This window comes from Ambystoma mexicanum, chromosome 14 (genome assembly GCF_040938575.1).
Source record: "Ambystoma mexicanum isolate Mex_15411 chromosome 14, UKY_AmexF1_1, whole genome shotgun sequence".
NCBI lineage: Eukaryota > Metazoa > Chordata > Amphibia > Caudata > Ambystomatidae > Ambystoma > Ambystoma mexicanum.
Window position 1 is genome coordinate 278,183,120 of NC_090940.1, and position 144,179 is coordinate 278,327,298.

Genomic DNA, 144,179 nt, shown 5'->3' on the forward strand with positions numbered 1-144,179 from the left:
AGGGGGGGTGAGGGAAGAGGAGGGAAGAAGTGAGGAGAGTAACAAAACAAGTGACAAACTATGGAAGGTCGATGAAGAATCAAGATAGTGCTGGGGAGGGGGAGAAGAAAAACAGAAGGGAAAGGGGGAAGAGACAACCTGTAAACAGTGGAAGAGGGACTGATGATAAAAGTAAGTGCCAAAATAAAACTAAAAAAATTGACGGTGTGGGGTGGATGGACGGAGGTAGAGCGGGAAGTGTTTGCAAAGAACAAGCGGCTATGTATCACCATGCCTGACGGCAATTGGGGTGGTACCAAAAAAAGACAGACAGAGGACAAGGAGGAGGGGAAAGGGTGATGGAGAGGGAGAGGAGGAGAGAAGGGAGAAGAGGGCCAAGGTGTGTAGGCAGGAAGGGGGGAGGGGAAAAGAAAGCACGCACAGGGGACAGAGGGAAAGAAGACAGTACAGAAGGGGAGGGGGTGTGATTGTGAAGGGGGGAGACAGAGGGAGACTGGTGGCGGCAGGTGGAGACTGGCAGGGGGCAAGGGAGACAGGGGGAGACTGGCAAGGGGGCAGGTAGAGACTGGCAGGGGGCAAGGGAGACAGGGGGAGACTGGTAGGTGACAGGTGGAGACTGGCGGGGGGCAAAGGAGACAGGGGAAGACTGGCAGGGGGCAGGTGGAGATTGGCGGGGGCAGGGGAGACGGGGGGACAATCAAGGGACCCAGAAGAGTGGTGGACAGGGGTAGACAGGGCCTCCATTGTGGGCAGGCTCCAGCTTCCTGGTTGGCCAGATTGTCACAAGGGCCAAGTGCAACCAATGGGACGGGGGAGCAGGTCCAGGCCACAAACATGACAGTCAAGTCAAAGGCAATGAGGCCATATTTCAAATGGCACAACAAACACCAGGCAGGGCTGCAAGATGGCCAAAGCAGGGGAAGCAAGGAATTGGGGGTCGTTGATACGCGTGGTGACAAGTATAACTCAGCGTGCAGCATTCATGTGGCATATCAAAATCACTGTAGGCAAGTGTCCCAATGCAACATTGTCAGAACACGGACCCCTCCCACCATCAGTGTGTGTTACACAGCCAAAGGGTGCATGGTACCACCTACAGCAGGAAGTGCATGAACATAGACAGTAAATTCATAAAAAAATCATAAGCAACATGATGAAATGCACAGTCAACAGAATACCCACCAAAATGAAGTGCAGACATGCATTGGAGAAGCCATCCGGAATACCTACTAGGGGTGTACACACAAGTAGGACTGCAGGCTGGCCACAGATATGACGGAAGCCCAATGCCCCTGTGTGAGATGCTGTCACACTGAACCATCCTTGCGAGCCCATGGAAAGGGGAAGCAGGAGTAGCATATGTGTCAAAACCCCAAGCAAAACGCATACACGAGACAAGTCTGAATGGGCCCTGCTGGAACACGCAGTGGATGCCTTCAAATGCCACAAAGCACCACACTGTCACATGAATGCACAATAGACAAAAAAAAAGAAAATTACTTGCAGGAAACAAAAAAAAGAAAAAAAGAAAAAATGGCCACATATGACCCAGGGGGTAGGGGGAGCACCCAGGAGGGGGGAGGTACAGGGTGCACCTCAACACCCACATGTGTAGATGTTGTGATTAAAAAAAAAACTCACTCGGCTCAGCGCCTGCACGGCCCGACCTATGTGGGAGATAGGTTGTCATCATTACCCTCTGGATGGAAATCGGAAGGTGGACGCGGCACAGTTGCCTCACCATGCCTATCCGCGCATTGCCCCTCAGCGGCGGCAAGCATGCAGGTCTGGTAAAGCAGGTCCTGCATGGCAATGACACGTAGGTCTGCATGCATCACCTCACATGTCACACGTACTTCCTCCTGCAAGGACTCACGTGTAAGACAGAGTTCTGCTCTCATGGCCTCACATGACATACGGAATACCATCCGGCTTGCATGGAGTTCTGCTGAGATAGTTGTTTCATACCGCTCCATCCTGTCTTCTGCCTGCCTACTGTCGTCCATCATGAGAGCACCCAGACTAGATTGGAGGGTTTGGTGTTCGACCCTCAGGGCCTCACGGTGTGCCTCTGCCAGAGCAGAAATTGCTTGACGCAGAGCCACCATTTCAGCCCGGCACGCCCTGTCAGAGGCCGCCATGCCCAGCCTGAGTGAGCGGCACGTGGACCGCGTAGGCTGCTGCTGGAGCTGCACTTGCCTTTCTCTGTCTCTGCCTTTCTCTGTCTATGCAAACTATCCAGGGTTCACCTATGACAGTTTCATATGCAGCATGTGTCCTGCACAACGTTGCAACACGGCGGGGCGTACCGGTGGACATGGTGGTGCCCCCACATCCCCAACCACATGCATGGCCACTGCGCATGGGAGGTGAAAGGGCTTGTGGTGAGGCAGAACGTACCCAGCTTGTGGCCACATTTTTCACCTAAACTCCAACCCCTGAGGAGTGCACACAGACCTGGCACATACCAGATGACAATCGATGATGAGAAAGGGACAGTTAACTGTTCCAACCTTACCACCCTGAGAATATGTCCACGAAACGGAAGTGCCACATTGTCTGCTTCCCTAGCTACTTAAACACAACCAATCACATATGACCAAAAGGAACGCATGCAAGGTGCATATCCCCCCCTGCAAAACAGGGCATGAAAGTACTGGTATGCCACCCAAGCCCTCCAAACCCCATTACCCCCTGTCTGCCACACCATACCATGGTATGCAATGGCAAAACATCAAACCATTTGCACAACACATGACACAATAGTCATGAAGTGCCACGTAATAAATGTAAATATGCACCAGACAATTACACCTGACATGGAATCTGAAGAAATGACTGACCAAAACCTCACACCCTGGAAACTGTGGCACAAATGCATGCCACCAATGGTGCAAGCAACAAAAGTCAGAATACCTGTTGCCATGCACATTGGACAATAGCAAATTGGCATTACAAACACTGTGTGCTGTGTGTGTGTCCCCTGCAACACACTGCACACCGGACAACACAGTGGGTGTGCATTGAATTGGGGAACCTATTGAGCGTCATGAAAAATAAGTACAATCAACAAAATAGTAGCCTGTGATGCATGTACACGATCAATGAATCAGAAGTGAACATGGATTGTAGGGACACAGTATGCCTGAGAAGGCAATCTGGGTGCACGTGGGTGCATGGTGTTGCCATAGTTGGTGTGGGAGGGCATTGCCGAAGTATGTGTGTCAGTAGGGACATGCATCGAATACATGCATGTGAAATGAAGTGAGATTCAGTGTCCTGTACACAGCACATGTGAACATTGCACCCAAGGACCTGCCCTGCGTGTTAAACCACACCAATCCCCTGACACCTCAAAATCAAACCCAACATAGGATCAGCCACTGACCAGCAGAACATATCATGTACAGAGCACCCCACATCGACAATGGCAGACAGTGAGCAATCACTGATTCATTGAAAATCCTTATAGGGCCTACACACAAAGTACATCAAAGTGCCTCAGGGAGGGAGATAACAAGGGAGAATAACAGTACCTTCCTACAAGTCCTTCAAACAGTACAGAATGTGAAAATGAACAATCAAATCAAAGTATATAGTACAAGTGCTTGTAAAAATAAGGGAGAGTCTAGGGAGGGAATGTGGGAAAACAAAACTAGCATCAACATTGCTATGCCTGACGGCAATAGTTGCAGTGCAGGAGTTACATACGGAGGGGGGGTGAAGGAAGAGGAGGGAAGAAGTGAGGAGAGTAACAAAACAAGTGACAAACTATGGAAGGTCGATGAAGAATCAAGATAGTGTTGGGGAGGGGGAGAAGAAAAACAGAAGGGAAAGGGGGAAGAGACGACCTGTAAACAGTGGAAGAGGGACTGATGATAAAAGTAAGTGCCAAAATAAAACTAAAAAAAATGACGGTGTGGGGTGGATGGCCGGAGGTAGAGCGGGAAGTGTTTGAAAAGAACAAGCGGCTATGTATCACCATGCCTGACGGCAATTGGGGTGGTGCCAAAAAAAGACAGACAGAGGACAAGGAGGAGGGGAAAGGGTGATGGAGAGGGAGAGGAGGAGAGAAGGGAGAAGAGGGCCAAGGTGTAAAGGCAGGAAGGGGGGGAGGGGAAAAGAAAGCACGCACAGGGGACAGAGGGAAAGAAGACAGTACAGAAGGGGAGGGGTGTGATTGTGAAGGGGGAGACAGAGGGAGACTGGTGGCGGCAGGTGGAGACTGGCAAGGGGCAAGGGAGACAGGGGGAGACTGGCAAGGGGGCAGGTAGAGACTGGCAGGGGGCAAGGGAGACAGGGGGAGACTGGCAGGTGACAGGTGGAGACTGGCGGGGGGCAAAGGAGACAGGGGAAGACTGGCAGGGGGCAGGTGGAGATTGGCGGGGGCAGGGGAGACAGGGGGACAATCAAGGGACCCAGAAGAGTGGTGGACAGGGGTAGACAGGGCCTCCATTGTGGGCAGGCTCCAGCCTCCTGGTTGGCCAGATTGTCACAAGGGCCAAGTGCAACCAATGGGACGGGGGAGCAGGTCCAGGCCACAAACATGACAGTCAAGTCAAAGGCAATGTGGCCATATTTCAAATGGCACAACAAACACCAGGCAGGGCTGCAAGATGGCCAAAGCAGGGGAAGCAAGGAATTGGGGGTCGTTGATAGGCGTGGTGACAAGTATAAGTCAGCGTGCAGCGTTCATGTGGCATATCAAAATCACTGTAGGCAAGTGTCCCAATGCAACATTGTCAGCACACGGACCCCTCCCACCATCAGTGTGTGTTACACAGCCAAAGGGTGCATGGTACCGCCTACAGCAGGAAGTGCATGAACATAGACAGTAAATTCATAAAAAAATCATAAGCAACATGATGAAATGCACAGTCAACAGAATACCCACCAAAATGAAGTGCAGACATGCATTGGAGAAGCCATCCGGAATACCTACTAGGGGTGTACACACAAGTAGGACTGCAGGCTGGCCACAGATATGACGGAAGCCCAATGCCCCTGTGTGAGATGCTGTCACACCGAACCATCCTTGCGAGCCCATGGAAAGGGGAAGCAGGAGTAGCATATGTGTCAAAACCCCAAGCAAAACACATACACGAGACAAGTCTGAATGGGCCCTGCTGGAACATGCAGTGGATGCCTTCAAATGCCACAAAGCACCACACTGTCACATGAATGCACAATAGACAAAAAAAAGAAAATTACTTGCAGGAAACAAAAAAAAGAAAAAAAATCAAAAATGGCCACATATGACCCAGGGAGTTGGGGGAGCACCCAGGAGGGGGGAGGTACAGGGTGCACCTCAACTACCACATGTGTAGATGTTGTGATTTAAAAAAAAACTCACTCGGCTCAGCGCCTGCACGGCCCGACCTATGTGGGAGATAGGTTGTCATCATTACCCTCTGGATGGAAATCAGAAGGTGGACGCGGCACAGTTGCCTCACCATGCCTATCCGCGCATTGCCCCTCAGCGGCGGCAAGCATGCAGGTCTGGTAAACCAGGTCCTGCATGGCAATGACACGTAGGTCTGCATGCATCACCTCACGTGTCACACGTACTTCCTCCTGCAAGGACTCACGTGTAAGACGGAGTTCTGCTCTCATGGCCTCACATGACATACGGAGTATCATCCGGCTTGCATGGAGTTCTGCTGAGATAGTTCTTTCATACCGCTCCATCCTGTCTTCTGCCTGCCTACTGTCGTCCATCATGAGAGCACCCAGACTAGATTGGAGGGTTTGGTGTTCGACCCTCAGGGCCTCACGGTGTGCCTCTGCCTGAGCAGAAATTGCTTGACGCAGAGCCACCATTTCAGCCCGGCACGCCCTGTCAGAGGCCGCCATGCCTAGCCTGAGTGAGCTGCACGTGGACCGCGTAGGCTGCTGCTGGAGCTGCACTTGCCTTTCTCTGTCTCTGCCTTTCTCTGTCTATGCAAACTATCCAGGGTTCACCTATGACAGTTTCATATGCAGCATGTGTCCTGCACAACGTTGCAACACGGTGGGGCGTACCGGTGGACATGGTGGTGCCCCCACATCCCCAACCACATGCATGGCCACTGCGCATGGGAGGTGAAAGGGCTTGTGGTGAGGCAGCCGGTACCCAGCTTGTGGCCATATTTTTCACCTAAACTCCAACCCCTGAGAAGTGCACACAGACCTGGCACATACCAGGTGACAATCGATGATGAGAAAGGGACAGTTAACTGTTCCAACCTTACCACCCTGAGAATGTGTCCACGAAACGGAAGTGCCACATTGTCTGCTTCCCTCGCTACTTAAACACAACCAATCCCATATGACCAAAAGGAACGCATGCAAGGTGCATATCCCCCCCTGCAAAACAGGGCATGAAAGTACTGGTATGCCACCAAAGCCCTCCAAACCCCATTACCCCCTGTCTGCCACACCATACCATGGTATGCAATGGCAAAACATCAAACCATATGCACAACACATGACACAATAGTCATGAAGTGCCACGTAATAAATGTAAATATGCACCAGACAATTACACCTGACATGGAATCTGAAGAAATGACTGACCAAAACCTCACACCCTGGAAACTGTGGCACAAATGCATGCCACCAATGGTGCAAGCAACAAAAGTCAGAATACCTGTTGCCATGCACATTGGACAATAGCAAATTGGCATTACAAACACTGTGTGCTGCGTGTGTGTCCCCTGCAACCCACTGCACACCGGACAACACAGTGAGTGTGCATTGCATTGGGGAAACCTATTGAGCGTCATGAAAAATAAGTACAATCAACAAAATAGTAGCCTGTGATGCATGTACACGATAAATGAATCAGAAGTGAACATGGATTGTAGGGACACAGTATGCCTGAGAAGGCAATCTGGGTGCACGTGTGTGCATGGTGTCACCATGGTTGGTGTGGGAGGGCGCTGCCTAAGTGTTTGTGTCAGTAGGGACATGCATCGAATACATGCATGTGAAATGAAGTGAGCTTCAGTGTCCTGTACACAGCACATGTGAACATTGCATTCAAGGAACCCCCTGTGTGTTAAACCACACCAATCCCCTGACACCTCAAAATCAAACCCAACATAGGATCAGCCACTGACCAGCAGAACATATCATGTACAGAGTACCCCACATCGACAATGGCAGACAGTGAGCAATCACTGATTCATTGAAAATCCTTATAGGGCCTACACACAATGTGCATCAAAATGCCTCAGGGAGGGAGGGAACAAGGGAGAATAACAGTACCTTCCTACAAGTCCTTCAAACAGTCCAGAATGTGAAAATGAACAATCAAATCAAAGTATATAGTACAAGTGCTTTTAACAACAAGGGAGAGTCTAGGGAGGGAATGTGGGAAAACAAAACTAGCATCAACTTTGCTATGCCTGACGGCAGTAGTTACAGTGCAGGAGTCACATATGGAGGGGGTGGTGAGGGAAGAGGAGGTAAGAGGTGAGGAGAGTAACAAAACAAGTGACAGACTATGGAAGGTCGATGAAGAATCATGATAGTGCTGGGGAGGGGGAGAAGAAACACCAAATGGAAAGGGGGAACAGACGACCTGTAAACAATGGAGGAGGGACTGATGATAAAAGTAAGTGCCAAAATAAAACTAAAAAAGTGAAGGTGTGGGGTGGATGGACGGAGGCAGAGGGGGAAGTGTTTGCATAGAACAAGGGGCTATGTATCACCATGCCTGACGGAAATTGGGGTAGTGCCGGAAAAAGACAGATAGAGGACAAGGAGGAGGGTAAAGGGTGGTGGAGAGGGAAAGGGAGGAGAGAAGGGAGAAGGGAGGAGGGGGCCAAGGTGTAAAGGCAGGAAGGGGGAGAGGGGAAAAGAAAGCATGCACAGTGGGCAGAGTGAAAGAAGACAGTGCAGAAGGGGAGGCGTGTGATGGTGAAGGGGGGAGACAGAGGGAGACTAACGGGGGCAAGGGAGACAGGGGGAGACTGGCAGGGGGCAGGTAGAGACTGGCAGAGGGAAAGGGAGACAGGGGGAGACTGGCAGGGGGCAGGTGGAGACTGGCGGGGGAGGGGAGACAGGGGGACAATCAAGGGACCCCGAAGGGTGGTGGACAGGGGTAGACAGGGCCTCTGTTGTGGGCCTTTGGTATTGGTGGCAGGCTCCAGCCTCCTGGTTGGCCGAATTGTCACAAGAGACAAGTGCAACCAATGGGAGGGGGGAAAAGGTCCAGGCCACAAACATGACAGTCAAGTCAAAAGTAATGTGGCCATAGTTCAAATGGCACAACAAAACACCAGGCAGGGCTGCAAGATGGCCAAAGCAGGGGAAGCAAGGAATTAGGGGTCGTTGAAACGCGTGGTGACAAGTATAACTCAGCGTGCAGCGTTCATGTGGCATATCAAAATCACTGTAGTCAAGTGTCCCAATGCAACATTGTCAGCACACGGACCCCTCCCACCATCAGTGTGCGTTACACAGCCAAAGGGTGCATGGTACCGCCTACAGCAGGAAGTGCTTGAACATAGACAGTAAATTCATAAAAAAATCATAAGCAGCATGATGAAATGCACAGTCAACAGAATACTCACCAAAATGAAGTGCAGACATGCATTGGAGAAGCCATCCGGTTTACCTACTAGGGGTGTACACACAAGTAGGACTGCAGGCTGGCCACAGATATGACAGAAGCCCAATGCACCTGTGTGAGATGCTGTCACACTGAGCCATCCTTGCGTGCCCATGGAAAGGGGAAGCAGGAGTAGCATATGTGTCAGAACCCCAAGCAAAACACATACACTAGACAAGTCTGAATGGGCCCTGCTGGAACACACAGTGGATGCCTTCAAATGCCACAAAGCACCACACTGTCACATGAATGCACAATAGACACAAAACAAAGAAAATGACTTGCAGGAAACAAAAAAAAAAGAAAAAAAATCAAAAATGGAGTACACCTCAACACCCACATGTGTAGATGTTGTGATTAAAAAAAACTCACTCGGCTCAGGGCCTGCACGGCCCGACCTATGTGGGAGATAGGTTGTCATCATCACCCTCTGGATGGAAATCAGAAGGTGGACGTGGCACAGTTGCCTCACCATGCCTATCCGCACCTTGCCCCTCAGCGGCAGCAAGCATGCAGGTCTGGTAAACCAGGTCCTGCATGGCAATGACACGTAGGTCTGCATGCATCACCTCACGTGTCACATGTACTTGTTCCTGCAAGGACTCACGTGTAAGATGGAGTTCTGCCCTCATGGCCTCACATGACATACGGAGTACCTCCCGGCATGCATGGAGTTCAGCTGAGATGGTTATTTCATAACGCTCCATCCTGTCTTCTGCCTGCCTACTGTCGTCCATCATTAGAGCACCCAAACTAGATTGAAGGGTTTGGTGTTCGACCTTCAGGGCCTCACAGTGTGCCTCTGCCTGAGCAGAAATTGCTTGACGCAGAGCCAGCATTTCAGCCGGGCACGCCCTGTCAGAGGCCGCCCTGCCCAGCCTCAGTGAGCGGCACATGGACCGCAGAGCCTGCTGCTGGATCTGCACATGCTTTTCATGGGGGAGGATTGAACGGTCCACACTTTCCATACCTTTATCCTTCATCTCAACTGCTCCCCCCTGTTGCTGTGCTATGGCAATAATGGCTTGCTCACACTCATCTGACCCCGGTAGCGCACAGCCACCGCATTGCCGTACACGACACCTGCTGGGCCCAAGGAGCCGTGGTCCTTGCTGGGTTGGTGCCGCCTGCGGCGGCAGGACTGCATCCCTCCTTCGACCTGATGCCCCAGGAGCAGGGCCAACTGGTGTGCAGTGTGACCCTGCACCCGTAACCACCACAGGCGGACATTTAAACCCGACCTGGCCCCCTACTGCAGGTGTCATGGACAGAAGATCATCCAACACAGGATCACTTACCGGCGTCGACACATCATGATGCAGATCCAGCTCAACATAGTGGTCAGAAGGTACATCAGAGCCTGACTCAGAGTCCGCTCTGGAGATGATGGCCTGGAGCACCAGTGGGTTCTCGTGTGCTGCCACCCCACGACCACCACTGGTTCCTGGATGGTCATGTGAACTGACCACCGTGTCTGGGATGACATCTTCATCCTCTGCCTCCAGTGCTTCACCACCTGCAAAATAAACAAAAGAAACAAGAACATACATGTCAGTAGCGCATACCACACACATACAGATCACAACATTGACAGCCAACACATGAAGCAGACATGTCACACGCAACTCAAAGGCCAACATGTATCCAGTGGCAATGCAATGCAAGGGTATCCCAAAAGCAGAAAAGGGTGTGTGCAAAATGCGAAGCCAACACATGTTTTGCATGTTGCCCATCACCTACATCACACACAACCTCTAGCAGGCACATATCCAAGGCAAAAATGAGAGATGGCAAAAAAGAGATGGCACGTAGCATAAGCATGTGGGAACACAGAAATAGCCACAGCTGGCAACCACACCAAACACACCATGACACATGTAATATGCATGTCCACGTGCAGCACTCAAAAACAATTGACTATGCAGATTACATGTGTCACAGGAGGCACCTACACTACTGTGTTTCGATACAGTGAAAGGAGGGACATGGGTACATACATGGCTGGTCACTATCACACAGCAGCATTGTATTGGCATGTTGAAGGGCTGAAATTGGCACAGTAGTGTGTGTGTGTGTGGTGCAGTGCATGTGCACCCCCTCAACTTCCAATATCAAGATGTATGTAGTGATGTCAATCTCAAAACTTGACAGCAGTGTAAGAGCAATGGCAGCCATCATGTGCAAATGGCATGCATCACCATGAAACACCCACCCTCTGGGCAATAGCAGGGAAGCACTGCATGGCAATGAAAGGTTTACCACAGAACTGTGCATTGGCAGACAGTGTTGGCATGCGTCTATTGCATGTCATCAGTCAAATGTCACTACAGCTGATGAGAAGTGAACATGATGCAGGACAGATGAGGAACCATCAGTAGTACAGCCATGCATGCAGAAGACACCAGCTAAAAAGAGGCAGTGGGCCTGTAAGAGGGGGAGCCATGTGCACGACACAGATGTGGACACCCTAAAGTCATGCGTGATGACACACAGACCCACAGTGAGCATAAAATGGCTGTCCAAATAACATGACATTTGGATCATCCTGGAGACATACTACAATGAGTAGGTGGTCAAGGACACCTAGGGGCATACATGGAATGCACATGGAACATAAATGTGCACACATGTGCATGGGGAGCCACTGCCATCAGCGCAGTCAGAGTGAGACACACTGCACCAAGGGCAAAGGATGTATATGACATGATATGACATCTCATCAAGATTGCCCTCGTACACAAGTGGCTCAGAGCGCAACCAAGCAAAGGGAGGGGAACAAGGGAAAAAAGGAAATGAACAATCATACTGGGCACAGTGACATTAAGAACATGGAAGTGTATGGAGAAGGGATAAAGGGCTGAAGACCCTGGAAGGGGGAGAAGTGGAACGTGCCAAACTGAGGAGACCAAAAAATGAAAATGAAATCCAATGATAGAATAGGCATTCAAAAGGTGGTAGTGCAGCCAGCAACTGGCAAGTGCAAGATTCTTTGGATAGAGCAAATCTGAGGAGTGCAGAAGAAGATTGGGGGACTGTATGGGTACAAGTACAGGACCCATTGCAATGGGATGTGTGGAGGCAGTGCAGCAGGGAGGCAGGGTGAGCAGGTACCTGGGCCCGAAGGACAGAGGGTGTCCAGGTTCAAAGTGCCAAGAGAGGAAACTGTTCAGCTGGGGAGAAGAGGGGCTAATGCAGGAGCAAATAGTAAGGTCTTGAGGTGCTTCCGGAAGCAGAGATGTTTCTCCTCAAGTTTCAATGTGGCAGGTAGGCTGTTCCAAAGGGAGGTCCCAGCCGTAGACACAGATCTGCTCCCAGCTTGTTTCTTCGATAAACTACTGACCCAGAGGGAGTGTGACGTAGAGGGGCAAAGGACTCGAGAGGGGCGGTATTGGCAGAGGGATAGTTGAAGGTATTCTGGACCCAGGCCCCAGAAATCCTTGTGCACAATGCAGAGGGTCTAAAGTTTTATCCTTGCATCCACTGGTAGCCAATGAAGGGATTTCAGAGCTGGAAAGATAGGATCCCAGGGCTTGAGGCCAAGGACAAGTCTCGCCGTCCTGTACTGGATTAGTGGTAGAGGGCGGAGTGTGGAGACAGGTAGAATATTGAAAGAGCCTGTCACAGTAGTCCAACCTTGAGACAACCAGAGCTTGAGAGACTGTGAGCATGTAGGTGAACGATAGGAAAGGCACAGTACCCCTGAGGAGGTTAAGCAAGAAGTAAATATATCTCAAGAAACATCAGAAATGTGTGTGGAAAAGGAATGTGTGGAGTCAAAGGTGACCCCGAGGTTGTTGGCCTTGCAGGTGGGGGTAGGAGGAGGGAAAAGGGGGGCTGGCCAGAGAGTGAGGGGAAAGGATGGCGAAGGTGTACCGATGAGTAGGATGTCAGTCTTGCTGGCATTTAGACAGAGATCGTTGGCAGTACACCAATTTCAAATGTCAATGAGGCAATCAAAAATGAGGGAGGGAGAAGAGGTGGCCAAGGGTAGCCTAGAAATGAGTTGCGCGTCATCAGCATAGCACTGGAAGTTGTAGCAGAAAATGAAAATGCAGTAGGTGAGAGCTGTCAGATGCTGTTTGGAAAGCCAGGCCGAGAGGTCAGACCCCTGGTGAACACCAGAGGTAGAGAGGGAGATTGATGAAATGAAGGACCCATGTTGTGGCTGGGAGGGTTACACATGCCAAACACACATGTCATTGAGTAACACGCATCAATACTCACCGGACGATGCATCATAATCCATCCTCTCTCCCAATCCATGGATTTGTTCTTCCGGGAGGAACTCTGCAGCAATCTCCTCGTGCTGAGTGAGTTGATCCATCTCTGGTACTGGCCCACCACCAGTCACCAGAGACATGGAATAATTGGAGGCACGTTTTTGTTTTGCACTGCGTCGGAGGTCATTCCAACGCTTGTAGCAGTCCTGCGCCGTGCGCACCAGGAATCCCATGGATGTTACACCATCCGAAACATGCTGCCAGTGGACCCAACGCTGTTGATGCGTTGTATGGCACTGTGGGCCCACAAGCATATCGCGTTGGTGTGCCGACACGTAGTCCACAAGGAAGTCTAGTTCCTACTTGCCGAAAGGCTTCTTCCTCGACGTGCCGGAGGCCACAGCCGTGTCTTGGGTCCAAGGCTCTTGCACAGGAGCACCCTTCCTCCTTTTGGGCGGTGGTACTGACCCTGAGTGGACAATGTGGCCCTGATCAGTGGGGGGAGTGGCACTGGTGGACTGGACCAAGGGAGTGGGTGTTTGAATGAGGACGGAAGGTCTGGCTTGGGTCTGGCTCACTGCTGGGGTGGTGTTGGCTCCAGCAAATGTCATAACTGCCCCAGATATGTGTGCCCCGGTCACAGCTACACTGGACACATGTGACCCACACCACCTGACAAGATGGAAATTCTTCAGGGAGTCCTCATCATGCAACGCAACATGCGCTGCCCGACCCCGAGCCCAGGTGGTGGTCCCCACAGCTGCACATGCAGCTATCACCAACGGTGGGCTCGTGACAGCAGATGGAAGTTGATGTTGGGTCATGTGGGCGCCAGGTTGTGATGCAACAGCTGCATCTCCAGGAGCCCCACAGGGGGTGGTGGCATGTCTGCACCAGCAAGTGGCTAAACTGAGATGGTAGGCTGTAGAGAAGTGACACCACAGTTTTTCCACATGGCTTGCATGTAGTGGGACATAAAGTTGGATCCTCTGCCGGATATCACTTCCTTAGGAAACGCTACCCTGGTAAAACTGCCAAGTAGGGCCTTAGCCACAGCCTGAGCCATAACAGTTCTCAAAGGTATGGCTTCTGGGTATCTTGAAGCATAGTCTACTACAACCAGGATGAACCTGTTCCCTGAAGATGTGGGAGGGTCAAGGGGACCAACAATGTCAATGCCCACCCTCTCAAAAGGAACTCCCACCACTGGACGAGGCACCATGGGTGCCACATTCTTGGCTCTACTCTTGCCAGAGGTTTGGCAAGTGTGACAGTTCCTACAGAATTATTCAACTTCTGCACCCATTTTAGGCCAGTAGAAGTGGAGAGAGCCTTTCCTTGGTCTTCTTGAAACTCAAGTGACCAGCCAAAGTTATCTCGTGGGCTAACTTTAGGAACTGGAGTCTGTTGGCAAGGGGCACTACAATTATTTTGCAGTCCCCAGGGATGGACTCAGTTGGTTCACTGTAGAAGAGGCCATCTTCCCAGCTTAATATGTGCTTTCCAACTTCTTGCCCATCAAGTTGGTTAGCAGCCTGTTGTCGAAGACCTTCAAGAGGAGGACACTCTCCTTGTCCTTTGCTGAATTCTGCTGTGTTGGGTCCACCTTCTGCCAGTAAAGACTGCAGCTCAGGATGTTCAACAGGGTCAAGATCTCCAACTAAGACAGGGTTTTCATCCAGATCTGATTCTTCAGATGCTGGCTCAACCACACAAGGTTGCACCTCACACTCTGTATTTTTATTTATTCATTTATATTGCGCAGCCTGCCTACGGGCATCAGGGCGCATGTTCGGAAAGGTTACAGAGGGTTACAGAAGGCAGTTACAAATTACATAATACATAATACATAATATATTTACATACATAGAGCAAGGACATATACAAATATTTACAGAGGTAGTTCGTCGGCTCAGTATATACAGCGGTAATCGAGGTTGCGAAGCATGCGATCGGATTGGAAGGAGGGGACGTTCCTGAGATCATTGGGTAGTGAGTTCCAAAGCTTTGCTGTCAGGACTGGGAAGCTCGAGCCTCTGGCAGTCTGTAGCTTGAAGCTAGGAATAATGAGTGTGTGTGCATGTGCAGATCTTAGAGGTCTGTGGGCTGTGTGTTGTTTAAAGCGCTCAGACAAGTAGGCAGGTGCTGCATTGTTCTGTGCTTTGTGGCTTAAAACAAGTGTTTTGAGGGCGATACGCCATGAGATAGTGAGCCATCGTAAGTTGCGTCTAGTGGATGAGATGTGGGCGCGCCTAGGTATGTTGAGAGCAGCCCTAATGGTGTTATTCTGGGTTACCTGAAGTTTGCCAATGTTTCTTTGACTCGTTCCAAGGTAAAGGGCATTGCAGTAGTCAATATTAGATAAGATGAGGGTTCTCGCAAGGATCAGGCAGTTGTCCATAGTTAAGAAGGGCCGGCAAGCAGTGATTAGTTTGTATGTGTATGCAGATGCTGAAACTACTGAATTGGTTTGTCTGGTGAGCGAGAGGGTCAAGTCTAGGTAGATTCCGAGTGTTTTAGTGACATTGGTGACCTTAATGATGTTACCATCAATGTTGAATGCATCATATTTGCTGTCAAGTTTTGAAAGTTTGGACTGAGAGCCTAGGATGAGTAGCTCAGTTTTCTCATCGTTTAGGCAGAGACCGTGGTGGGCCATCCACACCTGGATGACGATGTAAACTGCATTAAGAGCTATGGCGTCATTTACATAGTCACCGGTGATAGGGATGAGTATCTGAGTACCTGTGACTACTCCACCTGCCTCAGCAGGTGGAGTAGTCACAGGTGTGACTTTGGCCAATCTTGGGAATGTCCTTGTTGATAGCACAGGGGTGCTGTCTGACTTTTTCCTGGAGGTCTTGGGTTTCCCCTTTGACTCTGTTTTCTTAGAAATTGCAGTGATCAACTCCTGTGGAGTGGGAGTGATAGTTTCCTCTATCAGCTCCTCTGGAGAGACTCTCAAGGTTCTCTCCCTTGCAGACCTAGTGAGCTCCTGTTTCCTTTTACTGGGAGGCCTGAGGGTGCTTGACACAACTCCAAGAGTTTTAAGGTCATTACCCAACAGGAATCTCCTGTGCACCTCACTCTGCACACTAACAGGTATTTTTGGCAGTCATATCATTACACTGGATGAGAGCTGGTAACTGGGGAAGCATTTGCACAGGACCTCCAGCTAACTTGGTGAGGCGTTTGGGCGCCTTAGCAACATCCTCCACCTTGAAAAAGGATTCATCCACCACAGTTATGCTGGCTCCAGTGTCTCTGATGGCAGGGGTTTCCTGACCATTCACAAGAACACTATCTTTATAATACTCTTTAGTATTATCTGGGATGGAATTATAGAGATCTACATTTCCACTTGCCATTGGTACTTCTTCCTCTGGGGAGAAGGCTAAGGAGGCAGTGCGGACCCCTGAAGGTTTACCCTTACATCTGGGATCCCCTTTCACATGGTCAGTTGACCCACAGACATAACATTTCCCAAATGTCTTGATGAATGGGGGTTTGTTCTGACCTGCATCTGGTTTGGGTCCAGATGGTGCACTAGCCTGATTCGGTTTTCCCTGTGGTTTACCCTTATGTTGTTGTTTGTGGTCCTCTTTTGGATTGGAGGTATTATTATTCTCCTTGTTGTCTTTCTTTGGCTGTTTCCCCTCATCCTTTTTCTGAGTGGACCCAGAATCCTTGTGAGTAGCGCTGTTGGCAACCCACAAGTCAGCAGCCTCAGCTAGTCTCTTTGGATCTATAGCTCAGGAGAGCAGACATCAAAAATAGACTCCAACATAACAAGATTTCTCATTCCTTCATAAGTGTTCACTCTGTAACCCTTAATCCAACCATCTAAGTTCTTCAAACACTCACATACCCAGGTTGCCCAGGGGGTACCATCATGCTTTTTGAGGGTCCTAAACCTCTTAAGGTACTGGGAAGGGGTCTTCCCAAATCTAGCAATTAGAGCTAGCTTCACACACTCATAATCCATCCTATCCACCTCCCCCAACTCAATTACAACATCATATGCAACAGGGGGTAGCCTAGAGAAGAGCCAGGGAAGAAATTGATTCCCTGTACGACCTTGAATCACATGGTTATATTCAAACAGTGCCAAACAATCCAAAATATCAAGCTTAACCTCATACATACCCACAATTTCTTTAGACATACAGGGTCTCTTAGGACTGGAAGACCTAGAAGCCTCTGGAGAGAAGCGTTTTCAAGAGACAATCTTTTCATTTCTAGTTCATGATTCAACTCCATTTCTCTGAGCTTAAGTTCTTGGTATTTTTGTTCAGGTTGAGCATTTAAACGTTTGAATTCCAGTTCAAGCCTCATTTTCTCTAGAGCAATGAATTCAGGACTGAGTGTAGGACCTGTGGGGTAACCAGTGGACAAGGGTTGAGGTTGCTGAGCAGACAAGGGAGCAGAGATGCCTACATTAAGAGACACATCTACTTCTTCCAAATCATAATTAACAGACATATTATCATCCTCAATACTTTCCACATTTGCTAGGGGGTCAGGCATTTCAGACCCACTCCCTAGACTTGGATTCTTTAACAACTTTTCAAACAATTCAGTCGTTTTGCCTTTGGCACAGAGTTACCTTTCTTTACACAGATTTCTCAGATAATCAGCAGTGTAACTCCAGGAGGGTCTCCTGACTGTGGCTTTCCATATCAGACATGATTGATATTGCTTTTGGTGATGTTAGCCTTGTGGTTAGTTGATCCTAGGTAATAGCAGCACTCTAAGTGTAATTACTATACTTTGATCCTCACTGCTGTACACCAGTGTTAGGCAGAATTATATGCAGTACCCTTTGGGAACACCACACACAATTAAGACTACAAGGGACAGTACAAATTCACCTTTGGTACGAGCATGTACTACACAGTTAAGGTGGTAGTGATGGCTGAGCAGCCAGACTTATCTCAAGAGTAAGTGAGCAGTTACAAATAGTTACAAAAAGGACAGCAATTACTATGATTCAGGCAAACACTGACTCAAGGTTTTCAAGTAAAAGAATATACATTTATTTCACTCTTCTGTAGTATAACATTACACCATTATAAGCAGTTTAAAAATCACACTCTTAATACACCACACCACTTCCCTTAAATCCCAGACAAGTTAAGCTCACAAAATGAAGTGGGAGCAAAATGGCACTCCAGCAATTCAAAAGGGAGGGAAAGACAAAGTTAAACAGAAATTGAACCACAGCAACAGGTAAGTACTCAGGGCAATAGAGCAAGAGGAACTACAGTGATAGGATCATATCGAAAAGGCTTAGGGCCAAAGTCAAGAGGCCAAAAGTATTTTGCTCAAGATCACACAGTTCAGTGTAGTTCGTGGTAAAGTTTGTGCCACGGATTTTGGATGAGGTTGGGTGGTAGAAAAGTTAGTTCAAAGAGAAGAGAAGGACATGCCCTCGGATTGGAGAAAGATTTCACACACTTTCCCCGCGGCTGAACGAAACGAGCTACCGGGTTTGCACAGTACCTTAAAATGGAGAGGAAGCTGTAGCTGAGGCAGACGTTCCTGGTAGTTACAGCAGGCTCACAGTTCCTGAAGCGACTGTCGGACTGACACTAAGTAAGAAGACTGGAGGGGTCTGCACTACCCAGGGAAGAAACCAGAAGCAGAGGAAAGCAACAAATACAATTTGTGCTCCTTAAAACCCAAGCAGGGTCCAACCTTCCTGGCTATCTGGCCCACTGTAGCTCTGTACAGCGAATTCGACCAGAGGAGGGGTCCTGGCTTGCAGTTTCGGAAAACTGGTTGGTCCCACCAGCTCAAGGGAAGAAGTTTCCTGGAGGATCTTCTCTGTAGGCAGATTCTGATGATTCAGACCTGCAGCAGGGCTTCACCGGGCAGTTCAGTCCTTGAAGGGTTCCTCTTCCATCAGCTCCTCATTGGTTCTTTCGTTCCAGTGGCGACTCTGCATTTCCAGTCCCAGAGACTTTATTTTTATGCAGTTTTCCCCATTCATTCAGCCTGGCTGTCAATCACACAGCAGGGTTGCTGTCCTGGCAAGGACAGTCACCCAGCCAATCAAACAGGAGTGTGACTTGGTTACAAAGGGAACCCATGGCAGGGGTCCTAAGATCCCTCCCTCACATCCTGCCTACCCAGACTTTCAGGCGCCTTAAGGAGGGCTTCTGTGCAGAAGCCTGCGAAAAGACGGCGAACAAAGGAATCAACCCTGGTTTGGCGCGCAGAGAAGATCACGAGAAACACTTTAACGAAACGAAATTGCGGATAAACCCAGCCGGAGCCAAAATAAAATGTATTTGGTCAAGTGGGTTTATGTTTGAGGCTAATATGATAGCCTAAAACAATAGCATGGTTATAGAAGATAACCACGGTAGAAAAATTAGGGTAGTTACCACTGCCACCAGCCAAGTCTTGATGTAAAGGGAGCGAAACAAAGCTCCAAGAGACACAGACAAAAAGGGATAGGAATCAACCCTTTCCAATACTCCATGTAGGATGGGGTGTACTGGGTCTGTAGTTTAAAGAGACTACATAAAGTTAATGGCAACTTTACATGTTTCTGGGAGACAGTAATCAGTCCCAGAAAAAATGGAGTCAGAGGAAAGTCTAAAAGACAACCCTGTGTTAATGCACTGAAGGTGCTGTGTAACACACACAAAAATGGTGCTCTTGGAGTAGGTGCGGCTCCAGAGCCCAAGATCACACAAATGGTAAAAACACACACAGCAAAACACATGTAAGAGTGGGGAAAAAGGCTCCCACTCTTACCAGGGATAATAAATATGTTCATAAATATAAGATCAAGTCTGGTTCACTATCCTGCCAGATTTGACTGTAGATCTTCTTATTTAACAAAAGTCGTATTTCCCAAAAACACAGTTTCCTGGTATGGTGGAGTCTCTTCCCTTGTTCTTTCTCCATTTCACAAATGTAACATCAAGTCTGGTGAAACAAAAATCCTAGAAATCCAGCAAAGCTGCTGAGGGGCTCAATAGGTAAGGGAAATTAGCCATTTATAAGAATTCTCCCTAACAATTTCAATCACGATTTTGCTGGCGCGAGTGTAGTACGCATATTCTGAGAGTTTTACAAGCGATTGGGTTGTTATGGTCATTGGACTGTAAGCTGGTCCACTGGCCTTTGCGCCATGTAGGGGATTTGTGCAATGTTTTTGGTGCATGGGGCGGGGTTGGGGGGCGTAACTGGCGCTGCTGCAGGGTCGCTGCGCCACGCTGCGCCACCGCTGGTTAAGGATGTAAGTATCCATGAATACGCTGTGCGTGAAAATGGGTTTTGGCACACGCATGCGCACGCTCCCTCTCTGCCCTGCCCGCGTGCGCTGCTTCTGCGCTAAATTCTATGAATTACCCCCTATGAGTGCAAAAAATGCATTATAAACGTAAACTATCAAGTTAATCGACATGTATGAGTATTCAATTAAACATGGCCCGTTTCAGGAAAATATATGAACACGTGCTAACCGTACTGCTTATCACATGTTCGTAAGGTCAAGCTAATACATTATGCAATGTTACATTTTGTCACAGCTAAGAATTCTCTACCCAAGGTACATAAATAGAAAGGTGCCACCACTGGGTGCATAGCTCTCTGACATGGGGTCAGCCTGCACTTCCCAAGTTCGAAAGCCCGGCACGGTCGATTGAGTACTTCATCCTTTTAATGTCAATGCATTCAGTACCATTATTTTGGGTTATAATAACAGGTTGCTGCGATAGAAATGTAACCATCCCTTAAATAGTGCTTATTTTAGGGGCTAGATTTAGTGGAGGCATCCCACTTCCCTTTTGCAGAATAGCTGGTGGAAGGGACACTTGCCACCCCTGTCTTCTCTGGATGTAGGGTCACGCAGGAGCTCTGCAGCTCAGACGAGCGGAATGAATTGGAATCATTGAAGAAAAAACAAATTCACACAGAGCTCCATATAGCGCCACTATATGTACGTTTTTTGAAGACCAAGTTAAATTCAGGAAAAACTGGAGTTTCATGTAAAAACATGCACTACACACGGGTTCATTTTGAAAATTAAAATGGCAAAAAAGGTCCCAGCCCATCTAGAAGAGAAAATGGCAGCCTTGTGGGACAAGTCATCTTAGAATCTTACATGAAAAGATCAAACAAATAAAGTGCATCATTGAATGATTTGTGAGATTTTAATCTCTATGGAAAACATTATACTTAAGAAGGCTTTGATGAGCTTCAAACATGATTGCATGTCTTTCTCATTTAAATATTAGAACGGTGGCATCGCACGCAGGGGAAAACAAAACCTGCTCCCCAGGTTGTTAATAGTTAGCACAAAACAAATAAAGACACCCACGCCCAAATAATTGGATTTTATTTCTAGTAGAAACAGTAATGAGGCGATATCAGCAACCTCCTCTTTGGCCCAGATTATATGCAGAAAGGAATAGGGCAATACTGTTCAATGTGACAAGGGAAGCCCAACACAAGCAGGCCATTGCAGAGCCTGGGCATGCATGAATTGGCAACAAGGCTCACCAATTATCATGGCGATTTGAGGGAAGAACCTAAACCTCAACCTGCACAATTATTCAAAATCAATCTATGTTGAAGGATGCATGCCAGACGTAAAACAGCGCAGTGCTCCAAACAAGTCTAAGCGTTTTTGCTACAAACCCTCCTTCCTTTCAAACCGGGATAGAATGATCACATTTACTTAGGAAGATGCACCTGAAACAATTATTTGGTGAGATGAATATTTTGACGTTCCCTAACTGTGGGTATATCCATATGAGTGTGCCCCACTCAGACATGGGACAGAGACACAGAATACGTCTTGTTACCTCAACTTTATTTTCTAACTGAGCACTTCCTGTCCTCTCACGCCACTCCCCTGAACCCTGCCTCTAATATAAGGAGACTGACTGTCAACATGGCATCTCCGGCTTTCTTAAATACCAAGTTGCTGCTATCCCATCTCTTCAATCAGTCTTATTGGTTTTATTTTTTTTCTGATGGGCCGCCGTCCCTCAGCTGTTCCATGTTTCTTCGCAGCATGTCTTGTGCAGGCACTTCCCGCTCTTTATCTGATACTTCACTGCCGCCTTCATATGAGTCTTCAGAGTCCCACTCACTCCTGCCTTTTCTGCGAGACTTCCGTGTCTCATTTTCTTTCACTTGGCACCCTTTGAAATAAGAAACAGTTCTCATAATTGTTCTTCCGTCTCTGTCTCCCACAGTGACCATTGTACCCTTTCTTTATATGACCGTCAAGGCCTCAGGTACAAAGATGGAGTCCTCTTTCCTTTACCTTGATTGTTTCACGACCATCTGGTCTCCTACTTCGATGGACCCTTCACGGCCCCTCTTTTGTGTTCTGCAGCCATTTTCATCTTGATGTGTCCCTGGCATCCCTGTCCTGGATCCGACAGTCAAGCTCACACTTCTCTGCTGGATCCTGACCTTGAGGTAGTCTGGTTCTTATACTTTGCCCCAAACATTAGATCTGACGGACACATCCCTGTAGTGCTGTCCGGTGTATAGTAGCAACACCTGCTCAAACGGTTTGTCTGTGACATGTACCACCGGCAGTGCCCTCTTGACATTGCCCATAAATCGCTGAACAATGCCATTGGCCTGGGGCCGGAGGGGTGTAATGTTCTGGTTTCAGAACCCCATATAATGAGCAAAATGTGCAAAGTCCTGGCTCGTAAATGGTGTGCCGTTGTCCAATTTGATAACCTTTAGGATGCCATAAGTCGTCAGTATGCGGTCCAACATGGGTATGATGCATATTTCCACTGTGGAGTTTACCAGTTGGACTTTTCGGGAATCTCGAGTATTCATCTATGAACAACCAATACAAAAGATTCACCTTGCACTGGGCCAAAAAAGTCAATTGCCAGCTCTCCCCATACCCCTCAGGCAGCTGTGACATTTGCAACTGGAAGGGCTTGGTGGTCAATTTGAAAAAGTGCAATCCACTAGATCGCATATGCTCACCGTCTCATTACACCTCATTTTAGACACACAGGGGCCGGTGGTGCCAGCTTCCCGATCATTGAGCTAAACTAGGAAATTACATACTAGCCTCACATCGTACTGGACCTTTAGAAAATACCTCAAAACTTGGCTCTTTACCTAAGGGTCTTCACCTCCTATCATTCACTTATCTCGTCCGTGCAACTAGCGCATGGATGCCTGTGGGTTTAGAACCCTGCTACATATGTAAAAATAAATATGTTCATAAATAGAACATCAAGTCTGGTTCACTATCCTGCCAGATTTGACTGTAGATCTTCTTATTTAACAAAAGTCGTATTTCCCAAAAACACAGTTTCCAAGTATTATGGGGGAGTCTCTTCCCGTTCTTTCTCCATTTCACAAATGTAATATCAAATCTGGTTCACTATCCTGCCAAACTTGACTATAGCTCTTAGTATTCCAGAACATGTCCCTTCTTTTGGCAATGGGTCATTGACCCTTTATATTCACTTCTCATACCTCTCTCTCTTGTTTGGATCCCAGACCCCTCTGGGTTGTCTTAGGATATCCCCAACTTGTTGTGTAGCTTCTCTCTCTTCTGGGTGGGTCCCAGACCCCTCTATGTTGCCTCAGGACATTGCAGGGCTTCCCCGACTTCATGTGGGTCCCAGATCCTGCTGCACTGCTCTTGCAGTGCTTCCTTGGCTTCATATGGGTTCCAGACCCCTTTTCAGGTTTATCGCATGTCGTACCAAAGCCTGGTTCACTAGCCTTCCAGACATTTCTTCTCATATGTCTGCCTCTTATATTTCCCCAAGTACTGGACCGAGGGAGATGGGGTTCTTCAGCCTTCCCCAACTGCCTACTTTATTCTCTGTTATCTCTAACACCTGCTATGGTAACCCAGGTAGCTTTTGTTGCAGTATCGGCTTGCTCAGGCAGCTTTGTGGAACTGTTTTTTCCAGTTGCAGGCTTCTGCACGCCTTTCAGCAGTCTCTGTGTGTTCCCACAGTGTTCCCAGGTCCAGTCTCTCTTGGCTTGCGCTCCTCGGTCCGCCTGCTTGGTCCAATGCCCGGTTTCTCCCAGACTTCGATTCTCCAACCTGGACAATGGGGTACACAGCATGTGTTTGGCTAGGCTCAGTCAGCCTTTTCTGTTCTCCACAGCGAGCCTCCAGCCAGTTCTCGGTTCCTCCAAGGAGGATCTGACCAACTACACAGTCCTTCTTCCCTTTTTATGTTTAGGTCTGACTGTACCGTGTATGTTGGTTCAACAGTGGTCTTTTTCCTCCTTGATCTTCTTCATCTCAGTAGGTAGAGGCACTCCATCTGGGTAGCCCTCACTCTTCCTCATCCCAGTATGGTCTGAGTGGATGGGATCTTCTACCCTACAGAAATACATAGGCATGTTGGGAACCACAGAGGCCTGAGTGGGGTGAGAGGAGAGAGGGGGCAGAGATGGAGGGGGTGCATCCTGTGTTCTCCTAAAATAGTTGTCACTGGTCCCATAGAGATTCACCCGCTAAGTACCTCCCCCAGGGGGACTATCGGGTAGCGACCTCACCTCCCTGGCCTCATGGGAAGGGGCTCCCCCCATGGGAGCAGTGACAATACCCTGGGATTCATCCCAAGTGTCACTCCTTTATCCTGCGTAGTGTTATGAAAAACGTGACTTTCATAATCCACATTGGTGTGGGGAGCAAAATATGTTGACAATGCCTCTTGGCGCTCTTGAAAAGTAGCTTTCGCCTCATCCACCAGCTCATATAATATGTCACTTACCACTTTGTCTACTGCCAACATCAAATCTTTTTTCGTTCATCATCAGGAGGCCCATGGCTCCTATGTATACTTTGAAGTCCTTGATCCAGCAAATCCATTGTGGTCCCAGATTGCTGGTGTCAGTAATGTCGAATGCTATGGGCAGCTTCCATGGTAGCACATCCCCTTGTGCCATTTGGAACATCCCCGACAGGCATGCTTAAACCATCACCACTATGTCCTCAACCAACATTTTGTCCAAGCCTTCACCTCTGTTACAGCTCTCTTGTTAGGTCCTTCTCCTGATTGTCCCTCTAGCCCTGTCAGGTGATGGGCGGGCATCTTGTTAGTCGTATAGGCTCTTGCAAACCACTTGCCGCTGGGCCTTGCTTCCACCACCTGTGGGCCCGAGCGGCGCCCACATTTATTTTTGTTGATGCTCCCACAGGACGGACCTCACTGTTAGGATGATGCTCTCTCTTGTGCCTGTGCGCACCTCTTATTACAAGGCCTTTTTCGCACTGCTCCTGCTCAGCGTGCCCTCTATCATCGGCTGCTTCTGACTTCGCTGCAGTAGTGGTGGTACCTGCTTCGCCGCTCTGCATATAAACCGCAAGGGGTTTCACTGTGGTGAGCGTTTTGTGCTCTGTGGTCGGCATGCACACACAATGGCTTGGGCCGGCCAACGCCCTGGACTGCGCTGGCTATTTTGGCTGCTCATGGATCACCACACAGAAGGTGTACACTGCAGTCTCTGCTCCAAGCCATGGTGAGTCATGATACTCACTGTACTGTCTCAGTATCGTCCGCTACTCGTCGCCAGTGTGACGTTCCCTAACGGTGGGAATATCAATATGACTGGTCTTCACTCAGACATGAGACATAGACACAGAATACACCTTGTTACCTCAACTTTATTTTCTAACTGAGGACTTCCCGTCCTCACTCATTACTTAATTTTCCCACCGCCCAACCTGGACCCTGCCTCTATCAAAGCGAGGCTGACTGTCAACATGACAGATATCACCAGCCAAAATCATACCACAGATTTACATTGCACTCCAATCTTTCACCCCTGCAAAGTTACATGAAATCAGAATCTGTGGCTATTGAAAGGCTGCCTGGAGTTGTGTGGAGTTGTTGGATGTTCCCCAGCATATATTACACTTGTGCATGCAGAGGGCTAAGTAAGACACAGTCCTTGTTGTGGGTGAGCAGCATGTCCACATACTCAAAGACCACAGGAGGTTGCCCTAGGAGTTTAAACTGCCAAGTAGAAGAAATATTTTACCCACTGCCAATATGTTACAAACTGCAGCTATGGCAATGTCATCTATCTGCAATGTGGGAATGACAGGAAAGCGCATAAGGGGGGTAATAGATCCTGCATTGAGAATCAAAAAGTGACTCTCTCCCAGTAGAGCACTATCTACAAACGAGCCTTGGGGGTATGAAATATAGTGGACCGTGATAGAGCAAGACAGGGTGTTACTATGGAACACATCTTTCTGCTGAAGAGATGCACTTGACCTGTTGTTTTAAGCCGGCAACTGCCGATCTGAATGAGTTGGGGGAATGGGACACCCTGGCCGTTGGCTGAACCAGCAATACATTACACCTAGTTATGCCACTAGAGTACATTTCAGACAGATTTTAAATCACCTGATAATTTCTCACGACCAATGCCCTTGTGGCTGTCTCCTGCTGCCAACCATGAGCACCAACATGCTCGGTAAAAAACTGGGCTACCCAAACCAGACATGCAGTGAATTAAATATGTGACGATCATGTGTCTACGAGGCCCAGGGGGGAACACAAGGAGGCTGTGGGCAGGCCTGTTTAATAAAAAGAAGGTTATGTGACAGTATTCATCTGAGACCTTTGTGGATAATATAGAATGCGGAGCTAGGGCTTCGTCTAGACACATACATGTATCATCCTTGCGATCATGTTCCTTACTACAGTTTCCTTTATAGCCCCCATATTACCACGTGGCAAGATGGTTGTGATTTAAGTAATTGCAACGATGTTATGTACGAATGAGTAGACTTTCGGAAGCTCCAAGTAAGTACTGTTTCCCTTACCCTTTGTGCAAGATGAAGTAGCTACAGTGAAAACATAGATGTAAGTGGCTGCAAGCTTGTCTTAGCTCATTGTTGCTCTATTGTCCTCTGGAATACTGAGGTAAGTGACTGCAAGCTTGTCTTAGCTCATTTTTGCTCTATTGTCCTCTGGAATACTGAGGTAAGTGACTGCAAGCTTGTCTTAGCTCATTGTTGCTCTATTGTCCTCTGGACTACTGAGGTAAGCAACTGCAAGTTTGTCTTAGCTCATTGTTGCTCTATAGTCCTCTGGAGTACAGAAGTAAGCGACTGCAAACTTGTCTTAGCTCATTGTTGCTCTATTGTCCTCTGGAATACTGAGGTAAGCGACGGCAAGCTTGTCTTAAGCTCATTGTTGCTCTATTGTCCTCTGGAATACTGAGATAAGCGACTGCAAGCTTGTTTTAGCTCATTGTTGCTCTATGGTCCTCTGGAATACAGAGGTAAGCGACTGCAAGTTTGTCTTAGCTCATTGTTGCTTTATATTCCTCTGGAGTACAGAGGTAAGCGACTGCAAGCTTGTCTTAGCTCATTGTTGCTCTATTGTCCTCTGGAATACTGAGATAAGCAACAGCAAGCTTGTCTTACCTCATTGTTGCTCTATTGTCCTCTGGAATACTGAGATAAGCGACTGCAAGCTTGTCTTAGCTCATTGTTGCTCTATTGTCCCCTGGAATACTGGGGTAAGTGACTGCAAGCTTGTTTTAGCTCATTGTCGCTCTATTGTCCTCTGGATTACTGAGGTAAGCGACTGCAAGCTTGTCTTAGCTCATTGTTGCTCTATTGTCCTCTGGAACACTGTAATTTGCGAGGTGGCAGAAACCGGCAGATAATCATTCAGGACATTAGCATCATCATGGGTTTTGAGGCAACCTCACATTGAATAAGAATTTTAATGCAATATTTCAACACCAATAATTACGGTGGGATTTTATGAAAACATGTTCATATCATTCAGGAATAAGATTTTTAATAATATTTAAAAATTAACATTATTTGCTTAAGAAGTGGCTATATGTTGCTAAAGTGTGACCTCTAAGTACAGAGATCGAACTCCGGGATGCATAATGGGAGCAATGTGGGTGGACACTAACTGAGACTCTTACTTACCTTTTTTTAGAAGCACACTGGGCTTTCATTGGTTAATGGTGAATAGCAAGTCATCCACCTCTTGATCTCCATGGCCAGCTCTTCACTCTCTCAATTTTACGAATGATACATGTAAATTTCCTACACTAGCTAGGCCCATTTAGTTGGTGTATTAGGTTTTATTCTACTTAATGTTATTGCATGTCGTATTAGGCCTGTGAAAAGGCATATACATTTGAATGGAAGTGTTTGGCTTTATTAAAAAAACAAGAGGGATCTGATGCCCTTGGAAGTGATTATTAACTTGTACCAAGATATTTACCAAGTGGATATGTGTAACTTTTGTTTCGGTATTCTTTGTCCTGCTATTCAAATGCTGTTGACAGTTAGGCCAACTCCCACCTACAATGTAAACAAACATCTCTTGATAGCCCGTCCCTGTCTTTGTGGTGGCCAAAGATGTGGAACATTCTAGCCATATAAAAAAGCATATTTGGTCCTTGATAAACTGGGGAAAAAATTGAAACTGTTGTCTTCATTTGTTTATTACATTCACCTCAAGTGCACCCAGGACTCCCAAACCTCAAGAGCTGACTACCCTTACATTTTAAGTAAATATGTTAATGTGTGCTTCCACAAAGGTTTCTAATGGCACCTTGCTAATATTTGAATGGCGTAAGATTTCTGAAAAGTTGCCAAAGCTGGATCATCATTTTCATGAATTATAAGGCCTCCGTTTCGTTTATGTTGGGCGGAACTCAGGACAGTGCTTGAGTTATGAAGGTGATGGAACATAGTAGAAGGCAAGAGAGATATGAAAACGACCACAGCTGAACAACTAAGTGGCGTCCCATGTGCAGATGTACATATATTCAGCTCATAAAGCATGAGGAGCCCATTGCGATGATCTGTCATTTGAACATGCTTGTATCAGTGTATGTTTTGGTGGACATTGGTTTATCTTAGAAGGCCTGCTGATTTAAGATGGTCTTAACAGCTTTGTTTGAACTTGGTGTACTCCTGTTGAATAGCATAGAAACCAATACAAGGATATTGGAAGAAAAACTATCCAAACTACGCTAGTAGATTATGGGCAGTATTGAAGAAGTGTTGCACAAGTGCAGGTGCAATTAATACCAGTGATACATTATTCTAGTGCCGAAACATTATTTCAGTGAATGTGTACACCAAGGCAAGGAGCTGGGACTCTGGTAAACATAACCCCTAAAAAACACTGAAATAAAATGTTTTTTGCACTAGGGCACAATTGAAGGGAATGATATATTCAAAGTTCAATCTTAGATTGTATTTGGTAGATAGTAGTATAAATATGTTTAGTGTTTGAAAATTTCAACAAAGCCATAGCTATTTTAAAATTTCAACAAAGCTACAGCCAACACGTGTTTCGACCTATACACAGGTCTTTATCAAGGCTGTAATGAATAACAGTAAATGCCAAAGGTATCAAATCATATAGACACGCCATATATTGACCAATAAGCCAAAATGTAAATTGGTATACCAATCAAAACACGATTAAGTATACAATTCAGTGTTTAGAATTCAACAATATGAACAGAAGAAGAGAGTAGAAAAAAAAGATATATATTAGTATGAAGATATCACAAAATTAGGTATTTTCCATGTTGGGAACAAAAGAAGGCGATATATGTCCTCGTATCAAAAACGAGATGAGATGCAGATAATTTGTTCAGTTCCAAACTGAGCAGAAGTTTAAAAGAACAAAAAGTGATCAATGTTTAACATTAAATTACAATACTCCCAGAACAAATGTCTGAAATTGATTACAAATTACCTGATAATTAATGTCTGAAAATGCTCGAATTATGAGGCGAAGCAAAACTTTCAGTGCCTCAAATGTACAAAAGCTAACAACTGTCCTATTAGAGAGAATACAGCAATTGATAAATTGAGGTGGGTTTTCTATCCTACCTATACTAAGGATACTACATGGTTCATTATTCAAATCAAGTAATTCTAAAATATTGTTGTCAAAGTACCTCATGTACTGTTGCTGACATCACAAGTATAATGTGTACTGTCATTTCCGTCTTTGTTAGTAAACAAGGAGACTGGTCTATACCGAACAAAAAAAGGTAGTATTTAGAGTGTTGAAAACCTTTTCTGAATTAAAAAGTACCAATGTATTTAATTCCACTCATTATTTGGGAATCTCAAACACCAGGAGAATTATGGGGATAATATTCAAAATTGTCCAATATCCTATTGGGTATAGTCCAGTCTCCTTGTTTACCGTCAGAGACGGAAATGACATCAGACGTTATATGTGTGACATCAACAACAGTGTTTTGTATTGAATTTACCCCAAGTGGTAATACCTCATGATAAATCTGCTGAGTTTTAGGGGTACATTGGAGTGTCTACCTGCAGCAAAATGCTGTGGATACATCCTCCACTTTACCTCCAAACCCATAATATGGCAGTGCGGGAATGCAGTAGTAAAGTATCGGCAGCAGAATTACTAACACTTTACCGCCATTTGTACTACACAACCGTTCTCAGAATGAGGCCCATAAACTCAATCGCCCACTCTGGGTCCAAATCAGAAGGCCAATAAATATAGAGAGACGCCTTTTGGGTTGTCAGGCCAGTAAACATTTTTTGACTTGAATAAAATCAATCAATGGAACCAAACTCCAACAAATGTGTTGAATTTATTCAAGAATGAGCATGTGAGCATTTCCATGGACACAAGATACCATAGCTTTTACCAGACAATGTTCTCCGGGGTGCGCCATTGATCATTTTCCACCAGTGGTTTATCGAGACTTGTTGCCAACAGAATTTGACTCCTCAGTTTGACCTATGGCGATCGAAGTTGAAAATCATCTCCTTATATAATGCGCACAGTGGCAATAGCACATGGTCCAAGAGTAAAGTATTCATGCCACCCTCTCAAGCAAGGATATGAAAACTTCTTCAAAGGTTTTTATCTCAGGACAGACCCACCAGATATGCAAAATCAGCAAAAGAGAGCCACAATTATGCCAACACAGATAAGAAGCTGTGGGGTAAATTCTTTGAAGTCGAGTGGCAGTCATGTGCGAGCATAAAAATACTTTATAATGTATTTCTTTAAGTTGAATACAACAGGATGACTTGGCAGTTCATTTTAAGATTTGGGCCCATATGGGTTCGGGAATTTCAACCACCATCGCCTCTTCCCACCTTAGCAAAGAGTGTAGCCTATTGCTTCTGTTATCTGAATTGAGAGCATTGCAAATCAATGAGATAGGATGGGAGGACTATGCTTACCCAAACGAGTACAACTGGCTTGAACCACCCATTCTAAGATCACCCTGTGTGATCCAGTGACGTAACTGCGTACAAATAAACTTCTCAGCATCAATGATGCTGAAGGTCCACTGACATGCTGAGGAATCCAATGATGTTCACGATCCACTTAAACCAACGTTTTCAAGTCCCCCTCTGATAGCGCTCAAAGTCTTGTCCCGAACTCCTCCTAGGACAACACAGACTGTTCAGAAACACATGGGTCAACCGTGACATGCAAGCAGTAATCTTCGAGTGAGAAATAGCTCTCTAATAGTAATGGAGAGAAATGTATGTGAGGGTAGATTTCCAAAAACGTCTGTCGAGAACATACTCCTCATCTGACAGTATGCCATGTGTGTGGTTAGGCAATCCTGAGCACAACATTATGCTACTAATTCTATCTTTGATAATGAGCTCTGCTAAACAAGCGTCGCGTTCCCAATGCCCCATGCTGAAAATGAATATTGCATGTCTTTTCTCTTGACTGTTTCCTGTCTACAGACATACCTGCAGCTGCCATATAGTTTAGCAACATGGCAGCAACAGGTTAACATGTACGTTCCTGGTATTCATTTCCTAGGTAAGTCACAGTACCCTGGACTATCTGATACTTTGCATCTTTGATATTCAAGCTAGTATTCTGTGTGGCCTCTAGTGCTGTTTCAGATGAGATAGGTGCTCCTCCCAGATGTTGCTGAATACTGCAAGGTTACCTGGGCAACACAAAATCCTTCCAAACAAAATAGGACCTTGTTCACCATTATCTGAAAGGTGGCAGGGGCATTTCTAAACCCAAAATTTGTTTAACAATAAACTGATAGTTCCCTGCTGGAATGGAAAATGCTGACCTCTCTTTTGCTTTATCAGGCCAACCTGTCAGTACCCGGCGATGCAGTCAAATGTACTCATGTACTTACCAGCACCCAACTTTGCAATCATTTAATTTGCTCTAGGCGTGGACTGCACATCTGCCTTTGTCACACAATTGAGGTCTCTGTAGTAAACACAAAAGTGGGCTTGACTTTTTCTATATCTGTACTACTTAACTCCCACCACCACAGGGATAGGTTGGCTATGGGATTGATCAATTGCCCATTGGTCCAACATATTTGGAGATCGTCTCCTTCATAGTATCCTTCACCTTGTCAGACATCTGGTTAATAATGCATTTCACTAGGATTACTTTCTCCTCTGTCAAGATTATAGACATACCAGGCCACTCAGTGCAACTGTGAGTGAGTGGGAACAACCCTGAAAACATGCCCAGCAGCCACTAGCAGTCTAGCAGTTACTGTTCTGGCAGGTCAGAGAATATATGAACCCCCTCTATAGACCCGTTGGTGGCTTCTATGTGTAGAAAGTCAAGGGGGTTCTCCTCCTCAGACTAACCACTAGTCACAGTAGCCAGCACCAAGTAGCCTGCTCTATTGTGGTTTCAGTCGGTTAACATGGGTCACAAACGGCCATAAAAACTCATAGAGGCCCACTAAAAGTTTAAGGTTTTCTTTTTCAAAACAAAACAGTGTGTGGTGTATTGACTGTTATTGTCATCAACATCAGATTATTCAGTGATAATATAGGTAGATGTTTCAATTTTTAGACCGGTGGATCTGTACAATAAAATGCACCAGGCTGGAAAGCGGGTTTGGAGGGGGCTTACTAAGGACTGTCTTTCCCTCTCTCTCCTTTAGAATGTTCCAGCCCCTGCCTAACCCAAGTGTCCCTCTTCCCCAGGTTAGTATATGCTGATGGTTTCTTCTACTACCTAAGTTTTGTTTTTCCTATTAGTGAGTGCAAATGCCTTATCTGCGTGAGCTCCACCAGGGACTTCTTAAACTGGTCCTACAGTATCAATGATGTTCGTTTTCAAGGTTTTTTAGGATTGTACATTACGGACGCTCAAGCCCCCAATCAATCCTCTTCCTTCCATGCTCTGAACATTCTCTCCCTGGGTCTCTGTTTCACTCTGCTTTATTTCCTCCTACTAGCCTCCCTCCTACTCCACCCGCCCTCTCTTCTCTCACTCACTGATACTTCCCTATCAATCCCTCTGATGTTTCTCCCTCTCCCCCTTACTTCTCTCCAGGACCCTATTCCTTTCATGCCTTTCATGCCACTCCAACACCTCGCTGTACTACTCTTACTCTGCCCCAACACCTACTCCCTCTCACACTATCTACTACCTACTCTCTCCTACTCCTATCTCCCACTCCTCCTGTCTCAGTACTACCCACATATTCACAAACACTATCTTACTCACTGGTTCAATCTCACAAAGTGGTATCACTCTCCCTAACAAATACCCCGCCTTGCACAAAGCTTAGGTAACACACCTCCTCACCCCTCTGTGCTGTCCTCCCTCCACCTTGCCACTTGGTCTTCTTCTGCCTCCTCTGACCAAACCCGAGCAATCCACACTCTGCTTTTACTTCTTTCTCCTGGTAACTTTGGTCCTGCTGGTTCTGCCTTCCTGAGCCCCTTCCATTGGCACCAGTACTCACCTGACTCTACAAACCAATTTGTTTCTGTCTTTTCCCCAGGAGCTGTAATACACAGGTGAGAGGCTTTAAAAAAATGGTAAGCCCCTTCCACTTTTCCACTGTGGTTTTGCAAACAGTTTCTGGTATGGGAGCAGCCAGGGGCTCATGCTGCTAGTTCTCCCTGTAGCTTTCCTCAGGTGTTGATGACTTTTGTTGGCGATTCGGTTTGGAGCCGTTATCTGTGTCTCTCATCCCCTCTTGCAGTCTCTCCTCACTCCCAGTTTATTTTATGATGTCCCCCCATTCACCTTTGATCAATCTGGGGTTGTAAGGTCTGGTTTTGGATGTCTCATCTCTGGGAGGGAAGGTCGAAGCCTATTTCCTGGCTGTGATTGATCCTTCTCATGGCTCAGGTACTTGTTTTCTCAGTTGCTCACAGGTGCACTGTGTGAGTTGGAGTTCTGAAATGGAAAAGAGAGAACACTGGCAAAGTGCTGGGAGGCATTTTGCAACAGTGGGTGGCACCACTCTTCACATGCATGTCACATGGCCCGGTCTCAGAGACTGGGGTCCCCCCATTTCCACTTCCCCACTTAACAGAATTATGCCCCTGTCACAGATGAAATTACCTATGCATCTGACTAGTAGTCTTTTTATTTATGAGCAGCTGGTTACTGTCACTGATTATTTGCAGTCCACGTAGTTTACTCCACTTATTTTGAAGTGCACTGGGTTTGACAGGTTCCACAACCCAGACCAACTGTCCTGTGGGGCATTCCTTGAAAGTGACCTTCTGGTTGTGCCAGTGTTTCATCAATTCCTGACTGACCTTTAAATTATGTACTGGGCTATTCTAGAACACAATCAGTGGTTACTCTGCCATCATTCTTGCACCAGACTTGGAGAACCCCTAACCGGGTGTCCAAACAGACGCTCAAAGTGACTGAAACCAACTCTGTTCTGTGGGACCTCCCTGGAGGTTATTGGAATGTCGGGAGAACATCTGTCACGCAATCACCTAGTCCTGCCACCAGGACACTCACTGCGCCTCTGCGGTCGGCATATCCTGGTCCCAAAAGGGCCTGCTGGCGATGGTGGCAGCGCTAGCATTGGCATCTACCTTGGTGCCTGCGGGCGTGTTGCAGGCTGGCTCCCACTGTAGCTGCCGCACGGAGAGTGCGGTCACATGCTCGGGGATCGAGCCGTCCCCTCCAGACACATCAAGACTAAACCCCCCCGCACACGAGGCTCACCTCTGTCTTCTCCCACATGACAATTGCACGATCACGTGATCCCAGGCAGGGGATCACGTGATTCGAAACAGGAAGCATAAAAGAACTCAATGGACGCCGGAATACGCTTCTCAGCTGTTGTTCTACACAGCGTGTTGCGTTTGTTCCTGTTTCTGGTGCTCTTTGTGGATTTTTGACCTGGCTTCGTTTTTCCTGGATTGTTTACTGGTTTTCCCTTGGATTTGGTGCCTCATTGTTTTTGTCTTGATATTTTGAACTGCCTTGACTCCTGTTTAACGGACCTTGGACTGCCTTCTCTTGACTTCTGGATTTGTTGCTCTGGTTTTTTACCCTTCAACCTGCCTCGCCTCTGGATTGACTTGACCCTTCTTATTCCCCATCAAGATACCAACCCTTCCTCTCCTGTTCTACGGTGGCACACCATTGCTGTCTTGATTTTACAACAACCATGCTGTCCCATTTCATCATCATGACACATCATTGAAACACAAAGGGGGAACCTACTTACCTTCTATCTCCTGTTTCCCTACTGGTAGGTGCCTCTTTATATTCTATCTGTAATTTAGAACCTAGTGTTCTGTTTCTGTTTATCCTTGACTTGCTTGTTTTCCTTTAGAGTCCTCTGGGATCCGGAGTTTGCTGTTCCTGCTACCTGTGGCCTCAATAATCGGTCAGGGAGTATGTTAATACTCTCTCTGATTGGTACTTGGGGACGTAGGTGCTACAATCTACGTGGACCTCAGATCTTGACAACATCCCACTGTCTGCTCAGATGCTCATCCAAACCACCTATCATGCTTTTCAGTATCATGTTGAATCCCTTCACAAACCCATTGGTATGTGATTGGAAATCTTTAGAGAACATGTAAATCCCTTACCACTCCCCCCACATTGCATTCCTGTATGGAGATATGAAGTTGGGGTCCCTGTTGTATAAATGACTTCTGTTGGGAAACCAACAGGGGAGAATATACCGATCAGGACCTTTTCCACCTCAGAAGATTTTAGACAACTCACCAGTAGACAAGCACATAGTGGTTTCACCCTCTCCAACAAAACCCTGCAATTGCCATTGGGCTTTTGCTGAAGTTATCAAATGCCCTGATATAATGGTGTGGGCCTGGCACATACATCCATTGTCGCCTGTTGGCGGTGACACTACCAGCTGTGCCACACAGTGCAGCAGACTTGTTCACATTTATGAAGACACGCTCCAAAAATATCTGAGTATTCACAGGAACTGCAGTCTCTTCAAGGGTCCTGATTCCATGGATGTCTGTGGTTTCACCAAATCCACTTCACCTAAAGGCAAAATCTTTGTATTTTCTTTCTTCACTTTTTTTATGATGCGGGGGAAGACCCCAACCCTCCTCACTTGCCCCTACCTTATCCTACCCCCTTTACCAAACCTTAGCTATGTTTTAAAATGAATCTATTTACCTAACCAATTAAAAGAAAAAGAAAATTTGAAGATTTCTGAAGTAAGTGAAATTGGATTCAGTGAAATCTACGGTACCGTGGTTCAATTACCACTCGAGATATTTAGAAAACCATCCATACTTTGGGAGGAATAGTGGGAATAGACATCAATGTTTCTGTTCCCATCCACTGCCATACATGCACTGGAATGGCTGCCTGGCTTCTGGGCTCATGGTCACTGCCCAGCTCTTGGTTTTCTTCAACCACCCTTGCTTCCTCAAAAGTGTGGCTTTCCAGCATTTGGGTCTTACTAACCTTACTGCTATGAGGGTGTCTCCTTTTCTGACACAGATTGTGAATGGGGATAGCTTTCATGCACTTCACAAAATCTTACCTGGCAGTGTTTCTAACGCTGCCTGCATAGTTCTTTCAATTTGGCTGACTTAGCTGTAGGTGCAGTCCCAGATGGATCCAACCGCTAGCCACCAGTCTGACGAAATAACTATTGTTCTGTAGTAGGAGAGGGATGACTAATAGTTTGTAACATCCTACTCAGCCTACTATTCAGTGAAATAAGGCACAATATGATTGGCACACCGCCTTCATCTCTTTAAGGTAGGAAGGACAGAGGGCAGGTTCTACTCTGCAAGATAGGTGTGAACCATCAAGGGGGCATCCAAAGCAACAATACTACTGTGGAACCACGATAAAAATATAATGTCCAATCCATGTTCTATAAAAATAGGAGTCTTTAACAAAACAAAAAATGCAAACACACTATAAAAATAGTAACACCAGATCCCTTCAAAAGAATACACTACACTGCATGTGCAGACATTTATTTGAAAGAGGGACTCCGGGTATGTAGGAGTGTTCAAGTTCAAAGACCACCCATGTCCTCATTACGAGTTTGGCAGTCTTCTGGTCGTAATTCTGACAATTTTGAGGTTTTGTTCAGCGGAAAGTTGGAGGATTTACTCCAGCATTATGCTGGAGCTAAATCCTCCACTCCATGGCCAAACTTCAAGTTTGGTGGAGTAGGAAAAGTGGCAGTAATTCTGTTACCACCACTCTTTTACCACTCCACCATACTCGTAATGAAGCCCATCCATGTCCCATGTCTTTAAGAAGTAAAGGGTGGGTTATTAAATGCCTCTAGAGCCTTGAAACGCAACCAGTGGGACAAAAACAGATACTTTTCAACCTGGTTCTTGGTGCTCTGAGATACATCCTTTTCAGGTAAAAGTTCAAGTGGTCCATTGCAACCACTCAGGTTCTGGTGAGTACATTCAGTCATTCTGAGAATGACCAATAATTTCCATTGTGGGATAAAGCAACCTTGCCATTCAAATGGATGATATGACAACCAAACAAATGTCAAAGTAAGTCACATGGACCTCTGCCAGCAAAATAGATTTTCGAAACCTATAAAATGGTTTGTTCTGTGCTTCAGTTCTAAACATTTCAGACTACTGGCAGGAAGTGCCTTGCAAGTGTTGGGCTGTTGGGCATACTCGTTTTGGGACCTTGCATTCCCGAAGACGCTGTAAGGAGAAGAAGAAGGCACCTTGGTGTTTGCGGAGGCGAAACGCCGCAAATGGACTTTGCTGGAATGTGCTTTGGACTAACTTTGGATTAATTGGACTTCAAATACCAAAAACCCTTGTGGGCTAGGGCTCCGCCCCCCCACTCTCCCAGCCTCCCAGAAAGCCTACAAACACTCGGGCACACACACATTGGGCGTGTGCATTGGAAGTGCCTTGCAAGTGTTGGGCTGTTGGGCTGTTAGGCTGGAAGGATGTGGGGTGTGGTCGAACCTAATTATATTTGGGGTGACCTTTTTTGGAAGCTTTGATAATGCTGTGAGAGGCTCCCAGGTATTTCCATCTTATATTTCTTTTACTATTTTGTCCATGGAAGGTCACATGTGTTAGCGGTTTTGCAGGGACGCAATAGCTGTCCGCACCTTTCTTTTGATGTGTCCTATCCTGCTTTAAAGAGTGTCGCTCTGTGCATTGTTGTGTGAATCTAAAAAACTGGTGTAGCTCCATATTCAGTAAAAGTAGAAGGTGATAACTTTGATCATGTTCAACGGTCTAAGAAGTGGGAGAAAGCTCACCATTAGCAAGGTGAATGCAGTAGAGACGGCAAACATGTCAGCCATAAACTCCGATTTTGGGGTGGGCGGATTGACAAACACCTTAGAGAATGGAGGCGCGGATGGCGTACTCCTAACAGAAAGTGTCACACAGCCTGAATCTGTGATTTCTACAAGCTATGAGCTAATGAGCAATGTAGATCCACCAGAGCTGCTAAATCCGTTGTATAAATCAGAAACACATATTGATGCTATGGTGGTTTTGAATACATCCGATCCCTTCCCTGAAGCCACTGATCATATGCCCGAAGTCAGAGGGCTAGATATCAACGAGGCAGGGAATTTGGGAAATGATCTTCCTGAAGATGAAATGGGACAGCCACAATGTGACAGTCATCTTGAGGTGTGTTCAAGTGTGCCAGAACCCGATAGAGAACAGGCCAGTACTTTGCATTACCCAACAATGAATGCAACCGTGAAACCACCTGCAACGATCATGCTCAAAGAAGCTAATGAGACGGTACAAGGAGGGTGGGCAAGTGACTTTGATAAACCTGGCGAGAATCTCGACAGAGAGGAAATTAAAAGAATGATGGGTCTGGAATGTTTCCATAACCATCTATCTGATTTCTCGATGCTTGCCCCTGCAATTGAAGATGAATTGGGGAAGCGCATTAGGCTCTCACATGGACCCTCTACCCCGGTCACTCAAAGGAAATACGGGGTTGAGAATGTATTCTTGTTTAATAATCTGCCAAACTATTCCTATAAGGCCCCCTGTGGGTATGGTGTGACTGTGGAGAGAGGAGGTCCTTCGTGAATGTTACTTAAGGGGCAAAAGGGAATTGCACGCCCACTCATGCAGAAATCCAGCAAATCTGAGTAAACATTATGGTGAGCGAGCCAGCCTACTGGATCATGTGGAAGAACTTCCACCTTACAATAATGGCTCGGATAATGCTGCCTTAGGGTCGCCGGCTGCCCCCGGTCTTGTTGATTCTCTAAACAGTGCTGAAGCCTTTCCAATTATTACACGAATACTGAACTTGCTGGATAAGGGACACAAACAAACCCACGGGGAAGTTAGAGTGTTGCAATCTCATCTGATGGAGGTCATTGGTAAACTAAATAAAACAAGATCTTCTCTTTACCTGTGAGGCTATTTCTGTCCTCTCTCAGAAACAGTCCATGTTGGGTGGGACAAAGACGATTGCTACCCAAACTAAATCATTTGCTGAGGTGGCGACACACAAACCCCAACTGAACCCTCCCTCAGGTGTAGGGGTTAACCTGTTGCTACCGCAAATAGGTGTCACAAATGCGGCTAGAATTGAAGAATTAACAAACAAAATTAAAGAGCTGGCCTCGATCCAAACTCCCTCTACACCTATACAACTCACTGGAGAGAGGGAGCATTGTCCATGCTCTCAAAACGATAGGGAACTGCTTGACAGTGCCTCAGCGCTTACTGACCTCATTGATTTATCTGAGGGGGTCGTGGGACCGCACAAATGCAAGGTGGCCCCCATTATGGAGGGGTATAGTAAGTAGGCACATTTGGTGGTGCTGACTCGAAAACAGAAACAATCACTCCTTAGAGCAGAAAAACGCAAAGAGTTTGATAAAAGAATGCATGCAAAAGCTGAAACAAAACTAAAAACTCAAGCAGCGCCCAAAATTGATAAACACAACACGCATATGAATGATATTTGTAGTATTTCGGGCAGCGATGCTATTATAGATTTAAATCAACTCAATGAGGAGTCAAAAGCGCTGCTTGACCTCAAGGAGTCAAAAACAACACAACCCTAGCCATGATACCAGCGGGAGTGATTTAAACACTGGTAAACATAAAAATAAAAAAATACAGATGCCGCAGTCTGGTGTGATAACAAGTTCCCCATCTGGAGAATGTGTGGTCGCTGGTGCCTCAGCTTCCGAGATAAAGTCCCACACAAACAGTCAGTACTCTCAAACTTTTATCCCATTACGGACACAAAAAGAACCGCTAAGGTCATCATTGGTGCTTCGTTGGGGCAGGTTTTTGATATCCCTAGCATACACTCAAGAGTTAAAGGCAGTGGATATGAGTTAGATCTCAAGCCTCAAATGTCTGTCAGTGCTCCTTTGATAGAGGAAGGTGGGAATGGGGTGGCACTCAACCATAGGGTGATGAAGGTTCCTCCTGAGACTGGTCTATCTTTCTTGAGGAGCAGTGATAGAGGGGGTAAGTCATTGATGACTGATCAGAGTGAAATGTTACTGATGACCAGCGTTTCAACCATTATGGGATGGCTTAGTGACTCGGGCCGTCATGGAAATGCCTGTTTGAATAGAGCTTTCCTGTTGAACACTCTACAAGCAATTCCATCTCTTCGCACAATAAGATCTGACGATATAGATTGGATTAGATTAGCCTCATTTAACAACAATAGAATGATTTGTAACTTTAAATTGCAGTTTGTGTTGAAACTCATTTGGGAGCAAAGGGATGACTTTATATTTATTGGCCGGACGCCTTATTTATTCAAGACCCTTGATGATGCAACTGAGTTTGTAGAAACACCCTTGCCACCCGCAGAGGCTACAGTAGGTCCCTCTATGAAAGCAGCTCTTCCGCAGCTTAATGAGAACATGCTGAATCAGTTATTTACCTTTGCCTCAGCACTCAAGGGGCTATCATGCTTAGAGCCACTTACAAATACACCAGGCTCTCAGAAGAACTTGACAGCAGACATGTAGCAATGTTAACTTAACAATTGTGTCCTGGAACTCCTGTGGTCTAAGGAACTTCCAGTGTTGGTGTAAAGATCATGATAAACAGACAAAACCAGATGTCATACTCCTTCAGGAGACAGTGCAATTGTCGCATTGTGTTATTGAGGGTTACCAATCCTATACGAAGGTGGCAAGTCGTGGTTCTATGGGTCGTCCATCTGGAGACTTTGCAATTTTGTTCAATGCAGCCTGTAAATGCTCCTCAATTTGGATGTTTAACTCCAAAGCACTGTTGGCTGTGCAATTGGCTGTTGATGATGAGCCTATGGTACGTATTCTATTGGAATAAGCAGTCCCTTGCACTTAGCAATATATATGACCAATTGAATTTAGTGCTTGAAGAAGTGTTATTTTTGAATCCCTATGTAAAAATTGTGACTGGTGGAGATTTTAATTCAATATGTTATGATTTATCCATGACAGAGGGTGAATAGTGGGAAAATACACGAACATGTTAAGGCGCAATGGGCAAAAATTGATTTACTTTTTTCTTGAATGGGACATTCAAATGTTACATATGGTGGTGAATCCATTCAACTACACTTCAGGGGAAATAGTAGCTCACTGATAGATTACTTCTTTGTATTGACAGAGCTCTACCAGTTTTCTGAACCTGTGGCCATTAGTAATCCGGAAGTTGGGGATCATATGGTTATTAAACTGGTGCTCCGTATCCCCTTTGCCCGTTACACCGATTATCCCGTTTTAACCCACATAGAACCGGATCGCCATCTCTTGACAGTAAGATGGAACCCTATAGTCTGTCGAAAGCTTGTTCGATGCATTAAATTGGACACTGAAATTACTACCTGTCTAACCCATAAGGGTCAAATATTGACAGAAGTGGAGGCCAGGAATGAGCGACGTATCCTGCTTCATGTGAAAATGCTTGCTAAAGAACTAAATTAGCGTGGCCAATCATTTGTTATCCATTCCTATAGGTTCAACCCTACGCTGGCCCAATAAAAAAAAGAAAAGAATGCACTCATAAGGTGTTTAAAGAAATACAACCCTCCCTCGGCTGAACTGAGGGGAGAAATACGAGTCAATAAACAGGCTTATAAAAATAACCTCAAATTCTTAAAAAGGAAATTGAGCATTGCAGATAACCAAAGGATGATACACCATCTCCTAAAACACGACACCCGGCAAGCGTGGTCCACCTTGCGCACGATAACTGATGCCTCTGCATACCTGATAGAATCTGTCATATCAGCAGAAGCCTGAGCTTCATACGTAAAGGATACATTTCACCTCCCGAGTAGATTTGTCTCACTCAAGGGTAACGAAGCAAAGATAGAGAGAGTTAGAGCCTCCCTGTGTTCTGTGGTGGATATCATAGACGCTATTGCAAAAATAAAGTGTTCCAAGGCCGCTGGCCCCTATGGCCTACCGCCATGTTTATATAAAGCTTTCCCTGTTCAATGGGCCCACATCCTCAAATTGAAAATTAACTTGATTTTTCAATCCGGTGAAGTGCCAGCATCTTGGTGTTCGGCTAACATCATACCAATATATAAAAAGGGTCCACCTAATTGTCCTAGCAATTTTAGACCCATAGCACTAACCGATGCATCATCTAAAATCTTCTCGCTACTGCTCTTGGGGCAGCTGCATAAACATATTGAACAAAACGATCTATTGCCGCACTGTCAGGTGGGTTTCCGTACGTATATGGGTTGTCCCTTAAACGCAACGATTCTATCACATTTGCAGGCTCAAACTAAACATGCAAAATCAGGGCCGTTGTATATGGTTTCTTTAGATTTGACGGCGGCATTTGATAATGTGATAAGAGAAATATTCTATGGGCTAAAATAAGGCGTGTGATTCCTTTGCGCTTGGTAGAAATGATTGCGATGCTGCACTCTAATACCAACTACCGAATTCAATTGAATCGTCAAGGTGCCTTAACCGACCCTATTCCAACTGCAATTGGGGTCAAACAGGGCTGCAACATGGCGGCAGTGCTTTTTAATTTATACCTATCAGACTTTGATGAGTTGTGGCACAACGAAATTGTTTATCCTGTGAAAATTTGTTCCATGAGACTCAATTGGATTGGATTTGCTGATGACATACTGTTTTTCGATAGAACACCTTTCAGATTGCAACACAAATTACATTTATTTGCTGGTTTTGCTACGAGTCCCAAATTGCTGACGAATCCAACAAAATCTTACATCGTAACCTTTGCTGATGGTAAACGGAAAACGGTGCATTTTGTTTGGACACTTGATGGTGCCTCTATTGAGTATGCCCCTGCAATACGCTATCTAGGGTAACCTTGCCTGACAGATACTCACTCTGCATGTGGATAGATTTATTGAACAACAAAGTTAAACCTCTGACTTCGCAAATGAAAATCATATTGCGAAAATACTGAATGTTCACCCTTATATTTATATCTCTCATCCAATTCTTCCTATTAAAAGTGGAACCCATTGTACTTTACACATTAGATATATGTCTAATAGAGATTGATACATTTCTCAATGTTCTGCAGGGTAGATTATGGAAAAATGTCTTGGGGTTATCACTCTCAATTCCAAATGTGATCATATGCCATGAGATCGGTCTATTGCCCCTTTTAGTTAAAGGATAGTTCCGGGACTTTTTTTTTATTGTCCCTACGGTTCGGCCATGTGTTTTTAAGCATAAATCGGTAGATCGTAGAAAACTTTCCTATGGACCTTATCCGACTTTTCGTCCATTAACGCACTCGAAATCAGCCTCCATTTTGTGATAATCCTATCATTTCCCCCCATCGACCTGGCTCACCTGCGTTTGCGGCACTAAATCAAATCCCCCGCCCCTGAGCCTGACATCAGCAGACGCGTACCTCCCATTTCCCAACGCCAAAGCACGTTTCCTGTCAACAATCGCTGCGCCTCCGCTAATGAAGTGTCGCCATGGAAATGGCAGGACGCCTCTTTCCTCAATAAGTATAAACACACCGTTTCACAACACACAGCAGCAGATTTTCGATTCCATTACTCTCTCTGTGTTACTTTGAGTATTCTGTGACTCGTTTCTGTGCTCTGGTCAGCTACCTTCGCCGCTTCTAGGCCTTGTGAACACCTGTACCATCTCTGTAAATTATTTTACTTTCTTTACCACACAATGGCTACAATAATGCCGTATATGTACGAGCCCGAATACACCGAGGAGGAACTACTGGAAAGGCAAGGACGCGAAAACAATGGGGATTCGGACGGCAGTTGGGAGGACCAGTCAACGGATGAAGAGCCTGGACCATGTCGCATGGACGGGGTCTCCACCTGGTGCACGTGCAATCGGTGCGAGCTAATGCCAACTGAGGCGGAGAACTGCTGCTGCCGTGAAAATTCCGGGTGCTTGGCCTACATTTCGGAAGGCGAGCCAAGTCCGCAATGTATCACCGAGCTGCCAGAGTTCAGGGAAGCCTGCCTCTCACGGACCGTGTTGAGGATGATGATGGTGCTTATGCACGAACTTCGCGGCACTGTTCGTCCGCGTAATCCGAGTAACGAGTAAGTATACTCTGGTTGTGATGTCAGTGATGCCACTACTATTTCATGGTCGTCTCCCACATATAAAATTACAACTACATATCATTCGAACGCATGTAAATTGGTTCCATATTGTGCATTTTCTAGATAGAATTTTTTTCAAAGCAGAATGACATTTTTTACCTGAATCGACATTGATAAGAAAGTTTTGTTATTTTAATACAGTTTGCATCTTTCTTTTTCACAGGTGGTACAGGCTGGTGGCCTATCGTTGCTTCACTTGGTGGCTTCACGGGAGGCTCGGACACCGCGTTCGGAGAGTAATACCTGCCTGTGCGGTACTTGCCATTAGACAACATTTCCCCAGCGACAGTGGACAATACCGCGGATTTTCCCTGGATGTGCTGCAACCGGAACTTTACAATGTGTAATGTTTATTATTTATGTTCAATTGAAATTAAGATCTAAAATAAAACCCAACATATATTTTAACAATGGTTGTTTTGATTTTTTAAATGAATCTAGCGTGTCTCCATTGAATAGTCTTCCTGTGCCTTGTCTTGTCACACCACATGTCTCCGGCCAGCATCCTCCCTCACGCTGGCCGCCCACCTTCAATCCACATAACCGTTGAACCCATATGCAGCAGACATACATATGTTATTTTGCGGGTTGGCATCAAGCCTCCCGGCCTTGCCTCCTCCCCCAAAAATACTTACCACACCACTTTGTTCAAGCGTTGGCAATAAAAGGCCGTTGGATTTTATTGATACAAAACATGGTTATAGGTAAATAGTCAATATGGTTGATCATAATAAATCATCCTTTTGGGCACCGGGTACAGAGATGACCCCCTCTGGCCCGTGCCGCCTTGCCACCACAGGCCAGCCTGCTGCTGACTAACTGCCTAGGCATCCAGGGTCTCCAGGGTGAACTGCACCCATATATTCTCCTGGGAGGGTGAGGTATTTATAAACTCACCCCCCTGCCTTCCATGTACTAGATCCTGCAGCCTGCCTCTTACATGCAGTTAGATGGCCTCTCCTTGGTGAGGCCCTGCGGCAAACGAGTCTTGTCTGCACGACCACCGCCCCAATCCACCCCCCGCCCTATCAAAGGCAGTTCGCACCGGGGTACTTGCGCTGGCAAGTGGAGCTGTCAGGGAGCGATAAAGGCCAAGAGGTGCCAAAGACCATGTACACTTCAAAGTGGTCTATAGAGCATGGGTTGTTGTTCCCATGTCTACCTCCAGACCCCGTGTCTCCTGCCAAGCATCCCCCCTCACGCTGGACGCCCCCCTGCAATCCACATAAGTGTGTCTCCATTCACGAGTCTTCCTGTGTCTTGTCTGCACGACCACCACCCCAATCCACTCCCTGCCCTATCAAAGGCAGTTCGCACCGGGGTACTTGCGCTGGCAAGTGGAGCTGTCAGGGAGCGATAAAGGCCAAGAGGTGCCAAAGACCATGTACACTTCAAAGTGGTCTATAGAGCATGGGTTGTTGTTCCCATGTCTACCTCCAGACCCCGGGTCTCCTGCCAAGCATCCCCCCTCACGCTGGACGCCCCCCTGCAAACCGCATAATGCCACGACATATTCACGTCATTCATTCACAAACACACCCCTGTTTCGAATTCTTTATAACCCACTTCATATTTCTAATGAGAACTTCTTTGCGCTTTGCTAGTCAACCCGTGAAGGTGCTGGTTATCTGCTCTTCGTCTCTGTGAACTTCCGTGACCACTTCGAGCAAACTCGTCAGTTTGCAACCTGTGAACTGCTCCCTGTTCTACGACAAGAAACTACTCTGATCCCTGCATCTAACTGTTTGTTCGTCAAGGTAAGGCCATGTACCATAATCATTTTGCGTCCAATTTTTTAATTTATATCTATTTGCTAGTAGTCATCAAATTGCATCCATGTTTTCTTTTCGTTCAAGACAGTACATGCAAGGAACTAGTCACATGTTCTGAGTTTAGTCAAATTATTTTTCTATTTTTTTAAAGTTATTCAAATACTTATCCGCATGTGAATAACGTGTATAGTTCCAAGAACCAAAACGAACCTTGCATTGAACCTTTTATGTGTCATTTAATTTTTTAACACATTGGTATTCATAGAGAATTGTTGATCTTTACTTTTCAGAACTTTCCACAATGCCTGCCTGTTCCATTGGCGGTTGCCCTTCGAAGACCCATAAAAAATCTGAAGGTACTATAATGCATGTTTTCCCTAAGACAATAGATCAGATAAGAGAATGGGTCCGATATTGCGGATATCCACCGTCTGAGCTTGAAAGTAGAGTCCTAGAAGTCTTTGCGGACAAGAGGGGTGATGGATGCCGCATCTGCAGCAGGCACTTTAGCTCAGACATGTACTCCACATCATTGCTAATAAAGAAGAACACACCGCGAGCGAAGCGAAAATTGCTCTCAACCGCTATTCCCACTCTATTCGTCCACATCCCTCCACTGGTGAGTCAAGTTTACGGATTTAGCTCTCGGCCTTGCGGTAGTGTGTAGCATTAGCTAACAATAATTTCCCCATTTATGTATCCACTCAATATGAAGGCGGAAGATTCTCCATCCGTGTCGTTATTGCAGTCATCAGCCACTTCAAGCGCCTATCGGGTAATCTTACTTAGCTATTCTGCCACTGACTTGTTTTAGGCATGTAAATCAATAGTTTTAATTTATCGTGTAATTATTTTACCTAATGGTACACCCTAGTACTCGTCCTCTAGTCTTTGTTTTCAGTTATAATTATTGTTATCCAAAATAATGCAAGTACTGTCTTTCAGGGAGATGCTGAGGAGTCCAACGCATTGACGACAACCGTTGGTGTCACTCAGATGCTCGAGGTACGTTTCCGGACAGTTCCATCGATGGAGATCATCAGATCTTGCATTCTTGTAGCGTGATTGTTACACACAATGTTTCTTTCGTTTTTAGCCATTGATATGTCCTTCTGTCGTCGCCCTCCTATGTGTCTTCTTTTTTCAATATTGTGTTCATTACTAATGAAAGTCCTATGTTTTAGGGAGTCGATGGAGCATTAGTCCAAGAAGAAGGGGGAGCATGCAGTTACGGGTCGGCGCAACAGCTTGCAGAAGTGTGCACCGCAGTTACAGCGTCCCTTGATGTTCTTATGCATTTCGAGGTATGGATACTGACAGTTCGATCAAGCGAGATCATATGACGTGATTACATCCGCTATACATCCTTCTTTATTAACGCAAGTACTATGTTTCAGGGAGATGACGGAGCTTCTTCTACAAGAACATCACCCCTAGTAGTTGATGCAGATCTCTGGGTGGTGACACTTCCAACGATCGAGCAAATCGAATCATATTTAGATATCCATTACTTATTTTAGACAACTGATCATTTGTGCAGGTCTATTTAGATGAGCCGTTGACGCCTGCACAAAGTTTATGTTCTTTTTAACAAAATAGAAAACCATACTAATGCAATTACTGTGTTTCAGGGAGTTGCTGAAGCGTCATCTTCAATAATATCATCAATGGAAGTCTATGCGGAGCCCGAGGTATGGATCTTGACAGTTCCATCTAACTAGATCAACAATGCGTGAATAATTGTCGTTTGAATGTTCTACACAATGCGTTCATTCGTGTTTTGCTATTGAGATGTACGTGGGTATTGGTCCCCAAGTACATTTTGTGTTTTCAATATTATTATACATACTAATGAAAGTTCTATGTTTCAGGGAGTCGATGGAGCGTCAGTGCGTGATGGATGTGCTTATCATGAAAATATAGTCGTTGCAGCGCAAGAGGAAGTGGAGACATGCACACACGAGTCGGAGCAACAGCGTCCTGATGTTGAAGTTCGAGGCAAGAAAGTTTCAAAGAAAAGAAAGCAAAATAAGGTTAGTGTCCTGGTCACTATATTATGTTGTTTTTCACTGTTAATAGTTCAATACTGTAAGTTGTGTTTAAACTGAACATCCCTTTTCCAATCTGTCCTCTAGTTGCGAGTGGGTGTACGAACTAGATCTACACAGACAGTGAAGCGAACGAGAGATGTTGCTTGTCAAACCTTTTGGCAGGGACTTGAGACTGGAGATGCATCGTGCCAATGGGAAGAATATGAAGTGATTGACAACGGAGCTATACCACCACCAGCCATTGATAGTGAATGTCCTCCTGGTAGTTCGGATGCAGTCGGAGATCAATTCACAGAATCCACACCCGCAAAAACTAAGACCGCGAGAAAGTTGAAGAAATTGTTTTATTCACCCATCGCCGGAGAAGGAACAGATGTTGCAATGGAAGAGAATGAAGTGGACGACAATGAAACACCATCAATATCACTGAACATAGCGGAAGACGATATCAGAGATTCTACCTTTCATGTGAGTGACATGTCCTCAACGTTACAGGCCGAACCAGCTGGGATGCAGAGTGACAGTATAAGGAAAGAGGCCAAATTCATTGTATTCGATAGTTGTTTGATTGATATTATTATTAGGATGAAATGTGGGCATTCGGTTGGTGGGGAAGTATGTGGGGAGCCATTGATTAATGTGACTCGTGCAATTCGAGGCACTAACCTTAAAATACATGCCACCTGTACAAAATATCATCCTTTCTCATGGTCTGCACAACCCATGCTGGGGCAACTGCCAGCAGGCAATCTACTTTGTGCAGCGGCCGCACTTTTTAGTGGTTCAAGTTTTAAAAAGTTAGAGTATTTCTTTCAGTTTGTGGGAATCCATTTCATTGCGAAAACTCAGTTCTACAAATACCAAATCGATTATCTATTTCCAGCCATTAGCGAAGCTTGGAGAATGGAAAAAAATGTCTATTGATAGTACATTCGCGGGCAAACGGTTCAGGCTAGCCGGTGATGGACAGTGCGACAGCCCAGGATTTTCAGCCAAGTACTGCACCTACCACTTTCAGGACATGGAAAGTAAGAAAATTGTGAGTTCGGTGGTCGTGCAGGTGTCACAAAGTACATCCTCAGTGGCCATGGAGAAAGTTGGCTTTGTAGCATCATTGCAAGAGCTACAATCGCGGGGAATGGTGATCGACCTGATAGCCACGGACAGACACGTTTCAATTGCCAAGACAATGAGAGAAGAGTACAAAAATATAAATCACCAATTTGACGTATGGCATCTTGCAAAAACAATCAATAGAAAAATGTCGGCTGCAGGTAAAAAAAAAGATATGCAAGGTATTTCACAGTGGTCCAAGTCAATCAGCAACCATCTTTGGTGGAGCTCAAAAACATGTGGAGGGTCGTTGGAAATTCTACTGGAAAAATGGCGGTCAGTAATGCTACACTGTAGCAACGTTCACCGCTGGACCACAAACCAACATTTCCACAATTGTGAACATGGCCATTTGTCCACAGAGGAGGCACGGAAGAAGAAGTGGTTGATTCCTTCATCACCCACTCACAAAGCCATTGAAAAGATTGTATTTGATAAAACTATAACAAGAGATTTGAGGCGACTCACGGAATTCTGCCACACAGGAGATTTGGAGGTGTTCCACAATATGTGCCTAAAGTACAGGCCAAAACGATTGCATTTTGGCATGGAGGGCATGATAAATCGGACTCTTCTAGCGGTCTTGGCACATAACCATAATGTTGGCCGTCAACAAAGTAGGACGACCGGAACTTTAGGGACGCTTCGCTACAATAAGGCCTTCACTAAAAGAAGTAAACAATGGGTGATCAAACCAGTGTTTGAGGATATGCAATATGAGTTTATTGAGAGACTTATTGTTGATGTCCTAGATAGGCACATACATGGAGTTGTGAACGAACCTGTGCAGGGGACAACTGCATTGCCACCCAACATTGCCTCTGTTCCATGTCCACCTAAAGCAGAGCTCATTGAGAAATACACATCACGGTTTAAATGATTGTAATTTGATTGTCTGTTCTCTCGAGTCTCCTCATGTTGCAGGCCCATTGAATATGTGTATCTATGTAATGTGTAAATAAAAGTGATTGCTCAGTGTACATGCAATGTGTCTCTCCACCGTTGCCCCTCCCTTCACCGTGCAGTTGTGCGAACCACCCGGCTGTCACCTGTGACTTTGCTCTGGAGTCTCCTTATGTCGCAGGCCCATTGAATATGTGTAGCTATGTATTGTGTAAATAAAAGTGATTGCTCAGTGTACATGCAATGTGTCTATCCAACCTTGTTCATTTGCGCATTAAATTAAACCAAACAGTAATATAAATCATTTTTCAAAAAATATAGAATGTCTCCGTATTTATGGTTCTCTGGGGCTGCAAATGCACGCAGACAAAATGCAAAGATGGAGTGTAAATTTCAAGTCCTGTGAGATGGCCTTACACTGAATGTAGCTAACTAGGAATGTGTGCTCGTTCAAAGTGAAGGTCAGCTGCTTTGATTTTTTGCTCGGGTGCCGGAATGGCCCACGACTCAGTATAAGGTTCTATTGTTATTTGACCTTGACAGGCCGGGACCATCCCGAAAGACTTCTTTTTGGGGGTGTGGTGCAATAACGTAAACGATAATGAATATAATTTCAGAAACGAAAGCCATTTAATGTTCGTTCATTAGAAGAAATAACGTCGGCATAGAAGGAGTGGTATTTTGGGGCTGCCCTACGCACAGACACAATGGAAAATGCAAATATAATGTAAGTAACTCTTTAGATGAGTTTATACCGCAATTTAATTACTATACAGTAGCTTTAAAGACGGGTTAAGTTGTACTTGTTCGTTCTATGTGGCATATTGTTTTGTACCGCGCACTATCTTGAGGAGAACCATCTCCTTTTACGGAAGCACCTCAAAACCTTCCTCTTTGCTTCTGCTTTCTCTCTCCCTCTCCCCTGCTACAACTGGTCCACTGTCTGCGACCTCGGTCCTGGGCCCTTCCACTCTCCACCTGCACTGCCTCCCTGTCAACCCCTGCACTGGGGGACTGTCTCAGTATCCTACAGCCCCCCCTTCCCAGCACTTGTTCTGCACTTACCTTGCACTCGCCACCAGCTGGCCCTATGTATTTATTATTTTATGCTACTTACCTTGTACTCCATTTCCCCCCTCCCCTTCCCCTTGCACTTTTACCTTCCCCCTACCCCTGCACTTGCGCGATCTGAATGACACCTGGCCTAGTAGGATCGTTGTCTGTCTTCTCCTTGTTCCCCCCCCTCCCTGCCTCGCCACGCCTTGAAACACTTGTGTATAGGCGTGTTGCAAATGCCATATTATATCATATCAGTGACGAAGTGGTCCACTGGCGCTCAGGCGGCTCTGAAAAAGGCGGAGGAGAGGGGGTGGGTTACTGGAAATGACGTATAATACCCAGTTGCACTGTCCTAGCTATGAAATAATTTCCCGACCTAATATATAAAATGAATAATTTTAATAAAGATCTGATGGTGAGACTAATTTCATTTTTTATGTTTTTAAAACAGGTACATCCTTCATTATTGTATGTGTCACGAGTACCAGACACCGGCGGATGGCTTTTACAACCGCCAGATGCTTCTCCGCGTGAACAACGTTACCACCCTGACCATTTTATGGGACGATCGCCAAGTACAAGTATGCCCTTACGCGGTACTAATGGCTAGATGCAACATACATACCGTTGTGGTGGCCTAGTGCCTCGTTGTTGGAACAGCCATGCGATTATCAGTGCGACCGAAGAGCTTATTTTATCGTAAACCAACACCCTGTGTACTGCACACGAACATCACTTGCCTCAAGACGAACTATTTTGGATCGAGAGCAAAGAAAAATGCAAATCGCTGAATATTCTCTAAACATTTGATGTCAAATAAATGTACTTTACCAAATTTACAATCTTGCGGTTTGATTTAAAAGTACAGTTTCATATTCCGAATTGTGGCGCGCTGTGTTGTGAGCTGATCTGTGTTGGTTTCCGGGTTCTGTGTGGAGTCGCGTAGAAGACGCCTGGGCGCGTTTGCCTACGCAGCACAGTCACGTCACGGATAGAGGCAGGGAATATGAATGTTTTGATAAAGTCTGTTTCAGGGGCGGGGGATATGATTTAGTGCCGCAAACGCAGGTGAGCCAGGTCGATGGGGGGAAATGATAGGATTATCACAAAATGGCGGCTGATTTCGAGTGCGTTAATGGACGAAAAGTCGGGTAAGGTCCATAGGAAAGTTTTTTACGATCTACCGATTTATGCTTAAAAACACATGGCGAACCGTAGGGACAATAAAAAAAAAGTCCCGGAACTATCCTTTAAAAGAAACTGGTGACTATTGAATAACTACATCAAAATCTTAGATCCTCCAAAACCTTCATTGAATTTGGAGCTTCAACAAATAGTTAGGAGTGCATGGTTTCGTCTATGGTCAAACTCAAAGCGAAACTAAATTATATTCTGGAATATTCATCTTTCTCTGAATAAAGTAACTATCGAGGGAAGTGGGGTGATAGAGTGCAATATCTAATTCAATTCCCCTCTCCAAAAGCAAGAAATATGTACTTACGCATTAAGCTAAATCAATTACCTACTTATGAGAGAACTAGATACTGGGATATGCCTTCAGGGGAGGTGGGAACTGGATTATGTCGATTCTGCAGTATGGAGGCTGTGAGTGAAACTTTGAAGCATCTGGTGGCATACTGTGTATACTTTGAAGAAGTAAGGTATATGATATTGGATCCCTACCTCCTGAATTCAACAGTGGTTGTCAGAGAATCATTATGGAACCGATGTATGGGGGGGTAATAGCCAGAGGCTTTCCCTGAGACTGGTGTAATTCTTAGGTATTATAGAGGAGAAACTACTAGAGAATATGTCTGATGCATAGCTGTTGTGTATGGTTGTTCTCTATTTTAGTTACAAATTCAAGATTTCACTATCTTTGTATAAGAAAAATATCAGGTTGTGCTTGTATTCTTGGTAAAAGTTAAGCTAAAAGTGCTTATTCCTGAGGATGAAAGTGAACAGAAATTCTTTTGCCCTATTTCGTTATAAATTGTTTTTATTTTATATGTTGTTAGTAATATAGATGTTTTAAATGTGCTTGTGGAAGCTTTTAACCATCTGTAAATAGGAGTCGCCTCTGTAAGACAACGTTTTTCGTAGTTTTTTCCTTTTTTTATAATGTTTTGTAAAGGTTTTTTTCATGTGCAATAAACCAAACCCAAAAAAAAAAAATTGACAAAAAATAGGCACATGCCTGTGAATTTGGAATTTGAGCAGTAGTAGCGTTGCTAAACTCAGAATGTGCTAAACAACTGTTCCATACATTAGCAGGTGACTGACAAAAAGAGAAAGACACTGGACCAAAATTGGGAAAGAGGCATTTGCTGTGATGTTGGTAGGACTCAGAATGAAACCCTACATTTTTGGGTCTTCGTTTACTGTTCAAGCTGCCCACAGACCTCTCAAGTGACAAAAGGCTCTGCACGGGGAGGGAGGGTCCACAGTTTGTGCATAGGGCAATTGCCTTACAATGATCGAATATATACTGCCCAAGGCAGGATCTAAACACTCCAATAAGGCCTCAGTGGGTATTTTCACTTTGATGATTAGCCAGACACGTAGATGGAGTTTCCCATCCATTTCTGGCTGGGGAGCATGTGGCAGAATGCCATGTGCATCAGTAGGCAATCATGATGATACTGGTAACTCTATTTCAGAAAGTTATCTCTGCCAATCAGGCCTCACTTTCTGAATGTTTCATGCTCATGTGATATCTTGACTGGGCCGTGTCTACTGACACAACATCAACTGCCATGTAGTTTGACAAAATGGCAGCAACAGAGTAGCATATACATTCCGGACAAAACAGTTTGCTAGTATCTAAATTAATTTGTGTCATAGGCTGCTTTTCAGAGTGGGCTCCCATAACCAAATTATATTTATAAATGTAACTTCCAAGGGTCTGAAGGCATATAGATTGCTAATAGATTGCTAAAATATATAGCTAACACTATTTCTGGGGTGATATAGTTGCCTCAGTGGCGATACAGTCATAATTGCAAACAAAACCTGTGTCACGCTCACCTGATTCCCACGGAGGCGCAGGTCTGGCTTCGAGTGCTGATGCTTCTTCAATAGTGAAGCGCAGGAAGGGCCCCTCTACTCTGACTTTTCTGGCTCGCAGGAATATTCCCCTGTGCGTGAAAAGGGAGTATTACCTACTGACGGAATAATGCTCAAGCCTCCCACTCCCTTCCAACCCTCCACGATACCCTTCCACGATTCACCGTGAAGTCTCACCTTAGGGTCTGGAAGGATGAGTTCTCCATCCTGCTTCTGATGCAGGGGCGCGTTGAAACCCAGTTACTTCACTGGATTGAGGTTTGATGGGAGTTCAAAATAAGCTTGACTATTAAGGTGAGGCGCTGTAAGAGTTCTGTTGTAAGTTCAAAAGTTCAAGCTTAATAATAATGTTCATTGTCTTATTGCAGCAAGCGCTAATGCTTATGTCTTTTTCCCCTTAGGGGCCGGGGTTCGGAATGCCGGAGTTATGGCGCCGACCCGAAGTGAAACGTGCAGTTCCAGTAAATGACAGGTAAGTTCTGGATGAGCGTTCAGGTAATGTCTTTGCATTCGCTCATTCAATGTCTTTGTCTTTTTTCCCCATAGGGGCCGGGGTCCGGAATGCCAGGAAGCGGCAGGACCCGAAATGAAATGGGAATGACCCAACAGGTAAGTCTTAGAAGGAAACTGAGCTTTTCCTATTTCCCTTCCTTCTCTCACCTTGTTTTCTTGTCTTTTCTCTCTAGGCTCTGGGGAGTGGGTGCGGATCAGGATGATCGCTGCTGAAGATGGAGGCGCCCAGGAAAGGTGAGTGAAATGCAGCGCTGCAGCGATCGAAGCGAAATGCTTTTAAAATGATGTCTTCCCTTTCAGGATCGTCGGTGTGATGTCTCCGTGATGCAGCTTTAGCAGGTAAGGTCTTCTTTCTCTCCAATTCTTTCTTATCTCCCTTTGCAGGCGACCCAGGATGCTGACAGGCGGGGCTGAAGTCCAGATGCAGGAGCTGACACGGTGAGCGTCCAGCTGCGAGGAGCAGAACAACGCGAAGCGTGAGTTGCTGATCGGGCGTGGTTTAAATAGCTTTGGAAGAAGTTCCAGGTATGTATCCTTCCACCGATCAGGTATGTATCCTTCCCCGACCACACCCAGGTGGAAAGTAGTCCCACAGGTAAAGTAGTTCCATTCAGGCCTCAAGAGGGCCTGGATGTAGCAGCGTGGTCTGCATCAGGTAAGTGCACATTAAAACACTTAAACACATGTCTAGCTTTATGAGCCTGGCGCCTAAGGCGCCAGGACAGGGGTCCAACATGAGCCTGGCGCCTAAGGAGCCAGGACTGTGTCCAAAGGGCCCCAGCTTGGGCCTGCTGGCACTTCCCTGGGGGGAATGATGCCTGCCTCTGGGGTTGCTGGGTCGGACCTGGCTCCTTGGAGGTAGGCATCATGACAGTACCCCCCCTCAAGGCCCCTCCCAAGGTTGTTCCCTCAGGGGGTTTTGGCTTGTTCGGAAATCTCCGGTGGAACCTTTGTATTAATCAAGGTGCGTGAACATGGTTACTAGGCTCCCACGATCTCTCCAGAGGTCCATATCCCTTCCAGTCAACAAGATAGAAGAGTTTTGACTTTAACACCTTGGAGTCTAAAATGTCTTTAACTTCGAATTCTAATTCCCCTTCAATTTGAACTGGGTCTGGAGGCTTGGACAGTCGGGTCCCTGGTTGTACTGGCTTCAAAAGTGATGCATGAAAAACTGGATGAATACGCATGTTAGACAGTAAATCCAGTTTAAAGGCCACGGGATTGATTATAGCCTTGATGGGATAAGGTCCTATGAATCTGGGATTGAAGGTTCGCAGGCCCTTGAGGGGTAAATGTTTCGTTGCTAGCCATACCTGATCTCCTACTTGTTAAGGAGGAGTTTTACTTCGGTGCAAATCAGCGTTTTCTTTATACTTTTTCTTGGCTTGCTGTAAATGAGTTGCAGCTTCTTTGAAGGCTCGGGTTATTGTGGAATGCAGATGATTTACTGCAGGCATTTCCAGGGTCAGAGGTGGATCTAGGTCAGAGGTCCGAGGATGATGACCATACAAAGTATAAAAAGGAGTTTGTCCGGTTCCAGAATGCACTGAATTGTTGTATGCATATTCTGCGATCCAAAGGATGGCTTTCCAATTTAACTCGGATTGGTGTAACATGCACCGAAGATATTGCTCGAGAGTCTGATTGGTTCTCTCGGTTTGTCCGTCGGTCTGGGGGTGGTGGCTGGTGGATAACCGCACATCTATTTGTGCTAGTTGGCAACACTTCTTCCAAAAATGTGAGATAAATTGACTTCCACGATCCGAGACTAATATATAAGGAAAACCATGTATGCGAACTATATTCTCCAGAAATTCCTTGGCCAAGGTGGAAGCTGAAGGCAAACCTTTTAAAGGGATAAAGTGGGCCATTTTGGAGAATAGATCCACAATTACAAGGATAGTGTTGTAACCAGCACAAGGAGGCAGGTCAGTTATAAAGTCCATTGACAAGGTGTGCCATGGTGCCGGTGGAATATCCAAGGGTTGAAGTAGGCCGGCTGGCCTTTTCTTTTGACCCTTGTTTTGGGCGCAAATTCCGCAAGACAATACAAAAGACTTTATGTCTTTTCTCCAAGAAGGCCACCAGAAGTGGTGTTTGATTTTTTCCTCCGTTTTAGCGATACCAGGGTGTCCTTCCATTAATGATTCATGATGATGGGCAATAACAAGTTCTTGCAATTCTTTACTTGGCAGAAACAACCACTCCTGGAAGTAGGGTAAATCATCCTTAACGGTGTAATGAGGACCCTTTTGACTCCATTCCAGTAAGGCTGAAGAGTCTAGAAGTTGTTTTACTTGCGTTTGGATGTCCTCAATAGTTTGCAATGAAGTTAGGCCTAAGATTCTTTGTTCAGGTATTATTGGCACAGGTTCTAAACTCGAATTGAGTTCTTCCATGCCAATCCGGGATAAGGCGTCCGCTTTACCATTCTTGCAGCCAGGGCGATAGGTAATTACGAAATCAAATTCCGCAAACAATAGAGCCCATCGGAGTTGTCGTGAAGATTGAGCTTTGGCCGTCTTTAAATATTGTAAATTTCTGTGGTCCGTAATTACGGTGATGGTGTGTTTTGCCCCGAGAAGGTAGTGACGCCAAGCCTTGAAAGCAGATTTAATAGCCAGTAACTCCTTGTCGGTAATTGCGTAGTTGATTTCAGGAGGAGAACATTTCCTGGACCAAAAGGCCACAGGGTGTAGTTGGTTAGTTTCTGGGTCTCTTTGCGACAGGACAGCTCCCATGGCCGAACTGGATGCGTCGGTTTCCACAATGTAAGGGAGATCTGGGTGCGGGTGCTTCAATACAGGTGCAGAGGTGAATTTGGTTTTCAGGTCCTGAAAGGCTTGTTCGGCCTCAAGAGTCCATTCAAAGCATTTGTTTTTCTTTAGGAGAGCTGTGATGGGTTGGACTGTTCGGGAAAATTCCGGAATGAATCTTCCATAGAAATTGGCGAAGCCGAGCATGCTTTGAACTCCCTTCACCGAGCTAGGAGATGGCCATTGGAGGATGGCGTCCACCTTTCGCGAGTCCATTCGGACTCCTTGAGGTGTCAGGATGAATCCGAGAAACTCAACTTCTGTGGTATGAAAAACGCATTTTTCGAGCTTTGCAAATAGTCTGTGCTGGCGCAATTTCTCAAGAACTGCCCTAACATGTTTTCTGTGATCGGATTCTGAAGAAGAGTACACCCGGATGTCGTCAATATAAACAATGACACAGACATTGATAAGTTCCCGAAGAACATCATTCATAAAGTACTGAAAGGCGGCAGGTGCATTGCACAAACCGAAGGGCATCACCTGATATTCGAAGAGCCCAAATTTGGTGCGGAATGCAGTCTTCCATTCGTCGCCTTCTTTTATACGCACCAGGTGATAAGCTCCTCGGAGATCTAACTTGGTGTACACACAAGCGTCTTTCACCTGGTCGATAAACTCAGGGATCAGGGGCAGAGGATAACGATTCTTAATCGTTATTTGATTTAGGGCGCGATAGTCTATACATGTTCTAAGGTCGCCCTCTTTTTTCGGCACGAAGAACAGAGCTGAGGAGACAGGAGACTTGGACAGGCAAATAAAACCATTGGCTAGGTACTGATCTAAATACTGACGCAAATGCAGGTTCTCAGGTTCCGTAAGAGCATAAATCCTACTATAAGGTAGTTGAGCATTGGGTACCAGATCGATTTGGCAATCATAAGACCGATGGGGAGGTAACGTGTTAGCCTGTTCCTTCTGAAAAACGTCTTGGAATTCTTGGTATTCTGACGGTAGCTGTACAGGGGTGGAAGTTGCTGAGGCTAGACCCATAACTGGATAACAAGTTGGTTCACAATCAGGAAAACTTATCTTCTTTGCTCACCAGTCGATTCTGGGATTATGTGTTTCTAACCAAGGAATTCCAAGAATTACTTGAAATTGTGGGGCCTTGATCACATCAAACACGATTGCTTCCCGATGTCCATCCTGACCCACCAGTGTCATTTCAACAGTGGAATGTGTTACAGGCCCTGAGGCTATTTCGGTTCCATCTACTGTAGTAATGACATCTTGGGTTATTTTCGGGCAGAGAGGGAGCTTAATCCTGGAAGCCAATTCACGGTCTATGTAATTCCCAATAGCTCCACTGTCGATGTATGCTTTTACAGCATGCAACTGCTGAGGCTGTTTTGGGTCCACCAGCACCATTGGCATGACAAAATGCGAGGTCAAAGAGTTTGTTTTCAAGCTCGGCAAGCGGACCCCTACGCTTGTCGGGCTAGGTCGTTTCCCGAATCAGGTGTCAATAAATCGTTATCAGTGGCTCCAACCACCTTCTTAGGTGGTTTAACCGGACAATTTCGAAGAAAGTGACCGGAAGTCCCACAATACAGACAAAGTTGCATTTGCCGCCTTCTCTCTCGTTCCTTCTGCGTTAATGGTCCTTTAACACCGCCGATTTGCATAGGTTCGGATATGTCGGTACTCTTGGAGTTTGCGTGGGTTTTGAATGGTACTCGGGTTTCGTACTTGAACCGATCTGCTTTTCTATTTTGAAGTCTGTGATCAAGTTGAACCACCAAGTCTATGTAGTCTGCGCAGACCTGGGGTGGATCTACTATCTGAGCTAGAACATCCTTAAACTCTCTGCGCAGGCCTCGATGAAACAATGTGATCCTTTTGTTTTCTGGCCATCCAGTTTCCACAACCAGTCTATTAAAGGTGGAAACGTAGGACAGGAGATCCTGATTACCTTGTCGTAAGGATAGCAGTTCGTTATCAAGGGCCTGTCCTTGAGAGTGTTGAGCAAACAATCTTTCCATGCTAGCCTGGAAGCCCTGAAAATCCTGGAGAATGGGATCATCCTGATTTACCAATGGAATAGACCAATCGGCAGCACTGCCACCGAGGTAAGATAGTATAAAGGCTACCTTGGTCTGGTCATTAGGGAAGGCCCCGGGTCTGCATAGAAAGTGTAAACGACATTGGTTCATAAAGACGGCATATTTCTTGGGATCCCCGCAAAACGTTCAGGCGGGGCCAAAGGCATGTGTCCAGGTAGATTGATTTGTACCGGGTTATTCAAACCCATTGATGTGGAAGTACCTCCGGAATTAGGTAAAGGAGTGTGCCCTGCCTGGGCCTGCAATAACCTTTTGGCCAGGTCATCAGTTCTTTCCTTGGATAGGATCAGTTCTTTTTTGAGAGCGTTAGCTCCTGGCGGGCTGCGTGCACTTCTGCCCGTAATTCCCCCAAAAGCTGGGCCAGCTGATCTGTCTCGGAAGTGTCCATAGCGCCCGGGTGGGAAATTGTGGGGAGGCTTCGCGTTCTGTCACGCTCACCTGATTCACACGGAGGCGCAGGTCTGGCTTCGAGTGCTGATGCTTCTTCAATGGTGAAGCGCAGGAAGGGCCCCTCTACTCTGGCTTTTCTGGCTCGCAGGAATATTCCCCTGTGCGTGAAAAGGGAGTATTACCTACTGACGGAATAATGCTCAAGCCTCCCACTCCCTTCCAACCCTCCACGATACCCTTCCACGATTCACCGTGAAGTCTCACCTTAGGGTCTGGAAGGATGAGTTCTCCATCCTGCTTCTGATGCAGGGGCGCGTTGAAACCCAGTTACTTCACTGGATTGAGGTTTGATGGGAGTTCAAAATAAGCTTGACTATTCAGGTGAGGCGCTGTAAGAGTTCTGTTGCAAGTTCAAAAGTTCAAGCTTAATAATAATGTTCATTGTCTTATTGCAGCAAGCGCTAACGCTTATGTCTTTTTCCCCTTAGGGGCCGGGGTTCGGAATGCCGGAGTTATGGCGCCGACCCGAAGTGAAACGTGCAGTTCCAGTAAATGACAGGTAAGTTCTGGATGAGCGTTCAGGTAATGTCTTTGCATTCGCTCATTCAATGTCTTTGTCTTTTTTCCCCATAGGGGCCGGGGTCAGGAATGCCAGGAAGCGGCAGGACCCGAAATGAAATGGGAATGACCCAACAGGTAAGTCTTAGAAGGAAACTGAGCTTTTCCTATTTCCCTTCCTTCTCTCACCTTGTTTTCTTGTCTTTTCTCTCTAGGCTCTGGGAAGTGGGTGCGGATCCGGATGATCGCTGCTGAAGATGGAGGCGCCCAGGAAAGGTGAGTGAAATGCAGCGCTGCAGCGATCGAAGCGAAATGCTTTTAAAATGATGTCTTCCCTTTCAGGATCATCGGTGTGATGTCTCCGTGATGCAGCTTTAGCAGGTAAGGTCTTCTCTCTCTCCAATTCTCTCTTATCTCCCTTTGCAGGCGACCCAGGATGTTGACAGGCGTGGCTGAAGTCCAGATGCAGGAGCTGACACGGTGAGCGTCCAGCTGCGAGGAGCAGAACAAGCAAAGCGTGAGTTGCTGATCGGGCGTGGTTTAAATAGCTTTGGAAGAAGTTCCAGGTATGTATCCTTCCACCGATCAGGTATGTATCCTTCCCCGACCACACCCAGGTGGAAAGTAGTCCCACAGGTAAAGTAGTTCCATTCAGGCCTCAAGAGGGCCTGGATGTAGCAGCATGGTCTGCATCAGGTAAGTGCACATTAAACACTTAAACACATGTCTAGCTTTATGAGCCTGGCGCCTAAGGCGCCATGACAGGGGTCCAACATGAGCCTGGCGCCTAAGGCGCCAGGACTGTGTCCAAAGGGCCCCAGCTTGGGCCCGCTGGCACTTCCCTGGGGGGAATGATGCCTGCCTCTGGGGTTGCTTGGTCGGACCTGGCTCCTTGGAGGTAGGCATCATGACAACCTGATGTCAATGTATTGGCAACGTGGACTGTAATGACTTATACAACTGTCAATGTTTTTGTGTATCATTGTCTGGGGCTGAGCCTGGGTCCTTCCCTCTCTCCCAACGGTCTCTCTCTCTCTCTCTCTCTCTCTCTCTCTCTCTCTCTCTCTCTCTCTCTCTCTGTTTCTCTCTCTTGTGTGCCTCTGCCACTGAACACTAGATCTGTCTCTCATTCGCTTTGTATCTTTACAGATCCCCCTCCCATCTCTGTGCACTGTTTCACTCTCTCTCAACTCTGTATTTTCCTCCCTGCTATAGTATGGAGATTTGTAGAGTGTACTACTACTATACATAACAAGAAACTGGCAACACAATTTAACCAACAAATAGATTGTATAGAAAATGAGCAAGTCTTCAGTCACCTACAAAAGGACAAATGGCCCGCCTGGTCTCTGTGAGCAGGACATTCGTCTGGACAGAGAAACATCCTCCTGAAGCATTTGGGGCATGGGCAGAAATTGATCAAAGGCTGTGCGAAGGGCTCTAAGGTGGAACCTTTCTGCCAATAGAAGAAGGGACATGATCACAATAGGAAAGAGGCACCATTAAAGGCACCTTGCTCACATATAGGCAACCATTATAGTGAACCAAATGCAGAGTGGTATGTTATCAGGGACCAACAATAAGAACCAGATAAGCAACCACATTGGGAAATGTCTCTGTGCCTTGCATCCTTCTTTCCGCTCATTCACCTCCATATTTTTACCTACTGCTCGCCCCTGCTTCAGTCCCTAACAAGGCGCTGGAATTCTAAAGGTGGTCACCTTGTCACAGCCCCACATCACTATTCTTTCTCAATTTCAGCACCAAATCTTCCTTTTACTAATAGGGTGGAAATATTGGAGTCCTCTAAGTCTCTTTTTGTTGTTCTTATGAGCCACACTTCCATCTTCAAACCCAAATGAAATGATTATTTGTGATGGACGAATAGGAGCAGTTCATTCAGCTGACTGCTCCTTCCCAACCCCAGGTCATGATCTGTCCTTTTTAGCTGTGGAAGAGATGAAGAAAAGGAGTAGGGATGGGAGGGAGTTACCAAGCTGATCCTAGCATTCTTCTCACATCAACAGGCCCAGCCAGTGACAGCAAATTGCCTGCAAATCACAGCCAATATGTGATGCGTGTGAGAAATACTAAACCAAGGATGGAATGGGTAGCTAATTTTACTTGCTAACCTGATCTAGTACCCTCTACTTCCCCAAACACGGGACACATGTGCACCATCTTGTCCTTCGTGATTATACCTATGTTTTTAAAGATTTCCTAACAATCTTGCATTGCTGCATATCACATCAAGTTTAATTACCGTTTCCTTGTGTTTTTATTTTTATTCAGTTCTATTATGACTTTCTACTGAATTTCTGTAGGTTTTTTCAGCTGTTTAATTTGGAGATTTCCTGGTTCTTTTATGTTATGTTATGTTAGGGTTATTTATAGAGCGCACGTTCACCCAAGGGCATCTTGATGCTGAGAGGTAGAGGACCACCAGCAGGAGGGCACGGAAAAGCCTGTAGAAGCGACAGGATTAGAAAAGATAAGTCTTAAAAGCCTTCCGAAAAGCTAGATGATTAGACAGTGACTTCAGAGTCAGTGGGAGACTGTTCCACAGTTGTGCCGCTGTGATAGAGAAGGTATGTCCTCCCAGTCGCGAACAGCGAAAAAGGGGGCACAGATAGCAAACCTGCTGAAGCTGAGTGCAATGGGCGGTTATGGATATAACGCTCAAATTTAACACAGAGGTACTCTGCTCCATGGCCATACAGGGCCCGGTGAACAATGCAAAGCACCTTGAATTGAACTCGCTGTGCCACCGGAAGCCAGTGGAGCGAATGGAGTACTGAGGATATGTGGCAGCTATAAGGGGTGCCAATTTCCAGCCTGGCTGCCAGATTCTGGAGGTGCTGTAATCTGCCAATCAGCCCCTTAGGCTGTGCCAGGTATAGGGAATTAGAATAATCTAACTTGATCAGAATCAACACTGCTACTACAGGTGGATGCAGCAGGGGTGGAATCAGGTGGAGCACTTTCCTAAGGATTTTCAACTGGAAGTGCCCTGCTAGCATACCAAGGAGACTTGGGGGCCTAGAGACAAATTGGATGACATATTAAAGGATAGTTCCGGGACTTTTTTTTTATTGTCCCTACGGTTCGGCCATGTGTTTTTAAGCATAAATCGGTAGATCGTAGAAAACTTTCCTATGGACCATACCCGACTTTTCGTCCATTAACTCACTCGAAATCAGCCGCCATTTTCTGATAATCCTCTCACTTGCCGCATCGCCCTGGCTCACCTGCTTTTGTGGCACTAAATCAAATCCCCCGCCCCTGAGCCTGACATCAGCAGACGCGTACCGCCCATTTCCCAACGCCAAAGCACGTTTCGTGTCAACAATCGCTGCGCCTCAGCTAATGACGTGTCGCCATGGAAATGGCAGGACGCCTCTTTCCTTAATAAGTATAAACACACCGTTTCACAACACACAGCAGCAGATTTTCGATTCCATTATTCTCTCTGTGTTACTTATAGTATTCTGTGACTCGTTTCTGTGCTCTGGTCAGCTACCTTCGCCACTTCTAGGCCTTGTGAACACCTGTAACATCTCTGTAAATTATTTTACTTTCTTTACCACACAATGGCTACAATAATGCCGTATATGTACGAGCCCGAGTACACCGAGGAAGAACTACTGGAAAGGCAAGCACGCGAAAACGATGGGGATTCGGACGGCAGTTGGGAGGACCAGTCAACGGATGAAGAGCCTGGACCATGTCGCATGGACGGCGTCTCCACCTGGTGCACGTGCAATCGGTGCGAGCTAATGCCAACTGAGGAGGAGAACTGCTGCTGCCGTGAAAATTCCATGTGCTTGGCCTACATTTCGGAAGGCGAGCCAAGTCCGCAATGCATCACCGAGCTGCCAGAGTTCAGGGAAGCCTGCCTCTCACGGACCGTGTTGAGGATGATGATGGTGCTTATGCACGAACTTTGCGGCACTGTTCGTCCGCGTAATCCGAGTAACGAGTAAGTATACTCTGGTTTTGATGTCAGTGATGCCACTACTATGTCATGGTCGTCTCCCACATATAAAATTACATCTACATATCATTCGAATGCATGTAAATTGGGTCCATATTGTGCATTTTCTAGATAGAATTTTTTTCAAAGCAGAATGATAAGAAAGTTTTGTCATTTTAATACAGTTTGCATCTTTCATTTTCACAGGTGGTACAGGCTGGTGGCCTATCGTTGCTTCACTTGGTGGCTTCACGGGAGGCTCGGACACCGCGTTCGGAGAGTAATACCTGCCTGTGCGGTACTTGCCATTAGACAACATTTCCCAAGCGACAGTGGACAATACCGCGGATTTTCCCTGGATGTGCTGCAACCGGAACTTTACAATGTGTAATGTTTATTATTTATGTTCAATTGAAATTAAGATCTAAAATAAAACCCAACATATATTTTAACAATGGTTGTTTTCATTTTTTAAATGAATCTAGTGTGTCTCCATTGAATAGTCTTCCTGTGCCTTGTCTTGTCACACCACATGTCTCCGGCCAGCATCCTCCCTCACGCTGGCCGCCCACCTTCAATCCACATAACCTTTGCACCCATATATTCTCCTGGGAGGGTGAGGTATTTATAAAGTCACCCCCCTGCCTTCCATGTACTAGATCCTGCAGCCTGCCTCTTACATGCAGTTAGATGGCCTCTCCTTGGTGAGGCCCTGCGGCAAACGAGTCTTGTCTGCACGACCACCGTCCCAATCCACCCCCCCGCCCTATCAAAGGCAGTTCGCACCGGGGTACTTGTGCTGCCAAGTGGAGCTGTCAGGGAGCGATAAAGGCCAAGAGGTGCCAAAGACCATGTACACTTCAAAGTGGTCTATAGAGCATGGGTTGTTGTCCCCATGTCTACCTCCAGACCCCGTGTCTCCTGCCAAGCATCCCCCCTCACGCTGGACGGCCCCCTGCAATCCACATAAGTGTGTCTCCATTCACGAGTCTTCCTGTGTCTTGTCTGCACGACCAGCGCCCCAATCCACCCCCCGCCCTATCAAAGGCAGTTCGCACCGGGGTACTTGTGCTGGCAAGTGGAGCTGTCAGGGAGCGATAAAGGCCAAGAGGTGCCAAAGACCATGTACACTTCAAAGTGGTCTATAGAGCATGGGTTGTTGTTCCCATGTCTACCTCCAGACCCCGTGTCTCCTGCCAAGCATCCCCCTTCATGCTGGACGGCCCCCTGCAATCCGCATAATGCCACGACATATAGACGTCATTCATTCACAAACACACCCCTGTTTCGAATTCTTTATAACCCACTTCATATTTCTAATGAGCACTTCTTTGCGCTTTGCTAGTCAACCCGTGAAGGTGCTGGTTATCTGCTCTTCGTCTCTGTGAACTTCCGTGACCACTCCGAGGAAACTCCTCAGTTTGCAACCGGTGAAGTGCTCCCTGTTGTACGACAAGAAAATACTCTGAACCCTGCATCTAACTGTTTGTTCGTCAAGGTAAGGCCATGTACCATAATCATTTTGCGTCCAATTTCTTTTTGTTCAAGACAGTACATGCAAGGAACTAGTCACATGTTCTGAGTTTACATTGGTATTCATAGAGAATTGTTGATCTTTACTTTTCAGAACTTTCCACAATGCCTGCCTGTTCCATTGGCGGTTGCCCTTCGAAGACCCATAATAAATCTGAAGGTACTATAATGCATGTTTTCCCTAAGACAATAGATCAGATAAGAGAATGGGTTCGATATTGCGGATATCCACCGTCTGAGCTTGAAAGTAGAGTCCTAGAAGTCTTTGCGGACAAGAGGGGTGATCGATACCGCATCTGCAGCAGGCACTTTAGCTCAGACATGTACTCCACATCATTGCTAATAAAGAAGAACACACCGCGAGCGAGGCGAAAATTGCTCTCAAACGCTATTCCCACTCTATTCGTCCACATCCCTCCACTGGTGAGTCAAGTTTACGTATTTATCTCTCGGCCTTGCGGTAGTGTGTAGCATTAGCTAACAATAATTTCCCCATTTATGTATCCACTCAATATGAAGGCGGAAGATTCTCCATCCGTGTCGTTATTGCAGTCATCAGCCACTTCAAGCGCCTATCGGGTAATCTTACTTGGCTATTCTGCCACTGACTTTTTTTAGGCATGTAAATCAATAGTTTTAATTTATCGTGTAATTATTTTACCTAATGGTACACCCTTGTACTCGTCCTCTAGTCTTTGTTTTCAGTTATAATTATTGTTATCCAAAATAATGCAAGTACTGTCTTTCAGGGAGATGCTGAGGAGTCCAACGTATTGACGACAACCGTTGATGTCACTCAGATGCTCGAGGTACGTTTCCGGACAGTTCCATCGATGGAGATCATCAGATCTTGCATTCTTGTAGCGTGATTGTTACACACAATGTTTCTTTCGTTTTTAGCCATTGATATGTCCTTCTGTCGTCGCCCTCCTATGTGTCTTCTTTTTTCAATATTGTGTTCATTACTAATGAAAGTCCTACGTTTCAGGGAGTCGATGGAGCATTAGTCCAAGAAGAAGGGGGAGCATGCAGTTACGGGTCGGCGCAACAGCTTGCAGAAGTGTGCACCGCAGTTACATCGTCCCTTGATGTTCTTATGCATTTCGAGGTATGGATACTGACAGTTCGATCAAGCGAAATCATATGACGTGATTACATCCGCTATACTTCCTTCTTTATTAACGCAAGTACTATGTTTCAGGGAGATGACGGAGCTTCTTCTACAAGAACATCACCCCTAGTAGTTGATGCAGATGTCTGGGTGGTGACACTTCCAACGATCGAGCAAATCGAATCATATTTAGATATCCATTACTTATTTTAGACAACTGATCATTTGTGCAGGTCTATTTAGATGAGCCGTTGACGCCTGCACAAAGTTTATGTTCTTTTTAACAAAATAGAAAACCATACTAATGCAATTACTGTGTTTCAGGGAGTTGCTGAAGCGTCATCTTCAATAATATCATCAATGGAAGTCTATGCGGAGCCCGAGGTATGGATCTTGACAGTTCCATCTAACTAGATCAACAATGCGTGAATAATTGTCGTTTGAATGTTCTACACAAAGCGTTCATTCGTGTTTTGCTATTGAGATGTACGTGGGTATTGGTCCCCAAGTACATTTTGTGTTTTCGATATTATTATACATACTAATGAAAGTTCTATGTTTCAGGGAGTCGATGGAGCGTCAGTGCGTGATGGATGTGCTTATCATGAAAATATAGTCGTTGCAGCGCAAGAGGAAGTGGAGACATGCACACACGAGTCGGAGCAACAGCGTCCTGATGTTGAAGTTCGAGGCAAGAAAGTTTCAAAGAAAAGAAAGCAAAAGAAGGTTAGTGTCCTGGTCACTATATTATGTTGTTTTTCACTGTTAATAGTTCAATACTGTAGTAGTGTTTAAACTGAACATCCCTTTTCCAATCTGTCCTCTAGTTGCGAGTGGGTGTACGAACTAGATCTACACAGACAGTGAAGCGAAAGAGAGATGTTGCTTGTCAAACCTTTTGGCAGGGAATTGAGACTGGAGATGCATCGTGCCAATGGGAAGAATATGAAGTGATTGACAACGGAGCTATACCACCACCAGCCATTGATAGTGAATGTCCTCCTGGTAGTTCGGATGCAGTCGGAGATCAATTCACAGAATCCACACCCGCAAAAACTAAGACCGCGAGAAAGTTGAAGAAATTGTTTTATTCACCCATCGCCGGAGAAGGAACAGATGTTGCAATGGAAGAGAATGAAGTGGACGACAATGAAACACCATCAATATCACTGAACATAGCGGAAGACGATATCAGAGATTCTACCTTTCATGTGAGTGACATGTCCTCAACGTTACAGGCAGAACCAGCTGGGATGCAGAGTGACAGTATAAGGAAAGAGGCCAAATTCATTGTATTCGATAGTTGTTTGATTGATATTATTATTCGGATGAAATGTGGGCATTCGGTTGGTGGGGAAGTATGTGGGGAGCCATTGATTAATGTGACTCGTGCAATTCGAGGCACTAACCTTAAAATACATGCCACCTGTACAAAATATCATCCTTTCTCATGGTCTGCACAACCCATGCTGGGGCAACTGCCAGCAGGCAATCTACTTTGTGCAGCGGCTGCACTTTTTAGTGGTTCAAGTTTTAAAAAGTTAGAGTCTTTCTTTCAGTTTGTGGGAATCCATTTCATTGCGAAAACTCAGTTCTACAAATACCAAACCGATTATCTATTTCCAGCCATTAGCGAAGCTTGGAGAATGGAAAAAATGTCTATTGATAGTACATTCGCGGGCAAACGGTTCAGACTAGCCGGTGATGGACAGTGCGACAGCCCAGGATTTTCAGCCAAGTACTGCACCTACCACTTTCAGGACATGGAAAGTAAGAAAATTGTGAGTTCGGTGGTCGTGCAGGTGTCACAAAGTACATCCTCAGTGGCCATGGAGAAAGTTGGCTTTGTAGCATCATTGCAAGAACTACAATCGCGGGGAATGGTGATCGACCTGATAGCCACGGACAGACACGTTTCAATTGGCAAGACAATGAGAGAAGAGTACAAAAATATAAATCACCAATTTGACGTTTGGCATCTTGCAAAAACAATCAATAAAAAAATTTCTGCTGCAGGTAAAAAAAAAGAAACGCAAGGTATTTCACAGTGGTCCAAGTCAATCAGCAACCATCTTTGGTGGAGCTCAAAAACATGTGGAGGGTCGTTGGAAATTCTACTGGAAAAATGGCGGTCAGTAATGCTACACTGCACAAACGTTCACCGTTGGAACACAAACCAACATTTCCACAATTGTGAACATGGCCATTTGTCCACAGAGGAGGCACGGAAGAAGAAGTGGTTGATTCCTTCATCACCCACTCACAAAGCCATTGAAAAGATTGTATTTGATAAAACTATAACAAGAGATTTGAGGGGACTCACGGAATTCTGCCACACAGGAGATTTGGAGGTGTTCCACAATATGTGCCTAAAGTACAGGCCAAAACGATTGCATTTTGGAATGGAGGGCATGATAAATCGGACTCTTCTAGCGGTCTTGGCACATAACCATAATGTTGGACGTCAACAAAGTAGGACGACCGGAACTTTAGGGACGCTTCGCTACAATAAGGCCTTCACTAAAAGAAGTAAACAATGGGTGATCAAACCAGTGTTTGAGGATATGCAATATGAGTTTATTGAGAGACTTATTGTTGACGTCCTAGATAGGCACATAAATGGAGTTGTGAACGAACCTGTGCAGGGGACAACTGCATTGCCACCCAACATTGCCTCTGTTCCATGTCCACCTAAAGAAGAGCTCATTGAGAAATACACATCACGGTTTAAATGATTGTAATTTGATTGTCTGTTCTCTCGAGTCTCCTCATGTCGCAGGCCCATTGAATATGTGTATCTATGTAATGTGTAAATTAAAGTGATTGCTCAGTGTACATGCAATGTGTCTATCCAACCTTGTTCATCTGCGCATTAAATTAAACCAAACAGTATTATAAATCATTTTTCAAAAAATATAGAATGTCTCCGTATTTATGGTTCTCTGGGGCTGCAAAGCACGCAGACAAAATGCAAAAATGGAGTGTAAATTTCAAGTCCTGTGAGATGGCCTTACACTGAATGTAGCTAAATAGGAATGTGCGCTCGTTCAAAGTGAAGGTCAGCTGCTTTGATTTTTTGCTCGGGTGCCGGAATGGCCCACGACTCAGTATAAGGTTGTATTGTTATTTGACCTTGACAGGCCGGGACCATCCCGAAAGACTTCTTTTTGGGGGTGTGGGGCAATAACGTAAGAAACGATAATGAAGCCATTTCATGTTCGTTCATTAGAAGAAATAACGTCGGCATAGAAGGAGTGGTATTTCGGGGCTGCCCTACGCACAGACACAATGGAAAATGCAAATATAATGTAAGTAACTCTTTAGATTAGTTTATACCGCAATTTAATTACTATACAGTAGCTTTAAAGACGGGTTAAGTTGTACTTGTTCGTTCTATGTGGCATATTGTTTTGTACCGCCACTATCTTGAGGAGAACCATCTCCTTTTACGGAAGCACCTCAAAACCTTCCTCTTTGCTTCTGCTTTCTCTCTCCCTCTCCCCTGCTACAACTGGTCCACTGTCTGCGACCTCGGTCCTGGGCCCTTCCACTCTCCACCTGCACTGCCTCCCTGTCAACCCCTGCACTGGGGGACTGTCTCAGTATCCTACAGCCACCCCTTGATGTATAATACCCAGTTGCACTGTCCTAGCTATGAAATAATTTCCCGACCTAATATATAAAATGAATAATTTTAATAAAGATCTGATGGTGAGACTAATTTCATTTTTTATGTTTTTCAAACAGGTACATCATGCATTACTGCATGTGTCACGAGTACCAGACACCGGCGGATGGTTTTTTTAACCGCCAGTTGCTTCTCCGCGTGAACAACGTTACCACCCTGACCATTTTATGGGACGATCGCCAAGTACAAGTATGCCCTTACGCGGTACTAACGGCTAGATGCAACATACAGACCGTTGTGGTGGCCTAGTGCCTCGTTGTTGGAACAGCCATGCGATTATCAGTGCGACCGAAGAGCTTATTTTATCGTAAACCAACACCCTGTGTACTGCACACGAACATCGCTTGCCTCAAGACGAACTATTTTGGATCGAGAGCAAAGAAAAATGCAAATCCCAGAATATTCTCTAAACATTTGATGTCGAATAAATGTACTTTGCCAAATGTACAATCTTGCCGTTTGCTTTTAAACCACAGTTTCATATTCCGAATTGTGGCGCTGTATTGTGAGATGATCTAAGACCCTGTGTACAGCAAAGGAACATCGCGTGCCTCAAAACGAACTTTTTGGAACGTGAGCAAATAAAAATGAAAATCGCTGAATATTCTCAAAACATTTGATGTCAAATAAATGTACTTTACCAAATTTACAATCTTGAAGTTTAATTTAAAAGTACAGTTTCATATTCCCGATTGTGGCGCGCTGTGTTGTGTGAGCTCATCTGTGTTGATTTCCGGGTTCTGTGTGGAGTCGCGTAGAAGACGCCTGGGCGCGTTTGCCTACGCAGCTCAGTCACGTCACGGATAGAGGCGGGGAATATGAATGTTTTGATAAAGTCTGTTTCAGGGGCGGGGGATTTGATTTAGTGCCGCAAAAGCAGGTGAGCCAGGGCGATGCGGCAAGTGAGAGGATTATCAGAAAATGGCGGCTGATTTCGAGTGCGTTAATGGACGAAAAGTCGGGTATGGTCCATAGGAAAGTTTTCTACGATCTACCGATTTATGCTTAAAAACACATGGCCGAACCGTAGGGACAATAAAAAAAAAGTCCCGGAACTATCCTTTAATGCCATGATTTTTTACCTTTGTAGAAGGAGCCAGGAGTAGGCTCCAAGAGTAAGACCAAAAGGAGGAGATCCACAGTGAAGGGTTGGGAGGGAACCCACCACCAACACCTCAGTTTTGTCCCCCATTCAATTTCAGCCAGTTTTGCCCCATTCATTGTCCCACGGCAGTCAGGCACTTCTGCAGGCACGCGGACACCTCAGCCTGATCCACATCTAGGGGGATCAGAAACTGCTTTCACAGCTTTTGCAGCTGTATAATTTATGCACGCACTTCACTGGACCACAACAGCGAAACAAACCGCACATAGCCTCGCCCAACAGCACATGGCAGCTACTAACCAAAAAACACCCCTATGCTCAATGAACAGTGAAGCTGCCAACAGCACATCACAGCTTTCTTGCTCTTTCTCCCTTTCAGTCCAACAAACTTACCCCCCTTGTCCCTTCCTTTACAGATCCGCCAGAGCACCAAGAAACCACGCAGGTGGCAACAGTGCGCGGTATAAGAACCTTTCACATAACATTGCATAACTTTAAACATCTGTGGACACTCCAACAGATCCGACCAGCTCTGAGTGACAGCTGCCCAGACTGAAGGCGACCCTCTGAATGCACATTCTCCTCTGCAATGGCACTTGAGACCACCGGGAGCCTCAACTGCAAGGACCCTTACCAATGAACCATCCTTAGACTACAACTCATGCCACACTTTCTTCCATCAGCTGCATATTGATGCTCCACACTCACTTGCAGCACAGCCACATGGACTTCAGCTATAGTTATGTGATGCTGCGTATGCTTATAACGCACACAAACCCCAAACACAACTTGCCGCTAAAGATACCAACTAAAACTAATAGGTTTTTAACAGGCATCAAAACTGAAGATGATTATTTGTGGTCCTAAAAGCAAATGGTAGAGAATTACATAGCCTAGCCGCAGAAACAGAGAAGAAGTGTGCCTTGACTGCACAGTGACCCATGGGAGTTTCTCCTAAGAATTGCCCTATGAGGTTTATCCTGACAGTTGCTATGTTTCAACTTCAAGAAATAATTTTTAACCTGCACTGATATAGGCACACTGTAAAGAACTACTCCAAAGTGGTCTACTATACTGTAGAGAGATACTCCTAAGGGGTCTATCCACAGGTGTTCTGCACTGTTATTCTGTTCCTGCCCCTAGGTGTTCTTTCATTGATTGGACTAATAAACTCTTAAACTGACCAGATCAAAGCATCTGAATGGAATACCTTTTTGAGGCTGGTAAATGGTGAAAGGTGTCACAATTTGCAGTGACAAGCTATCTATATTTTTTCACAGCCTCTGGCCCATTTTGAATTGACTCCACAACATGGTAGATGCCAGTAATACTCTTCCTGCATTTCACCGCTCCTTGCAGAACACGAACACCAACAGTGCCGCCACCAGCATCACCTTTTGATGCTGCAGAGAGCCCGGGACCGCTATGTATTCAACCTGTATTTAATGCTGCGAAAAAAGGCAGAAGGAATTCATAGGGATCCCTTGGCACTAATGGTGGCTATGTTTGCAAATGGCAGCCGCAATGTCTGATCACAATTGGTTGCTATTTGCAGTGATCCTCTGCCATTTTTCACCATGAGCAGAAAATTACATTAGATCGCAGGGTCGACCCAAATCCCTGGGCCATTTTGCACCCAAGTGTACAAATGATCCAAATTCGCCAGACCGACTGCGGTCGCAGCAGAGGTCTTTGATCCAAAACGGGCTTGGTTCTTATTTAATTTTTTCCCAACATTTATATCCTAACATGAAAGTGTTTATAACTGTGAAGCCTATATACTCCTTTGGACATCCTCAAGATTGGGTTGCGAGAGTAGAATGGCTCTGGCAGTTCTCACTCCTTTTGAATCCAAGAGCAGTGCTCATTTGTATTTAAATATACAGGATAACAGTAGTAAGGGAATGGTTAAAGAAGGCAGGCCTAATAGTTTCCATCTCCCATCAATGGCAATGTACTGTTGTGCTCCTTACCTCTGTACTGGCACATTTCACAGAGTAATCACACTTTTACAAACATGTACTGTGTAATCAATTGTTTTCCTATGAACATTATAACGTATTGTTAAAACCATGGTTGCCCAAATCTGCAATAATGTGACCAGGAGTTCTGGGTTGCATAGATTATTTTGTTCAGAAAATATGCTTATTTCATGTACTTATACAAATAAAAGAAACTAGACGGATGTGTTGGTACAGTGTTAGTGCACAGAGGTGCATTGCCTCCCATCAGCAAGGAATAGATGAAAGAATACACTTGTCAGCCCTTGAATCACGAATGTGTATATATCAAGTCTGTTGACATGGCTGCCTTAATCAAGCGAATCACTCCCTACCTCAACACACATACACACTCTTCATTACTCAAACATACATTTTAGCAATGTTCCTTTTAAACATTCGTAAACTGAGGATTGCTGGGATAACGCTGCCATTGTCTCAAACTCTTGAAGCACGGAGATGCCAGGTGGTTGTCCCACAGTGATTGTATTTTAATCTGGTAACAAGCTAATTAGATCTTAATCTTTGTTGCGATTCCAAGAAAGTTAAATTGCATTCCCAGTCACGCATCTGGAGAACTGTGATTAACTTTCAGAAAATATCCAAACTCACATCTTTACTATTCCTTTTTTTTTTTTAATAGGAACATTCCTTTAGGCTTTTACTGTTTTTGTAGTCAGACTGCATGGTTTGGACATAAAATCTTGCAGATCTCGGCAAACATTTTCACAAGATGGGACGTAATCCCTAAATTTTGGATCACAGTGTTATTCCATTTTCTGTTGTGTTCATTTCTTTCCATGTCCTGCTTTAATCTTAGCAGCAGCGAGTTCGGGAGTCTGCATACAACTCAAAACCCTTCTCAATTGCTTTATTTGTGATGAAGTTCATTTAACTATTTCTCTATTAGTTAAATTGAGTGCTAAAATAAGATGTTCTGTATACACCAGACAATTTTCTTTGCTAAATGTTTTTCTGTGGTATGTTGTTGTCAATTGGGGGATTTACCCAGAGTGACTGGCGTTTAGTTTTGACGAAAAATGTCTGTCGGTCTGAGGAAGCCACACTGTCTTAATATGCAACCAGACAGGTGGCTCCCAAAGACAGGGGTCCAACAAAGCGGATAACCCCCAAAGGAAATAGAAAACCTGAAGCAGGAAGGGCAAAGTATTCATGCGATAAGGCACACTGGCTTCTCCCAATGAGAAGTAGCTGCCGAGCTGTGCATGAGCTGCAGAGGCCCTAAACCAGAAAAACATTTCCGACAACTATGGGTACCATCTTGGAATGGGCCACCTCCAGCAACCACGGGTACCATCTTTGGAGGGGCTCTCACCAATGTCAACGATGTGATCCATAGTGCTAGCAGTTATACAAGCTCTGCTGGGACATGACAGTTGTTGGGTCCATATAGCACATCTACTTCCTTTTGGTCCGGTAAGAGAGGGTGTGAGGTAGTATTTGGGGTAGTGAGAAGGGAGTAAAGTTGCTGTTACTGCTGCAAAGAGGGTCAGACAAACAAATGTCCTTCGTGTGGGTGTCCATATCAAAACAAAAGAGGTGCTGGCTGGAAGGTTTAGAATTAATCTTAACCTCTGGCATTGCTCTGGGCAACCCTCCAGACCATCCTTTTTTCCTGCAAAGCCATTACAAAAGGGGAAAGACCATATGCATATCAGGCTTGGTCCCACCCAAAAAAGGCATTTAAGCCTGGACACCCTACTACGCCCACTCTAAATGACCCCACTCCACCTCTCTCTTCTCTACCTCACCCCACTCACCCATGCTACCTCTCTCCGTTCTTCCTCATTCCAGACAATCCCTCAATACTCTATCGCCCCACTCACCCAGACTGTAACTCACACCATGCTACCTTACCCATTCTACCTCAACTCACAAAATCTACCTCACCCCACTATTCCTCTCCCCACTCTACCTTACTGCACTCACCCACTCTACCTCACTTCACTTGACCTCTCCCTACTCTCCCACACCCACTCTACATTTGCTCCTTATACCTTACCCCATCCTAGATCTCAACACTCTAACTAACCCACTCTATCTCACCATACTTTACCTCTCACTCTAACTCACCCCGCTTAACAATTCTACCTTACTGCACTTGTCTGCTCAGTGTAACTGAAGGACTGAAGGAGTAGAAGGCGAAGGACCACGTAGAGATGGCAGGGTTGGAGGGTTGACATCTGCCACTAATGTCAGGGGCCAAGGGTAGCAGCATTGGATGGAGGGCAGGGAGAAAACGTGGTGGGTGGGGAGGAAATTTGATGGCTGCTGAGAGGGCACAGGTAAGGCACAGGGCCACCTTTATATCTGCAATATTCTTTTTTACTTTATTCTTACAAAGCTGGGTGTGGTCAGCCTAGAGCCTTGTGTGCACAATTAGGAAGATGGCCGTCCTCAGAAGAATAGGAAGGGTTGCCTTGTTGTGCAATTCATCAATGTTAACTCTCTTGTGCCATGCTCATTCTGTTAAAAAAGACAAAATGTTTGAATATTATTCATAATAATAAAGTATTTCTTATATAGTGCTACACACCCATAGGTCTCAGAGTGCTGAAATAACTGAAGACATTATTATCCCATAGAGTGGCAATCAGTTTACCCAGCTTTGAAGGATGAATGGCTGAGTTGACCATGATGGGATTCAAATCTGTCACAGGAGGCTGCGCACAGATATCAACGTTGAGGGTTTAGGTCATTGTGCTATCTGACCATCATACTGCCCTGGCAGTGCCTAGAGGTATTAATATTTACATGCTCTTCAGCTGCTGAAATGGTTTTCAGTGTGATATCATGAAACAGGAGACCAACACTCTTCTGCCTCAGAGCCAAGGAGTGGGGGCTGGAGGGCACTTGGGTCATAGAATGGTTAAGGAGGTAAATGTTAGTGGTTCCTAAGGAGCTGGAGGGACCGGGGTGGGTATTGATGAGGATGAGAGACGTGGATTGCAGGTGTAGGGGTTTGTGAGGAGAAGGTAGGAGTGTAAAAGTTAGGTGGGTGAGGATACAGTGTAAGGTGCATGGCTGGTGGTAAGGTAGGTGAAGGTGAGGTGTATGAGGGTGGTAGTGGGTGAGTAGAAGGTGTATTTATTTGTAGTTATTTAAAGGAGATGATGATACAGTGGTGGTAGGAGGTGGGATTACAAGGGAAGTGGCAGGTGAGGCAAAGTTGGCAGTGCATGGGTAGTGCAGGATGAAGAGAAAGATGGGTGTAAGGGAGGGGTTGAGTAAGGCGAAAAAGGGGATGAAAGAGAAGAGCAGAGTGAGGAGATGGGAGGAAGGTTCACAGGAGGAGAGTGAGGAGAAGTTTGAAGGTACAAGAGTGAGGGTATATGAGGAGGCTCCAATGTCAACCTTCCAACCCTCCTCTACAATTTTGATTTAAAAAGTGGAACCAGCGTTGCTTTTCAAATATCATGTCACCATTTTTACTGATTGTATGCACTCTAAAGATGAGATGCCTCAAACTCCTCCTGTGATCAAGCAGCTCAGAGAACTTCCACTGCATACTGGGTTTTGTGTGTTGGGAGCATGGGCATCAAAGTTGCAGCTTTAGTCCACTTATCAATTTGTCTTCCTCCAACCTCCAACATCTCATCCATAGATATTCACTCCTTTGAAACCTTGCTTCCCCCAAACACCAGCAAATCCTCTACAACTTCCTTCTCCCCCTCTAGGATGTTATCAGTTTTCAGCTGCACTTTGCACTTCTAGGCTCCTCCTCCTTGCTCCACACTCCATCCTACAACTGTCTCCAAATTATTTATTTTGCCATGTGTATAGTGCGACCAACCCGGAAGCATCTTGATGCTGTTCTTACAAATAAATAACACAATGGTTACATGGTTGCATATATACAAGGACATACAATGTACAAGAAGCTAGGCAATGATGTCATCTTACATTAGAATGATCCTAATTGAGGAGATCATGCTGATTGATGATCGTGGCTTAGTGTAGTAGTTTCTGTGTGAAGAGCAAGGTTTTCAGGTGTTTACGGAAGGTTCAGAAGGAATCTTCTGAACTTAGTGTAGCTGGTAGTGTGTTCCAGTGTCTGGTAGCTACCACTGGGAAGCTGCTGCCTCCGGCTTTCTGTAATTTAAATCAAGGGGTGGAGAGAAGGTGCCAATGTACTGATCGTGTAGGTCTGTTGGATTGCGTGGTAGTGAATTTATCTGCCAGGTATTTGGGAGCTGACTTATGTAGTCATTCATGTGCCAAGGTGAGGGTTTTGAAGAGTATGCGCTCCTGGACAGGTAGACAAGGGCAATTCCTTCTCGTCATGGAGATGTGAGGGTTTTAGGGATGTTTAGCGCTGCTCAGAGGGTGTTATTTTGGATCACTTGTAGTTTGTTAATAGTGTGGCTCTTTGTGCCAGCGTAAAGGGCATTGCAATAGTCCAGTCTGGACAAGATGAGTGCTCTAGCTAGAGTGATGCAACTGTCGGGTGACAGGAGGGGTCTTCAAGCATTGATGAGCTTAGACGTGTAAACTGCTGCTCATGTTGTGGCATTGACTTGCTTGGTTAAGGTTACGGCTGAGTCAATATAAAGGCAGGGGGTTTTTACTTCCTTTGACACCTTAATAGTGATGCCATCTATGTTGAAGGCTTTAAAGGAGTCGTCAAGTTTGTTGAGGCGGTATTGTGATCCTAGGTGGAGAAGGTCCATTTTTTCATTATTCATGCATAATCCGTGATGGGCCATCCAGGTCTGGATAGTTTGATAGATTGCATTAAGTGATGCAAAGTCATTGTCATGAGAGCCTGAGATAGGGATGAGGATTTGAGTGTAATCTGCATAGTTAGTGTAGGTGAAACCCAAGTCAACAAGGTGGTCAAATAGAGGTTTCATAAAAGTATTATAGAGACACAGGAGCCTTGTGGTACATTGCAGTTGACCGGGGTTGGCTATGCTGCTGTGCTAGGTGAGAATACTCTCATGGCTCTGTCCATAAGGAAAGATTGTATCCACTGAATGGCTTTCAGTGAGAAGTGGGCAGCTGATGCTAGATGATCACAGAGTATTTTGTGATTGACTAGATGAAACGCTGCAGAGAGGTCAAGTAGGAGGAGGAGGGCTAGTTTGCCTTTGTCTTTAAGCTCGTCCATTTGAATTTTCAAGTCCAGTAAGGCTGTTTGCCTCCCAAGTCTAGGGCAGAAGCCTGATTGGTGTAGGCCAAGAAGGTTGTTTGTTTCCAAGTAGTTTTGGATCTCGAGGTATGCAACACTATCCAGTATTTTGAGAAGGAAGGGCACTGTGGTGATGGGTCGATAGTTTGTCAGTATGTTAGGGTCTACTGTAAGTTTTTTTAGTAAGGGGATGACCCACTCATTTTTTAGATTATTTGGGACAGTGCTATTTTCAAAAGGAAGCATTGATTAGTCTTGTGATGAAGGGAGTCAGATCAGGTGCACAGTCTTTGATGATCGCCACTGGGCATTGGTTGCCTTGGCATTTCAAAGGTTTGAGACTGGTTATAATTTTCAGGACTTCCAAGTTGGAGACAGGTATGCATTCAAATAATGCAGCTGTCTTATGATTGGTGTGACTTGCAGTCAATTGTGGATGTTGGGAAGTTTGATTTTGGATTGTAGGTCGGCTATTTTACCGGTACAGGCTTTTTGAATGCCGGTACACCAGCTTGCATCTTTGTTGCAGACTTTGAGTGGTGGCACTGGTGACTCAAGTTCTCTCAGGATGGCGAAGAGTTCCATAGTTCCTGACTTAGCATTAGTTAGTCTCTCACTGTATATGGAGCTTTCCGTTTGGAGGACTGCTTGTTTGTAATTTTTGGATGCTGCAGCAAACTTTACTTTTTTAGGTTCATTTGTTGATTTAATCCAATTAGCCTCAGCAGTTCACCTGGAGCTGCGCAAGGTTTTTAGGTTCGGACTGTACCAGGAGTTGAGGTGGGCTGCTGATTTAGCTTTGCACATAGATATGGGAGCTACTTTGTCAATGGCTGCAAGGACGGTTTGGTTGTATAAATCAACCATAATGGAAGGGTTGTTAGGCCCTATGTGTTGGTGTGCCATGATAGTGTGTAGCAAAGGTAGGATATTGTAAGTTGTGATATTTCATTTATTTCTGAATAGGGTCACTGGTGCCACAGGTGGGTGGATGTTGGTCCCCGAGTTCTTGGAGATAATGCAGGTGATGATGTGATGGTCTGACCATGGGCAGTGGGAGTTAGAGGTTATATTGTGTTGCAGTTAAAGTCGACAAGCCAATCGAGAATGCGACATTTGATGTGCATGGGGTTCTTGATGTGGTGAGTGTAACCTAATGATGAGATGGTGTTGGCAATAGATAGGGCTTGTTACCCTTGGGATGGTTAAATGGCGCTAGGTTTGGTGTTTGTCGAGAGGAGTTGTGCTACATCTTCCTCAAATGGCGATATCGGGCAAGGAGGTCTGTAGATTAGATGTATGTTCAACATAGCCATAGGCGATAAGGCAATTTTGATGGAGAGCAGTTCACCAAAATGGAAAGTGAGATTGGGAATCTCTCGAATGTTGAAGGTGTTCTTAGCAATGATGGCTACACTCTCCTCCCCCTTTACCAATAGGTCTATCAGTCCTGTAAATTGTGTTGTTTTCTGAGCCACCGAGCGATAGGGCAGGGCCTGTCGCTGTGTGGAGCCAAGATTCGGTGATAGCAATGAAATCAAGTTTGTTAGAGGTGAAAATGTCAGCAATGTCTAAGGCATGTGCAGGGAGAGACCTAGCATTTCTGAGGGCTCCCTGGATCCTAGTTTCTTTAGGAGTAATGTTATAAGATTGGGTGCATGTTGCACCTGTCTTAAGTGTATGTATTGCTGTTGGGGTGTCAAAAGTACTATGTTTAGAAGTTGGGCACTACCTAGTGGAGGTTGATGTGAACCTAGCGTTAGAACTGGTAATGTGAGGTTTAGATGTCTTAGAAGAGTGGCCGGAGGTTCGGTAGTTAAGATGTGTGTTCCTCCAGCTATTCGATGGGATAGCAGTAGAGATTGGGTCTCTACTGAACCCAGTTCGAATAGCAAGTCTGCTGTTTCTGGAGAAAAGCGGGCAGGGTAGGCCAAGGTTAGATTAAGGTTGGCACTGAGTGGTTTCTGCCTCATTCTTAGATGGCTATGTTGGTATGCTCTCCCACCAGGGTAGGCTGGGGTAGTGAAACTTGGCTAATGGAAGCAAGCGAGTGCCGGATCTGGGGAGTTTGGGCAACATTGAGAGTGTAATGATGTGCAAGTTGTGAAGGGGGTTTGGGTTATATTGAATTTAGAGTGGGGCTTGAGTGAGTGGGAGTGCATGCCAGTGGGATGGGGCATAGTAGGGCAACTGTAGTATGGGAGGAGACGAAGGGTGTGCACCTTAGGTGTAGGTTGGGGCAGGCGAATTTACTGCTGCCACATACGGATTAGCTGGGTGAATCGAGATTAGAGCTTGTTGGCTAGTGCTATATCGCAGACTCATACTCTAAGGAGTGCTGTGATTGTATTCGGCTCACTGGTACAGTCGGATTGTGCAGCAAGGTACTGTGCAGTTAGTGCAGTTTGCAGAGGAAGGTTTAGTGCCATCAAAATAGTTAGGTGCTTTCACTTATGTTAAAAAATGCAGTTTAAACAGTGCACTCAATACCCACTAGTTGCGGGCGGTTAGCCGGTTGTGCAGAGTGATGCAATTACAGGCAGTAATGATAGCTCAGTGCTGTTTAGGACATTTAGAGCAAATTCAAATTGCAAATCACGCATTGTAGAGGAACAAATGTCTGTTTGTCAAGATCTGTGAGATTAATAGTTATCACATGTACATGTTTGGTCTGAATCACTTTGTCAGTTTCATAATGAGATACAGTTACCATAGAACAGTGAGATATAAGAGAGGCACAATTGGAGGTTTAGGTAGCAGTCAATTAAGCTATTGAACAGAAGGCATTTTGATGACAGAGTTAATGTGTAGATCGCATAGTGCGAGGTGGCTATGGTCAAAGGGTGTTACCCACGCGGTAATGGGGTAGCACTCCAACTAAGTTGGTAATGAGCTCCTCCACGCTCTGACAGTCTCGAACATGAGCCTTTGTTGTTGGGCCTAGGTAGGAGGGCCGGCTTCCGCCTGCCGTCATTCTTAGATTGAATGATAAAGGTGTGGGCAACCAATGGGAACTCCACAGCTGCAACTGGTGGGTAGCTTGGGTGAGGAAATCAGGAGGCGGCCATTTCTAGGTGTGGTAGTTAGGCACGTTGCTTGCCAAATGCCATTGTTCCACTTCTACAACAACTCACAAAGAGAGTGGAGTTGGAGCTCTTTTTATAGTTTGATGACCCTCCCATGGGCTGGCTTCCCAAGTGATAGGTTGCATTTGTGACTTGAGGGGAAGGCTCTGCTGCAACTCTTTGAAGGTGCCGCCTTACTGGGTAACCCCCTAATGAGACAGTGACTTTAAGAGATAGCGCATACATTTTGAATTTTACTAGGCTGCCTATTCCCTTCCAGTCTGCCTGTTGTTTATTGCTCTTAGCTCTCTATTGAGGTGATCTCTGCTTGAAAGACCCTCCCAGGGATTTTGAGGAGCTATGGGCATATATGTTTAATCTGGTTTAATGCTTCGGAATCTGTGTGGTCTGTGACCCAATCATGAATCTGCGTATCCCATGAAATTCAAACCATAGTGTTCTCCTGTTCCAGCCATCCATTGATCCACAATTACCATGAATCTCATTATTGGATGCAGTGACTATTCATCCGTGGTTTCTCTGGCCATGCAGCCTTCATGGCCACGTGACAAGCTGCAATAAAGGGACCTGAGCTGAGTTTTAAATGGGACAGAGTCAGAATGAATGGTCCCTGGGTTGCTCTCAGCAAGTCTGTAATAGTAATATGGCTTACAAGGTTTGTATCTGGGGAAATGAAGGTTCCACTGGTTAGTCTAGAAATCAGAGGGATATTTGGGAGCTGTAGTATTCTCGTGACTGACCTCTGCTTTCCAGTGGGTATACAGCACAGTTCTGAGCTTCGCCTTTATACCTCTGAATAAGGACAACATTTTGAAGCATTGTAGGGTCCCTGACCCCTAGGACTTCTGGTCCTTCAGCACACAGTGTCAACCAGGGGACTTACCACAAACCCACAACCTTCACAACCCATTCATTTTAGTTACTCTTTATTGTGGGCATCACATTTAAGTGCTTCAAATACTCATATTCGGACACTGACCTCTCACATTGCAACCATTAATTCTTGTTTGAGGACTACTCACAGTTCTACCTCTAAAACCCCACTATTCTTTGAGTTCTCCTCGAAACAATAGGGGGCAGCAAATGTATTTATTGACCCAATGGACATACAACACGGTAAAAGTGAACTCCTTTAAGATGCAATCCTATTTCCTTATCTTTAATGAGACTCTATTACCTGAGAGTCTTCTGGTTGCAGTATTTCCTTCAATGATGTGTGATCTGTACTCACTTTAGAATTTGCCCACAAATAAAATGATCTACATTTTTCAATGGCTCAAATATCCTTCAGTATCTATTTCTCTATACATCATTTCATATCTCAGCTCTCAGGAGCATGCATGATGCAAATTCTTTGCCCTGATTTCATCAGTGGAATAACCGCACCAAGACCCATTTTGTTCTTGACAGTTGATTGCATGGATTGCCTGCCATACCTGTAGTTCTTAAGAGATGGGCCTGCTCCAAGGCATCCCTTATTCTCTCAAACTCACTAATTGTCAAATGCCTTCCCATTTTTCAGCAGAAGACACACACTGGTTGTGTACACCACAAAGTTTAGAATTAACCTTGAATAATACTCGCCATTAAAACAAATTGAAGGAGTTTCTCTAGGTCTTTGGTTTGTTTCTGATGCCACTCTGATAGTACCTACCAGGACCTGCCTGGCCCCTATTCATCTATCTGATATTACATGGGTCAGATACTTCATTTGTACCTTTCTCCCTTTACATTTTTCCTTGGCCGTGCCATCCTTGTGTTACAGATAGTTTGTAGAACCCTCTGTACTTGTCATGTATTTCCCAGTCTCCAGCATAGAGTAAGACAGCATCTGAGAAGAAAAGGATGCTTTCTTCTCTCTGGAACACATGAGACATTACTAGTTAAAAACAAAATGGTTGGCACAAGTCTTGATGGCATGCAAAGATATTGAAATTATGAATTATGAAGGCTGTTAGAATGTTCAAACTGGGATGGCCGTGCACACACCCCTGACAAAGGGGTGATTGCTATTTGTACCCTAGTATCCCACCCGATGTGCAAATAGTTTTATTTTGTATTTTCTTCATGGGAGGCGTGCTCTGCGCATATTGCGCAAGCACAATCTCCATGAAAAATGTTAAAAAAGAAGATTGCCTCTGCCATAGTAAATAGGAAAGGGACTTTGTTGGATTTCTATTTCAATGGCGAGTGCCGAGGATGGGAGAGAGAGCTGGGAACAGAGCAAAAAGCTCTGGTCCAATGGGTAAATGGGGAACGAGGGAGGGGATGGAGAAAGAGTGTGCTATTTCTTGGAGGTTTGAGGGGAGAGTGGGGGCGTGCTCCCTGTTTGCTTCTCTACAATCAAGATGGCGGCACTCAGGGAAGAGCCCCGTGTGGCTGGAAAATACGAGCAGTATGCTATGTTTTCTCACCCTCGTTTCCATCCACCTGATTGGCTGATCGCACTTCACTGGGTGCAAATAATTGGTGTCAGAAATTGTGTTCTATAATTGTTAAACGCTGTGAAGGGTGATGATGGGCAGCAATCATACACCTATTGCATAATCTTAAATCAAGTCAAAGGTTCAACTTTCTGGTGGTTTTTCAGACAGCCACTAATAGTGATGCCTCCTTCATTGCCTTCACCGGTTTCATTTTGAACCAGTCTTTCATGAGTTTGATTTTGACTTCTTCAATCATGTTGATGGAAATATTGTGTACTTTGTGTTCATGCATTGACCTTTCATGGAGCCTTATTTCATGGCAGGATCCAGTGAAGCATCCTATACAATCTTCGATGCAGCTCTTATTCCAGAGGTCGGATGCCTGAAGAATTATATTGGACACTTAAATAACCTATACAACAGCCTTAAATTATAAATCAGACTGTTTATTTAAGTAAGCTTGTATATTAAAAACAAAAACACATTATAAACACAACCTGTCATCTGTGAATTGAAATACATGGAATTGGTTGGTAAACAGATGATGAATAGGCGCCAACTTTATTGTCCTCTCTCTATGTATGTTTCTTTTCATTTACCACTGTTTAAACTGACAGGTAAACCTCAGTCACAGAGCTTCCATCAATAGCTTGATTGCACTTGCAAAATCTGAATATGGCATCAAAGAGCCAATGGCAGCTGCTGCCCATGTCCTGTTGTGATTGAGGCCACCAATCCCTGTATGGCATGAGCGTGGAGAGGGCAGCGATAAATATGTATACATCTAAAAATGACATCCTCTCCTCATAATACTCACGACTTAAATTTTTGGCTACAGACGATATTGCAAAATGACAGGTGATCAAAACACAAATGTTTCTGTCAGACACTCAGAGATCACGCGTGCAGCTACTCATTTAAAAAAATAAGCAACACTAAAAAAACATAGAAATGTATTAGAAAGAAACCAGGGCAACAAAACTCCTCTTAGGACTTGGATTCCTTCATAAGCACTCCCCAGATAAAGAGCATGCACACACACACATCGCACCTAGTTCTTCAAAGTCACACAATCGGTTCATGCCACTGAAAACCCACCAAAATGTCATGTCCGATATACATAGAAAGCCAGATCCTAAACATACACTCACGGATCATAGCGTCATACACATTACAAAATAATACATACAGAATCTCCTCATGTTTTGTGTCAGATACAAGCATTTAGATCCCTCGAGATTGCCCATATCTGGATATCCACATAAACAAAACACATGAACACAGATCTTGCAGTTCCACCCCAGTCCACGCATAGATATTATTGTTTTCATGGAGGACTGTGAGAACCACCCACAACGAGCTTGGGGGTAACAGATTCAGTAGAAAGCCACAGGTCGTAAAACTTCTAGACAATGCAACTTCCAAGAGAACCAAGAACTAATTGGAAGGGGAATCGCCTAGAGTAATCTATACTTCAGAACTTAGTAAACGTGATTTCTGACGATAAAGTAGATCCAAACATGTACTCACGTAAAGCAAGCCAAGCAGCGTGAAGGACCAGGAAAACCAGGAGAGCTGATTCGATGTTGATTCGATGTTGGACGGTTAAAGGCTTTCTTAATAGAAGTCCGTCTGATGATGCCAGTTCCAGGGTAAGGACAATCCAACCTAAACCTATACCCGACGGCACGAGGACGCCTAATAACAATCCCAATTCCTTATAGCAAGTTCCAAAGAAACAGTTCTCCGAGTAGAAAGTCCAAAGCAAAGTTCAAAGTGCAGAAAAAATCCAATGCGCCAAATCCAGAAATGTCAGACAAGAAACCAGGTCGTTCGTTCCGAGTTCAAGGGAATATTCAATCACTATCCGAGGGACAAAACAGGGTACAAGATAGGTAATGCGAGGACAAGGTGGTGAGCTCCAAAAATCGTAAATTCAGAAGCAGCGTTCCGACTACCGGGGGGAGATTTAAAGAAATCACGTGACTCTGCGTGAAACGTAGTTACGCCACAATCGTGCGCGAGCATGCTCAGGCAACCAACGTCTCCACGGCAATCCCCAACGTTGTTTGATCCGCTGGAAGTGTTTCGACTCCGAAGGTTTTGGGATTGTGGAACGTGTAGTTCTGCCATAACGCTTGAGGGGACGTGAAGCAGACGCTGATTTCTTGACAGTATCCTCCCCCAAAGATGTCTTCACCCCCTGAGAGGCCAGGAAACGAGCCAAGAGTATCGGAGCATGTACATTGGACTCAGGCTCCCAGGTACGATCCTTTGGACCATAACCCTTCCAGTCAATAAGGAAATACCGAACACCTCGGGAAACCTTAGAATCTAGAATCGCCTTCACCTCATACTCCTCTTCCCCCTGTACCTTGACCGGAGGTGGACGAACGGGGAGCCTGGTTCCCTCCGAACAGGGTTTCAGAAGAGAAACGTGAAAAACTGGATGGATCTTCCAATTATACGGCAGTTCGAGTCTTACAGCAGACTGATTGATTATATTCTTGATAGGATACGGACCAACGTATTTAGGCTTTAAACAACTCCTCATGGGAATACGGAGATGTTTGGTGGAAAGCCAGACCAACATACCAGGACGGTAATCGGGCGCTGGAGACCTATGCCGATCGGCGTATTCCTTAATACGGTCTTGAGCTTCCTTTAATCGGGAATGCACCTGTTGGTGTAGAGAAGCAATATCTCTGAGACTGTTTTGTACCGCAGGATTGTCTGAGAAGACTGGAGGATCCAATGGCAAAGAACGAGGATGATAACCATACAAGGCAAAGAAAGGAGAAACACCAGTAGAAGTGTGGACTGAATTGTTATACGCAAATTCAGCAGTAGCCAATGCCGACAACCATGATTCTTGAAGCTGCATGGTAATGCAACGTAAATACTGCTCCAATGTAGCATTCAAGCGTTCCGTCTGACCGTCCGTTTCCGGATGATAAGCAGAAGAATACCTTGCGTCAACACCCAGAGAAGTAGTAAGATGTTTCCAGAACCGTGAGGTAAACTGTGAGCCTCTGTCAGATATAACAATATCCGGAAGACCAAAACGACGGAAAACATGGCGAAGAAATAGGTCCGCCAAAACCGGAGCCGTGGGCAAACCTTGACAAGGAACAAACACAGCCAGCTTGGAAAAGTAATCTATGACCACCCATATGGTGTCAAACCCCTGAACGGGCGGGAGTTCTGTGATGAAATCCATAGACACCATGGACCAAGGTTTGCTTGGAACCGGAAGAGGACACAATAGACCCACTGGTTTTGTGGTTGAGGACTTACACTGGGCACAAACAGCGCAGGTAGAGATATAATTCGAAACATCCTTCTGCATTGACGGCCACCAGCACCATCTCTTGAGTTGTTCCACAGTCTTGCGTACACCAGAATGAGCTGAAACCAATGAATCATGACTCCAATGTAAGGCAGTTTGTCTGGAATCAATATCTGGAAGATAAAGACGATCTTTGACGTAAGGCAAAGAGTTGATTATTGTCATATTCAATTTCTTAATCTCTGAAGGATTCTCCGAAACCCATTCTCTAATGGATTCCTGTAGTGATGGATTCAAGGTACAAGAACATATTACCTGATTAGGCAATAATAGACCACCAAATTCCCTGGAGGATGAGTCATTCCCGTCCCTCCTTGAGAGAGCGTCTGCCTTAGAATGTAGGGCCCCAGGACGGAATGTGATCTGGAAATTGAATTGCGAAAAGAATTCGTGCCACCTGGCATGCCTGGCTGTGGTACATTTCACTGACTGCAAGGCCAGCAGATTACGATGATCAGTGTAGACCTGTACTGGAACAGCAGTACCCAGAAGATGATGTCGCCATACCTTAAAAGCGTCACGTATGGACAATAATTCACGCTCGGTGATAGTATAGTTAGCTTCATATTTGGTAAGCTTCCTGGAGTGGAACGCCACAGGATGAAGGAAACCTGTATCTTTGCAAAACTGAGACAAAACTGCCCCAACCGCTTGATCAGAAGCGTCAGCCTCCACATAGAATGGCAATGAAGGGTTAGGATGTTGGAGGACTGGTGCGGTGGTGAACGCTGTCTTGAGGCTCTCAAAGGATACTTGTGCTTCAACCGTCCACTTGAAACCATTCTTAGGACTAGTAAGGGCAGTCAAAGGAGCCACTATAGCAGAAAATGAGCGTATAAAACGTCTGTAAAAGTTCGCAAACCCTAAAAAGGACTGCAAGGATTTAACAGATGTAGGAGCCGGCCAGTCCAATACAGCCCTTACTTTGGTATCACTCATGCCGACTCCCTGATTCGTGATGTCGTATCCTAGAAATTCCACACGCTGGGCATGGAAAATGCACTTTTCTAGTTTAGCATAGAGATGATGGTCTCTGAGCCTTTGTAATACCGTAGAAACATGTTGTACATGAGTCTCATAGTCCGGAGAGTAGATCAGGATATCATCGAGATATACGACGACATATTGGTCGAGTAAATCACTGAAGACATCATTAATAAAAAACTGGAATGTAGCTGGTGCATTGCACAACCCAAAGGGCATAACTAAGTACTCATACAGGCCATATTTGGTTTTAAACGCCGTCTTCCACTCATCCCCCTTCCGTATTCTGACCAAATTATAAGCGCCCCGCAAATCCAGTTTGGTGAAGATGGTAGAAGAGCCCAACTGGTCCAGAAGAACCGAGATGAGCGGTATTGGATATTGATTACGGATGGTGACAGCGTTTAATGCACGGTAATCAATACATGGGCGCAAATCGCCTTCTTTCTTTGGAACAAAAAATAAAGGCGATGCCGCTGGAGAACGTGATGGTCTGATGAAGCCTGAAGCCAGTGACTTGTCCAGATACTCCTTGAGCACTACATCCTCCTTGTGGGTCAATGAATAGATGCGGCCAGATGGTATATCGGCATTTGGAACCAGATCAATAGGACAGTCATACTGACGATGTGGTGGGAGGGTCTCTGCACCTCGCTTGTCAAATACATCTTTGAAGTCTCGGTACTCCCCAGGTAACACTGTATTCATGACTGCCCCAATAACCAGAGCGGAATCCAAGAGATGAGTACTGGGTCCCGAAGACAGGGATCCTGCTGTCCCACAAGAATTAGCACAGTATTGAGACCAAAAAGAAACCGTCCCTTTAGCCCAATCCACTAACGGATTATGCCTTCTTAGCCAGGGTAGTCCAAGGATTAACTTGAACTGAGGTGCTGAAATAACGTCGAAGGCTATGGCCTCAGTATGCCCAGAAGAAGTAGTCATGATGAGATCTACCGTTTGTTCTGTGACCAGACCAGATAACAAGGTTGTGCCATCAACAGCATTGACCAGTTCCGGCGAAGACTTGGGAATAAGAGGAATACCAAGACTCTTAACAAACTGGCTGTCAGCATAATTCCCAGTAGCCCCTGAATCCAATATAGCATCCGCCATACAAGAAACCATGGAAGAGGCACAGACTTCAACAGCTATGGGAAACAAAACCATGGTATTAGAGCCCGTATTTGCGGGACTCGACAACGGGGCTCTCTCTATTGCCGAGCTTTGGAGTTTCCCTGTTTTCGTGGTTTTTTAGAACACTGTCTCAGGAAATGTTCCGAGGAGCCGCAGTAATAACACAAATTGTTCTTTCTACGATGCTCTCTTTCTTCAGACGAGAGTGGAGCTCTAAGAGTACCTATCTGCATAGGCTCGGGCGAAGTATGACTCTGCTCCGTGGCTACTGGTGTAGGATAGGGAACCAGACTCTTTTCCCCTTTGCGTTCTGCCCTCCGTGCGTCTATTTGCAGGACTAGATCGACCAATTCTGAGAAAGCAGTAGGAATCACTGGGACAGAGGACAAAACATCCTTGAGAGAGTCTGAAAGCCCTTTGTAAAACAGAGCCCCTTTCTTTGCCTCAGGCCAATCCGTCTCTGCGACCAATTGGTTGAACTTGGCTAGATAGGACAGCAAGGGTAAATCCTTTTGTTGTAAGGAGAGCAGTTCCAAATCTGAAGCTTGGGATTTATACCGGGTGTCAAAGACACGAGACATCGCTGATATGAGAGCATCACAATCATACAAAAGATGACTCACTTGTTCCAGTAACGGGTTAGCCCAGACCGCAGCGGTACCCCCAAGGTAGGACAAGACAAAAGCCGCCTTGGTAGTGGCATCAGGGAAAGATGTAGGACGGCACAAGAAATGCAGTCTACATTGATTGATGAAGGTGCGGAACGTTTTGGGATCCCCCATAAAACGTTCCGGAGGGGCCAATGGAAACTGGGCCGTCATGTACACGGGCGCATTGCCCTGTCGAGGAACGCCCGCTCCAAAGGCAGAACCAGAAGGAATAGCACCAGCACCATCACCCGCCTGCAATCCGGCCTGAAGGGCGTCGATCCGGCGCTGGGTGGCATCATGAGCCGCAGTCATGTCTGCGCGTAGACCAGCAACCAACTGAACCATAGCTGCCAACGGATCGTCGGCGGTTTCCATATTATGGATATAAGGCTTCTGAATATGTGAGAACCACCCACAACGAGCTTGGGGGTAACAGATTCAGTAGAAAGCCACAGGTCGTAAAACTTCTAGACAATGCAACTTCCAAGAGAACCAAGAACTAATTGGAAGGGGAATCGCCTAGAGTAATCTATACTTCAGAACTTAGTAAACGTGATTTCTGACGATAAAGTAGATCCAAACATGTACTCACGTAAAGCAAGCCAAGCAGCGTGAAGGACCAGGAAAACCAGGAGAGCTGATTCGATGTTGATTCGATGTTGGACGGTTAAAGGCTTTCTTAATAGAAGTCCGTCTGATGATGCCAGTTCTAGGGTAAGGACAATCCAACCTAAACCTATACCCGACGGCACGAGGACGCCTAATAACAATCCCAATTCCTTATAGCAAGTTCCAAAGAAACAGTTCTCCGAGTAGAAAGTCCAAAGCAAAGTTCAAAGTGCAGAAAAAATCCAATGCGCCAAATCCAGAAATGTCAGACAAGAAACCAGGTCGTTCGTTCTGAGTTCAAGGGAATATTCAATCACTATCCGAGGGACAAAACAGGGTACAAGATAGGTAATGCGAGGACAAGGTGGTGAGCTCCAAAAATCGTAAATTCAGAAGCAGCGTTCCGACTACCGGGGGGAGATTTAAAGAAATCACGTGACTCTGCGTGAAACGTAGTTACGCCACAATCGTGCGCGAGCGTGCTCAGGCAACCAACGTCTCCACGGCAATCCCCAACGTTGTTTGATCCGCTGGAAGTGTTTCGACTCCGAAGGTTTTGGGATTGTGGAACGTGTAGTTCTGCCATAACGCTTGAGGGGACGTGAAGCAGACGCTGATTTCTTGACAAGGACACACATTCTGAAACATGGTGACAACAGAATAGGTTCTAAACGATCACTCATGACCATGTACAGATATGTGGGAATGAAGGAAAGCAACTGTCTTATTTTGGGTCATTTTAATGAATGCAATAAAAAATATAAAATGAAGAAGAAGAATATCACAGATAAGGTCAAATTTGGTGGGTAGTGATTTAAATACCTATTCCTAATAGTCCACTTCATTGCATTTGTCATGATAGATAATAGAGTCCTGCAGAATCACTTATAACCTGTGAAGAAGATTGGTGGGCATTGTTTCAAATCATGCAAATGTTTCCTGGTAGAACAGAATTCAGTGAGTGTGTCATGCTTCACCGTCCCTGGCGATTGTGGAATAGATGGCGCTTTGGGCGCCATTATTGATACATCACGTTCCTCCCTGAACGTAATCAGCGGTCTAGCTGTTTTTCAATATGGCCGCCGTCTGTCCAGTTTTTATTCAGAGTGCACCTGCGTCCGGCGAGTTTCAACACCTATCGCCCTCTGTGCTTTGGTATGACGCTGCCAATTTTTCTTCTTGGCTCAGGTGAGCCCCACTTTCCTGCATTTTGTTTCCTTTTCTGAGTATTGTTTCACTTTCTGTTTTCCTCCCGTCCCTTTGCTGCCTCTCTCCCCTTGCAGTTTGCCTTTCCGTTTCTTTTTCGTTTTTTCCCTGCGCCCGTTGTTTACCTTTTAAGACACACCGGACCATTCTTCTGAGTCTTCCTCTTCGGACCAATCTTCTGAGCCCTCAGTCTTACCGCCACTGGATATTTCCTTACAGAGAACATCACGTCCAAGCCACTGAAGACGACATCAGGGTTTTTTAATGCCTGATAGGCTTTTTCCCCTATAGGCTATTCCGGCAGATTCACCACCGGACTACTGGTCCGAGAAGTACTCACGGTGGCGAACTCCCGGGTAGACCATATCTTCATGAAAGGAAGGACTACCGAAGAAGGCGAAATACTACCACTAGCCCTGCCGACATAGGTGAGGAGTCGGGGGAGGCATTTTCTGATGACGAGTGTGACAGAGTGGCTGTACATCCAAACCCTGTCCAAAATGACTTGGAGTTCCTATGAATCACCAGTCACGCCTGTGCTGCCAAGACTTGTGCGCAGCGCTTACTGTCATTGATTAACTGTCATAGATCACATACTTATGCAACATCCAATTATATATCACTGTGGATAAGTCACAGCAATTTTCTTCTGTCCTCCATTGCATTCCTGAAGACATAAATTCCAGAGAGACATAAGTATCCAAGTAGTGATGCTAATTCTAGGCCCCCTGCTACCTCCCACCAGAGTCATATTGGAGAATACTGTTCATCGCATGTTTGAACAGATGTATTCAACACTGTCACATGAGGTGTCTTACATGAAACAGAACTCAAAATGATGCAACATTATCTTTTGGTACTGTAATCATTTTTATAAGAAAAAATCTCTGCTTGAAATTGGCAGCGCTGCATAGGAGTCTGGTCTGAACCCATTTTATCCAATATCGGGTTTAGTGACACCTTTCAGGAAGGGTCTCTCAGGGGAGTCGTCACATGACTTGGGGGACACCTGTTGAGCTGGAGGGTATGAGTCAACAGAGTTGCAGAAGTCAAAAAAGAAGCAGAGGCTGGCATCCACTTTTTGGAGATCAGATTTTCCCCTTTATTTTGGGAAATACATTTTATCAAATTGCTGGCTTTTTGCGGTCGAGTCTGGGTTGCATAAACTGTTAATTCTTGAAGGTGAATAAGTATTGTCCTAATTGTATATGTCGAAGGATTAACAGTGGGGGTGCTATTCTGTTAATCCTTATGTCTATTTCTGTTGGCTCCATGGACAAATGGAGCATAAAAATGGTGTCCAGTGATAAAGTCGACCTGGGAAATAGCAACCGGGGGGCGATATTTCCCAAAAAATCCACCCTCAGTCAAATCAAGCGCTTTCCCAAATTTCTAGGATTGGAGTTGATAATATAAAATGATAAAGCTCCTAAAATGTTCGGGGAAAGTTTGTCTACCTGCTGATGTTTTTCCGGTGACATTGTCACACGGAACCATTAAAATATCCTGAGACTCTTAGATGCTTAGTGGAGAAGCAGCCTCTCTTTTGGGGGGCTTGCACATCAGTCCATCTGTTTTTTCCTCATATTACATGAAAGGGCAGGATGTTAGGGGCACTGTTCCTGGTCCTCAGGAATAGAGGGTCAAGAAGTCACACATGTACCTGGAATCAGCACCATAGCCCTTATGCTTTGTATAGTTTGCTTACACTGTGTATTACAGCAGCCAAAGGGGGCTGTCTGATACAGCAAAGTTCACCTCCCCATAAAGTCTTTGAAAGCATGTATGTATTGTTGATATTGTTCAGCGCCTGTGACGTACTCAGCCATAGTGCTCTTACATCAAAGCATCTAGACATGTCCATTTCATTGGTCTCTGCAGCAAATCATTCATTGATCTGATGCGATGTTTCCATACCACACTCAGACTTAAAATGTGCGATGCCATTTCATTAGATTCTATTTGATTATTTTTAATGAGGAGCTAAGATACTCACTGGGTTTGTTGTTGAAAGTGAAGCACACATGCACCACATTTCCCCATTCTCCTTCTATGCATTTAGCTTATGCTGTAATGTAGGCACCTGCCAGCCTGCCAAACGCCGAGGCCAGAGTCCCATTGGTGAGCATAGCGGTTCCTGAGTGGCCATGTACAGAAAACGAAAGATGAGGCATTAGGTTGCAGAGAGCAGGTGAGACTATGGCCCTCATTATAAGTTTAGCAATCTGAAAATAAAGGTGCCAGTAGAAATGTACCGGCACCCTTGCCGGACCACCAAACTACAAGTCTGCCGGGAAGGGCACCGAACACCCGGCAGGCCTGACATGCAGACTTTTCACTGACGCACTGGCCCCATTGCTAATGGTGCGGGTTCTTCCTTGTCCTCTGGGTCTCCATGGGAACGAGGATTTACCATAGCACAGAGATGTCAGGTGGCAGTAACAGTAATACAGGTGGGCGGCAACCCGACAGTAGCATCGGCGGGTTACCGCCATCCTTGTAATGAGGCCCATATCGCTGATGGGAACACATTCCAGTCAAGGTTTTCAAAGCAACACCGGATTAAAGACAGCAATGGAACTACAATGTAACTAATTGAGTTCCAGGGGTCAACATACTGAAAATGCCTTGCTTACAGTAAGTAGGGTGGTAGCCAGCCTTACCAATTACAAGCTTTTCTCCCATCACCTGGGGAACAAAAAGGCACTGTCCCCACCACAACTCTATTCTTATGTGTGTATATACGCTTCTGAGTTAGCCCACCAAAGCAAGAGCATCCATAATCATAGAAGCACAGCCCATAGTTGTGTGCAGGATACAATCGGACCACAGCAGTTTCACCAAGGCAGGGACAAAATACAGAAGAACTAAAATAAGCACCCACTTTAAAGGGCGTTCTGCGAAATTAAACAATCCATCACATAAAGCCTAGTGTTACAACACATTGAACCAATTTATATTACTAGAATACAAACCTCGCTAAATAGCTATGTCATCATAATAATGTCTGCAAGTGGCAAAACTGCAAGTTGAAAAGCGAGTAGCTGGACAAAGTCCAAATCATCCTCACGATCAGTCCTAAACCTCTCCATCCACTATATAGATTTGTATTTATATCTATTTATGTATATACTCCCACCCCAATCTCCCGCTATCCATCCCCTTGCACTTCAATAGCCAACCTAACATTGTTACACAGACACTGCCAACATGCAGGCTTCATAACGCTAGCCGCATCCTACAAAATGGCTAGTTTCTAAGATATCTATAAAATGAGGAAAGTTCGACTGAGCACACCACATGCCATATTGCTTGTCCTTTGAGCTAGAGCCCACCCAGGAAGATCTCCATCATGTGTTAGTTCTCGGTGCCACATTACAGGAGAATATCCATTGGCATTTCAGCCTGATTCTACCTACCAGGGTAGTCGAAAATTCCAGGCGAATCTTCTACCGCTTTAGGGAGTCATGAGTGAGGTTCCACTGTGGTCCAGATGCTTCTCCTGGCTCAGGGACCAAGAGACTCACATCGGGATTCAAGTACCCATTTAGGCTGAAACCCCAAACGGTTCAAAGTTAGGCACCAGCATGAGAAATCTAAAATTTTCGCGCTCTGAAACACTTGTGTACCATTGTGATATAAATAAAATATCATTTCATTTCATTTAACTAATAATGTTTCTAAGTGTGTCCACTGTTTTCTATAATCAGTGTATATAATCAGTGTATATAATCTTCACTGGTGGACATTGGTCACCAGAAGCTACTCAGAGACACTACCAGACTCCACACGTGGAACATGAAGCAGGAGATCTTGCCCCACATGCACAGAGCCAATGCCTCACGCCACTGTGCACTACTGCCAAACCCATGTGCCATACACCACTAGAAGCCTCTGCTGGCAAATACAAGTTTGCCTTAGTGGGGTAAGTACTGGTCAAAATTCCATAGGCATCTGGGGGTCACATCTGTTTGACAGAAGGGATTTCAGAGGCAATTACTTAGGGACACATAGGAGCTCCCAGTCAGGACCCTGTGGCTCACCAGGAAATGTGGTCCGAACGAACACGTTTTTCATAGGAATATATTGGTGCCCCATATTTCTATATTTCAAGGTTCTGCAGCCTTTGGCTCCCCCGATGTGTTGGACTACAACTCTCATCATCCTTCACCAGCATAGTCAATAGCCATGTATCATGGGAATTGTAGTTCGAAACATCTGGAGAGCCAAAGGTTGCAGACCCTTTTTTTTTTTTGATCAAGTATTTTATTGATTTTAAACATAAAACAACATTACACTTATCTCTCTGCAGTACCGGGTAGGGACGTGGGGAGGGAGGAGAAAGTTTGGGCTAATAACGTAAGGGAAGGAAAGGGGTGGACAGGAGGGGAGAGGAACATATGCAAAATCTACATTCCAGATATATGTGATAGAATGCAGAGAGAGAAAGACAATCAATCAAAAAAGAGAAAAAAAAAAACATTCCAAAAAAATTCAATAAACTCAACTTCCGGGACCATGGTCCGACAGACCGTCAACTTGACAACAGATGATCTCGTGGCATAGGATATTCTCGGCAGAGGCATCTCCCCCCCACTCCCGGGGCAACTCTCAGTCACAAAAGCTGTGGAGCCAATCTTGTCCTTTAGCTAGCCTCTTCCCATCTTCTCCATATTTTGTCCGCTTTCTGCGGGCAACCCCTCGCCGCGAACACTTTATGTTCCATTATAGCGCATATGTCCACATCCGTGACCCACTGTTCAAAGCTTGGCGTACGTTCCGATCCCCACAGTTGCGCAATGTTCCGCCTGAGAACTGCTACCGCAGTCGACCAGAGCAACTTCTCATAATGGGAAAAGTCAGTGTCACTGGAGATCCCCAGGAGAAGGAGTTTTGGGCATCTCTGTATCTCTTTACCTATAACGCTAGACAGTTTATCACAGCATCTCTGCCAGAGCCTTTGTATCCTACTACATTCCCACAAAATATGGAAAAAGGTACCTTCTTCACTTTTGCAGCGTAGACATTGTGCGTCTGAGGATTTGCCCCAGCGGAAGAGAGCCACTCTTGGGTAATAGGTGCGGTGCAGGATCTTCAGTTGGACCAGTCTAAGTCTGGAGGAAATGGTTGTTTCTCGCGGGTACATCAGGGCCTACACCCAGTCCTCCGGTTGAAGGGGACCCACATCACGTTCCCACTTTGCCTTCAGGCTGGTTAGTTCCGGTGTCGCGAAGGATGTTATCACATTGTACATGGTAGAGGTGACTTTCCGGTCCACCTGGTCCAAAACTATGTTTCTCTCCAATGGGGACCTTTCCGGCATGTCTCGTGTTATGAGTCTGTGGGTCATCCAAGCGTGTTTCAGCTGCATATAGTGGTACCTCTCTGTGTCTGGGAGGGAGAACTTTTCATGCAATGTCTCGAATGGTACCAGGTTGTCCTCGTGAACCAAATCTCCTATACTGGCGATTCCTCGCTGGGCCCACTCAGGCCATCAGGGCAGCTTTCTTATTTCGGGATGGTTGCAGTTGTTCCATAGGGGTTGTGCCAGCGTTAGCTTCCCGCCCCATCCCAGGTACTGATGAGTATCTTTCCATATTCTCACTATTTGCGTTGCCATATCCGTGTGTGATGTGCGGTTCAGGCCTCCATTCAGATGCTCTAGAGGCGTGGTCGTGGCATTACAGATAAGACCTTTGATATGTGGGAGGCTTCCGTCTCCGTGGAGCATGTCATTTACTACCGCCATCTGGCTGGCCCAGTAGTATGACTGTATCCTGGGCAGTCCAATGCCTCCTTCCCAGAGAGACCTTTGGAGCGTGGCAAGAGCAATTCGTGGGTGTCCTCCCCCCCATAGCAGCTTCCGAAGGGTGCACTCTATTTTGTGAAATTCTCGCTGGTGAATGTATAATGGCGCATTTTGCCGGATATATAAGAATTTAGGAAGGGCAATCATTTTGAACAGGGCCGCTCTGCCCATCAGCGTTAATGACAAGGAGATCCAATGGCGAGTATCTTCTGCAAATCTTGTCATGAGGGGGGAGAGATTCAGGGTTGTGTATTCAGTCAACTGCTTCGTGATACGTATCCCCAGATACTTGAACTGTTCTCTTTTGATCTGGTAAGGGTCAGACGTCAAGTTTGCCGACGAGGTGTCCCCTAGCGGGAAGAGGATGGATTTGGACCAGTTCACTCGCAATCCACTGAATGCCTCGTATTGCTCTAACAGGTGCATGACTCTGGGACAGGCATTGCTTGGGTCTTTCAGATATATGAGAAGGTCGTCTGCATATAGAGATATTCTGTCTTCACAGGTCTCGGACCAACGGAAGCCTTCCCAGGTTGGCGTGTTTCGCAAGAGAATTGCCAGTGGTTCGATGGCGATAGCAAAAATCATGGCCGACAACGGGCAGCCCTGTCTCGTGCCTCTCCCTAGATTGAAGAGGTCCGAACGCCAGCCATTAACTCTGGTCCTGGCCAAAGGGGATTCGTACAACAGGCGCACCCACTTCATAAAGTTCTCACCGAAGCACATGCGTTGCATTATGGTCCAGATGGCCTCCCATCTCACCGAGTCGAAGGCCTTCTCGAAGTCAATTGCTAGCAGGGCTAGCGGGCCCTGTATGCTGTTGGCCCTTTCTAGGGCCGAATATAGCCTGTGGAGGTTCATACGTGTTGATCTCTGGGGCATGAAGCCGCACTGGTCTGGATATATCAGGGTGGCAATCACCTGTTGCAGGCGGTCGGCGAGTAGTTTTGCCAGAATTTTAGTTTCGCTATTGATGAGTGAGATGGGCCTATATGAGCTGCATCTTTCCTGGGGCTTGTCCGGCTTGGGTATCACTATTATTGTTGCTTCTCGCAGATCTGGTGGGAGAATGCCCTCTTCTAGCACATGTTGGTACATTTGGAGCAGTTTGGGGGGCCACCACATTGGTCCCCACCTTTCGCCATAGCTCAACCGGGAAGCCGTTAGGTCCTGGGGCTTTACCGGATCGGATGCTCGACATGGCACTTAGGATCTCCTCTTCTGTGATCTCCCTCTCCAGCAGTTGCAGTTGCGTTTCCGTTACGGTGGGGATGTTAATTTGTTCCATGATCGTGGTGTCCATCTGTGTCGTGGGCGTTCTGTACAGCTCAGCATAATAATCCGCGAAGCCTTGACTTATTTCCTGATCGGTCACTCCTGGATTCGGTCCTCCTGTCTCGGGCCTTCGGACATGGCTGCGTCCCTGTTCCATCCTTTCCAGCCAAGCCAGCATCTTGCCCGCCTTGTCCCCTGTTTCATAAATTCTCGCCCGCATTGCAGTATGCGCTTGTTTCGCATTGTCCATCGCTATGTTTTGCAGCTTTTTCTGTGCCAGTAGCAACAATCGATTCGAGGCCAGTGTGTCCTCAATTATGTGCCTCTCCTCTGCTCGCTTGACCTGTTGTTCGGCCTCAAGCGTCTTGCTCCAGTGCTGTCTTTTTTTTGCGGTGCAGACCCCTTTTTAAATCGCAGATTTACATCAATAGTAAATTGAAGGCCTGACGAGAGTGCACATACAAGACATCTCTGCTGATGCGCATCTCTCTGTCATCCCAACTTATTTTCCTCTGTGAAGTCAACATATTCAAACATCTCAAGTAGTAATGGAACTTAAAATATATGCATATACATTTTTTTCTCAAAGTTCATTGTGCTTTCAGGTATTTAAAAGATGGAAAGAATATTTAAAATTAAAATATTCCCTTTGGTTCAGTCAGGGATATAAGTTCCACTCTTATGTTTCTAAGAATGCATTTGAAAGCAGATTTTGGGCTGGAAAATCATGTAGAATAAAAAGCCCTAGGAGAATTCCTACCATTCCAGCTTCTCAGCATTATAATTAGAAGCAGTGCGGTGGTTTAATATGTTGTTCTCCACAGTGTAATCTAAGCTAATTAGGTCAATGGAAACCCACCGGTTTCTTTGCAGAAGGGCTTATGCTGACTCTTAATGATATTGGAAGCGGTTAATTGTTAATGCACCTTCCCCTGATGCTCAGGTTTTAATGAGATTTACCCATTTTTTTTTCTCTTTTATTTTATTTTAGCAAGGGATTGCAATGCTTCTCAAGGGATCAATAAACTATTCATGGATGTATAGGATAAGATATGTAGTTGGCAATTATGAATGAATGAATTACAGCCAAACAGGGGTCTTTCGAGGTAGAAAATACGCTTTGAGCCGTATATTATATCCGGAAGGTAAGACATGTGAAAGAAAACACGGGGTATAGTGGTGCAGTGCTGCATTCAGAAAAGACAATCCTTTGCTGATTAATGGCACTACGGTTATGAAAACCCATATTTACTCCCATTCCTTGTATGCTCTTTCCTCCTAAGTGCTCTGTGACACTCTTGCTGGTTTTTTTGATGGAAAAATGTGGACATTGTATGCAGGGTTCCTCAGAGATACTGCCATTGAGCCATGAATGTAGTCTTGCTCAGAATCAGACCTTCAACCCAAAGCTATCGAATTGTGAAGGATAAATAAGCACCAATTTCTAAAAAGAATAAAAACTAGCAAGTGCCCTGGATCCACGGACGTCGTTTCACCAAAATGCCAGGCGTAGCGGAAGTGACAGTGGTCGAAGTGTGTGGGAGCGGTCGGGAGCGGTGCTCCTATACTTTTTTAAATTACCTTGTGCAGCTCCTATACTTTTATTTTAAAAGGAAACCGTTCCGGAATGGTTTGTTTTAAAATGAAAGTGTAGGAAGAAGTTGAAACCTTCACTCAGTGCACTGCACTGAACGTTCCCTTAAACAGCAGGTGCAAGTGTTTGGGGGGTGCATTGTGTGTGGGAGGGGTTGTGGCAATGGGGTTTGTGGGGAGCAGAGGCAGGCCAGCAGGGAACATAGTTCCACTACTTCTTTTCGTACACTTCGACCATGGTGACATCACATAAAGTGATGTCATTTGACCCCACCCCAAAGTGATATCAGGAAGTGATGGAACACGACCTTTCACAAAACAGGGAGTGGCATCACATAGCATTGTACACTACAAAAAATATGGTTAGGATATCACTATAATGTGATATACATTTCATACAAGAATGGATCGCCATATGTATCGTTAAGATCAGTATAGGCCCATATTACCAAATTACTGTGAATGCAAGCTGACGTCCATGACCAAATAATAATGATGTGTTATTATATAGCACTTACGCTTAAGTGCTTTATATTGAAAAAATGTACACCCAATATCACCCAACCTGTGTTGGTACTCATTTATCGACCTCAGAAGGATGAAAGACTGAGTTGAGGCGTTTAAGAACAGACTAAATCAGTGACTCACGCCTGAAGTGTGCCTGAAATAAAACTTTAATGAGTCTAGCAATTATTGTATGGAATTCCAGAAAGACACATTATTTGGTATTCCTATTATTTCTTATTTAGGGTCGGTGCTGAAAGTGTTAGACTTGTGTTACTCCTGTTCTTATTTTTCTTATTTTTCTTATTTTTTTTAAGGGGCCTGAACAAGAGCTAGCCACTCCAGAAGTAAAGAGCCACATGGTGCTGGCCACAGCCCAGGAGCTTGCATTACAAAAAAAACCTTCTTTTTTTTTTAGAGGTCGCAAGGGAGACCAAAGTGGTTGCAACGGAGACCTCAGAGGTCGGAGTTGCGTCCTCTGGCGACCCCCAAATGACGTCCCTGCCTGGCTCCCCCAGACAGCCCTGCCCCTCAAGAATGTGTAAACCTAGCGTCTACTGATGTTTTTTCACAATCTAGCTTAAGGAGATATACAGAAGTGTGGAGCCCCTCTACTGAGGACGAACGTGGATCAAATAACTTGTTCTGTGGAATTTCTTTCACTCCGGAGGGTCTACAACCACATGTTCGCTCACTGCACCCTTTCACAGTGGAGAAATATCCATTGTCCTATCAGTCGTGTTCCACCCACCACGTCCAAAACCGAAATGCTATCCATTTCTCCTCTGAACATGAGTACTATCAACAACCAGAGGCACGTGTTTCAGCCGTGGGCTTTCATCAGTGAGGTGACACTGAGCCTTTCTAAGGAACAGCGAGCAAGGGGACCACGTCTGGTTTACCAAGAGTCTGGGTTGACGTAGGACTGAGAACTGCTAAGAATATTTATATTATATTGCGGATGTCACACTTCATTGAAGAGATTAGGTGAGGGGAAAGGGACTGGATGTGCGGTCCTGTGTTGGCTTGTGGTGATGCTCTTTGTGATTCTTGAGGGGTGATGCATGCATTTTTGTAATTTAATAATCGTAGTACAGTCCCTGTCGCGAGCAACAGATTCAGGAGAATTCTGTACTATTCAGAAGGCATTCCTTGTGTGAGGATTGAGTTGTACATGTCTGGGGGGCAGGGATCCATGGGCGATCATGCTTTCTTGCTATGTTTACCAGCTTGACGAATGTCTCTACTGATATTTGCGGGATGCTTTTGAGTTTGTGCTCTGGCTCCTCGTCATAACCGGTTGGTTGTGTGTTAGGATTTGTCAGTCTGTTTTATATGATTTGTCAGATGTCATTGATTTTGTTTTTGAAATGGTATGCCAAGTTGTTGCATAGTTTCTCTGAAGGTATTGGAGTGTTGTCGCAACCTGGTTGGTTTCTCATTTCATTTATGATGTTGAACATTTCTTTTTGTGTGTAGGTGGATTTGGTAATTCTGTCAACATAATGGGTTTTTTTGCCTTTTGAATTTCCTTGTTATATGATCGTATTTGTCTCTTGAACTGAGTTTTCTTATCTTGGTCATATTCTTTCCTCCATTCTAGTTCCAGCTTCTTGTTGTTCTTTTTCATGGTGCTTAGTAGCGGGTTGAACCATTTTGCCATTGCTCTTTTTCTTGAAGGGGTAAACATTTTTTCCAGGGAGATGTTTCTATTGTATCAGCAATCCATTTATGGACTGGCTCCATTTTCCCATCTAGGTCTGCCTTCCCCAGTTCTGTCATGGAAGGTTTGGTCAGCCCCAGTTGTTCTATTAGGTTGCTTGCTTTGACAGTTTTCCAGTTTCTTTTTGTGGTGGTTGGGAGTTTGAGGGGCTGGATGGGAGCTTTGGTCGGTAGCATGATCAAAAACTGAATGATGAGGTGGTCGCTCCAAAGAATTTGTATCAGCGGAGCAATAGTGATAAGTTTTTTCTTGGCGAAGATTGCGTCAAGGGTGTGCCTTGCCAAGTGTGTTGCTCCTTTGACCAGCTGTTCGAGTTTCATGGTTGTTAGGTGCCCAATTAGTGAGTTTTGTGAGATGGCGTGTTTTTCTTCGAATCATATGTCCCCCAGGATTATCAGATGCTCATGTTGAATGGCTATGTTGGTGATGGCTTCTATGAAGTTGTCGATGAATGTTGCATCGTATGTCGGTGGTCTGTAAACCAGTATGAATTGAATGTTTGTTTTTGGATTCGCTAATAAGTGTATGACCATGGATTTGCAGTTCATGATGTTTAGAGGTTTGTCTGTTTTTATTTGCAGGTGTTCTTTGAATGCTATTGCGAGGCCTCATCCTTTTTTTCCCCTATTTAACTGAAGGCATTTGAAGTTGATGAGAGGCAGCTTTGTAGTGTGAGTTTGTATTTGTCATCCAGCCATGTTTCTGTGATGAATAGAATGTTGCTACTGTTATCGCAGAGCAGGTCAAAGATCTATGTTGCGTGTTTTGACATGGATCTCGCATTGATTAGGTTGCAGTGGATTTTTATGGTATAGTTTGGTCTGTGCTTTATTATTGGTGTTGTCTTATGACTGGTGTTTTGGTTTCCTTCCAAGTTGGTCTCTGGTTGTAGTGTTGGTAGAGTTGTATCTGTATCGTCATCAAGTACCTCTTCTAGGTTAAGTCTTGGGTTTTTGTTTTCATCAGGTTCCTCTTCTAAATATTGTTGTTGTTGAAGGGAGGGTCCTCTTGTTTTGGTTATGTATGGGGTTAGGGTGTCGATCATGCTCTTGTTACCTCTAGCTTTGTCCATTCTTCTTCTGCGCGGTTGTGTTTGGTTGTCGGACTCTCTTGAATCATTTGTTGGGTTGGTTCATTCCAGTAAGTGGTTATTTGCTTGGTATGATGTTAGGTATAGAGATTTCTCCCTACTGTGGGTGCTGGTTTGTTTTCGTTCTTGTCGAAGGGGATGTGTTCTGCAGTTGTGGATCTTTGTTGGCGTTCTGTTGGGTTTGTTCTCTCTGCTCTTTGTCTTTCTTTTGGTCCAATTTGTTTCCACACCATTTTGAGGTTTTTTGCGGTCCTCTGTGGGGTTGGTGTCGGGGTGTTTCTCCCTTGTTTTTTTTTTTGTTGTTTATTATTTTTTTTTGTTGCTTTGGGTTGTCGCGGTTGCATGCCTTGTAACGTGTTAGGTTTATATTTCCTTTGGGTTTCCTTCGGGTTGTGGTTGCAGTTGCAGGGGCGGTGGCCCTCGTGCAGTGATTTGCTGGCTGACTCGATTAATGTTATGATTGTGTCACGACCCTCACCCAAAACCCCCTCTGGCAAACCCATTGGCCAGGTGGAGTCAGGACTCGGGCCTCTAGAGCCTGGCATCCTCTTCAAAAGCCTTCATGGGGCCAGTCCTGGCGCCTAAGGCGCCAGGCTCATTCAGCATGAAAAACAATGTGCTTGGGAACTACTTTATTGTATTGTCAGCCAACATGGTGGCATCCACATAGCTTGGTTCCTGAGAACCAAGCTATGCGGTCTAGTGTTTTGGGTGTGGTAGCCTAGGGACTACTTTACCTGGACTATTTTGTTGAGGCTATTTAAACCACACCCGAGCAAGACAACATGCTTCGCGTTACTTTGCAGCTTGAAACGTGACACTCACCATGTCCAGCAATTCCCTCGAACCTCGGAGAAGCAGAACCTGCAAGGAGACAAAAGGAACATCATTAGCAGCAGCATCTTACCTGCAGTCTTCATCTTTAAACACTCGCAGCTACTAAGAACAGCTTCCTCGAATCTGCACGCCTCCCGGATAGAACGACCTGAAAGAGGAAATTAGAGGCAACATTAAAGAAAGCAGTAGAGACATTTACAAATTACGAACTGCTCAAAAGGCTTACCTGGCTGGTCGCCTCTCAGATGGCACCACTCCGGACATTCCACTCGCGCTCAAGAACACTGCGACCTACAAGGTAGGAAAACACAGGTTAGCAAAGGCAAGACTTAACAGCGCTGCGCATAGCGCTTACTTACCGCATCATAGCGCTCTTAATGCGCCATCATTTACCAGCGGGGCTCAACCAAGCCAGTTCGCCGCGCTGAAGCTCTGCATACCTAAGGGAGAAAAAAGAGACATTTTAAACAAAGAAAGGCATGCAGAATAGCAACAAAACTAGAGAACAGCAATAATACCTACCTACCTGAACAATATCAAACGGGCCGGCGTCAGTGAAGTAACTGGACCGCACTCGCCCATGAAAGACAACGCGCCCCTGCAAAGAAGGCGGGACGGAGAGCATGCCTAATTCTACAAGGTGAGGAGAGGGCGCCAGAGGGACTGAAATCAAACGGGGCTGGAGGGAGGATACTTACCCCAGTCGGTCAGTCTTGAACACAGTCCTCCTGTATTTTCAGGCAGAACCTTCCCCACAGACCACATCAGGGCAAAGCTGAGAAGCATACCAGCGAGCAACCCGGCTGGGTGGTGTCCCTGTGGATACCAGGTGAGCATAACAGATTGTACGGTTGCAAATTCTTTTTCTGATTAGTTTTGTTCGGTTTGTTGCTTTGTTGTATGTGTGATTGTGGATGTGGTGTTGTCATTACACAGATTGTGCAGAGTCAGTCTTTCGTGCTTAGTGTGGCTGTCTCGTGAGTTTGGCCTGGGTGACGTCAGTTTGTCCGAAACAAGCTTGGGTGCTGTCTGGTGGTGCGATTGCTAGATAACTTGTGTCTGGTTCAATATGTGGCTACCGTGAGACAGACTATGTGTAGTTGGAGGCTGTGGGGAAGGCCTAGTCAGGGTTATATAGCTAGGCCAACGCAGGTGCTGTCCCATTGTGGTACTCTCTGGATGTGACTCAAGGTAACATTTAAGAACTCTCTAGGGTGTGACTCAGCCTAAAGTTCACAGCACCATCTCAGTATGGCAGAGTCCAATAATCACAGTACTATCCCAGTATGGGACAGGGTAATAATCATAGCATTATTTCAATGTGGTACTAACTAGATGTGATTTAGGATGATATGGACATTTATCTAGGGGTATGACGCAGGCTGATATTCACAGTACTAACCCAGCGTGGCATAGGCCAATAACCATAGTGTTATCTCAGTGTGGCACAGGCTAGCATACAACAGTACTATCCCAGTGTGGCACTCTCTAGTAGATGTGACCTAAGGCCCTGTTACGAAGTCTCTGAGGGTGTGACGCTGGCTATTGTTCACCGGATTATCCCAGTGTTGTGCAGGCTAATAATCACAGTGTTGTGGTACTTTCTAGATGTAATTCAGGTCAATTTGAACAATTCTCTAAGGGTATTACTCTGGCTAATATTCACAGTACCATCACAGTGTGGTACAGGCCAATATTCACAGTACCATCTCAGTATGGTACTTTCTAGATGTGTTTCAGGTCAATTTGAACAAATCTGTAAGGGTGCAACGCAGGCTAATACTCACAGTACTAGCCCATAGAGGCACAGGCTAATAATCACAGTACTATCACAGAGAGGTACAGGCTAATAATCACATGGCACAGGCTAATAATCACAGTACTATTCTATTCTGGTGCTTTCTAGATGTGATTCAAAACAATATGAACAAATCTGTAAGGGTGCAATGCAGGCAAATAATCAGAGTACTTTCCCAGAAAGGCACAGGCTAATAATCACAGTACCATGCCAGACAGGGACACACCAATAATCACAGTACTAGCCCAGAGAGGCACAGGCTAATAATCACAGTACCATCCCAGAGAGGCACAGGCCAATAATCACAGTACTATCCCAGAGAGGCACATGCTAATAATCACAGAACAATCCCAGAGCGGCACAGGCCAATAATCAAAGTACTATCCCAGAGAGGCACAGGCTAATAATCACAGTACTATCCCATTGTACGTAAGTTTGCTATGTGGCAAGGCCTCCTGGGTAGAGTTATTGCTCTACCCCCCACCCATGCCACTCCTACCTTAATAGTAGCTGCTGGTTGACGGCTGGCCACTGGCTTCCTCTGCTGACACCTGCAGACACAGTATGGAGCTGCCACTGCAGGATCCACCCTTGGCTTTGGGGCCCTTAGCCGCAGCGGCTGCAGGGGCAGAGGCCTGCCCTGGGAAGGTCAGTTAAGACCATCTATTGACCCGGAAGGGGGTGGGCTGGGAGGCAGAAGGAGGCATGGATGGTTAAGAGGGAGCTGCAGGTTGATCTGGACGTGAGGGCGAGGGCTGGGGGCACAAACAAATTGGATACACCAAAAAAGCAAGGCCCACGAGGGTGAGAAATCACACACTCACCTGCAACACCTTGAGAAAAAACAGGTGAGCAGGAAGCAGTGCCAGTACGGCCTAGATACGCTGCAAGGCACTAGCCAATGAGGGGAGGGGATCGGGCTGGGAGGTGGGAGGAGGGAGGGAAGGGGAAAAGAGAGCTGAGGGATGATTGTGAAGCGAGCGCGAAGGCTGTGGGCACAAACAAATTGGATACAGCAAAAAAAAAACTAGGCCAAGGAGGGTCAGAAACTGCACACTCACCTGCAACACCTTGAGAAAAAACAGACGAGCAGGGAGCAGTGCCAGTACGGACTAGGTAGGCTGCAAGGCACTAGCCTAACATGGGAGGGGGCGGGCTGAGAGGCGGGAGGACGGAGAGAAGGGGAAGAGGGCAACAAGATGATCGGGAAGTGGGGGCGAGGGCTGGGGGCTCAAACAAATTGGATACAGCAAAGAAAAGCAAGGCCCAGGAGGGTCTGAAACCACACAATCACCTGCTACGCCATGTGCACAAATGATGTCCGTGTTTGAGGCCTGCGTATTGCCCCATGTATGTGTACTATTAAGTCAAATCAAATTCTATGGAATTTAATTTAAGAAGATATAAGAAGGTTAATGTATATATATATATATATATAGCTCTTTTTCAATTTTTGAAATTCTCATTGTCAGTAAAAATAAAAACTAGCACAGACATGTCAGTAAACAAAAACAAGTGGCCCAGATATGTGATGTTATCAGTGATGTCATCAATGACATTTGTGATATCATCTTTCATGTACTGGGTGTTTGTTTTAGCAGTGCACGGTGGCGCGAGATATCTTTTCTTAGCTTATCATAACTGGCCGCACATTTCTGGGGCTTTCCATATTACTTGTAACCATAACGTCCCTTAACAACATTTTTTCATAAAATTTCATAGGTTTTTATAAGTTCAACTTAACTAAAACGCCCCTTTGACAAAGTTCTTTCATTGAATTTCATGGGATTTTATTAGTGCAACTTAACCATAATGTCCCTTTAACAAAGGTTTTTCAGTGAATTTCATGGGTTTTTATCAGTGCACCATGATTTGCTACAATGTACTAATATCATACCTACCCCAATATAGCTGCATTTTCCTCCAATTTAGAAAGTTTCACCTTAAAACTCTGCCATTCCCCACCTTCAAGCATCATTTTTTACACTTCTGTACACTTTTTGCAACTTTTCCATTGTTTTTGTGTTCGCCGATGCTCTCGAACGTCTGACGTAACTGCAGACTTTCCGGACAGAGCCACATGACCATGCACTCACGCGTGGCATGATGATGTGACTGTGTCCATACTTTGTGAATGGGTCCATGAATAGCGAACATTTCGGGACTGCATTTTTCAGCTTATCGATGATCTTTAAAGCTCAAAATGTACCCTTGCACAGCTCCTACACCTAGTCCTACTCATTATCCATTAACAATCTAGTACACAGCAAATACTTGGAAGAATATTAGGAAGTCTCCTATTTATCTTAAAAATGGCAGTAGCTATTGCCATCCCTCCTCCCCAAAAGCCACCACCACCACCACCACCAGCTGGAGGACCTACACAACGAAAGAAGCGCAATACTTCAAAAGACTATCAAGAACACCAGGAAGATGAGGTAGAAAAAGTGCCTACCTCCAGCACCCAGAAAGAATCATGTGTGTGGCAGTTCTTTACCACTGTTACAAATTTACCAAAGGCTGAAGCTACCAAAGTAAAATGCAGCAAGTGTAACATTGACTCAGTCGTGGACAACCTGGGGAGTACTTCTATGGGACCAGCAACATGTGCTGCCACACCAAATCCAACCACTGCGATGCTCTCAGAAAGGCTGTTCCTTTCTTAGGAAGTAGTAGGCTGTATTGCTCCACCTCATCTTCCTCAACCAATGCTGTAACCAGACAGCCTCATTCTGTGGGACACACATTATCACCAGCCACCTTGCAATCAGTGAAAGAGGGTGTTGATCCAAATCTTTTGAAAACAACAGTAGACTGTGTATACTGAAACACACCAATCAGCAGGGGCGAGCAATTTCGAGGTGCTTTTGAAGCTGTAATCAAGGAGCATGTAAAAACTGCCCTCTACCTTAGATTTAACACACGTGGAACATCTTTCCCTGTCCACCTGCCCCCCCCATGTGTGTGATTGGTGCCCCTTCCCTCATTTACCTCCCCACCATTTGTGATGTCATCATTGATGTCCTGGGTGTTAGTCTTAGCAATGCACTCTGGTGGCACGAGTTATGGTTGTTAGGACAAATTCTAATTTCTGTGCTAATTCCCTTCAAACTTGGATACCCCCAGCTCTTTTGCTGGACTTTAGGACTTTTTAAATTCAACCCTGGAGAGAGTGAGCCCTTTTTCTCACTTGTGTATTTTGATCTGATTTGGATTATGTGTTTCCTTTGTTTTTGGAGTCTGACAAACTTCATAGGCATCTACTTTTTTGTATGGTGATACACAGCACCTTCACTGAAGTGTCACAGAGACATCCTTTACATTCCTCTTAAGGTTTAAATACCTTTTCTTGGGTGAACTACAGTTCCCAAGAGCAGTAAATTGAAATTTACATTGCTTACCTTTTCTCTTTGTAGGTCCAGCACCCCCCATCTGATATGGAGTGCTGGGGGAGTTGCATAGTAGCCCCTTTTTACCTACTTAGTCATGTAATATTTTTCATGTTACCCTCATGACTTTAAATGTCTGATGGCAGTGGTTTAATTTTCCTATCATTGTGCTTTTCTACCACAGGATGAATCCTCAGCTGCAGTATATCACCCATGAGTGACCATTGTGTTTGAATGGCCCCAGTGTTCTTTTTTTGCCATTTCTTGTTTTTTTAAATGAGTAACACGTCATACTCAGCATGGGATGCAGAATAACTCTTAAACCAAATAATAAGTCCGACTCAGGAAGTTGGTAAAAATTCTCGCCCGACTGTTTGATTTTCAATTGTCTAAAACAGGGAGTTACAACGGACATCAATGAATGTCACACTGCATGATATCAACGCATTTCATAAAAAACTGTTATTTTATAGCAAACACTTGCCATACATGATGTCATACTACGTGGCAAACTCAGAAAACCTACAGGAAGTTTGGATAGGACTAAGAAGAACATCTAAGTATACTTTCTTTAAGGGATCGGGTTGTCTCTACAGTCATGTGGACAACTTATGCCCACCCCTAGTGCAAGTCATCTTCATCAGTCACTAGATATACGGTACACAATTGCCTATCAAACTAAAAGGCCCTTTGTTATTTGGCCCTCTACTGTTGGTTGGCATGCTTGTACCCTTCTGGAACATTTGATTCACTAGCAGCTCGTAAACAGGTACCCCAGGAGCCAGTGGGTGGACTTGACCGTGTCTCCCCACACAATTAGCCCAACATCTCTCATCGATCATGCCGTCTGCCATTCAGATTGTCTTTGAACTTATCCTTGCAAAGTATCACTGCTCCTGAAAATAAAATGGAGCATAGCTGCACTCTTATTGTAGTTTCCAATCTGTACACCCAACTCCTACTTGCATCCTGGACTCGCGTGACAGGAGACTGTATTTCGGCCTGTTTTGCAGCATTTAATTGTCTTGAATTAATAAACTTGGCACTCATGGTGTTCTTTATTGCACCTTAACAAGGGCTGATTCAGCTTCTCACGTTCTCTGTTCCTCAAGGATAGATAACCGGTTCTTGGCCGCTCCATCCTTTGACATCAGGCCACACAGCTATTTCAGGCCTTTCCTCGATCTTCAGTTGCTTTCTTACTGCGACACAGCTTTCTGGTCCTTCTTTCTTCATGGGTCTAAGCTTACTAAATATGTGCCACCGATGTCCACATTCTATATAATGGTGGCACCGCCTGCAGTCTATTCACTATGTGTAGCCAGCCTTTATGATTGTTTAATCTACTTGCGTTGCTGCATCTGTACAGTTATAAAATGGCTTACATTTTCTTCAGTGCTCTTCACACATGCAATCGTCATTCCACACATGAAAGTTTACTCAATTCTTTACTTTGTCATCGCATTCTATAAGGTCTATACATCTTCTTCTTCGATCCTTCTTCTCAGTGTGTCACGCTCATTTCTTGTGATGTCACCGGCCTCTTTTCCTCTCATCTTCATATTCCTTCATGGATCTCCTCCAAGAGATTGTCATCTCTGCGGGGAAACATCATATATGGTTTTCTCCATGGATACCTCTTCTCGAAGACTCTCTGTGGAATTGGCACAATCACTGGTGTTGTGCATGTCACGATTTCCGCCTTCCAACATATAGGAAGAATAGGGGCGGGACTTCCTGCAGAGGCATTCAGCTGCTCCTCTACAGGCCTCTTTTTGGGTTTTACTCTGCACGCCATGTTTGACCCCTTTGTTAGTTTTGAAACCCGCCTTTGGCTCCAATGTGTTTATAAGGGCAGGAAGTGAGGGAGGTGCCCGAAACACCACTGTCCTTTGTCTAAAGGGCAACCTGAATGCACCCAGTCCTGATAGGCTGGCTGGTTGTCCTTGCAGGACAGCCACCTTGCCTTGTGACTGACAGCTAAGCTGTGCATGAATGGGAGAAACCTGCATAAAAGGTGAGGCTTCTTGGACTGAAGACAGAGTCGACCACTGGGAAGAGCACCCCAATGAAGAAACCGTGAACAAAGCTTGCTGTAACCTCTTGGACCAATGAACTTCCTGATGAAGCTCTACTGCTTTGCTGAAATTCCTTTTTCTGATTGACAAGAGAAGCTCCGGAAAGGATTACTTCTTCCCATGGGTTAGTTGAACCAACTAACTCTGAGACAAACTTTGCTAGAAGACCTTCCCAAACTGGCTGTACTTCTTTGCTGCTGCTGGAACCGAGTGCCAGGGGTTGAGACATCCATAGTCGAGTGCAACATCTATAAGCTGGCCAAAAGCTCCAGGAGTCTCTTGAGGACCCTCCGTAAGCATGAGAACCCAAGCTTGAATCACCTCACCAGAGTGCTGGACTCAAGGAGTGAAAGACGCCCAACTGGTGTCTAAGATCTACGGTGGTGCTGTTTACTGAGCGCTGAAACCGTGAAGTCCTGCTGATCTGAAGAATGCCCATAGCTGTCACTGACCTTTGAATTGCTGTGCAGGAGTCCTCCAGACGCCCTCCCGCTTGTCCACACGACTGAGGCCCAGGAACACATGATCTTAATCACTTTAACCAGACAGAAGCCAGCTGGACTCTCTTCTTCTAACCAAAGGTACTGTTCTGACTTTGGGGTACTTACCTCTCAGTTGAAACTTACAACAGCTGCTTTCTAGAGTTGATTTGAGCTCTAACATTCACAAGTGTAACTGCTTGTGACCTTACAGTGATAGTTTTTCAACAAACTCCCTAACTTTGTGCAAGACTGTTTTTCTATCTATGAAGTGCCTCAGCTCCGTAGACTTTACTCCAATTAACTTTGGCTGTCCTGGGTCCATACAGGCTCTTCTAGTCCATTAACTTTGATTTGTACTGTCTCTCATAGGTGATACATTGTTTTTTAACTAATAATGCTGGGAAAGGTTTTTGTCTAGACTTCATTGGGAGATTTAAAAGTGCTCACATGCTCTGACAACCTGTTTAACCTTTTTCCTTCATTTAACTTTTGCTTTCTACCAACCTCAGAATATACAAAGTGCAAAAGTGATATATAAATGCCATTACTGTCCTAGTTAGGGAAGTCGCCTGGGGGTGTAAGAAGTGTGTATGAAGCATTGCTAAAGAATATCTACTTGCTTTACCTTGATTCTGAGAAAGCATTTTGAAGTGCATTTTTATTGTTGTAAATTGCCCTTTTTAAAGGATGTTTATTTAAAACTAACCGTTACATAAATAAATAAATAAATATTTTAATAGAAAACCTTGAATGTAAGTGTTATTTGGATACTTGTATTGGTGAATTTCAATGCTAGAGCTCTGCAGCTCACATTTACCCCTCTTGAGATATGTCTGGCTACTCAGTCACACTACCAAATTGTGTAGTATAGACCTATACCAATAGGTGGGTTACCTAATACCAAGGGGCCAAACGTTGTGTAGTCTCCCAATGGGTTACTACATCTATTCTTGTCCAACACAGGTGACAGGTGGTGGGATGGATGTAGAGTGGTTGCATTGACTATTTGCTGTACTTGTGCCCAACTAAACCAGCCACAAGGCTAAGCTCCATCAAAAAGTGAAGCAATTGTAACATGCCAAATATGGATAACTTCACTGAGGCAGCCCTGATTGTTCTGACAGTAGATCAACTGAAAGATATGTACAAAACCAGGGGACTGACTCTGAAAGGAAAAACATGTGAATTGATTACAAGGCTATTGAATCACCAAAGTTTGGGTAATAGGCCTGCAGGACCTAATCACCCTAATAATGTGGAAATTGATGAGTATGATAGTTTATAGTCCAGCTACAATCTGCAAGAGGAGTCAGAGCAGGTAGAAGAGTCTCAGGAAGAGAGACCCTCTCTGCCACCAGCCTGCCCGTATACCTCAAACTGTTTCCATTGGGACCCCACAAGTTCCACAATTAAGCCCAGGATCTGTTTCTCTTGAAAGACTGAGATTAGAGTTGGAGTTCAAAAAGTTGAATGTTCAAACTGAAGCCAAACATCGAGATATCAAAATCTCAGAGAGAGGGAGATGCAACATGAAATGGATATGAGAAGAATGTGCCTTGATTCTGCTTCCCTTTCAGGGTCCTCTAGGTCTGCTAGTCTCAAGAGGCCTTGCCTGCCCAAAGAAGCAGTGAGTAAGTGTGAACCTAAACTTGATGTGTTGGATTGGTTGGGTACGCATGAATACACATATAGTCTTCAAGGAATCAGTGGGAATTATTTAATCCCTTGGCTCTTTTCTAGGCTCCCGCTGAATGGCTGTGATGCTGTAATGGAGTTGGGTGCCATTGAGAGAAAAATTTATGAATGAGTGAAGCTGGCATTAATAGCCAGAATTGAGTAAACTCCTCCCTAGTACCTTAAGAGGTTTAGGACCCTCAAAAAGACTGATGTACCCCTTGGGCTACCTGGGTATGTTAGTGTTTAAAGAACTTAGATTGTTGGGTTAAGGGTTACAGAGTGAACACCTTTGGAGGAATGAGGAATCTTTTCTTGTTAGAATCTATTTTTGATGCCTGCTCTCCTGAGCTGAGATAGCACTTGGCTGACTCAAATGAGATTGATCCCAAAAGGTTAGCACAGGCTGCTGACTTGGGTAGCAAATAGGGCCACGCACAAGGACTCTGGGGAAACTCACAACAAGGAAGAGGGGAAGCAGCACACAAAAAAGGGAAAAGATAATTCTAATTCTAACCATCCAAAAGAGGGCTACAAGCATAGCAAGGGTAAATTTCATGGGAAAATGGGTAGGTCTAGTGAAACCTGTGATGCCAAACCAGAGAGAGGTCAACAGAAACCCCCATTCTAGAAAGCATTTGGGAAATGTTTTGTATGTGGGTCTGGAGATCATGTGAAATTGGGTCCCAGATGTAATGATAAACCTTCAGGAGATCACACTGCCTCCTTGGACTTCATCCCTGAGGGAGAAGTTCATATGGCAAGTGGTAATTTTCAACTACTGGCTGAAGACTCCATTGGAGTTCAAGTCAGTTTTTCTTTAGTGTCCCTGGGTCTCTGGGAAGAATGGAATGTGGATGTGTACAACTCCATACCAGATAACACAAAAGAATATTATAATGACAGTGTACTTGTAAATGGCCAGGGGACCCCTGCCATTAGAGACAATGGGGAAAGCATTACAGTGGATAATGAATGTTTTCTCAACCTGAAGATGTGGCTAAGGCACCCAAATATCCCACTAAACTTGCAGGAGGCCCTACCCAAATTGTTACTATTCTGCCAGCTCTCATCCAGTGCAATAATATCACTGTTAGAATACCTATCAGTGTACAGAATGTGGTGCCTGTGAGAGTCCTTTTGGGGAATGATTTGAGCACTCTTGGAGTTGTATTTAGTACCCCCCAGATCCCCCAGCAAAAGGAAGCAGTAGCAAAAAGATTGGCCACAGAGGCAACCTTGAGAGACTCAGTGGGAGGTTCAGGACATTTCCAAAAACCCCAGTCCACAGGAAGGCAACTGTTCTATTTCAAGGAACAGGACAGGACAAGGACATCCCCGAGAGGACAGTCCCAGATCAACCCAGTAACCCCTTCCCCAGCTGAGGCTGAGTGGGAAGACCAACTAGACTCTTTAGAGACAGCTACTGGTGACACAGAGCTGGAGGAAAACCTTCCCTGCATTGGAGATCTGGATCCTAAAGACCATCCTGAACTGCAGATGTTACTTGCAGAAGGTAGACCCCCTAGGGCAAACTTCAGCAGAGGTCAAAGAGAATGTCCCTCTATAGCTTCCCAGCTGGAAGGGCAAGAGCCAGGGAAGCATATAAGCTTTAATGGGTGGATGGCCTCCTCTACGGTGAATCTACTGAGTCTACCCCAGGAGACTCCAGGAGACTTGTAGAGCCCCAGGAGGTGAGACAGAAGCTCTTAAAGTTGGCACCTGAGATTCCTCTAGCTGGCCACTTGCAGTTCAAGAGGGCCAAAGAGAGGCTATCTCTGTATTCCTACTGGCCCAAGATGGGGGCTGATGTAGAAAAGTTATGTAAGAGCTGCCACACTTCTCAGACTTCTGGCAAGAGTGGGTCCAAAAATATGCACCTTTAGTGTCCCTGCCAGTGGGGGGAGTCCCTTTTGAGAGGGTGGGGATTGACAATGGTGGTCCCCTAAACCCTCCAACTTCTACAGACATCCAATGTATATTGGTTGTGGTAGACCATGCTACCAGGTATCCTGCAGCCATAGCTATGAGAATTGTTACTGCTCAGGCAGTGACTAAGGCCCTCCTTGGTATCTTTATCAGGGTAGGTTTTCCTAAGAAGGTCATTTCAGATAGGGGGGGGCAAATTGTATGTCCCACTACATGCATACCAAGTGGAACAACTGTGGAGTGAACACAGGGCCTACCATCCCCAAACCAATGGGTTGATGGAGAGGGTTAACAGAACTATGAGTAGCATGACAGGTGCTTTAGAAGAAGCCCTTAGAAGAAAGTGGGACCTTCTACTACTATGCCTTCCCTTTGTTTATAGAGAAGTCCCTCAAGCAGGGATGAAATTGCAGTGTTCAGCCCCAGTTGGGAAGAGCATCTTCACCACGTGGTATATGTTTAGCAGGCTCTTGAACAGACCCATCTGACGATAAAGGCTAGTAAATGTCAAATTGGTCAAAGTAAAGTGGTCTACCTTGGACATGAGGTAGGAGGAGGTGAAATAAGGCTATTGCCTAGTAAAGTACAAGCTGTACAAGACTGGCCCACCCCTACTACTCAGACCCAAGTGAGAGCCTTTCTAGGTCTCACTGGGTACTACAGGAACTTCATAGAGAACTATGGGACCATAGCTTCTCCCTTGTATGTGATCTCCTCACCCAAATTCCACAAGAAGGTCAGGTGGAATGAGGAGTGCACTAAGGCTGTTGAAGGACTGAACAAATCCCCTTGTCAAGCTCCAGTCTTGAGAGCTCCTGACTACAACCAATCCTTCATTGTACAGACAGATGCTTCTAACACAGGGATAGGCGCACTTTTGAGTCAACTGGATGAGAAAGGCAGGGAACCCCCTATCTGCTTCATCAGTAGGAAACTGAAGTACCATGAGGCAAGGTGGGCAACTATTGAACGTGAGTGTTTTGCCATTGTGTGGTCTCTGAAGATTTTTATACCATACGTGTTTGCTTCTACTTTTGATATTCAGACAGACCACCACCCCTTGAGATTGTTAATGCAGATGAAGGGGGTGAATCCAAAATTGTTAAGGTTGTCAATCAGCCTTCAAGGGTTTGATTTCACCATAGAACACAGGTCAGGGTGTAATCACCAACATGCTGATGGTCTCTCCAGAAAGTATGACCAACTGGATTAGGAGATTCATCTAGGAGTGGATTAACTCCTCATGTCCCTTAGTCTTGATGGTGGGGGGGGTGTTAGGGAGAATTCTCATTTCTTTGCTAATTCAATTCAACCTTACATACCCCCCGCTCGTTTGCTGGACTTTAGGACTTTTCAATTTCAACCCTGGAGAGAGTGAGCTTTTTTTCTCACGCGCTCATGTATTTTGATTTGGATTATGTGTTTCCTTTGTTTTTGGAGTCTGGCAATCTCCATAGGCATCTACCTTTTGTATGGTGACACACATCACCTTCAGAGCAGTGTCACAGAGAAATCCTTTAGATTACTCTTAAAGTTTACATACCTTTTCTTGGGTGAACTACAGTTCCCAAGAGTAGTAAAGTGAAATTCACTTTATTTACCTTTTCTCTTTGTATGTCCAGCACACCTCATCTTACGTGGAGTGATGGGGGGTTACTTAGTAGCCCCATTTCCTACTTACTCATGTAACATTTTTCATGTTACCTTCACAACTTTAAATGGCTGGTGGCAGTGGTTTAATTTTCCTAGCTGGTGGCAGTGGTTTAATTTTCCTACCATTGTGCTTTTCTACCGCAGGCTGAATCCTCGCCTGCAGTATATCACCCACTGGTGACCATTGTGTCAAAATGGCACAGTCTTCTTTTTTTTCCATTTCTTGTTCCTAAGGTTTTTCTTGGGTTTTACTCTGCACCCCGAACCAGGTTTGACCCCTTTGTTTGTTTTGCCTTTGGCATGCTTCAGTACTGAAACCCGCCTCTGGCTCCAGTGTGTCTGCAAGGGCACGAAGTGAGTGAGGTGCCTGAAACTCCCATCCTTAGTCTGCAGGGCAAACTGAATAACAGCTTAGCTGTGCAATGATGGGCGAAACCTGCACAAAAGGCAAGGTTTCTTGGACTGAAGACAGAGTTGACCACTGGGAAGAACACCCCGATGAAGAAACTGTGAACAAAGTTTGCTGCATCCTCCTGGACCATTGAACTGCCCGGTGACGCCCTGCTGCTGTGTTGAAACTCCTTTTTCTGATCGACAAGAAAAGCTCTGGAAAGGACGACTTCTTCCCTTGGGTTAGTGGGGCCATCTAAGCCTGTAACAAACTTTGCAGGAAGCCCTTCCCCAACCGGCTGTACTTCTTTGCTGCTGCTGGAACCGAGTGCCAGGGGTCAAGAAATTCGTAGTCGAGAGCATTGTCTGTAAGCCAGCCAAAAGATCAAGGGGTGTACTGAGGACCCTCATGAAGCAGGACGTCACAAGCTCGAGTCACCTCAGCAGAGTGCTGGACTCAAGGAGTGAAGAAAACCCAACCAGTGTCCAAGATCTGCAATGGTGATGTTTACTGAGCGCTGAAACTGTGAAGTGCTGCTGACCTGAAGAACTCTGATAGCTGCCGCGGTCCTTTGAATTGCTGTGCAGGAGTCCGCTAGACATCCTCCCTCCTGTCCCCATGACTGAGGCTCAGGCACATAGGATCTGCATCACAGCAACCAGACAGAAGCCAGCTGGACCCTCTTCTTCTAACCAAAGGTACTGTTCTGACTTCGGGGTACTTGCCTCTTTATCTGCAGTTCTGCTCTTCTTAGTTGAGACTTGCAGTAGCTGCTTTCTAGAGTTGGTTTCAGCTCTAACTTTCATAAGTGTAACAGCTTTTTCTAAGAAGTGCCTCAGCTCCATAGACTTTGCTCCAATTGACTTTGGCTGTCCTGGCTCCCTGCAGACTCTTCTAGTCCATTGAATTTGATTGTTACCTTCCCTCATAGGTGATGGATTGGTTTTTAACTAGGATTTCTGGGATGGGTTTTTATCTAGATTGAATTGGGAGATTTAATAGTGCTCACATCCTCTGAGAACTGTTTAGCCTTTTTCCTTCCTTTAACCCCTCCTTTCTACCAACCTCAGAATGTACAAAGTGCAAAAGTGATATATACATGCCATTATTGTCCTAGTTAGTGAAGTCACCTCAGTGTGTAGGAAGTGTGTATGAAGCATCTCTAAAGAGTATCTGCTTGCTGAGAAAGTATTTTGAGGTGTATTTTTATTGTTGCACATTGCCCTTTTTGAAGAATGCTTATTTAAAACCGACCATTAAATTAATAAATAATTATTTTACTAGAAAACCTTGAGTGTATGTGTTATTTGGATACTTGTATTGGTGAATTTCAATGCTACAGTTCTACAGCTCACATTTACCCCTCTTGAGATAAATCTGAATGCTCAGTCCTATAGTCCTACATACCTACAGACCTATACCAATAGGTGGGTTACCTAATACCAAGAAGACAAGGTTTCTGTTGTCTCCCACAGGGTTAGTGCATCAATTCTTGCCTAACAATGGTTGCTTAGCTCACCATAACTGTCCAATTCCTAGGGGTTTTCGGTTTTATATGTAACCATGACGTCCCTTAAGGATGTTTTTTCACTGAATTTCATAGGTTTTTATTAGTGCAACTTGACCATAACATCCCTTTAACAATGCTTTTTCACTGAATTTCGTAGGTTTTTAGTAGTGCAACTTAACCATAACATCTGTTAACAATGTTTTTTCACTGAATTTCATAGGTTTTACCAGTGCACCCTTAATCTGCTACAAGCTCCTTACATTGTATTCACCCAAAATGTAGCATCCATACAGTCAGTGGACAGTATGAATGTCAGCGGACAGAAGGCAGCATTCACAAAGCCCAGAAGCAAAGGGGAGAACAGAAATGTTCAACCTATCAACCAACAAACACATATACATAAAGCAAAGTTACTTATATTTGCTGCAACCAAATAAACCTTTTTGTAGAAATCATTACTTGACAATGTACAAATTATGTTATAGCACACAATATAATGGAATGCTCTAAGCATAAACCATAAGTATACAGTTCATATTATCAATTCAATATAACTAATCAAAGACACCGACATATACCAAGTGCTAATTCTAAAACAATCTCTCACCGAACAGTAAGCACACTGTATTTATTTAATTATTATTAGCATTAATCATGTAAACATGTATTATAAACAAAAAGCACTATTTTTTCATTTTGACAGAAATGGCAAACACGCTTGAATGGTTAGAGGACAACTTCCCAAAAGAAGAAATGAGTGATGATAACATCTCTAATGGTATACAATATATATTATAATGTAATAAAATAATGTAGTTTGTACAGCCCTCACTAAAATAATTTCTTTTTTTCTTACAGTAAATGGTTTTCATGAAGAAACAACGCCCCAGTTTATCCTAAGAATCACAAAAAAGCCCTATCAAGCCCTATCCCCAACTGTACTTAATCAAACCATAATGTTGTCTATAAAATTGGATGAACTAAGTAATGATTTTAAAGAACTTTTACAAAATGTTCACTATCGCTGTCCTTCTTGCACCCATCCCCCTTGTCCCTAGCAATCATCCTCATCAAATTCTGAAAATTTAATTCAAAGCCACTTTGATGAAACCTCACTCCCTTCCTCCCTTAATCATTACTGTACATAAATTCCTAATCCTCCTATTTATGTTTCCCATTCCGATACTGCATCAATGTCACGAAAACATTTATAATTGTATACTATAAATATGTTGTATATCATTGTGTGATATTTCACCACTGTCCGGGGTGCCCACACTCAAAATGGAGGTGCCCCCAGACAGGCGTGGTGTCCGGACATGTCTGGTTTTGCATGACACACTTTTAATTAGTCCGCGACCATCGCACCTGTTCTACGGACACCCAAGCACAGGCGCATGCACCCGATGGGTGTCTGCGGACAGCCGTGAATGCCGCAGATGTTCCCTGATGTCATCATAGGACCGCACCCGTCTGGCATGAGGGCATGTTCGCGAACTGTGTCTGCGCTGCACGGACAGTTTATACCTGCATTTTCAGTCAATCTAGGGTGTTTCAAGCAGAAACTTTACCCTTCCATATCGCCTAGACCCATTCTTGGTTGTTCTGGCAACTTTTTACAACTTTTCAAGGCCTATTTGTGACTCAGTAGTCTGTGGACAGCACGACTGTCCACGGACGGTTCCTCTAAAAGGACCCACTCATTATTTTTCCTCATTCTCAATGTGGTTATCCAGGAGACAGCAGCTACCAGTGCCTGCTTTGCAGAACAGCTACTAACCCTTCAATGACATTTCTTATGGCCATTTCCCCTCCCCAACCACCACCACCACCAAAACAACCTGCAGTGCCTGGCCAGGGGACTACGAGTGATGATGAAGAGGATCAAGAGGTAGATGAGGATGAGTTAGAGGAAGTGCGTACCTCCAGCACCCGGAGTGAGTCCTGAGTGTGGCGGTTCTTTAACACCGTGGGTGGGGTCCCAAAGGCAAAGGATGCCTGTATTGATCGCATTGAGTGTGGGGTGAAACTCAGTCACGGACAACAGGAGCATGACTCCTTTGAGACCACATCAGTGCACCGCCACATCTGTTCTAACCACCCGGTTGCACTGGGAAAGACTGTTCAGGCTATCTTCCTCTGTGCCTTCTTCCTCAACCGTTCATGCCAGCACACTATCTACTCCTTTGGGTCAGAGGATCACACCAAGCACCTTGCAGGCCATACAGGATGCTGTAGATCCTTAACTTTCGAGGGTCATGCTGTTCTGCATGTACTGCGACAAACCACTCTGCAAATGGGAACAGTTTCAAAGTGCTTTTAAGGACATTTTCTCAAGGGGTATGAGAAACACAGCCCCCAACCTTAAATTTAAGGCATGCCCAACATCTTCCCCTGCCCAAGTGCCCCTCCGTCTCTGTGGTTGGTGCCCATTCTGTCCCTTCCCTCCCTGCCCTTCCCCACCTTACCTTCCCTCTCCTGCAAAAAAACTAAAAAAAGCCAAAGGAAATACGAAACCAAAAGAACACACAAAAAAATGGTTCCTTTAGGAGCCACCTTCCACAGTTAAAAAAATAGAAGTGAGAAACAAATGTCAAGGCCCCTGTGCAGCCTTCATAGTCTGCAGACAACACAGTAATCCACGGACATCTGAAAACATTCCAGGCATGGGGTGGGAGAATTAAAATAATTGTAATTGTTTTACATAAAAAAATTGTGGCTCTTAAAATAACCTTTTTGTGCGTTTTTGGCTTTTATATTTTATCTTTATTTTTGGTTTTACAAACTAAACTAAACATTTTACTGAACTTAATTATTTCTTTGAACATTCACAAAAAGTGCATATTTTTTTCTGGTTTTTCCTTTTTCTTTATTTCAACTACTAAAGAATACTAAATGCTCATAAAAAAACGAAATAATACCTAGATCCATACTTTATATGTTCACAAAAACTTGCTCAAAGCATTTGGAACGTTTTCCAGAAAAATCTGATTACCCACATCAGTTAGATGGACTCCTTTTCTCTGAAGAATTTTGGCAATGTCAAATTTAATGTTCTCATTATGAAGATGTCATGCCAATATCTCGTAAAAAAGCACACACAGCTTTATTGACATTGCGCCTTGCTTTTTCCATTTGTGGACTAAATACATTTGAGCGCATCCTTATGTGTCTCTTAGCAATGCACAAAAACATAATTTTCAAATTTGGAAATATTTCCATCAACTTTCCAAATGTATCCTTCATTGCAAATAGCAATGAAATCCCGAAAATGGACCCCAAACTGTTCCCTCCACAATGAACAACAATAATGTCCGGTTGTTTTAAGTGAACCATATTTGTACAAAACAGGAATAAGTCAAGCCACTTCATTCCTCGCACTCCATGCCAAGACACTTCAAAGTCATAAAACCCGAATTTCCTAGCCACTTCACAGTGCTCAGCATACACCTTCAGACAATGGATCCAAGAGTCCCCCAAAATCCATACACTCTGCTTCCTCAAAGACATAGCCATAGCCATTTTCACTGCTCTCAAAACTCCTGCAAACAAACTCCTGCTACACTCTCTTCCTATACACCACACCCAGGAAACCTGATTGGCTGGTCCCTGATGTCCATGGACACCATGACTGTCCGCAGTCTCCGAAGACACCTTTCCATGCGAGGCACCCTCAAAATACCTGGATGTGGCAAGTGCCGTTCGAGGACTACAGGGGTGTCCGCGGATGTCACCTCCACTCAAAGGGGTGGGGTTGAATTAAACACAATTTCAGTTATTTATTCTTTAGTGGTGGCTCTGAAAATAACCTTTTTTGTTGTTTTTTAGGGGTTTGTTAACAAACACCTTTTTTCCCTTGTTTTGCGTTTATGCACAATAGTACACTGCACACTACATCTTCCCTTAACATTTTCTTACAGGAATATTTTCAATGCATTCCTAAAATTTTAAAGAACAATTGCCTTTTCCACTTCTGTAAAATGAACTCCATCTTCACAAAAATAATTCACACCATCAGTCCTTATATTGTCATTCTCAAAAAATGACATTCCTGCAGCATATAAAAAAGCAGATACACCTTTATCGAAAGTTGACTCAATTCTATCATTTGTGGACTGAAAAGGTATGGACATCTCCCTTTTTGCCTCTGATTCATTTCAGAAAAAAATATCTTTGCAGCAGGAAACCGTTCCATGAGGCTTTTCAAGAAATCCTTCAGGGCAACCTGCAAATACATTGGAGTCACATACCCCAAACTTTCCCCCCAACAGAATTAGAACAAGATTGCCCAGTTTAAGCACAATCCACATGCCACAAAACTTCAACTTCTGCCAATTCAATACTACCAAAGATGCCAAGATTTTCATACACCTTCAATGAATGAATTGAAGAAACTCCAAAAATCCACACATTTCCTCAAAGCCATAGCCATCTTCACTGTACACAACAATCAAAACAGCTACTACCCTCTAATCCTGTAAATCACAACCAGAATCCCTCATTGGCTAATCTACACAGTCCCCATTCCATGCCAGGCATCCATGAAAGACCTGGATGTGGCACGTGCTGTCTGTGAACTACTGTGGTGTCCACGGACTTCGCAGCACAGGGACAGCTCTTGTACCCATTCCACTTTCATTGACTGCTTCAAAGAGTCACACATCCATCCACCAATCACATCCAAAAACTCTACACCTAAACCTATAATCTCAGTTCAGCACTACAGATGTACACTTGAACTCTGAGAGTACATATCGTCTGTTTAACACTGCCATTTTCTTTAAAAAACTACTGGGAAACTCTCCAACAATTCTTTTTCCAGATTCAACAACTGCATCTATCAATGCATAGTAGAGGTATGCTTATATTGTTAAAAGAATTTTCTGCAACTCTTTTACAAGTATATTTACAGAGTGTTCCTGCCATTTACCTTTGTAATAAACTTTTCAATAAGCATATTCTCTTTTAACTTCTCTTCTTTTTTCTTTTCATACTGTCAGTTCTAATACCACTTCTCAAATGATAAAACTCAGACTACAACTCCCAGAATACAAAGTCAAAACCAGTACTGCATGGAAGCTTGCAAAATATTACATGTACATTGAATGAAAAATAGAAAAGTTCTTTTTAGCAGCATGTTCATTAAAGCAGCATGTTCATGTTCATTAACAAATGTGTGTCTACATTTACAACAGCAGTGTGTGTATCCTTTTTCAACAAAAAAAAGAAAGCAAATGCAAATGATGTCTACAACGTTTTTGTGAGGAAAAAAGGGGCTGTACACGTAAAAAAGCAGCTCAGGAGAGCTGCTACAAGAAAAATGGGCAAAAGACTACATTTCCCATGAGGCCTGTGGCAGTTGTTTGTTTGTTTTATTCACTTATAATGCGCACCAAACGCACAGGTAGCCGGGCGCAATAGTACAGACAATGTGAAGCTTAGTTTACGAGGTTACAGATAATGTACAATTATGTGCATATGTATACAGTTATGTACAGGTTACATGCACACAGGCTAAATACAAGATTACGACTAATATACAGTGATGTGCAAAATGTACAGTTATGTGTAAGTTACATACAGGCTAAATATACACTGACCATGGAGGTCAACTGCGGGCTGGACGAGGCCGGCATATATACAGGTGCTGGCATGGCATCTATCGCTAGTCAGAGGGGAACATGTAAACGTAGGCAGCAACTAGGAGGTATCTGGCATATCTACTCTAGGAGGAAGCAGGACTGAGTAAGTGTTGGTAAGCTAGTTGTCAGAGGCTTTCAGGAAATTGATATAATTATATCTGAATTTCAGAAAGGGCTGCTCCTCACGCAGGGGGTGGGGCAGTGAGTTCCAGAGTTGGGCTGCTCGAACATGGAAGCTACCTCCCCCAACCTTAGACAGTTTGAATCTAGGTATGATGAGGCTTTTGGCATTGGAGATTATTGCTGGCCTAGTGGAACTCCTCCTAAGGAATTTGTCCATAAGATAAATGGGTGCGGCATTGTTCAGGCCTTTGTGCACAAGAGATGCAGTTTTTAGGTAGATTTTGTTTTGGGTGGACAGCCAGTTATTTTGGTGCCTGATATTGGAAATGTGCGATCTTTTGGGCACGCAGAGGGGAGCACGCAGGGCGTTGTTTTGAAGAATTTGTATTCTATGGATGATAGATTTATTGGCGCCGATGTAGAGGGCATTACAATAATCAAGCCGGGATAGGATCAGGGCTCTAGCTAAGATGATGCAGCTATTGTTTGATAGAACGTGTTATCCAGCTCTGATGAGCTTACAGGTGTAAGCAGTGGCAGAAGCCATGGACTTCACATGTTTGTCAAGAGAGAGGGGGGAATCCAGATAGAAGCCAAGTGTCTTCACCGCCTTGGACACCTTGATGGTGTTGCCATCAATCAGGAAAGAGAAATAGTCTTGGCCTAATTTTTTTAGATTGGAGTGATTCCAGAGGATGATAAGTTCTGTTTTATCATAATTCTGGCATAGTCCGTGGGTTGCCATCCATGCCTGGATGATGATATACACCCTATTTACCAATTCCAAATCCTTGCTGTAATCCCCAGAAAGAGGGAGGAGAATCTGGGTATCATCTGCATAGTTCGTGTAGGTGATACAAAGATGGTCCAGATCATCAAAAAGGGGGTTAATAAATATGTTGTATAGAGTAGGGGAGACACAAGATCCCTGCAGGACTCCGCATAACATGGAGATTGGGTCGGCAGCTGCCGAGGGGGAGAACACCCTCATGGTCCTGTCTCTTGTCACTGAGGAAGGATTCAATCCAAGTTATAGCCTCCTTAGAGAAGTGTGCAACTGAATCTAGGTGGCTGCAGGGGACCCCGTGGTCCACGAGGTCGAATGCAGCCGAGAGATCCAGCAGTAGGAGGTGAGCCATTTTGCCTTTGTCTTGCAGGACATCTATCTGTGCCTTTAGGTCGATGAGGGCAGTCTCGGTGCCGTGTTGTGGCCTGAATCCTGATTGGCATAAAACTAGTAGCTTGTGTTGTTCCAAGAATTTTTGAATCTGGTTATAGGCAATCTTGTCGAGGATTTTAAGCAAGAACGGAACTGTCGTGATGGAACGGTAGTTCGTGGGAATAAGTGGGTTTAATGTTTGCTTCTTAAGCAGAGGTAGTACCCACAATTGTTTTAAGTTGGTCGGTACAATGCCTAACGCAAATAAGGAGTTGACAAGTTTCGAGATACATGGGGAAAGGTCTTTGGCAGCGTCTTTTATTTGCTGGGCAGGGGTTACCCTGGCAGTTGGATGGCTTAAGAGATAGGATGACTTTCTCAACCTCAAGGGTAGATGTTTTTGAGAACATGAAATGTGCAGTTGTGTCCTGTTCCTTTGAAAGTAGGACTATGTTGACGTTCGTGGAGAGGGATGATTGGCTGAGAGTGGCTTTTTTCATGGATATTTTCTTTTGGAGCATCGTTATTTTGTTGGAGAGGGCTTGTTGGATATCGTATCACCAGGTTTTATCTTTAGAGCATATGTCCGGGATGGGGATGGGGGAATCTAGTTCCTTGAGGATAGTGAACAGTTCTATCATATCCGAGTTGGCATTCGCTATGCGCTTGTTGTAGGAATTTTGTTTAGCCTAATAAATTTCCTTTTTGTACCAGGAGGAGATTTCCATGAGTTTATTTTTATGGTCTTTGGAGGGGGTTAGCCTCCATGCTGTTTCGCAGCTCCTTTTGAGCAGACATAGATATTTTAATTCAGGGGTGAACCATTTGTTTAAATTGGCTTTGGGTTTACTCGGTCTGAGTTTTAAGGGGGCGATGTTGTCAAGGGTGGTTAACATGATTTTATTGTACTCATCGATGAGTGTTTCCGGGTCTAATTGATCTGCCAATTGGTTAATAGTGGGTAGCATCGGTTACCAGACATTTCGTCGAAAACAAATGGTCAACAGGACATTTGGTCGAAACCATTTGGTCGAAAACCAATGGGTTGAATTTTTTTATTTTTTTATTTTCACTTTTTTTTTGGGGGGGCCCTTTTTTTTTTTAAAAAAACTTTTTTCCCCTAAATTAAAACCTAAAAAATATATATATAAATTTTTAAAAAAAATTCGACCATTTGGTTTTCGACCAAATTCCGTCGACCAAATGTCTTTCGACGAAATGTCTTTCGACGAAATGTCCGGACACCGGTAGCATCACAGGAATCACTTTCTCCTTGGTGATACTCTTTTTGTTTCTTGTAGGACAGGGCAAGGCCATGATGGGAGCTGCCGAGACTGGTCTGGAAGTGGATAGTTCGAAGGACACAAGGAAATGGTCTGTCCAGGGTTGTTGGACAATGGATTTAATGTTAGCAGTACAGTTGTAGTCTGCTAACCAGTCTAAGGTTCTCCCTTTGATATGAGTGGGTTCGAGAGTTTTTTGAGTTATACTCAGATTGGACAGAGTATTAGCAATGATGGTGGCGTTTTTGTCTAGGGGGTCATTGTAACGAGGTTAAAATCCCCTAGGACAAGTAGTTGTGAAGTCGTTTTTAGGTTGTTGGAAAGTAGATTATAGATATCCTCCTTGAATGTCCCTATGGGTCCAGGAGGTCTATAGATGAGTTGAATGGACAGTGTCTGGGAGTTAGCAAGAGGCAGTTTGATGGACAGTGCTTCACAGGAATCAGACACTATAGTAGGTGTGGTTCTCATGCCTAGGCTAGTCTTGGCAATGATGGCAATGCTGCCACCACGCATATTAGTTCTATCCTGTCTCAGTATGGTATAACCATCTAGGTTGCTAGGGAAAGTAGGGGTCCTGCAGCATCATGCAGCCAGGACTCTGTGATGGCGAGAAATTCTAGATTCTCGGCCGAGATCAAATCGTGGATATCCTTGGCATGTGCAGTCATGGATCTGGCATTGATTAGTCCTCCTGTGAGGGGGGGAGTAAAAGAGGGGGTGGGTTCTAATTTGGTAGGCATAGTTGTAGGTTATAGCTTCCAGGATTTGATGGTTGGGATGTAGGCCTTCTGGGTATGCGATCTTATGTTGGTAGGAGGCAGGGTTCTAGTTAATGGCTCATGTAATCTCGAAAGTCTTGCTCTGAGTCTGGCGTTTCTGCAGGGTAAACTGCAAGGGTTACTTTGAAACCCGCTTGGTGGACTCAAGTGTGTGCGTTCCATAACGGAGGGGGTGGTAGGTGATATACAGATGGAATTAAGTGAAACTTTTTTGACTACTATATATGGGTTGCTGCCTAATTTCTGGTGACTAATGGCCAATAAGCATGTATAGAGAATCAGGCAGTGAGTTGTGATGTTCATGGTGCAAAGGAAGAAGGAGGGGCAGATTATTGTTAGAGTGCTCTCTGGCAGGTGGCGTGTGGGTGCACTCGGTTAGGCTATTAAAGACTGATGCTGGTGAATACTGGGAATTACTGGTAGGAGCTAGGCGTAAAGGACTGCAGCGGTTTGGAATCAGATGGGCACACAGGGCGGAAGTAAGTTAGGCTCAAATCAAATAGGCACAAAGTGCAGCAATTGGGCTTGATTCAGATGGGCATGCAGGCAGCAGTTGGGCTAGATTTGAATAGGCACATAAGCAGCAAATGGGCTAGATTCAATTGGGCACGCAGGCAGCAATTAGGCTAGATTCAGATGAGAACACTGGCAGCAGTTGGGCAAAATTCAGATGTACACAAAATGCAACAGTTCGAATGGGCGTGCAGGACAGCAATTGGGCTAGATTTGAATAGGCACATAAGCAACAAGTAGGTTAGATTCAAATGGGCCCACAGGCAGCAATTGGGCTAGATTTGAATAAGCACATAAGCAGCACGTAGGCTAGATTCAAATGGGCACACAGGCAGCAATTGGGCTAGATTTGAGTAGACCCATAAGCAGCAAATAGGCTAGATACTAAGATCAGTTACCCTCTGAAATTACGAGTACTAGCACCGTGTAGTCAGTATCCGAAGTACTAAGTGGAGCAGGTGTGTCAATTATGAGGGTTCTTAAGCCTCTCCTCGCCCCATGCTGCTTGTTGGTGATTGCAGTATGCAGGCACGGGTCGGAGGAGGAGGTGCTGGAGACTGGAGGAACCTGGGCCCGGTTGTGACTTAGCAGCGCTCTATCCCTCGTTAGGGATTGGAGCAGCTTACGCTTCTGTGCAGGTAGACGGGGTCGGTGAATACGCTTCCAGAGCCCTCTGCCCTTCCAGGCCACTTGCGCGCATACGGCGACGAGGCCGCCAATGCTGGATACTGCATTGCCTGGGGAGGTGCTGGCAAGCCCCACCGGGCGTCAGTTAAGTGTTCCTATGCTTTAACAAGTTTCAAGTGAGCATGTAATTGTGTGGGAGCGGACGCACTGTTTCTTCATTTTGCATAAATGCTCTCTCACGTTCTGAAGTAAGGTTGCAGAGAGACGCCTGTGCATGTTCTGGATCAGAGGTTAATGAAAACACACGGGGCATGCTGTGACTTACAAAGCGAGAGCGCTCTGCAACTGTGAATGCAAAAAGACAGCAACGCATGGACTTGCTGTGTTTTTTGTGGCTGCTTGCTTCTTGTGTTCAGTTTGTGTCTACCTGAAGTCCATAAGGTTCAAGTTTGGAAGGACTCTCGTCGGCAGACATGGCAGAAAATTTGGGAGCCATTACCATGAGTATGCCACACTGGCTCAGGAGTAATGTTGTTGCTTGTGCTTCATGTTGCATCATGTGTTGTTGCTGCATGTTATTTATGGCCATTAATAATGTTTCATGTGCTTATGTTTGTTGCTAATTCAAGGGGTAATTAGGCATACAGGAGTCAGGTGAGATCCTAATTAAGAAGGGTCCTCAAGAGGTTTAGTTCTGAGAGGTACAGGTTGGTTAAGGCTATATGCACATGCAATGTTTTTTTCCCTATGTTCCCTTTACCTATCCTCATACAATATTCCTAAACCTTTTCCTGGTGACCCTAACACCCATACCTATCCAAAACCTCTCTCTAAACCTTTTCCCCACTTTGGCTGCCTCATGTTGCCTGTGTATATCAAGATCAGGACTCCCGTGCCAACCAGGGTGGGAGGGGTCAACTGCATTTGGCTTCTGTGGCAGGAAGGAGTTGTGTGATACTCCAGGAGTGTGACAGTTTTTAGGTGCCGCTACATGTGTGCAAGTTTAATAACTTGGGAGCGCATTCATACTTGCTGACATAACACGTTCCAATCTGTAGGTTCTTATCCAGTCCTACTTTTTTCTCTCCATTCTGGGGACTTGTAGTCTAACTTTTCTAATAGAAAAATTGCAACTAGAACTCCCACAATACAAAGACAAAAACCAACACTTAATTACCACTTACATATTAGAATGCAGCATATTGGCAGGTATACATGTACTGGCAACATATTAAAATGTTCTATACATCTTTTCCATCTTCCTCTCTTTTCTTTTACAAAACGTTACGCACAGTGCTGCTATAAATTCACATATCTGCTGTTTAACGTTCATGAAAACACTCCTAAAAAGAAACCTTTTTAACCGTTCAGCATTTTCCATTTTTCATTTCTTATAAATATCACACTTTCCAAACTCACTCATTACATCCCTTCCACCGCCACCATTCTCTACCTGCTCACACCTACATGCATACCACCAAAGTATCTATATGCAACACTTCTCCTTATATATAGAGTACTTGTCTTGCCAAACCTCTAGTATAGACACCACACAAGTTGCAACAACAATCCTTCATTGCATTACTACTAGGCCACAGTTTCCATATTCTTTAAAAACAGTGCAAAACATTACAAATATATTACATCAGAAACACAGCACTCCCTTCATTACAATCAGCAGCACTAAAGTAACCTACCAATGCACCTTTTTCTTACACACATGTCTGCCCTGTTCCTTCTAATCTCCCAAATAGCACTAGTCAGATTCCAATTGTTCTAACTACGTAGTTAACATACTTTAGTAGACATCCATAACACAACTTTATTAACTCTTTTTCCCAACAATGTCTCCTACATTCATAAATAACAACCTATTTTACTAAAAGTTATTCACCATTACCGTATATACCCACTAACTTTCTTTCACAATTAGAGGAAAGAAGAAAATTCCCAAAGATATCAGCCAGAAGATGACTACTTTTCACATCATATAAAGTAAGAACATTACTATGGTATTAATCTGTCTATTATTGGAACAGTATAGTTTCACTGTATATAAGCCTACTGTATTCCTTTCCAATCAACAACATTTATTTCACTCTTACTCATTATATTTTAACATGCACACTCTTTCTATTCTCATCTAAACACCATAATTAGAACACCCACTGTTCTACTCAAAACGTAATAATGTCTCTACTTATTCATTCACACAACCACTCTCTTAGTCACTAAACCAAACCCTTCACACTTCTACACACTTTTACTTTTACAACCTACCCACCCATAACAACCATCCCACCACAGTGCACTCTATTCTTCTCTACGATCACATTCAGACACACTTTTGCAATACATCTATATACTTTTCACAACTTTCACACCCAAACTTTCTTTTTTTCCAGCGGACACAGCAGAATTCTTACCAAAAAAGCAACTCTGTGAAAACAAAGAAAACATAGAGCAGATGTGAATAAAAGCAAGCCATGTAGTCATCCATTTCTAAAACTATGGGGGTCATTACAAGTTAGGAGGTAGCCATGCCGCTATTAGCGACATAGCTACCCACTTACTGGGTCTAGGTTCCTTGAATGAGGAATTACCGGGCCATTCCGACCTCGGAAGGCATGGTAATTCTTCATTCAAGGAACCCGGACCCAGTACATCCCCATTCCCATTCGAGCCACCATAGGGCGCAATGGGAATGGGGAGGGTGCTAACAACAGGCCCATTGTTAGCACCCTGGTCTGCTCGCGGGACCCGCTAAGGGCGTCTCGTAAAACCAGGCGTCCTTAGCGGGTTCCCGCGAGCAGACTCGTAATGAGGCAGTAACGGGTTGACGGCTCTGGTAACTTTACCGGCGCCATTAACCCCTTACCGCCTCACTTGTAATGACCCCCAATGTATAGAAAACATTAAAACAAAACTCCTAGTAACATCACTCAACAAAACTGAACTAGCAAGCACTAAAAAAGTAAGGCCCCTCTTCCAAAAACTAAAACATGTATTTGACAAAAACTGTTCCGCTGCAGAGTGCTTCACAATGTTATGAAGACAGCCAAAAAGTCACTACTGCAGAAGACTAATCCTTGAAGCTCTAATTGACAGCATATTTCCACAGAAAAGAACATTGTTTAAATTAATTTTAAACAGAATGAAACCACTAACTAAATTATTCTGTAAATTACAAAAAGTACTTCTAAACATGGACAATGTCAATATATGTACCTTTTCAAACTTTTGTGATGGTGAATGGATTCACACAAGCAGCACAGAACCATATTTCAATGAAGAAGCTTATAAACAAGAACACAAAAATCAAATTGCCATAGACAGTAATGGCCGAGGGTATGAAATAGTAGGACACATCATTATGGCAGAAGAAACACTTATAGAAAAACATCCCAAAACACATTGAACCCAGTGTTCCTTTCGCCCAAACAATCTATCCAGTATACAAATGGATATGCAGCTGAATGTGCAATGTATGCCAACAATCCTTCAAATGTTTACGACAATTCTTCAATCACTATGGGAAACTAAAAGACAAAAGTAAAATGAAATCGTTACAAACCATAGAATCCTGTCCAGTACACAGCTACACTGCACTGCGAGGACATTCATTAGCATGCATTTCCGGAAATGCTTCCAAAAGCACATTCCAAAAACATCAAAATGTTAGCAACACACCATTGCACTATACAGAATTGTGTGCATAGATTGTACTTTGCAAAATGTCCTGCTCTACCACTGCAAAACTTAAATAACATTCTCCCACATGGAACAGCCAAACAACTCCTTCAAGAAATAGTACACACCCAAAGCAAATATTTTGGAACTGAAGTTCACTTAGAAAATGTAGTACCTTCAGAAAGCACTAGTGAAAACCTTACAAACACCAACTTCCTAACAAACACTTACAAAAAAGAAAAAGAAAAGTTTCAAAACACATGTGCTGAAATACCAGACCAAGTATGTGTCTGTTGTTGCATAACCTTTTATAAAAAACAGTACACAAATACTAGATATTTCCTACAAAATACAGGAAAGTGGCGGAGTGTGGCTTTGAGTGTGCAGTCTATTGGAGTCACTCTTCACTCTCTACTGTTCCTGTGGGAGGTCCCATCACTGCTGTTGCTCTACAAGACCTCCACCACACCACCGAGCGGGCCGCGGAGTGTGGCTTCGAGTGTGCAGTCTATTGCAGTCACTCTTCACTCTCTACGGTTACTGTGGGAGGTCCCATCACTGCTGTTGCTCTACAAGACCTCCACCACACCGTGGAGCAGGCGCGGAGTGTGGCTTCGAGTGTGCAGTCTATTGCAGTCACTCTTCACTCTCTACTGTTCCTGTGGGAGGTCCCATCACTGCTGTTGCTCTACAAGACCTCCACCACCCCGCAGAGCGGGCCGCGGAGTGTCGCTTCAAGTGTGCAGTCTATTGCAGTCACTCTTCACTCTCTACTGTTCTTGTGGGAAGTCCCATCACTGCTGTTGCTCTACAAGACCTCCACCACACTGCGGAGCGGGCCGCGGAGTGTGGCTTCGAGTGTGCAGTCTATTGCAGTCACTCTTCACTCTCTACTGTTCCTGTGGGAGGTCCCACCACTGCTGTTGCTCTACAAGACCTCCACCACACCGCAGAGCGGGCCACGGAGTGTCGCTTCAAGTGTGCAGTCTATTGCAGACACTCTTCACTCTCTACTGTTCCTGTGGGAGGTCCCATCACTGCTGTTGCTCTACAAGACCTACACCACACTGTGCAGTGGGTGCGGAGTGTGGCTTCGAGTGTGCAGTCTATTGCAGACACTCTTCACTCTCTACTGTTCCTGTGGGAGGTCCCATCACTGCTGTTGCTGTACAAGACCTCCACCACACTGCGGAGCGGGCCGCAGAGTGTGGCTTCGAGTGTGCAGTCTATTGGAGTCACTCTTCACTCTCTACTGTTCCTGTGGGAGGTCCCACCACTGCTGTTGCTCTACAAGACCTCCACCACACCGCAGAGCGGGCCACGGAGTGTCGCTTCAAGTGTGCAGTCTATTGCAGACACTCTTCACTCTCTACTGTTCCTGTGGGAGGTCCCATCACTGCTGTTGCTGTACAAGACCTCCACCACACTGCGGAGCGGGCCGCAGAGTGTGGCTTCGAGTGTGCAGTCTATTGGAGTCACTCTTCACTCTATACTGTTCCTGTGGGAGGTCCCACCACTGCTGTTGCTCTACAAGACCTCTATCATACCGCAGGGCGGGCCCCGGAGTGTGACTTTGAGTGTGCAGTCTATTGCAGTCACTCTTCACTCTCTACTGTTCCTGTGGAAGGTCCCATCTCTGCTGTTCCTCTACAAGACCTACACCACACTGTGCAGTGGGTGCGGAGTGTGGCTTCGAGTGTGCAGTCTATTGCAGTCACTCTTCACTCTCTACTGTTCCTGTGGGAGGTCCCATCACTGCTGTTGCTCTACAAGACCTCCACCACACCGCGGAACCGGCCGCGGAGTGTGGCTTCGAGTGTGCAGTCTATTGCAGTCACTCTTCAATCTCTACTGTTCCTGTGGGAGGTCCCATCACTGCTGTTGCTCTACAAGACCTCCACCACACCGCGGAACCGGCCGCAGAGTGTGGCTTCGAGTGTGCAGTCTATTGCAGTCACTCGTCACTCTCTACTGTTCCTGTGGGAGGTCCCATCACTGCTGTTGCTCTACAAGACCTCCACCACACCACGGAGCGGGCCGCGGAGTGTGGCTTCGAGTGTGCAGTCTATTGCAGTCTGTGCATGGCTGCCATGGTGCCTGCCCCGGCAATCTCGCCATCTTTGGACATTATCCCAGATTCTATGGAGTTTGAGGAGGGCCGCCTGCTGCGAAGTGCGCGCCCTTGATTACTTTCAAAAACACATTTACAAAACCTTTTGCCTCAGAAACCTCCAGCTTCACCCCTGTGACAAAGTCCACCACATATTCTCGCCGTACAACTTCGGCAGCGGCGGGTGGAAAACAAAGACCAGCACGTCAGGAGGATCCCCTCCCCCCAGGATCTAGGGAGCGATGTCCGGACCGAAGAAGGAGTCCACTCATCTTCGGAGGAGCTTTCGGCTCCACGTCTCCTGCACCCTGCAGTCTCAATTGCGGATTCTCCACTCACAGCTCCGGCCCCCGGTGGCCTCCGATGGGGGGACCGAGGCCCGTGAGCTGGGGGGGAGCCCGCTGGGGGCTTACGGCACCCTCGCAGCCACGGGTTATGCCGTGGGCGGCTCCCGCTGACGCTTCTTTGGCTCACTCTGCTGCTGACGCGAGAGAGAAGCGGAAACCGGGAAATGAAACCATGCCCCCTCCTTCTCCGACTACAATCTCGCCCACAGAGTTGGGCGAAACTTTACAAAAGGACTTCTCCCAGGAGGGGGAAACCAGTCTACAGCATAATGTACATATGGCTGCCAATTGGGCGTCAAATAAAAGTGGCCTCAACTTTCAGTTGCAAACCGAGGCGCAAGTACACTCGGTCCCGCACAACAAAGCTCTTCCTTTAACTCGGCGGGACTCCACCCCTGCTACAAGATGACTGCATGGGTCCAGAGCTGCCAGTCATAAATGATCAAGATTTTATCCTAGTCCACCACACAGAGGGTTCCTCTTCTACATGCGCTTCAAATTTGAAAAACGCAGCTGGAATGAGATGGCGTCCCCGGAAAAAAGAAAAAAGCGGAATCCGAAATGGAAAAGGGATTTCGAAATCAAAAATACAGAAAAAAACACTTATAAGCCTACCGACCTCCACAACAAAAATAAGTGGTCAACATCCAAGAAAAAAACCATGGAAACCAGAATCAACTAAGCCTTCAGTAGCAAGCTTAGTAACAGATTTCTTCAATGCTTTTGCTCCGGATCCTCTACGTCGGCAAGAGGATCTCACAGATGAGGAAATCTTAGAGGCCCTAAAGATTTGCCAACCACCACAAAAAGCCAGGAAAAGGGCTCCGGCCGCAGATCCGCACCCCAAGACTCAAGATGCTGTCAAGGCGCATAAAGCTCCACACAGTCCACTCCCGTGCCCCCCGGTGCTAAATCCCAGGATCAATTTTCCTTCCCTCCAACTTGGACTTCCACCTTTAGCCCCTTCCGTCAGGGCTACAGAGCATCTAACAGAAAACACTCTTAGTAGTGGGGAGGAAAGCGTAGAACACCAGGGAAAAACAGCTCCTGGCCACAAAACACACAAAGCGTAATTCAAAGCTCAATTCACACCAATAAATTGATTAATAACCAGGCGCCTCATATGCCAGAACTTGACCTTCCATCACACAATCTGCAATCAGCACCCCGAGTCCAAAGGGACAACGAGGCCACTATGGGCCAGACGTCCATAACCATAAACCAAGAAACACGTCCCATCTCCATTGAAAACTGGCAGTCAATTCGAGATCTTCAGGAAGGTGTGCCTTCTGACCACACTAACAAAAAGTTGTCCCTAGACCGGGAAAGGCGAGGGTCTCTAGATTTATCAACTACTCCTACAGCCAGAAGGTTGTTATACGAAAGTCACACAACAACTCCAGCATCAAAAAGCCACTTCCAACAACCTGGCACACCAACCGAATCCCCCTCGAAAAAGAAGCGGGACATCTTATCCATCATATCAGCAGTAACCATTGCCTTGAACCCGTTCACCAAACTTTACGAAGGGATAAACGAGAACTTAAAAGACCACACCACAATTCAAGCAATGATGTATACAAAACTAACTTTCTTAGTAGGTTACATCACTGCCTTAGATGGACGACTAAAGAATCTCAACATCAACGCGGAAAATGGACGAAAGGATGTTTCTCCTCAAGTTCAAGAAAAATCTCTCGCGGGTGAAACGTGTGAGCCAAGTCCGCCCATATTACCACCACCACCAGCAGCCACTTCTGATTTCCGGCATGCCTCTGCAGTTGACAATGGTAGTGTTGCAAATCGAGACATCATCAACATCACAGATGATCCCCCGCGAAGTCTTCCATATGAAACAGCAACCCCATGGGAAAAAGATTGTGCCTACTCAATGTTCTCAACATCCAGAGCAGACAACTCTAAAAACCTGTTCGATGGCCAAAAACAAAAAGGGAAAAAAGAACAGAAACTGGCACCACACCTTAACAAAAAAGCTGCCGCTGCCGGCAATTCCGAACAAACCCTGGTCCTTCAGCTAGAAAAACAAAAGGCAAACAAAGCCTCGCCTAAAACAACGGAAAAATTCCTGGCGGAGGAGGACCTGATGAACATTTCCCAAAACATCCACGCTGTCCACGAAACAATGTCATCTAAGGAGGGAAAACAAGCCCAAGGGGTCCAAGTCACAGCGACGCGCGAGAAAACTTGCTCCCAGGATGAAGCCGAAATTAATGAAGAAGAAGCCTTCCCCCACTTCAGCACCTTGGAAGACCGCAGAAAAAAACTACACCAGCCCCCAAGAAAGAAGATGCCCTCCCCCTCTCCTGTCAGTAGAAGGAAGATTTCCTGCAACCAGTCCCCTCACCAGAAGAGCGGTGGGAATGGGTCAGACCGTTACTTCAAGACAAGAAGCAGGCAAAGTTCACGGAAAAGCCAAAATGAAGAAACTCTGTCTCACCCTCAACTGCATTACATCTCTAAAACCGAGCAATACCGAAAGGAAAAACAACACTCAATGGAGTCACTGATAAAACTTGAACAACATGTAGATAATAGGGATGACATAATCCTTAATAGAAGGGGCATTCTCACACTGTTCAGCCTTATTCCAGCCTTACGTCGGATAAAATCTGCGGATCTGAAGATAGTGGATCCATACCACTCAAATCACAGAGCAAAAGCTTACATATACATCGCCTCCTCGAGCGCAAAAAAGGAAATAGCACGCGCAAAGGAGGACTTATCATTTTTGGGTTATACTCTGATGAACCAAAGCCGAAAATCCCAAAACCGGGATCCAGAAAGCACATTGGGAGAAAGGGGGCCCCAGGAAAAAAAACAAGCAAAAGAAAACTTGAGTGTGAACAGAAGACACACTGACGACTATTCAAAAATCGAAAGGATTAAACATAAGCCCTCAGTAATTCCTAATGATGCCACCCAGAAACAATTCACAGCCCAAAGTTCGCAGAAAAGAATTCACACCTTTGCGGATAAAACATCTTCTACCCACAATGAAAAAGCTGAAAACGACCCAGTACATCGACAAGTCTGGAGGAAAATCGCTAGTCCATCAGCAGTAAAAGAAAGCTTCGGGTCAAAGCAACAACCACGAGATAAACTCCAGGGTCTTTGGGCTCTGACTCAAACGAGAAAATAGCAATCCGAAGGTCGGCACAAAAGGGTAAAGGAAGTCCCGACAGTCGACCATAAATCAACCTTTCTCCGATTCTGCCCGTGGAACACCCATGGACATCTTCATCTGACGATGCCGGGAGATGCAAACCTGGCCTCGTTTGACATTATTTGTCTACAAGAGACCTGGCTATGTAAAACACCGCTCTGGATGGGTATGACATCATCTTAGTTCCCGCCAACAAAGATCTCATGGGTCGTCCGACTTCTGGGCTCCTCATAGCGTGCCGACAGGGAATTGGTTTGAAGATAAAGGACATACTACAATCAAACCTATCAATCCAGGCAGTGCTTTTAGTCTGGGATGAGCAAAAGAACCCCAGGGAGTCGCAAATTGCAGTTGTGAATACATACTGGAACCCGGCGGCCATAAACCAACACACTTATTTGACCATGATGGAAGAAACCCTAGAAGAGATTCAAGCTACACACCAGGTCCCATCTATCATAATTTGTGGTGACTTGAACGCCCATTGCCACAACCCTATATCCAAGACGAGTCCAAATCCACCTCTGACCCCAGCAGCTAGAAGAGGGCATCAATGGTCATCTTTAATGGCTTCAAGAAAACTTGAGAACCTTGATGTAACATTTCCAAATAAACATTGCCTCCCGTACTTGGGAGCAAGGATCCCTTCATGCCACCAACGACTATATCTTTGCCTCACGCCACATTTTGGCAAAGGCGAGAGACTTTGAAGTCTGCAAAACAAAAGATAGCGACTACAACCAGCTAACAATGTCGTTGTACAACAGCTTTAAGCTACCATCCCCGTACATCTTGGGGGTCAAACCAAACTCTCTGGGAAACCGCTTGAAATTAACAGCTGAATCATTCAGAAAATTGACGGCAAAGTACATTCCGGGAGGGACCCCCAAAAGTCAAGAAATCCTGGACTATGTTCCTCTTCTAGTCCAGTACAGGGCGAAAATCAAAGCGGCGTCTACCCATCTCAACGCCCCAAGACACACCTTTGACGCTACCCCGGTAGAAAAACGACATGAGCTGCGAAGGACGAAAAGAAGGCTTGGAAATCCTCCTCAAAACAAAGAAAAACTAACGGTTGCAATAAAAACATACAAAAATTGGGCGAAAAATCACAGGCATCAAATATATCAGCAGGACGCGGAAAACATGTTAAAAGGAATATGTGGCAACAAAGTGAAAGAGTTCTGGTCCCTGCTATAAACAGCATCGCCATCATATAACAACTTGACCATAAACTGCATGGGCAAACACAAATGGATCGACCACTTTACTTCCCTTTTCCAAGCGCCTCCCGTCTTGGACTTACCCCTAAGGCTACCAGAGGTCGTCAAATGGCTTGCACTAGATGACCAAGATGAAATTAGAGACCATCTCATAAAGCTGAATAATTCCAGAGTGGCGGACCCGGACGGAATATCCAATATAGATCTGAAAACAAATCAAGTGGAATGGGCAATGCACATCAAGAACATCTTTATGAGATGCGCCGGCCAGAAATCCATCCCGCCTTTGTGGACAAAAGCCATCATCGTCCCAATTTATAAGAAGGGTGACATCACAGATCCATCAAATTATCGCCCCATAGCCCTTTTGGACTGCATTGGAAAAGTATTTGGGAGCTTGCTCCTAAAAAGATTTCAATCCTGGTCAAAGTCGGCGCCGTGCAACGATATGTTCCAAACGGGCTTCAAAAGAAATGCGGGCACAGCTGCAAATATACTATCAGCACCCTTAAAAGCAAGGTATTGGAGGGCAAACCGCAGATCTCTGTGGCATTTATGGATTTTAAATGGCATTTATGCTTAAGATGGAGGGGGAGAGGACCGAGAGGCGAAGCCGACGAGAGAAGGCCAGGAGAAAAGGCCTTCTGTACTCTTTGCAGCTCTGCTGCGAGCACTTCTCCGCCCCCATCAGCTCGAAGCAAGATCAGCTGTTCACATTTGTTTCAGAACAGGCTGCTGCTCCAGCCCGCTCACCGCGCGTGTTCAGCGGTCCTCTCTAAGATGGATGCCCGCGTTTCCATGACTTCAGCTACAACTACAGGACCAGCTGAAGCCACGAAGTTCACCGCTGCAGCCCAAGGTCCTGATTCGTTAAATCGGCCCGCCCGCCCCTCCCCTCCTGCTTTAAATGGGGGGGGAGAGGACCGAGAGGCGAAGTCGACGAGAGAAGGCCAGGAGAAAAGGCCTTCTGTGCTCTTTGCAGCTCTTCGCTGCTCGTGCACCACTTGCCACGAGGTCATGCCACATCAGACAGGTAAGGAATCAGACCATCCCCACCTGTATTCTAACCTCACTCCTGTTACCGCCAGAGACCTCAGACTAGGTGCCCGCAATCCTAAGTCCAACACCTGCTCGCAGCCACTCGCAACAAGTACCCACAATGTAAGACTATGCTACCGGTCTCTTCCACCCACTTGCTACAAAGATGCCACTCTACAGGCAATGAAGGCCAGAGCCTCCCGGCCTACTTGCAGAGACATTAGAGTCAACTCCTTTATAGTTGCCAATGAAGCAACGCACTCCACTGTTAACCCTACCGACTCAATAATAAATGTCACCCCATATGCGCCCACTGTAAATGAACCCCCCAATGCAAAATCTGTGTTAGGCATCTTCTACCACCATTTTGAATACTACTGTGCCAATTGCTACTCCATGTGTGTCCACCACCACTGAAAATGTGCCCCCAATGCAAAATCTGTGTTAGGCAAATCTTCTACCACCATTTTGAATACTACTGTGCCAATTGCTACTCCATGTGTGTCCACCACCACTGAAAATGTGCCCCCCAATGCAAAATCTGTGTTAGGCAAATCTTCTACCACCATTTTGAATACTACTGTGCCAATTGCCACTCCATGTGTGTCCACCACCACTGAAAATGTGCCCCCCAATGCAAAATCTGTGTTAGGCAAATCTTCTACCACCACTCTCAATGCTACTATGCCAAATGTACTGCCACAGGCGCCCACCACCTCTGCCTCGCTCCCCTCTCCCCCCCTCTAGCTGTTACACAACCCCATCTCAGATGTGCCATGATCAACGTCAGGTCCGTTAATGCTCACGCTCTGGACATCCATGACCTCATAATCTCCCATGATCTTGATCTGCTCATGATCTCAGAAACCTGGCTACATGAAGTCTCCGGTCCCGCACTTTCCCTTGCACTACCTCCGGGCTACTCCATCACGAGACAAGATCGCCTATCCAAAGGTGGAGGTGTAGCAATCAGTGCCAGTGATTCTCTTTCCATCAGAAGGATAGAGAAATCCCTGCACAACAACAGTTACTACCTCAAAGTCAAAATCAACCTCTCTCCCCACTGTACCATTGCTGTTCACCTTGTCTATCACCCTTCAGGCCCAACAGGAGACTTTCAAGCCTCTCTCATCCACCTCCTTTCTGATAACCTCAAAAAGCACTCTAAAGCTATTCTCCTTGGGGATGTCCACCTAGGCCTCCTTGACTGCAAAGACCCAGCAGCTAAATCCCTTGACTCAGCCCTCGAGGCATTAGGGGACAAAAACACCATCTTCAGCCCTACCCACACCCATGGACGAACTCTCGACTGGATTGCACAGCACAACTGTCCACTCACCATCACTGGTAACACGCCCACCCCGTGGTCTGACCACCATATCATCACCTTCCGCATCCCCACCACCAGCCCTCCACCCCGGCACCCCAAACCCTGCAACCCTGCCTCGCAACAAGCTCCCGTCAGCTCACTAAGGAAAGGCTACTGCCTTTCCTCCAAGGTCCAGCCTTCAGACCTCCTTTCTCCACAGACCCAGAAATACTTGCAACAGCATATGACAGTGCCATCAAAGGAGCCATCAACTCCATTGCCCCACTGAAACCCCGCAAATCCAAACCCACCACCCATTCCAACTCCTGGTTGACCCCAGACCTTCTCACACTCCGCAACGAGAAAAAGGGTGCACTCACACAATGGCAAACATCCCACTCGGACAAAGATCAGATGTCTTCAAAGCCCTCTCTACCAAATACA